We start from the raw sequence: 135,197 nt of genomic DNA on the forward strand, positions 1-135,197 counted from the left end.
GCCCAGGCTGGAGTGCAGTGGCGAGATCTGGGCTCACTGCAAGCTCCGCCTCCCAGGTTCATGCCATTCTCCTGCCTCAGCCTCAGGAGTAGCTGGGACTAAAGGCGCCTGCCACCACGCCCGGCTAATTTTTGTATTTTTAGTAGAGACGGGGTTTCACCACGTTAGCCAGGATGGTCTCCATCTCCTGACTTCGTGATCTGCCCTCCTCAGCCTCCCAAAGTGTTGGGATTACAGGCGTGAGCCACCACGCCCAGGCTTTTTTTTTTTTTTTTTTTTGCGCGACAGAGTTTTTTTCTTGTTGCCCAGGCTGGGGTGCAGTGGCATGATCTTGGCTCACTGCAACCTCTGCCTCCCAGGTTCAAGCGATTCTCCGGCCTCAGCCTCCCAAGTAGCTAGAATTACAGGTGCCTGTTGCCATGCCCAGTTAATTTTTATGTTCTTAGTAGAGATGGGGTTTCACTATGTTGGCCAGGCTGGTCTCAAACTCCTGACCTTGTGATCCACTCGCCTCGGCCTCCCAAAGTGCTGGGATTACAGGCATGTGCCACCGCGCCCAGCCTCAAGACAATATTTTCTATTTAAGCTTCCTTCTAAATGTTTGAGATTTAAAAATTTTTCTTTCTTTTGGAGACAGAGTCTCACTCTGTCACCCAGGCTGGAGTAAAGTGATGCAATTAGGGCTCACTGTAGCCTCAATCTCCTGGACTCAAGTGATCCTGCCACCTCAGCCTCCTGAATAGCTGGGACTCCAAGTTTGTGCTCATTTTTGTAGAGACAAATGGCTGTCTTTAATTTTTTAATTGTTTTTAATTTTTGACCTGTCAGCAGGAAGTAAAGATGGGATCTTCCTGTGTTGTACAGGCTGGTCTTGAACTCCTGGGCTCAAGTAGTCCTCCCATCTCAGCCTCCCAAAGTGCTGGGATTACATGCTTGAGCTATAATGCCCAGGCTTTTTTTTCTTTTTTTTTTTTTTTTTAGCAACAGGGTCTCTCTGTTTTGCCCAGGCTGGAGTGCAGCAGTTATTCACAGGTGTGATCATACTGTAACCTTGAACTCCTTGCCTCAAGTGATCTTCCTGTCTCAGCTTCCCAAATAGCTGGGACTACAGGGGAGCACCACTGCACCTGGCCTGATTGAGTGGGCTTTTTATTTTTTATTTTTTTTGAGACGGAGTATTGCTCTGTCACCGAGGCTGGAGTGCAGTGGCACCATCTCAGCTCACTGCAACCTCCACCTCTCGGGTTCAAGCGATTTTCCTGCCTCAGCCTCCCGAGTAGATTTTCCTGCCTCAGCCTCCTGGGTAGCTGGGATTACAGGAGCACGCCACCACACCTGCCTAATTTTTTTTTTTTTTTTTTTTTTTTTTGAGATCTAGAGTCTCACTCTGTCGCCCCAGGCTGGGAGTGCAGTGGCTGGATCTCAGCTTCACTGCAAGTTCACTCGGGTTTATGCCATTCTCTGCCTCAGCCTCCCAGGTAGCTAGGATCATGAGCCTCGCCCCACTCCCGGCCTGCCAGCTTTTTGTATTTTTTAGAGACGGGGTTTCACCATGTTAGCCAGGATGGTCTCGACTCTGACCTCGCGGATCCAATCTGCCTCGCCTCCCAAAGTGCTGGGATTACAGGCTTGAGCCACCGCGCCAGGCCTAATTTTTGTATTTTTAGTAGAGTCAGGGTTTCGCCATATTGGCCAGGTTGGGCTCGAACTCCTGACCTCAGCTGATCCACCCGCCTCGGCCTCCCAAAGTTCTGGGATTACAGCCATGAGCCACCGCGTCCTGCCCTGATTGGGCTTTTTCTACAAAAAATTCTCATGAAACTTTTCTGCAATATTTTGTAATAAAGTCCTACTGATTTATATTTGATTTTAGAGTCAGGTGAAATGAGTGAATTCTTCCTTGTGCAGGAATGTACTATATGTTGCAGAATTTGTACCTTTCCTGGGCTCCATCCACTAAATTCTCAAATGCCTCCTAATCATTGTCTCTATTAAAGATGCCCCACAAATTTCCAAAATGCCCCTAGGGGGTACCTGAGAGCCACCGCCCTAGGTGCCTCTCCTTAAACACCTAGGCCTCACTGCAGTAGCCACTAGGAGCATACTAGGTGGCCACGATTGCGTTCCTCCGTCCCCTTTGTATAGCACTTGAAGAGTTAGCTAAGGCCTGGTGTGGTGGCTCATGCCTGTAACCCCATCTTTTTTTTTCTTTATTTTTTTTTGGGACAGAGTCTTTCTCTGAAGCCCAGGCTGGAATGCAATGGCACAATCTCAGCTCACTGCAGCCTCCGCCTTCTGGGTTCAAGCGATTCTCCTGCCTCAGCCTTCCAAGGAGCTGGGATTACAGGCCCCCACCAGCATGCCTGGCTAATTTTTGCATTTTTAGTAGAGACGAGGTTTCACTATGTTGGCCAGGCTGGTCTCGAACTCTTGACCTCAGGTGATCCACTTGCCTTGGCCTCCCAAAGTGCTAGGATTACAGACATGAGCCAATGTGCTCGGCCAACCCCATCATTTTAAGAAGCTGAGGCAGCCAGGCACGGTGGCTCAAGCCTGTAATCCCAGCACTTTGGGAGGCTGAGGCGGGTGGATCACCTGAGGTCAGGAGTTCGAGACCAGCCTGGCCAACATGGCGAAACCCTGACTCTACTAACAAATACAAAAAAAAATTAGCCAGGCGTGGTGGCGGGCGCCTGTAGTCCCAGCTACTCGGGAGGCTGAGGCAGGAGAATGGCCTGAACCCGGGAGGTGGATCTTGCAGTGAGCTGGGATCACGCCACTGCACTCCAGTCTGGGCAACAGAGCAAGACTCTATCTCAAAAAAAAAAAAAAAAAAAAAAAAGAAGCTGAGGCAAGAGGATCCCTTAAGGCCTGGAGTTCATGACCAGCCTGACGAAAACAGGGAGACTCTGTCTTTACAAATATATATATTTTTGTAGAAATGGGGTCTCCATATGTTGCCCACCCTGGTCTCAAATTCCTTGACTCAAGCAATCTGCCGGCTTTGGCCTCCTAAAGTGCTAGGATTACAGGCGTGAGCCACAATGCTCGGCCAACCCCATCATTTTAAGAAGCTGAGGCAAGAGGGTCCCTTAAGGCCAGGAGTTCATGACCAGCCTAACCAACACAGAGAGACTCCATCTTTACAAAAGATGGGAGTCTTTTTTTTTTTTTGTAGGAATGGGGTCTCCATATGTTGCCCATGCTGGTCTCAAATTCCCTGACTCAAGCAATCTGCCTGACTTGGCCTCCTAAAGTGCTGGGATTACAGGCATGAGCCACCTCTCCACTGGCCACATGCTTGAATCACCTCCTCCAAGAGGCCACACTCCATCTTGCCACTGCTGCCCTCTCTGCTTTGAACCTTTCTTCTTCCCCATCTTGAAAAAAAATGAGTAACTACTCTTCCTCATCATTAAAGCCTTAGCTTTACTATCACTGTTACCAGAACCATTTTCCTGACACCCCTTACCGGGTTAGGCGCCCCTACTATGCCCTCTCCGATTCACACATTCAACAAATATTAATTGGGTGTCTACCATGTGCCAGTCACTGTTCTCAATTCTGGGATACAGCAGTGAATAAGATGATAAAGTCCCAAGTGGTTATGGAGTTTATGTTGTAGTGGGGGTGGTAGACAAAACAAACAAACAAACAAAAAACCAGATAATTTCAGGTGATAGCTAAGAAGAAAAATAAAGTGGGCCAGACACGGTGGTTCACGCCTGTAATCCCAGCGCTTTGGGAGGCTGAGGTGGGCAGATCACTTGAGGTCAGGAGTTCAAGACCAGCCTGGACAACATGATGAAACCCTGTCTCTACTGAAAGTACAAAAATTAGTTGGGCCCGGTGGCGCCCGCCTGTATTGTTACTCAGGAGGCTGAGGCAGAATTGCTTGAATCCAGAAGGCGGAGGCTGCAGTGAGCCGTGATCACACCACTGCACTCCAGTCTAGGTGACAGAGCAAGACCCCCATCTCAAAAAAAGAAAGAAAGAAAGAAAGAAAACAAAGAAAAATAAAGTGAAAGTGTAGAAAGTCCTGGAGCAATGTGAGTGAGACAGACAGCAGTAAAAAGAGACCTTGGAGAAGGAAGCTGGAGGCTAGATCATGTAGGTCTTGGTGGCCACAGTAATCTGAATTATGTTCTAAGATGGAAATTCACTGTAGAACTTGGTGCAGGAGAAGTGACAAGATCAGATGTGTATTTTTATTATTTTATTTATTTACTTATTTTGAGACAGAGTCTCACTCTGTCACCTAGGCTGGAGTGCAGTGGCACCGTGATCTCGGCTCACTGCAACTTCCACTTTCCGGGTTCAAGTGATTCTCCTGCCTCAGCCTCCCAAGTAGCTGGGATTAAAGGCGCACACCACCATGCCCGGCTAATTTTTGTATTTTTGGTAGAGATGGGGTTTCACCATGATGGCCAGGCTTGTCTCGAACTCCTGACCTCAGGTGATCCACTTGCCTTAGCCTCCCAAAGTGCTGGGATTACAGGAATGTGACACCGCACTTGGCCCAGATGTGTATTTTTAAATGATCACGTTAGCTGCTGCTTAGAAATCAGACCGTAGAAGGCGAGTGTGGAGGGATACCAGCATCCAATTACTCCTGCCATGGATTTGCCAGGGTTTTCATCCCTTCCTTCAGCACACCCCACTCTTCCCCACCACTTAGCCTAGTTAACACTTATTCTTTCAGAATTCAGCCCGGATGTAACTTTCTCTAAGAACCTCGCCCCAGGCGGCCCCAACCCCACACCTCCTTTAACACAAACTCTTGGCCTTCACATCTTTGTCACTACCACCCCTCTCGCCGCGCCTTTTTTGAGACAGTGTCTTGCTCTATCGCTCAGGCTGGTCTCGAAATCTGGGCCTCATGCGGTCCTCCCGACTTGGACTCCCGAGTAGCTCCTTTGTCGCTCTTATCACTGTTGTGATTAATTGTACAAATGGCTTAATGGCAGTTATAGCGCCCAGTTCATCAAAAACAATGGCCTGATGGTCAGCAGGCAGGGTAGCGACCAGTCCATCCTGGCACCCATCTGCAGCTCCAGTGTGCATCCCAACCCCGGCGCTCGTAGCCGCGCTCCGTGAATGTTTGTCACATGTCTGAAGAATGCATGAATTATATAATATTCTTCCCACTCCACCCCTCAAAAAGCAAGTGGATATAAGGACTTGAAGATTTTATAATCTCTTCTTCATTAGTAAAATTTGACCATCCTTACCGTTAAAAATAATAATGATGGTTGGCCGGGCGCGATGGCTCACGTCTATAATCACAGCACTTTGGGAGGCCGAGGCGGGCGGATCACGACGTCAGGAACTGGAGACCAGCCTGACCAACATGGTGAAACCCCGTCTCTACCAAAAGATACAAAAAAGTAGCCGTAGGTGGTGGCGGGTGCCTATAATCCCACGTACTTGGGAGGCTGAGGTAGGAGAATGGCTTGAACCCGGGAGGTGGAGGTTGCAGTGAGCCAAGAAGGCGCCGTTGCACTCCAGCCTGGGCGACACGGCGAGACTCCGTCAAAAAAAAAAAAAAATAATAATAATGGTGAAAAAGGTTAAGTGGGAACGCAGGGAGGGGACAGCTAAGATCCAAAGGTCGAAATATTCATTACGCCTACCGTCGGCGAAGAGAAACAGCAGCCCCAACCGGAGGCAAAAGGAAATCCCACCACAGGCTGCAAAGGCGCGTGGGCGGGACTGGAGACTGGGGCCGCGCGCAGTAAAACGCGGAAGCCAGGATGCAGCCCCACCACCCGCAGCCGCGACAAAAGCACCCCTGGGGAGGCGGGGCGGGGCGTCGCTTGGAAAAGAGACGGTCTCTCGTCCAGAGGCGGGACTCAGAGCCCTTTCACAAGTCTCATTGGTCAAGTTGAAGATGGACAACTCTCGCTGGCCAGCCGTAGCCCAGATGGGGCGCAAGCGTATTTGGAAAGGGAGAGGGCCCAGAACGCGAGAACTACACATGCGTGTCGGCGATTTCTTGCCCCCGTGGTGGATGGGGGCGATTGAATTCCCACAGCGAGTTCAGCCCACCGAAGTTCAGAGGATTCGTAACCTTCCTCTTTAGAGAGCCTCAGGTTAGGGAACGTCCAATGCCCAGAAGCTGCCCCGTGGGAATCCCAGTGTCCGCCGCCTCCTAATATTTCGTCCTGGCTGTGCCCCAGCCCTTCCTGAGGCTGGGTTGTTATGATGGTGAATTATTCAAGAAGTCTTGCAGCCTGACGCCATCTCTGGGCAGTGCTCCTGCATCCTCCTTGTCTTCCTTGTAGGGCACCACGTTGCTCCTAAAGCACAGGGTCCTGAAGCTGTTTACAAGGCCCAACCCTGCCACGTTAGTATCTTAACGAGTGTTTGTTGAGGACATACTGAGTGTTAGAGCCAGTGCAATGAGCAAGACCCTGATCTTGGGACCTTAACATTCTATGGGACGACACAAATATATAAACAAAAAATAATGTTAGATAGTGATACATGCTCAAACCATGACTATGTGGCCAGGCGCGGTGGGTCACACCTGTAATCCCAGCACTTTGGGAGACCGAGGCAGGCGGATTACTTGAGGTCAGGAGTTTGAGACAGCCTGGCCAACATGGTGAAACCTTATCTCTAGTGAAAATACAAAACTTAGCTGGGCGGGCGTGGGGACGGGTGCCTGTAATCCCAGCTACTCGGGAGGCTGAGTCAGGAGAATTGCTTGAACCCAGGAGGTGGAAGATTGCAGTGAACCCAAATCACACCACTGCACTCCAGCCTGGGTAACAGAGCAAGACCGTGTTTCAAAAAAAGACAAAACCGGCCGGGCGCGGTGGCTCAAGCCTGTAATCCCAGCACTTTGGGAGGCCAAGACGGGCGGATCACGAGGTCAGGAGATCAAGACCATCCTGGCTAACATGGTGAAACTCCATCTCTACTAAAAAATACAAAAAATTAGCTGGGCGAGGCGGCGGGCGCCTGTAGTCCCAGCTACTCGGGAGGCTGAGGCAGGAGAATGGCGTGAACCCGGGAGGCGGAGCTTGCAGTGAGCTGAGATCCGGCCACTGCACTCCAGCCTGGGCAACAGAGTGAGACTCCGTCTAAAAAAAAAAAAAAAAAGACAAAACCAAACAAAAAAAACATGGCTATGTGATAGAATGACTGGGATGGGGATTGGGTGCTTACTGAAATGGTAAGAATGGAGCTAAAACCTGACATTAGATGACAGCACCAGATATAGGGGCCGAAGGTTTCATGCTTGGAAAACAGCAGGTGCAAACATCCTTGTGCTGTGAGGAAATTTGGCTGGAATAGAAAGTGGACCAGACTGTAGCTGACCGTAGTCTCTGGGAGTTTGGAGATGATTCTAAATACAATGGGAAGCCATTAAATTGAGGCTGAGCCTTGATATGACATGCTTTATCATTTTGCTGAGTGGAGAATGGATTGCTGGGAAAAGTGAAAGACTGATTCAGAGGTTGTGGAGAGGGGGTGGCTGGAGCTAGGTAGCTGGGGAGGTGGTGGGACATGGATGAATTCAGGATAGGATTGGTTGTGTTGGATATGGGAAAATAAGTCACCATGGTTCCTGAGCTTTTGGAATGTGCAAGTGGGTAATGGAGGTACCATTGAGATGGGAACAGTGGAAAAATAACAGATGCTGGGGTGGAATCAAGAGTTCAGTTGTGGCCATGTTGAATCTGAAATGCCCATTAGACATCCAAGCAGATATGCTGAGTTGGATGGTGCTCATGAGAGGTCAAGGCTGGAGTTATGCATTAACACATAGAAAGATGGTATTTAAAGCCATGGACCTTAATAGTAGGACCACCTACAGAAAGAGTGGAGGTAGGAAAGAGGGCTTAGGTGAGGGCCCTGGGGCCCTCCAATGTTAACCAGCTCAGCAGGAGAAAGTATAAAAGCCAGTATTTCGCTTTTCAAAGGGACAAATCCAAGAAGATGCTGATTATGAGTATTAATTGCTGCCTCGAGGTCAAGTGAGATGCAGGCAGAGAAATGGTCACTGGGTCTGACACCACTTTGGTCACTGGAAAGTTTGGTCAGAGCAGTGGCTGGGGAAAGATAGGGGAAGGAGTCTCATGGGGGTGGGTGAGGAGAGAATGGATGTTTAAGAGTGGAGGGAAGAAAAGGAAAACCTATTGCTGTTAAAAGGAGCAGAGTTACAATTAGTGGTTGGAAAGAGTGTCTTGAAAGTTTCTTTTTTCTTTTTTTTTTGAGACATGGTCTTGCTCTGTTGCCCAGGCTGTAGTGCAGTGGCTCAATCACAGCTTACTGCAGCCTGGACTTCCCAAGTTCAAGTGATCCTCTCACCTCAGCCTCCTGAGTAGTTGGGACTACAGGCATGTCCCACCATGCCTGGCTAATTTTTTCTGTTTTGTGTAGAGACAGAGTCTCACTATGTTGCCCAGGCTGGTCTTGAATTCCTAGGCTCAAGTGATCCTCTTGCCTCGGCCTCCCAAAGTGCTGGGATTATAGGCATGAGCCACCATACCGAGCCCTGAAAGAGTTTTCTTAAATGTGAGAGACACTAGAACAAATTTCACTGGTGATAAAGAATGATCAAGAAAAGAAGGGGAAAACTGAAATTTATTGAAGGCTCACATACTGTTCAGAGCTTTACAAACATTCTACCTTCACAATCTTTAATGGATCAGGAAATTGGGGTTACATAGCTTGCCCAAGGTCATGCAGCTAGAGGTGGCAGAGCTGAGAGGCCACCTAGATTTTTTGGACTCTTTGTGCCTGCCTTACCACCCCATTGCATAGGCACACGTCCCCCTGTACTTAAACACCTGGGCCATGCCTTTGCCCTGACCATAGTGCCCTTGCAAATGAGAAAGAGCCACTCTCATGCTAGGGGAACAAGAATTTGTTTTCCTCCTCCAGTGCTATAAGCAGGGGCATCTCCCCCACAGCCTAAATACCCATGCAGCACAGGACAAAAGCTCTCCCAGTCCAGAGCAGCAGAGGCAAGCAGCAAGAGACCCCAGAGGTAGGAGGGAAAGGGACACTTTGGGAGGTATACAGCAGGTTTCTTTTTGTGCCAGCCAGTGCAAGAGGATGCTGGGGGCTGCTGGTCCCAACCAGCTGGTGCCTGTGGCCCCAGCATTCATCTGGATGTGTTCAGTGTGACAAGAAGCCCAGGTCAGAGCCCAGTCTCCCGGCTGCCCCCGTTGAGGCTGAGGCTGTGGGGGCGGGTACCACGCTCCAGCCTGCGGCCAGACAGGAGACGCCGCAGGGAAGAGCCAGAGCTCAGATCTCCGCAGCTGCGAAGGTGGAGGCTCTCTCGGCCAGGCCGGCCCCACAGGCTCCGGGGCATCTGGACAGGGACACGAGAAAGGGCATCATCAGTAAGGCCCAACCTGAAGCTCCGTGCTTTCCCAAACATCTTTCCTGGCTCCCCGAATTCCCACCTGCTTATGTCCATGAGCTCCAGTCCCACTGGGGTCTGGGGCTTTCCTGGATATCTGGAGGAAACGAGTGACCAGGCCCCGACCTGGCCAGCTGCCCTTTAGGTCCCCCAGGGAGTGGGCAGGTGCAGGGCCTGAGGGCAGGGGAACTTTTTGGAAGGTGGGCACAGGGCGCCGTTTCTCAGCTGACCGGGCACGTAGCAACTTGGGGGAAGGGCAGCGGGCCAGGCGGAAGAGGCAGGCTTCAGAGCAGAGCCCTGCAGAGAAACAGAGATAAGAGAATGGTATTGTGGGGTGGAGAGGGGTCCGGGCAGCCATGCCCAATCCCCCACCCCTGGGGTAAAAACCACATGGCTGACCTGTATCTGCAGAGGAAACAGAAGCAGCTTCTTCCTCAAGCACTTTGGTATAAAGGTCCCTGAAGTCAGCTGAGGAGAAGAAAGGGAGACAGGAAGTGAGTGGGAGTGTTCTGTGGACACACCCACCCTCCTGTGGGAACTCAAACCCAGAGGAGCTTTCACAGCTCCTGTGCTCCATCCTCAATCAAAGGGCCAGCATCTCTGTCCATATTAGCCAGCACCTAGATGGTACGATCCACCACAACAGGGACTGCAGTGGTGGTGTTCAGCACCTGGCGCGCAGTGCTGAGCGTACCCCAGTAGTATCTCCTTTCTTAGTGTTTTTGAGATGGAGTCTCACTGTTGCCCAGGCCAGAGTGCAGTGGCGCAATCTTGGCTCACTGCACCCTCCGCCTCCCAGGTTCAGGCGATTCTCCTGCCTCAGCCTCCCTAGTAGCTGGGATTACAGGCGTCCACCACCAAGCCTGGCTAATTTTTGAATTTTTAGTAGAGATGGGGGTTTCGCCATGTTGGCCAGATTGGTCTCGAACTCCTGACCTCAGGTGATCCACCTGCCTTGGCCTCTCAAAGTGCTGGGATTACAGGTGTGAACAGCCACGCCTGGCCACTATCTCCTTTCTCAGCATCTTTGAGTATGATGCCTATGGCTGAAGTACTACTATTATACATGTTTTTTGTTTGTTTGTTTGAGATGGAGTGTGTCTCTGTCACCCAGGCTGGAGTGCAGTGGCATGATCTTGGCTCATTGCAACCTCTGCCTTCCAGGTTCAAGCGATTCTCCTGCCTTAGCCTCTCTTAGTAGCTGGGATTATAGGTGTGCTCCACCACACCCGGCTAATTTTTGTATTTTTAGTAGAGATAGGGTTTCACCATGTTAGCCAGGCTGGTCTGGAACTCCGGACCTCAGGTGATCCACCCACCTCAGCTTCCCACAGTGCTGGGATTACAGGTGTGAGCCACTGTGCCCAGCCTGAAGTACTATTATTATACATGTTTTACAAGTGGGGGCTGAAGCTTGGGGAGGACAGATAAGTGGACCAAGCTGAGAGCTGTGGAACTGGTTTCAAAAAACAAATCCTTTTGGGAGGCTGAGGTGGGTGGATCACTTGAGGTCAGGAGTTCAAGACCAGCCTGGCCAAAACAGTGAAACCCTGTCTCTACTAAAAAATACAAAAATTAGCCAGTCGTGGTGGCGCACGCCTGTAGTCCCAGCTACTTGAGAGGCTGAGGCAGGAGAGTCACTTGAACCTGGGAAACATGGTTGCAGTGAGCCGAGATCATGCTATGGAAGTTCTGTCCCTAGGAGGTGAGTACCCGAGAAGTGTCTACCAGAGGAGTGAACTCGCCCTTTCTTCCTCCTCAGGGACCTCAACAGTGCCCCAATCCTGGTGGGCATCACTGGCCACCTAACTCCCAGTGCCTACCATCTCCTGAGCCTGGGCAGTGGGGGAGGGGGCTCACCAGTGTCATTGGAGATGGTGATGCCTGGGTCGCTGTGGGACCGAGGCAGCAGCAGCGGTGGTGGGGATGCCGGATGAGGAGGCCGGTGCCCCGGGGGGGTGAGGGAACCTGAGCTATCGCTAAAGCGACGAGTAGGGGCTCGGGTGGGCGGAGCTGCGGCTGGGCGGCCCCCTCCCCGGGGGACCCGCCGCCTCAGCTCGGGGAAGCAGGGTCCCACCCAGGGCGGCCAGCCCTCCAACCGGTGGCAGCTGCGGGCAGCTGTGGGGGCACCCAGTGGGGGTGGAGCTTCAGGGGCAGAGCAGGAATAGGAGCGGGCGGCCCGTGGGGGGCGCCGTGGCAGGGGGCTTTCCTCGAAGGGGCCCCGCAGGCCACAGTCCAGGCTGAGGCAGTAGCCGGCACGGCTGCGCTGGATGGAGCGGAAGAGCACGTAGTCCACGGAGCGCACGGAGCCCTGCAGCTCCAGCAGGCACGAGTCCTCCGACGGGCTAGAGCCCCCAGGGAGGTCACCAATGGCTGACAGCACCAGAGACCCGCTGTCCATGGACACTGTGGGCGGCAGGGGGCGCTGTGTAGCACCAGCCTGGCTGCGCCCTGCCCAGGCAGTTGCTGTTTTCCCAAGCCCAGCCTCTAGGGGCCACTGTGCCTCCAGCTTTATCTCACGGGAGACAAATAAGTCCAGGGTTCCAAGTTGCCACAGCCCTCCTCTGTCCCCAAACCACCAACTCCGCCTTGTTTTCCCCTTCTATTGTCCCTACCCACCCCAGCTATCCCTGGCAGCACTACCCTTGTCCACCCCTCCTTACGCCCTGCTCACCGTCTACAATGGAGGCCACTCGCTCACAGATGCAGGAGCCATCGTGAAGCTGAGGGTCAAAGAGAGTGGCCTGCAGAAGACACAGGATCAAGGGTTCAACCCTACACACTGAACACCCCCACGTGCTAGACAGAGCTCTGGAAACTCAGGTTCCAGACTAGCCTTGTCACTTTGTATAAGTCACTTAATTGTGCAGCCTCAGTTTCCGAGTCTGTATGGCAGAAATGATAGCTTCTAACCCACCCACCTCACCAGGCTCTAGGGAAGATCAAAGGCGACAGCGGGCATGCTGGTGCTGTAAAGACCTTGACCACTGTTACTATATGTATCCAGAGGCTACAGCCTGTTCAGCTTTCCAGGCTAGACCCCAGCTCCCCAGCCCACCCCAAGCCATGCTGTGCTCTCACCTGGCTGTCTCCTCGTAGCCCCATGACTGCCTCATAAGAAGGGGGGCAGTCGGTAGGGTACAAGGGCACTGGGCTGTCCATGGAGCCATTATACGTGATGCTGGCAGATGAGGAAGAGGGTCAATGTAGGAAAATAACTCCCACTCCACAAAGATCCCTCTCTCCAGCAACCCAGGCCCAGCCCCAGTCCCCTTCCTTAGCTCTCCCAGCAAGACCCCACCAGGCCTTACCTCTGTGCATCTGTTTCTGAGCTGCAAGTGTACTCTGGGGGATAGTAGGGTGGTGGAGGCACAGGCGGGACAAATTCCTCCAGGTCCAGCATGGTGTGTAGGAGAGGGGCTGGGGGTGGAGACGTGCAGCCCAGAGGTCCCAGTGGGCCTGAGACTGACCGCTCAGGGGCCAGCTGCTGGGGAAGCAAGCAGGTCAGCAAGTCTGGATGCTAGGAATATAGCTCCTTCTAGGCCCCCAAACTCCTCTCTCATCTACATTATTTTTTCTGGCCCTATCCCCTGAGAGAAGCTCTAGTTCTGGCTCCTCCCTCACCCCAAATCAGCTCTCCTTAACCCCACACTCACCCTGTACCTCTAGCTCTGGCCTTGCCCACCCACAAATTCCTCTTCTTTATGGCCCCACCTCCATCCAGAAGCTTCACCCACTGTGTCTTCACAGGAATGTCCACCCTTTAGCCTCACCTCCATCTAGGACCTTCTTTTTTTTATTTTTGAGACAGAGTCTGACTCTGTTGCTGGAGTGCAGTGGCATGATCTCAGCTCACTGCAACCCCTACCTCCCAGGCTCAAGCGATTCCTGTGCCTCAGCCTCCCGAGTAACTGGAATTATAAGGGTATGCAACCATGCCCAGCTTATTAGTATTATTATTATTTTGAGACGAAGTTTCGCTCTTGTCGTCCAGGCTGGAGTACAATGGCTCGATCTCAGCTCACTGCAACCTCTGCCTCCCAGGTTCAAGCAATTCTCCAGTCTCAGTCTTCCGAATAGCTGGGATTACAGGCGCCAGCCACCACGCCCAGCTCATTTTTGTATTTTTAGTAGAGACAAGGTTTCGCCATGTTGGCCAGGCTGGTGTCGAACTCCTGATATCTGGTGATCCTCCTGCCTCTCAGCTCACTCCAGCCTCTGCCTCCCAGGTTCAAGCAATTTTCCTGCCTCAGTCTCCCAAGTAGCTGGGATTACAGGCACCTGCCACCACACTTGGCTAATTTTTATATTTTGTTTGTTTGTTTTTTGAGACGGAGTCTCGCTCTGTCACCCAGGCTGGAGTGCAGCGGCACTATCTCAGCTCACTGCAAGCTCCGCCTCCTATGTTCATGCCATTCTCCTGCCTCAGCCTCCCGAGTAGCTGGGACTACAGGTGCGTGCCACCATGCCCGGCTAATTTTTTGTGTTTTTAATAGAGACGGGGTGTCACCATGTTAGCCAAGATAGTCTCATTCTCCTGATCTCAGGTGATCCGCCTGCCTCAGCCTCCCAAAGTGCTGGGGTTATAGGCGTGAGCCACCACGCCCGGCCCAATTTTTGTGTTTTTAATAGAGACAGGGTTTCGCCATGTTGCTCAGGCGGGTCTTGAACTCCTGGCCTCAAGTGATCTGCCTGCCTCGGCCTCTCAAAGTGCTGGGATTATAGGAATGAGCCACCGTGCCCAGTCTAGGACTTTCTTGACTCTACCCCACCATCCGGTCCCATTCTCTAAAGCCCCCTCTCCTGGTCCCAGATGGGCATCACATACTTAAGTCACTCCCTGCCATCTCCCCTTCTCATCCTCCCCATTAAACATCCATTCCTCCAATAGATGAGGATAATAGATAACCCATAGCCCCTGGTGCTCAAAAGCCAGATCTGTAGCCATTGTTCCCTCAGGCAAGTCTCAGCACACACACCCCTGCCCCTACCATACCTGCGTGGCCCTGGCCCCCGCTCCCCTCTCACCGTATGCACGAGGTCCAGGGAGAAGATTTGGATGCAGCAGACAATAGCAGAGAGGGTACAGATTATAGCGGCACAAATGGTGAGCCCACAGACGCTGAAGAGCAGATTCTGGGGAAGGGAAAGGAGGAGAGGAATCAGGAGAGGGCTAAGTCCCATACATTATGGGCCTGTGAGTACCCCAGGAAGGGAGGCAAGAGTGAGAACCAGGAGGATGTTTGTGGGGTACAAGCTCACCTTGAGGGCCCCTCGGGCTTCATCACAGGTGGAGTTAGGGGCAACTTTCAGTTCCTGCCCCGACTCTGGACAGGGCCGGAGGAGGGGAACAGAGGGACAGCACACACAGACCTTTCCTTCCTGAGTGGAGCAGGGAGGGTGAGGCAGCCTGAGTCAGGACAAATTCAGGTGTCCTGCACACCTCCCCAGGCCAGTTCTTTCCAGCTCTCCCTCCTCAAATCTCACCAGAGAGCACTGTTGGAAGTCTCGGGCCAGTTGAGCATTCTTACAGGACAGTACAGAGCCAGCCATGCTAAGCATGACACAGAGCACCGAAAGCAAGGAGAAGAAGGAGATCTGGGGAAAACAGGGTGCAGACTCAGGGCTGGGACCCTCATGACTACTACTCTGCCACGGACAGAGTCCCCCTCCTTCACAGACATTTCGTGCCCACCCGGCTGGCACCAACTGGGGAGCCAGTTCCCTTCTTGAGGGCATAAATGGGCTTCCCCTTGGGTGCTGGGCACCTGCCTCCCAGTGGGCACTGGACCCTGGCACCTACCACTAGAGTGAATGGCCGCTTCCAGGACACAATGCCAACCACCCCGGAGAACGCCAGCTGGGGACAGAGTGGGCACAGGCTCAGCCTGGCAGGGGAGGCTCCTGAGTGAGCCCCTCACCACAGGATGCACCCAGCCCTGTAAGGAGGCAGAGGACCAGGAGAGGGAGGAGAGGCGAGGATGTGGACTTGCAGCTGGTGTGGAGGGTGGGGCCCGAGGAGCCTCCCCCACCCAACAACTGTGCACCCAACTCACCGAGAACCCAGCCCAAGACGGGCAGGACCTCTTGATGCTCTCAGTGGTGGTGACGGAAGAGGCTACCATGCTGAAGGTGACCACCAGGATGCCCAGGAGCACCTGGACCAGCCCCAGCGTAAGCAGGGCCTGCAGCCAGGGTCGGTGGAGGCGGAGGTGGGTAAGGCCCCTGGTGCTGGGCCGGCTGGTCAGCGAGCGGCTGGAGTCACTAGGCGAGGGCATCATGCCTGCTGCCCGGTTGCCTGCGCCTTGCTCGGCCCTCCCTGGCACTTGGGAGCATCTCAGAGGTGCCCAAGGCCCCGTCCTTTCTCCTCTCCACCTCCCTCGCTCTACAGCCCACCCCCTGGCTGGGTCCCCTGGGGCATGGCCGAGGGACGCCAGCTGTGGGGGAAGCCAAGGGAGGGGCGTCACGGAGGGACCGCAGAGTGCTCCCTCCCCACCACGGGCACTGGACGGGCACCGTGCCCGGGGCGACGATGAGGACGCGGGGGCACCGGCTCATCGCATCTCCCTAGGAAACAGGGGCACCGAGAAGGGCCAGTCCAGGAGTGAGGAGGGGGCGGCGGCTCAGAGCCCAGGGAGGGATGGGGAGGGTAAAAGTGGGAAGGATGGAAAGAAGTCTAGAGAAGAGGGGAGGGGTCGGTGTGCCCTCAGGGTGTCCAGTGGGATCCGGGGCCGCCTGGTGGGGAGAGGCCGCGGCGCCGCTGTCTCCTGTGTCGCTTGTCCCGCTCGCCTCCCCACCACGCTCCGCTCCCTGAGCTCCGGCTGCCGCAGGTCGGGGACTAGAGGGGGATGGGAATGGGGATGGTGCGGGATGGAGGGGCGTGGCGGCGAGGGCCGGCGCGGTGCACCCCGGGAGTTGTAGTTCGGGACTGAGCCCCTGTCGGGGATCGGGGTTGGGGGGATCCCGCGGCAGGGCTAGGCAGTTGGATCTGCCTCCACCGGTGGCTTCCTCTCTCTGGACCCTGGCTAGGCTGCTAATGATCCTTTGGGCGTCCACTTGAGCCCCACCCAGCTTTTCAGGCTCCAGGCCCGGGTATTCCTTGGCATTCCCGGCAGAGGCGGTGGCTCTTCCCCGTCATTAATGGAGAGGGGTGGGGAGCAGGGCTCCCTGGCGTCTCCCGGTTTCGCGTTTCCGTGGACTTCCCACCTCCTTCCTGCGCTAGCCACCGGGGCTCCACCGACCTGCCCCTCCTATCTCCCAGTTTACACTAAAACCGGGTCCGACCTTCCCACCTCACTCCACACTCTCCTCTTTCATAAGGCCTAATTCCCAATGAAGATTCAGGAAACGGGGATGTCAGTTCCAGTTCCACTTTCTTTTTATTTAAATAACCGAAGCAACAGCTGTGGCACAGCAAAGGGAAGCTGGGTTGGGGCGTGTGAGAGGTGGCAGCAGTGTGGCCTGATGGGGGGACTAGGTCACAGTGGACTCTCCACACGCCTGTCAGGTTCAGCAGTCATGGCCATAGGATTGGGAGCACTACGGAGAAGCCATCAGGTACTGATGTCTCTCCAAGTCCCAGAGACCTCAGGGACGGGAGCTAAGTCAGCTCCCTCAAGTGGCAGGGCGAGGGCATCCCAGTCAGGGGTCACGGGGCCCGGAAGGCATTTTCAGCAGCCCCAGCGGCTGCATTGGCAGCTGCGGTTCGCACCGCAGGGTTGGAGAAGACACCAGCAGCAAATTCTTGCTGGGCCTTCTGAAAGCTGGCACCTGTGCGGCGGTATAAGGAGTGGATCTGCAAGTAGAGGACAAAGACATTGCAGCACATTCCAGCCACTGGTTCCCCACCCCAGCCTAACAGCATCACTACCACTCAGCAGCCTGCTGCCCAGCATACACACTCACACACAGAAACACACACTCCAGAGGTCCATTAGCTGAGAACCACCCAGCAGCCTGACCTGTGCTGGTTGCTCCTGAATGTTCCACCCAGGCCCCTGGGGACCCATGATCTCACCCTCCCAGCCCCACCTTCAACACAGCCCTCACCCGTTTCAGCATGACAATTCCTAGCACAGCAATGCCAGTGAAGAGCAGGGCGACCAGCAGCATGAGCACGGCTACTGCTGTGTTGGCCTTCAGCACCACCAGAGCGGAGATCCAGCCACTGTAAGGAGGGGAAGGAGGTGCCAGTGAAGTGGGGCTCCTCAGCTTCTCCACTGGTTATGCCACCAACATCCCCTGTTCCTACCCTTCCCATCAGTAGTGGCTCCCCTGTCAATCTGGCAGTATTCCAAGCACCACAATCCCAAACTATATCTACTCTCTTCATAGTTTAATTCCAGTTTCTGAACCATTAGCCCTGAGCTCTCCAAGCTCTTCCAGGCACTCGTCTGGGGATTCTTCTTCCTCCTTTCAACTATGGTTCTGTGTCTCCTCCAGGAGGCCACCTCGGATTAGCCAAATGCAGCATTCTTCCCTTCAATCTACATGAGTCAAGAGTGCTGTCTGCGCTCTATCCTGGAAGTATGTCTTATATCCCATTAAACTAGTACCTCCCAAGGATTAAAACCACATTTCCTTTTTCTGAACAACTCCTATCTCAGCACCCAGTGCTGGCTTGGTCTAGAGGGAAAGGTGAGGGTGGATGACAGCCTCACAAACCTGAATCCCCAACCTGGGATACCAATGGCCTGGAGGACAAAGAGCACATCCTGGACGAAGAAAATGAAGAAGAAAACGAAGAAATTGAATGAACTGTCACTCCTACAAAGAGGAAAAAAATGGGGAGAGTGGGAGAAGAATTAGAACTGAAAGATGGGCAGATGTGGGGCCCATCCCAGGTCTCCATCATTCTCCCACCACTAACACACTTACCGGAAAGCCTTATACATGGGGCGGTACCAGCAGACAAAGGAGCAGGGCGTGAAAAGGAGGACCCAGAGGATAGAAAGCCCAAAGCCTGCGCCATTGTTGGTTTCCACACAGAAGCTGGCCAGGCAGGCGAGGAAGTTCAGGAGAAGAGCCAGCGTGCTGCCTAAGGGGCAGAGGGACAGGATGAGGAGTCCTTCTGGACTGCAATGAAGACTCCTTCTCATCTATGCTCACCCTGTAACTAATTCACCAAACATGGCAGAGCAAAGAAAGGAAGGCAACTGCGCCTTCATGGAATCCTTAACAGGGGAGATGGAGAAAGCAAATCTCAATAATGTGTGATCCCCTTGCAAAGACTTTTTTTTTTTTTTTTTGAGACGGAGTCTCGCTCTGTTGCCCAGGCTGGAGTGCAGTGGCGCAATCTCAGCTTACTGCAAGCTCTGCCTCCCAGGTTCACGCCATTCTCCTGCCTCAGCCTCCCGAGTAGCTGGGATTATTAAACCCATCTCTATTAAAAATACAAAAAATTAGCTGGGCGCCCGCCACCACACCCAGCTAATTTTTTGTATTTTTAATAGAGATGGGGTTTCACCGTGTTAACCAGGATGGTCTCAATCTCCTGATCTTGTGATCAGCCCACCTTGGCATCCCAAAGTGCTGGGATTACAGGTGTGAGCCACCGCGCCCGGCCTTTTTTTTTTTTTTGAGACGGAGTTTTGCTCTTGTTGCCCAGGCTGGAATGCAACGGCATGACCTCGGCTCACTGCAACATCCACTTCCCCGGTTCAAGTGATTCTCCTGCCTCAGCCTCCCAAGTAGCTAGGATTACAGGCATGCGCCACCACGCAAGGGTAATTTTGTATTTTTAGTAGACAGGGTTTCTCCATGTTGGTCAGGCTGGTCTCAAACTTCTGACCTCAGGTGATCCACCCACCTTGGCTTCCCAAAGTGCTGGGATTACAGGCGTGAACCACCATGCCCAGCCCAAAGACATCTAAAGAATTCAAAATATATTCATGCATAGGGACAATAAAAAGTGGGGAGAGGGCAGGAACATTTGCTAGCAGGCTGGTGAGTTCCAAATAGAGGTGAAGTGTTTAGTTCTTGGTGAGCGGACCCCAGAGCAGTTAAGAGATCTACCTGAGGCCGGGCGCGGTGGCTCAAGCCTGTAATCCCAGCACTTTGGGAGGCCGAGGCGGGTGGATCACGAGGTCAGGAGATCGAGACCATCCTGGCTAACATGGTGAAACCCCGTCTCTACTAAAAATACAAAAAACTAGCCGGGCGTGGTGGCGGGCGCCTGTAGTCCCAGCTACTCGGAGGCTGAGGCAGGAGAATGGCGTGAACCTGGGAGGCGGAGCTTGCAGTGAGCCAAGATCGCGCCACTGCACTCCAGCCTGGGTGACACAGCACGAGACTCCGTCTCAAAAAAAAAAAAAAAAAAAAAAAAAAAAAGAGATCTACCTGTAACTTCCTCCAAAAGGCTTCTCACTACTCACACATCCAGAGGTAGTACATGGTAGATACAGTCTTCTGAAATTCTTGGGGGATCTCCATGGAGATGTCCTGGAAAAAGCAGGGCTGAACTGGACAAAAAGAAGGTAGAGGGGGCCAATTGTTCTGTCGAGCTGTAAGGCACAAGAAAAACAGAGGGACCCCAGAAGTAAGGCAGAGACCAACAAAGGAATCACTGGCCCTTCTCTCCATCCCTGGATCCTCTTTCTTTCTTTTTTTTTTTTTTTTTGAGACAAGGTCTCACTGTGTTGTTCAGGCTGGAAGGTAGTGGTATGATCACGGTTCACTGTAGCCTCAACCTCCTGGGCTCAAACAACCCTCCCACCTCAGTTTCTTTTCTTTTTTTTTTTTTTTCCTGAGATGGAGTTTCGCTCTTGTTGCCCAGGCTGGAGTGCAGTGGCGTGATCTTGGCTCACTGCAACCTCTGCCTCCCGAGTTCAAGCGATTCTCCTGCCTCAGCCTCCCGAGTAGCTGGGATTATAGGCACGTGCCACCACGCCCAGCTAATTTTTGTATTTTTAGTAGAGACAGGGTTTCATCACATTGGCCAGGCTGGTCCTGAACTCCTGACCTCAGGTGATTCACCCGCCTCAGCCTCCCAAAGTCCTGGGATTACAGGCATGAGCCCCGGCACCTGGCCATCCACCTCAGCTTCTTGAAGAGCTAGGACTACAGACAGATACTATCACGCCCTGCTAATTTTTTTCTTTAATGTTTCGGAGACAGGATCTCACTATGTTGTCCAGGCTGGTCTCTAACTCCTGAGCTGAAGCAACCTGCCTGCCTCAGCCTCCCAAAGTGTTGGAATTACAGGCGTGAGGCACCACATCCAGCCCTGGATCCTCTCTTTTATCTCCAATTTGGGGTCCAAGGAGACAAGGGAGAGTGGAAAAACTAATACTGTTTATTATTATTTAAAACATCCAACCACTGTGCCAAGCACTTCACATATATCTTGTTTAACTTTCACAACAACCCTGTCAAACAGATGCAAACATGGTTTTCATTTTATAAATAGGGAAACTGAGGCACTCAAGATTAAGTAACTTCCCTAAAAGCTCATGGTTAGTAAGCAGTATCTCCAAAATTCAAACTCAGCAGTCTGACTCCAGAGTCTAGTTTTTTTGTTTTGTTTTGTTTTTGAGATGGAGTCTCACTCTGTCAGCAGGCTGGAGTGCAGTGGTGCTATCTTGGCTCACTGCAACCTCCGCCTCCCGGGTTCAAGCGATTCTCCTGCCTCAGCCTCCCAAGTAGCTGGGACTACAGGTGTGCACCACCATGCCCAGCTATTTTTTTTTTTTTTTTGTATTTTTAGTAGATATAGGGTTTCACCATGATGGCCAGGATGATCTTGATCTCTTGACCTCGTGATCCACCCACCTCAGCCTCCCAAAGTGCTGGGATTATAGGTGTGAGCCACTGTGCCCGGCCGAGCCCAGGCTCTTAAGACCTGTTTTTGCTCCTCCCAAACTCTTAGATGCTCTTCCCCACTCTACTACTTACTAGCTGTGCCTCCCAGGGCAGCATGCTGCAGCTCTCGCTCCCTTCGGTCCAACTCCTCTGCCTTCCGGTTGAGCTCCTCCTGTTTCTTTAGCAGCTCAGCTGTAGCTGCTGCAGCTGAGGCCTGCCCAGTGTGAGCAGACAGAGATGTGAGCCCTGGGCCCGAGGACTGGCCCTTCTCCCCAGCCCTCACCTGCACACCTCCGGTACCTGAGTGCTGTAGGAGCCATAGTTCTTAGGTTCTGTGGGGCTGAGCTTTCTCGAGGGCTGCAAGGAGGGAGCTGAGGGTGGAGGCAATGGGGCAGGGGCTGGAGCCTCATAGGCTGGTGGTGGCTGTTGAGGAAAAGACCTTAGTGATCATCTAGTCCCTCGTAACACAGGAATCTAGAGTCTGCTTGAATACCTTTAGACCCAGAACTCATGATGTAAGGAAGCAGCCTTTCCCCCATTTGTTAGGAAACTAGTTCTTCTGTTAAATTTCTTTTTTTTTTTTTTTTTTTTTTTTTTTTTGCCGGGTTGCCCCGCTCTGTCCCCCCCGCTGGGGGGGCCGCGGCCCGCCCCCCCCTCCCCCCCAAACTCAGCCCCCCCGGCGCTCCCTCCACTCTCCTGCCTCAGCCTCCCGAGTAGCTGGGACTACAGGCGCTGCCACCTCGCCCGGCTAATTTTTTGTGTTTTTAGTAGAGACGGGGTTTCGCCGTGTTAGCCAGGATGGTCTCGATCTCCTGATCTTGTGATCCGCCCGTCTCGGCCTCCCAAAGTGCTGGGATTACAGGCTTGAGCCACCGCGCCCGGCCTAAATTTCTGTCAGAGAACCCTATGATGACCTGTAGCAGCCTTATCATCCCTCATATCCACTTCCTTAGCAAGGACTCAAATCACTCGTCTACCACATCTCCCCATTTAACTGTTTTTTTTTTTTCCTTTTCTTCTGGGGATGGGGTGTGGGGGTCTCTCTCTGCCACCCATGCTGGAGTGCAGTGGTGCAATTATCACTCATCGAAGCCTCAAACTCCTGGGCTCAAGCAGTCCTTCCATCCCAGCCTCCCAAGTAGCAAGGACTACAGGCATGTGCCACTACACCTAGTCAATTTTTTTTTTTTTTTTTTTGAGACGGAGTCTCGGTCTGTTGCCCAGGCTGGAGTGCAGTGGCGCGATCTCCGCTCACTGCAAGCTCCGCCGCCTCCCAGGTTCACGCCATTCTCCTGCCTGAGCCTCCCGAGAACCTAGGACTACAGGCGCCCGCCACCACACCCAGCTAATTTTTTTTTTGTATTTTTAGTAGAGACAGGGTTTCACCGTGTTTGCCAGGATGGTCTCGATATCCTGACCTTGTGATCTGCCTGCCTCGGCCTCCCAAAGTGCTGGGATTACAGGCGTGAGCCACCGCGCCCGGCCACCTAGCCAATTTTTAAAACAGTTCAAGAGATGGGGGTCTCGCCGTTGCCCAGGATGGTCTCCATCGAATTCCTGGGCTCAAGCAATCCTCCCACCTCAGCCTCCCAAGTGGGATTATAAGCTTGCACACCATGCTTGGCTCCCCCGCCCCCCCCCTTTTTTTTTTAAGTTTTAAGTACCATGAAAACCCCTTAAATTCTTACAACTCACCATTTTCTAATCCAGTGGGACAAACAGGTGTAGTCCTCCTCATTCCTTGCTTTCAAACTGCACACCTGACCTAAACTCCAACCAGCCCCAACCTTTTTCTTCAAGAAAGCCTTCCCATACAGAACATTGGTTAAAGCCTTGCCAGCCTCCAGATGTTCCCAAGACTGACTTTTAGAGCTCAAACCATTTGGGTTGGTGGCCCTGGTGGCCCTAGAAGGATGAGACATCCCATGGCTGACTAGCCTCTCTCAGGGAACTAAGATCACAGTGCCTCTTCCTTCCTGTGCATGCAGAAAAGTCCCCTGTACCCAGGCTGACTTGTCTCACTGGCAAACCCTCCCCTTCCTTGAATTCCTGTGCTCTCCAGTAGCTCACCTCCCGGGTCTCAAAAGGGTTGTAGACGTCAAGAGTGGCATACTGCCGGCTGGGTCGGTGCTGGATCACAGCTGGGTCCTGAGGGCAGAGACCTGGGGCTCAGATGGCGCCCGGTGCCACTTAGGGGAATTCCCGGGGAGCATTCCCAAACTGCCTGTGGCTCCAAGTACTGCACCTTCGGGGTCACGCCGTTGTCCCAGGACTGGGACAACATTTACCTCGAATCCATCATCCAACACTGCCAGCACCAGCCCATTAAGGGGCAGGGCCCGCCCCCCCCGAGTGCTGACTGGTCTAGAGTCGCTGTCACCCCACGTGGCGGCTCTTCCCAGGATCAAATGTCACTAATGGGGATACAAGGTAGCCCGACCCTACCGAACCGGGAAGAATCAACCTGACTGCCCGAAAGAGGCCGACCGGCGCAAGTCACCTGAAAGGGGTTGTCAAGCTCGCTGGGCTCGGCGAACGGGTTTCCGCCGTCTCTGCTCTGAGCCATGTTTGCAACTGCGACCTCCGCGGCCCTCTTCCCTCCACGCCCCTGCCGCAGCAGTGGCGGTAGTGGTAGACCTCAGAGTCCACTTCAGTCGCCTCAGTTCGCCTCGCTTCTCTGTGCACGGATTGGTTCCACCGACCGGAAAGGCCACAAGGATCCCCGCAGCAGCCGTGGGTTGCGCGTGCGTCTTGGCCAAAAACTAAGACGGAAGTGCCCCCACGTGATCTCTCTAACCCACTGCCCACAACCAAGTACCGCCCCTCTTCCATGTGACTTCCTTCCACTAAAGAACTACACTTCCCAGCAGGCCTCGTGTAGGAATCCGGCCTTCCTAGTCTCTCGAAATGGACGACGGGAGCCTTCTGACCGGCCCTGCCAAACCCCTAGGAGTCAGGTTAAGAACGTTTTCATCCTGGGTTTCTGGCTCTACACTGGGGCGCGGCCCAAAGACTCTAGGAGTCAGATCTTTCCCAACTCTCATGATTCCACATCCGAGAAGTGCCACCATATAACACTTCTCTAATCTGAAAGAAATGCCCCACCCATCGCTATCCTCCCCTATAAGGTGGACAGGGGAAATAAACTTGTAGCCTGGCTCTGCTTAATTTTGGAGGGTAAGAAGGACTCCCTTCGTACCCAAAACTCAAGAAAGTTTGCCAATCGTTTCATCCCTCCACCCCAGCATTCCCAAACCTCCAACTCCAGGGATGGGGGTCAAATGAAGCACGTTATTTTATTTCACAAAGACTGTACAAAATTCCTTATAAAACATTGGGTAGATGCCACCTGGTTACCTCACTCGGTCCCCATCCAACTCCATATGAGGGGGCAGGTGAGGGTGGAAACTGTGTGGATGGAAGAGCATTATGTACAAGGCAGGGGTTGAAGTGATAGGTACAAGTTCTTTCATATTTACACTATTTCACATATTCACAGGTATACAGCCAGCCAGGAGGAAGGAGTGAACTCTGGCTCGTTCTCTTGTATAAAAAAGCACCAGTGTCCTGGACTGGACACCCACTGCTATAAAAGATGCAGGGGGGCCCAGGGCCTGATCGTCACCGACTGATATCCCGACTGGAGTCCCACAACTTGTTGGGTGGCTCAGCCCGAAGGCGGGTGAAGAAAGGATGCTGAAGGGCTTCACCCAAGGTCAGCCGCTTAGCTGGTTCATACTCTAGCATGCTTTCAATCAGATCGAAGAGCTGGTGGTGTTCCTCTGCCTCTGAGGTCAGATACCGCTGGTGGAGGAGGGCAGGAAAAGGTGAGGCAGGATGCCTTATAAACCCTGCCTTCTTCAAGACCCTACCTTTCATTCTTGGAGAACCAAGGCTCTGCTTGCAACCAATTTGAAGGCTACCTAACCACGACCACACCAGGACCAACGTTTCTGATATTATAGCTCAACCTACCTTCCCACTAGCACAATTACTCCATAATCTTTGAAAGTTCTTTCTACTTGTATATCCTTGTCAACTTCATGAATCTTCTTTAGTTCCTCATTAAAATGTAAGCTCTTCAAAGGTAGTTTATTCTTTTCTGTCTGACCTAAAGAATCCAGGACATTGCTTTGATCTCTGGTAGTCTCAAGGTTAGGCTGTCTAACCTCCTTCCCTCCACAAAACCACTCCCTCTTATGTTTCCTCTGTTGACCAAAGATGTCTTCTTTCAGCTTTCCTCCCCTCCTTTCCTAACCCTCTGCTTGTGAAGAGCATTCCAGGGGCAAACCACCCTAAGAAGTGACTTCTGGATGGTGGGCACTATTTATCCCGAGCCTGGCTCACCCGCAGCGGTTTGCAGTTCTCACGAACATAGCGCCCAGCTGATGTGTTCTCATCCCAATCCAGGCGACCCCGGTAAAAATATTTCTGCTTTCTAGAGGGGAAGGGGAGGTTGAGGAATCAGAAGGTCACCCTTGTTACAATTCCCTTATTTCCCCATCTGAAAGTAACTGGGGGGACAGGAGGCATCAAAGAAAAAAGAAACGGATGTGAAATAGACCAATTCTGTGGAGAGAAAAGGAAAAGGGTTAACTAGTGCCCACTCAAGGTTCACCTTGTCTTTCGGATCATCCGGGAAGGGATAGGACCCAATATCCTTTCCATCATGGCTAGATGCTCTCTGTTGTCATGGGTCTGGGAAACAAAAACAGAACTGAGCATGGGACTGAAAAGGGCATGCTGAGGACCAGCTGCCAGGAAGATGGGCAATGTGGAGAACTGAGTAGGCAGGTCCTCAGCAGACAACAAAGCAACCAGGTAGAAGAATGCCAGGTGGTCAAGTAAGATATCCCATCACTTACCTGGAAGAGGGTGAATCCCACATAGTACTCAAAGATGATGCAGCCTATACTCCATACATCACAAGGCTGTGACCAGCCCAACTCTGGGTGAGAATGGGAGGGAAAAGGTGTTATGAGGCTTAGGTGGCCCCACCCTCACCACATCATCTCACACACTTGGACAGCCTTGCCCTCCCTTACCAAGGATGACCTCTGGTGCTCGGTAATGGCGAGTGGAGACAATGGTGCTATGGTGCTCATGGTCAAAGGTGGCACTGCCAAAGTCTACCACCCGCACAGCTGTGCTCTTCACACTGCGCTCATCTCGCTTCTAGGAGCAGAGGAGGAAGAGGATGAACCTCTGCACCCAGACTGAGATTCCACCAGTATTCTCTACTGTGCTTCTGAGCCTTAAAAAAGCTACTGTGATCTCCTGCCTGGCCCCACAAGCCCTGGGAAATTTCCTGTTTTACAGCTTCCACCACATCCAGCATAATACTTTTAGAAGTAGGGGAGCAAAAGGATTAAGAAATGATTATAGAACAGCGTGCACATCTGTAAACATCTGAAGACTACACCCAAGTGCCGGATATACAGTTATTCTGAAAACATGTAACATGTAGCAAATGGGTTTTCCTGAAAAAAATGTAACATGTAGCAAAGGGGTTTCTCTGAAAATATATAACATGCAGGAAAGGGGTCAAGGGAGGGAGAGCTTCTTTAGGTCTGAGATCTCCATCATCTCTAGTCAAGGGAGCCAAGCTTTCCTACCTCACAGAAATATACATCTCAAAAAAGAAGTCCAGGCCAGGCGCTGTGGCTCACACCTGTAATCCCAGCATTCTGGGAGCCCGAGATAGGTGGATCCTCTGAGGTTAGGGGTTCGAGACCAGCCTGGCCAACATGGCAAAACCCCATCTCTACCAAAAACACAAAAACTAGCCAGGCATGGTGGCGGGTGCCTGTAATCCCAGCTACTCCAGAGGCTGAGGCAGGAGAATCACTTAAACCTGGGAGGTAGAAGTTGCAGTGAGCCAAGATTATGCCAGTGCACATCAGCCTGGGCAACAGAGCGAGACTCCAATCTCAAATAAATAAATAAATCAGTCAGTCAGTCCAAACAGAACCTTAAAATTTTTCACTCTACTGGAAAGTTATCTGAAGTCCCCTGTACAAGTTATCTCCCAATTTAAGTCTTAAGAGATGTCTCCCTTTCAACCTATCTAGTTTTACCCACTTGGAACCAGACAGGGAGAAAATGTGGCAGGACAAAATAAAAAGGGAGAAAAGAAAGGGCTCGGCAGAAGGCAAAGTGGCCCAGCTGCCTACCCCCAGTAACCAAGGGCAGACCCTATCCATCTTACCTTCTCTAGGTTGTAGGTGAGCTCATAGTCTGAATTCACAAACAGAATATTTTCAGGCTTGAGGTCTGTATGTGTCAGCTTGTTATCATGGAGGACTGTAGGGGAGAAGGCCAGGTCAGGCTTGGTGCAGGTGGCCAGAGCTAACTGGTATCAGCTGACCCCAGGCCTGGTTACCTAGGGCAAAGCCAGTGAGGAGACAGGTCCAGAATCACAAGAGGGCTGCTTTCTGCTCTACGTCTAAATGGAATGCCTGGTCTAAGAAGCTCTGCTCTATCTACAATAAGATACATATGTACCTCAACTGATGTAAAAAAAAAAAAAAAAAAAAAAAGAGTTTGCTTTGAGTTATAGTGTGTATACACTTTGACATGTGTCTAGCTGGCATTATGTGAACTCAGTTCTGTGAAACTGTATTGTTTTGATGACTCCAGAGGAATAATGTATTTCTTTGAATTCCCCACCTTGCCCCTTAACTGAACTACATACTCTGTGTTCACATCTGCTTTGCTTTGCATGAACATCTCATCCCAGACACATGTAAGCCTTTAGCCTAAGGAGTGTATTTTTGTTTCTTTATATTTGCTGTCTGACTGATGCTTTCCCAAGAAGGGGAGGAAAGGAAAAGGGGAGGGTAATTAAGTGCTTTGATTCCAAAGGCTTTCTCTTCTAGCTGCTGCTAGGTTAGGTGTAGAGTAAGAGCAGTCAGTGACAATAAAGACATTAGTCAAGGAGCTAAGTCAGAAGACATTTCAAGATGACAGTAAAACAACTGCAGATAACAGACAGCTGACTGTTTAGGGGCTTCACCAGTGCACAACCGACAGAGAGATCCAATGAAGGGAGGGGATGCCCAAGAGTCCATTTCAGCCCACCCCACTCACACTTGACAGCCTGGCACAGCTGGAAGGCCATGTGGCGCACTTGGTGGATGGGGTAGGGCAGGTAGTTGTTGTCTTTGAGGAAATCGAAGGTGCTAAGGCCCAGAAGCTCAAAGGAGATACACATGTGGCCATGGTAGTCAAACCAGTCAAACATCTGGACACAGAGGCTGAGAAGAGAGATGGGGGAAGGGGGGCTGTCTGATGAGCTCCCATCTGCCCATCAGCCCTCCAACAAGGAGGTACTTCATAGCTGTTGATTCCACAAACTTGTGTAAAACCATGCCAGTTAATACTAACACCAAAATTCAGTTCAGCTAGGGAATACCCTCTGCAAGATCCAAGAAGAATGGTACTACTTGCCAAGTTTCAAAATATCTTCCTGCATCATTTTAAATAGTTCAAAAAACTATTTACTGAAGAGCTGTTGAGTGCTAAGTTCCAAACAGTACAGATCCTGGATCATCAAACTGTCCATCCTAAACCCCAACCCCAGCCCAACTCCTGATATTCATTCACCACCAGCTACCACTGGGCTCCTGTTTATACCTACTGGCCTCCTGTTTATACCTACTGGCCTCATATCTTGGCTTAATGTCCTTATTCTATTTTTGGACTGTGAATATATGTGAACAAGATATTACTGCATAAATGTCTGTGGCCTTATCAGCATAGTTCTACTTATAAAAGCTTAATTCGTTGTTCGATGAGGTTGATGCTCAGTCCTAGGGCTATGTCCAGTGTATATCTCTACAGAACCCATTCTAGGCTGGGGTCAAACTACAGAGCAATCTAACTTCCCTGAAAACAAGGGGAGTGGATTAAGGCATGTCATAGGCCCCCACATTCCTACTCTGATGTTCTACTACTCTAAGATGATGTTCTACTACTTTAAGATGATGAACAGAAGATGAATGAATGAGAAGGTCTAGGATTCCTGTCTGCCTAAACCACATCTAGAAGTCTCTCCTGTGTAGGGGTTGGGCCTCTCAGCCTCCCTACATACTTTCTTGCTTGCTTACTTCTTGTTGTCAGGGTCCTTCTCGTTTATTTTCTCCAGCACATTGATCTCAAGTCGAGCTGCTTCCTTGTACTTCTCCACATTCTTAATGATCTTCAGGGCAACTCGAGCCCCACCCCTGTAAGTTGGCAGGAGAGGCTTTTGCTGGGTTCTCAAGAATGTCTCAAAATGAACAGGGCTGTAGGGGGACTAAGAAATCCTACCTTAGGTTAATTAGCAAAATAGCCCCATATAGCCCCCACCATCTCTTTATCCCCACATAGTAGGGAGAGACTGACAGTTACCTGCGATGGTCAACACATTGTACAACTCGGCCGAAGGTCCCCTCTCCTAAGGTGCTAACGATTTCATCTGAAATGAAAGAGAGCAGGGTCGGGGAGAGGGAGGGAGAGAAGGTGGGGAATGAGCTGAGTTGGAAGAAAAATGGGGACAGCAACCTGGGGTGGAGATGAAGGAAGGGGAACAGATACAGATGGTCACAGGGGAAGAAAACCCCTGCGTGATTCCCACCACCTTTAACCCAGGGGCCGTGAGAGCTGGGAGTGGACAACAGAGGTCAATTCTCAACAGCAACTCAAACCACCCAGATAAACAACACCACTGAGAAAAGGCAAGAGGCTGTGACTCAGGTTGGCTTGGGACGTTAGGATGGCTATGGGACCATTACAGGCTATAGGATTGTTACGATTTGGCTTGTACATCGCTCTTGTAGCCAGTCCCCGACGTGGTAGATGAGGTGGCCCTCAGCGTCGTCCTCTACACTCTTGGCTCTCCGGCTGCTGTGCTGCTGTCGGGGGGCAGGGGGGGTCGGAGCAAGCCAGGTGTCGGAGCGGGGGCCGGAGGGAGGCGGGGTGGGTGGTAGAGGGGTCACCGGTCACAGGCGCCCAGCCAGGGGGGACAGACGATGATGGGGGACAGTGGAAGGGAACACGTCAGATGCAGTAAGGTGGATCGGTGTGAGAAGAGAGAGCGGCGCATAATCCCAAGTCCCCAAACCCAAAACAGGAACAGGGAGAGGCATGGGCAGAGCAGGGAAGTGGTGTTGTTGCCAATGTCACCCACAACCCCATGCTCTACACAATGCCCTTCCGGGCAGACGCAGATCTCCCCTTGCCCCCACCCAAGCCCGCCTGCCAAGGGGGCTACAGAGCCCAGGGCTTGGGGGAAAAAGGCAGTTCACAAGCAAGGTCCCCATTAAAGAGTGGAGGCCGCTGGGGCGGAGAAGCTGCTCCCAACACAATAAGCCCAACATGCCAGGGAGAGCACTGGGGGTCACAAATGCTCCGTGCCCATCCATCTCCAAAGCAGATTCCAGGGCCCTTCAAGAGTCGGAGAGCTCCTAAGAGGGTAGGCAAACTCAGTGCCCACCTCAGTGTTCATGCCCCAATGTTCAGCTGAGAACAAGGATACTTCTCACTTACCAGAGTCCTAGAGGGCCTGCAGAAGAGTGGGGAGAGGAAGGGCCTGGGCTGGCACTCACCGAAGATGAGCGGCTAAATGTCCGGCTGCGTCTCCTCCGCCGTCTGTGCTTCCTCCGGCTGCTGCGCTGGCTGCGGTAACTGCTGTTCTCCCGCTGATATTCATAGGAATGCCGATAGTCTGTGTCATAGTAGGCATCTCCCCGATCCCGGCTATAATCGTTGCGTCTGTAGCTGCCACAGTATCGCCGGTCATACACCCTCCGGTCAGATGAACGATCATCATAACTGCTGTTGGATAACAAAAACCAATTAGGCGTATCTGTTCAGACCACATTCCCTACCATACCCTGTGACAAAGTCTTGCCTTAGTGAGGACAAAGAGTAATGCTAGAAAACTGTTCTCGACCGGGCACGGTGGCTCAAGCCTGTAATCCCAGCACTTTGGGAGGCCCAGACGGGCGGATCACAAGGTTAGGAGATCGAGACCATCCTGGCTAACACAGTGAAACCCCATCTCTACTAAAAAATACAAAAAACTAGCCAGGTGAGGTGGCGGGCGCCTGTAGTCCCAGCCACTCAGGAGGCTGAGGCAGGAGAATGGCGTAAACCTGGGAGGCGGAGCTTGCAGTGAGCTGAGATCGCGCCACTGCACTCCAGCCTGGGCGACAGAGCGAGACTCTGTCTCAAAAAAAAAAAAAAAAAAAAGAAAGAAAACTGTTCTCAGACACTTTGTTGAGTCACTGAGAGGACCAAGGGACCAGAGAAGTGAGGTAACAAGCGCATCTGCCATGTCACCAAAACCTCTAAAAAGGCATCTGCAGAACCACTCCCTACTGGGGCCTTTTTCCCACTGCAGTGATACAAAGAAACAAAGAGCCATTTTTTTTTTTTTTTTGAGAAGGAGTCTCGCTCTGTCACCCAGGCTGGAGTGCAGTGGCGGGATCTCAGCTCACTGCAAGCTTCGCCTCCTGGGTTCACACCATTCTCCTGCCTCAGCCTCCCGAGTAGCTGGGACTACAGGCGCCCGCCACCTCGCCCGGCTAGTTTTTTGTATTTTTTAGTAGAGACGGGGTTTCACTGTGTTAGCTAGGATGGTCTCGATCTCCTGACCTCGTGATCCGCCCGTCTCGGCTTCCCAAAGTGCTGGGATTACAGGCTTGAGCCACCACGCCCGGCCAAGAGCCATTTTTTTTTTCTCAAGCTTTCCTGACTGAAATCTACCCTTGCTCTAAACCATCCGTAACCCATTCTTTCCACTGAACATGCCACTAAAATATTAAAACTGGGCCAGGCGCGGTGGCTTACGCCTGTAATCCTAGCACTTTGGGAGGCCAAGGCAGGTGGAGCACTTGAGGTCAGGAGCTCGAGGCCAACATGGTGAACTCCTGTCTCTACTAAAAATACAAAAAAAAAAAAAAAAATTAGCCAGGAATGATGGCGCATGCCTGTAGTCCCAGCTATTTGGGAGGCTGAGGCACAAGAATCGCTTGAACCCGGGGCCGCAGAGGTAGAAGTGAGCTGAGATCTTGCCACTGCACTCCAGACTGGGCAACAGAGTGAAACTGTCTCAAAAATAAATAATATTTTAAAATTTAAAAAATAAAATAAAATATTAAAAACACAAAGATCTAACTTTGTATTATCTGTCAGCTTATTAGTTACCCGTAGCTCCCAGTCCTTTGCACATGCTTTCCCTCTGCCCAAAGACACTTCCCCCACCTGACTCTTATTTGTCCTCCAGACATATACAGATGTCGCTTTCTCTGCAATGTATTCTCTGAATTACACATCCTGCCCCACTCCAACCAAACGCACTGGGTACATCCTCAGTTCCTCATTATGTATTCTAATACTTAACACTGCAGCCCAAATGGCTTCTTTGGTTATCTATCCCGACACTACCTTCAGCCAACTATTTAATGGAACAGTTTTAGCATATAACTAGTATTTGTTGAACAAATAATGAGTGAGTGACCCTGTATTTGAGTATCTCTTCCTGAGGCCTCACCTTCGAGAACGGACATGGTAGCTGTCCTCTCGCCGGCGCCGTCGAGTCCGGTCACTACTACTTGACCAGGAGCGACTTCTTCGTCGCTTATGCTTTCGGCTCCGATAGTGTTCACGGTAACTCCCCCGGCTGCCTCGCTCTGAGGAATGGTACCTTCGAGGATGAGGCATCTGGAAGGGAAAGGAAAGCGGAAATAGGAAAGTTCCAAGTTTTCAGAAGTCTCCTCCAAGGACTGGCTGCTCCAAAGATGCTAAGCTGCTTTCCCCTCTTTTATTTCTGCCTCTTTTTACCACGAACAACTTCCTCAGTCTTCCTCTGTACTTACAATTCCTCCTTATTGGAGTATAGCCACCTACTAACTCTGGCTGAAACTCTAGAAAGCCCCCAAACCCATCCCTCATTACCCTCCACTCAGTTCAAGTGTTATTTTTTTCTTGAGACGGAGTCTTCCTGTGTGGCCAGGCTAGCTCACTGCAACCTCCACCTCCCGGGTTCAAGCAATTCTCCTGCCTCAGCTTCCTGTGTAGCTGGGATTACAGGCACACCACTCCTGGCTAATTTTTAAATTTTCAGTAGAGACGGGGTTTCACCATGTTGGCCAGGATGGTCTCAAACTCCCGACCTCAGCCTCCCAAAGTGCTGGATTACAGGCGTGAGCCACCGCACCCAGCCAGTTCAAGTGTTCTATCCTTATTTTCTTCACACACAGCTCCATGAAGACTTTCAGGTCTAGGACACAGTTAATTACAACGGGAAGTGTATGACGAAGATAGAGACTGCCACAGTGTATCCCCGGTCAGGATCTAAGATATAGATCTGTGCGATGCTGAGTTCCTCACAAGTCAATAAAGCTTTGGTTTACAGTTATGATAAATGTCGTACACTCACTAAGAGTACGTCTAATCTCCCCAAGTAGACTATCAGTGTCCTGAGGGTAGGAATCCAGTCTCCCAGGTTTCTATATATACCAGGTAAACGACAAATACTATCAGTTCCAAGGATCTGGGTCGGGCCCTTTGAATTAATTTAATCATCTCTCACATCTTTGGCCAACTCTACCTTGAGAGGTTTTAATGTAGTAGGCCACAAAATACAGTCAGCATCCCATCTGGCCCCTCCACTCTTGTGCTTGAGATGTAGAGAATAACTGTTTTGTGTGTGTGTGTGTGTGTTTTTGAAACGGAGTTTTGCTCTTGTTGCTCAGGCTGGAGTGCAATGGCGCAATCTCGGCTCACCGCAACCTCCGCCTGCCGGGTTCAAGCGATTCTCCTGCCTCAGCCTTCCGAGTAGCTGGGATTACAGGCATACGCCACCATGCCCGGCTAATTTTGTATTTTTTAGTAGAGACAGGGTTTCTCCATGTTGATCAGGCTGGTCTCGAACTCCCAACCTCAGGTGATCCGCCCGCCTTGGCCTCCCAGTGTGCTGGGATTACAGATGTGAGCCACCGCGCCTGGCCAGTAAGTGGTTTTTTATTAATATCAGCCCTACTTAGCTGACAGCTGGCCACCTTCCAGTTAATGGAATTGGAATGGGATGGTTCACAAATCCTTTTTTTCCTTTAAGGAAAAAAGAAAAAAATCACTGTCACAATCCAGGAAGATGAGAATAAGAAGGCAGAATAAAATGAAACAGGCCCAGGGACAGAAGTCTTGGTGGTGGTGCATGAGAATCGGGTATGCAAAAGGTTTAACGATTCCAATGTCTGACCACCATTCTGTATCACTTCTTTCCAACCTCCCCAAATTGAGGAGGGTGGTATTTGATGCATTCTTGGTGTAACTGGGGCCGGGAGCATACCAAGATGCAAGCACAAGATTTTCCCAGCACAGCCATCCTAATCAGCATAGCCACATAAATGCCATCTCACCACCTACTACCATCAAACGGCCTCACAGCACTTTCCCCTCAAAGCATCACTAGCCTACCTTTCTAAAGTTCGAAATCTTTTGCTTTTTCCTTACTCAGAAAATCCAGAACTCCTACAGGCAAATTCTTCCTGCATGCTCCAAGTGACACAGTGATGTATTCCTCCCCTCCAGCTTTGATTGGACCCCTGAGTCCAACTTTGATATTCTACTCCTTCACATGTCTGGAACCACTCCCATCCTTACTCTATCACCCCTTCTAGTCTGGCTCCGCCCAAGTTTCCTACAGGTCTTCTCAGTACATCTAATGCAGGCCGACCTCCTTTCCCCTCATCTCCCTACTTCGCCGCTTCGTAGGTCTCAACTCTCCTCCTCTCCAAATCTCGCCCCCGTCCCTTGCCCCCAATCCAAGCCTAACCCCGCCCGCCCCGCGGTCGCCATCTTTTCGCGCGGCCCCGCGGTCAGCCAACCCGCGCGCTCACCGTTCTGGCGGCGAGGCCCGTGCGCTTGTCCCACAGGAAGTCCGTGATGGCGGCGGCACTGCGGCCGGAGTCCCGGCACCCCCGCGGCGACGAAGTGCTGCTCCACACCCCCAACCCGGGACCCTGGGACCTCCCGCCCCGTTCCCGGGCTCCGCTTCAGTCCCGCCCGCCCCGGCTCCGTCCCCGCCCCTAAGATCTGCTTGGCGCCGCTCGCACCGCCCCCGCCCGGGGCCCGATCCCAGCTCGGTCTCCGGCTCTGGCCTCTCCGCTCCGCCGCCGCCGCCGTGAGCGAGCACGCACGCACGGACTCACGTCTTGCGTCGCTTCCCAGCTACCCCCTGGGCACCGCCCCCAGGACCGCGCGCGCCACCACGTGCTCACGTAGCTGGCAGGCGTCAGCCTGTCAGAGCCTCGGAGGTACTGGGGGCGGAAGTTCATAGGGGCGAGGAGGGTCCACAGGGACAAGCTGGAAGCCTTCCAGGCCCGCTATGCCCCGCCTCCTGTCCTTTCCCACTCCCTCTTCAATCTTTTACCCTTTGCATGGAGACGTGTGGCTTAGTTAGGTTTGGAGTTTAAAAGAAAGGATTGTCATTGTCAATACAGTGTCGCTGCTCTGCAAGCCCGACTCTAGTGAGGCTTGATGGTGAAGTCTCATTCTTCTGCATAGCCTGAAAATAACCATTTCTTAAAACACTTCACCTACCTATCCCCAGAACAAAAGTCTGCCACCTTTTGTCATCAGCAAAAGTTATGCACGACTCGGGGTGGGGTCACAGCCATGGGGGAAAGGTTTGAGCAATGGAGGGTTAGAGAATCGGGTGCCGAAAAAGGGGACTCACTTGAGAACTGTATCCTAAAGTGGCTTACATAATGTGTGAGAAATATAAGTTTACTAGGGCTGGGCGCGGGGGCTCAAGTCTGTAATTCCAACACTTTGGGAAGCCGAGGCCGGCGGATCACGAGGTCAGAAGTTCGAGATTAGCCTGATCAACATGGTGAAACCCCGTCTCTACTAAAAATACAAAAATCAGCCGGGCGTGGTGGCATGCGCTTGTAATCCCAGCTACTCAGGAGGCTGAGGCAGGAGAATCGCTTGAACCCGGGAGGCGGAGGTTGCAGTGAGCCAAGATTATGCCATTGCACTCCATCCTGGGTGACAGAGCGAGACTCTGTCTCAAACAAAACAAAACAAAACATATATATGTACACACACATATGTTTACTACAGGCGCGCATCACCACGCCCAGCTTTTTTTTTTTTTCTTGTAGAGATAGTGCCTCACTTTGTTACCCAGGCTGGTCTTGAACCCTTGAGCTCAAGCAATCCTCCCCCGTCGGCCTCCCAAAGTGCTGGGATTACAAGCATCAGGCACCGTGCCTGGCCAGTTTACTAAATCTTAAAAAAGAACAGGAAGGCTGGGTGAGGTGGCTCACGCCTGTAATACTAATACCAACACTTTGGGAGGCCAAGGTGGGTGGATCAATTGAGCACAGGAGTTCGAGACCAGCCTGGACAACAGGGCGAAACCCAGACTCTACAAAAAATACAAAAATTAGGCCAAGTGTGGTGGCTCATGCTTGTAATCCCAACACTTTTGGAGGCCCAGGCAGGTGAATCACTTGAGCACAGGAGTTCAAGACCAGCCTGGCCAACATGGTGAAACCCCGTCTCTACTAAAAATACAAAAATTAGCCAGGTGCTATTTTTTTTTTTTTTTTTTTTTTTTTGAGACGGAGTCTCGCTCTGTCGCCCAGGCTGGAGTGCAGTGGCCGGATCTCAGCTCGCTGCAAGCTCCGCCTCCCGGGTTCACGCCATTCTCCTGCCTCAGCCTCCAGAGTAGCTGGGACTACAGGCGCCCGCCACCTCGCCCGGCTAGTTTTTTGTATTTTTTAGTAGAGACGGGGTTTCACCGGGTTAGCCAGGATGGTCTTGATCTCCTGACCTTGTGATCCGCCCGTCTCGGCCTCCCAAAGTGCTGGGATTACAGGCTTGAGCCACCGCGCCCGGCAGCCAGGTGCTATTTTTTAGCCAGAATAATACCAGCTATTCTGGAGGCTGAGGCACGAGAATCGCTTGAATCCGGGAGGCGGAGGTTGCAGTGAGCCGAGATGGTGCCACTGCACTCCAGCCTGGGCAACAGAGTGAGACTGTGTCTAAAAAATAAATAAATAAATAAATAAATAAATAAATAAATAAATATAAAAATTAGCCAGTCATGGTGTCTCCCGCCTCTAGTCCCAGCTACTTGGGAGGCTGAGGCGGGAGGATCACCTGAGCCTGGGGAGGTTGAGGCTGTAGCGACCCGTGATCGTGCCACTGCACTCCGGCTTGGGTGACAGAGTGAGACTCTTTCTCAAAAAAAAAATAAATAAATAAATAAAAGAAAAGAAAAAAAGAAAATGAGAAGGAGAAGTAGTTACTCTACAGAAGGAATTGAGAAGTGGTCAGAAAGGTAAATTGGAAGAGAAATAATATAATCTGAGAATAACTATATTAAAGTCAGGAAGCTGAGCAAAGTGGTTCACACCTGTAGTCCCAGTTACTCAGGAAACTGAGGTGGGAAGATTGCTTTGAGGCTGCAGTGGGTCATGATCGCACCACTGCACTCCAGCTTGAGCAACAGAGCTGACCTTGACTCTAGAATGAGTAAATAAATAAAGTCAGGAAATATTAGAGAGGAGCTGGATGAAGGATAGTCAGATGGAGGTTACATCAGATAACCAGACATAGTTTAGAGAAGTTCTCTGGAATAGAAGATGAAGGGCAATCAATGAAGAGTCGGGGAGAGAGAAGTAAAGATTTCACTTCCTCCTCCTGGAACATTTTCTTAGATTATTAATTCATTCAACAAGCATTTACTGAATGTCCACTATGTGTCCAGCATTGTGCCAGGTGCAAGGTTCCTGTTTCTCAGAGTTTCACAATCTAACAGGAGAGACAAACCTGTAAATAAATAATGAGACCACGCTCACGCCTGTGATCCTAGCACTTTGGGAAGCCAAGGCAGGAAGATCACTTGAGCTCAGGAGTTCAAAACCAGCTCGGGCAACATAGTGTGACCTCATCTCTTAAAATAATAATAATAATGGTATCCCTGTGACATGAGCTGCTCAAAACAGTGGTGCCCTGGCTGCTGTAAAAAAGCTCTAGAATAGGCCGGGCACAGTGGCTCAAGCTTGTAATCCCAGCACTTTGGGAGGCCAAGACGGGCGGATCACAAGGTCAGGAGATTGAGACCATCCTGGCTAACACGGTGAAAACCCGTCTCTGCTAAAAAATACAAAACACTAGCCGGGCGATGTGGCCGGCACCTGTAGTCCCAGCTACTTGGGAGGCTGAGGCAGGAGAATGGCGTAAACCTGGAAGGCGGAGTTTGCAGTGAGCTGAGATCCAGCCACTGCACTCCAACCTGGGCGACAGAGGGAGGCTCCATCTCAAAAAAAAAAAAAAAAAAAAAAAAAAGGCTCTAGAATAGACCCTACCTGGGGAAAGGAGAGCTGGAAATGTGTTTCTAGGTTTCCTAGAGAAGGTGAGATCTGAACCAAGTGTTTGAAAGTGAATTAGAGGAGAATACCAGGCAGAGAAAATATTTGCAAAAGCATAGAGACAAGGCACAAAGTCTTTCAGCATGATTGGGGCTCTGGCTTGCACGAGGGGGACGGTTAGAAGACAGACTGTTGAAACTAGGTCCAAATTTTTGGGGCCTGGTACACCATGCTAAGGAGCTTAAATGTACCCCGGTAGAAGATGGGAAAGCCTGATGGACTTCAAGCAAGTGACATAGCCATAGTTGGATTTTAGGAAAGTAACTGGCAGGGAATGGAAGAAGAATTAGCCTGGAAGAAGTCGAAGACTCTTTTAGAGGTTTCTGAAGTAATTTACGTGAAAAAATCCTTAGGGCTTGACATGAGGCAGTGGCAATAAGAATTGGAGATGAAGGGAAGAATTGGAGATGAAGGGAAGAATCTGAGATATTTAGGAGTTTATAGCACTTCGCATAGCGCTGCAATTTACCTGTCTGTCCTTGGGCACAGATGAGCAGTGGCTTTATGGCTAGGCCTTTGTTTTTGTTTTGTTTTGTGTTGTTTTCCATTACTTCATGGAGATGCTAAGAGTAGGACTTTTATATCCACTCAATGACAGAGTTGCACTTGGTGAAGGCTGACAGAACGAATTAGGGAATTAAATACTTGGGGAAGCAGTTCGGAGACCAAAAAGACAAGAATATGCCTAGGACAGTGTTGAGAGAAGACGGAAGCAGGACAGAAGTCCCTGGGCGAGAGTGGGGAAGAATCACAAAAGCCATTTCCACTTCTTCCATTGGTCCCAAATCCCTCAAGCTACACATCCGCGTCCGATTTTCCCGCCACTGCAGGAGGCTCCTCCTCCCTGGCTCTCAGTGGATGAAAGGCTAACACTAGGCCACGCCTCTCCCTGGCTCAGGCTGCGCGCCCCGCCTTCCTTGCTAAGCCACGCCCGTCTCGGAGTTCCTCCAGGATCCCGGCTTCCCAGCCCCGCCCGGTCTTCGCGCTGCCCTCGCCAGGGGGCGCCGCGCAGCCAGCCCGCCGCCCGCCAGTCTAGCGCACACCCCCTCCGCCCCGCGCGCCGGCGGTTCCGAGCCTACGACGCCTCCGCTGGAACCCGCGGGGCTGCGCCGACTCCCACTCTGGAGGGGTTGGGGGTACCTGATGGCCACATAGGGCTCTAGGAGGCCGAGCGTGTAAGCGGGGTGGGCGCCATGGAGGCGGAGCAGGGGCCGGCTGCGGGGGCCAGCGAAGGGGCGACCCCTGGGCTGGAGGCCCCCAAGGTGCCTCCCGTTGCTCCCGGGCCTGCGACCGCGGCCTCAGGTCCGATCCCCGGATCTGAGTCTGAGCCTAAGAGAAGGCACCTTGGGACGCTGCTCCAACCTACGGTCAACAAGTTCTCCCTTCGGGTGTTCGGCAGCCACAAAGCAGTGGAAATCGAGCAGGAGAGAGTGAAGTCAGCGGGGGCCTGGATCATCCACCCTTACAGCGACTTCCGGTATTGGGGGCTCGGCCGGGAGGGCAGGGTACATCAATCCCACCCTCGCGGGCAGCGACACCGGGACCCGGCCCGCACCACCCTCCACGGTCACTTCATTTCCAGCCCAGGGATCCCTTGGTGGGGCGGGAGAGTCACTTCCTCCAATCTAGCCTGGGAATTCCTGGGCGGGTATCCCCTGCCGGAGGTCCTCCGTGCCTTGGCAAGCTGGGGGCACCAGAAGGGGCAAGCAGATATCAGGGGATCTCCAGAGACCTGGATTTCCTCTTTCAGGAACCCGGGACCCCAACCGGACCACAGGAAGTACCGGAGTTTGGGACCCCTGCCTCCTCCAGTCCTGCTTGCTGGAGATCTGGGAAATTATATTCTAAGTATCGGGGCCAGTCTGAGGGAGAAGCCGAGCTCTGCTATCTGCCATCCCCACACCTCCTCCTTAGCACCTGCCTAGTTCAGCATGACTATCAGGAAAAAATAGGGACGCTGAAGGGGGCGAGGGTCCAGACCTCAGCTCTGGTCGCTGTCCCTAGTGCTGAAGGCGGGGGCGGCGGGGCGGGGCCAAGACTCAGAGTGACTGAGGCGGCAAAGCAGGGACAGGATCACCACCCAGGTGACTCCCACAGAAGGGACAGAGGGTGGGGGTGGGGCCATTTCACAGTCTCCGTCAGGCTGTACCTCTACATCAAGGTCGCTAGGGGAGGACAGCAGCCCTGTCCTTGGGGGGAAATGAAGGACAGCTCTTGGATGAGGCAGGGATGTGTGCAAAGCACCTAACCTGGGGAACGAAAGAAGCAGAGAGGAAGAGGTGTGAATCTGGAGCCTGGAAATACAGCTGTAGACCCAGACATTATCTTGAATCCACATATATACACACTCCCTCTATGTCCCTCTTCCTCCCATTGTTCCTTTCACTCCTGTCTTTGCTGCCTCGTTCCCACCCAGCCAGCGTGCCTTTTCTAGCCTCCTGTGGATCTCGCTCCCTTCCCTCAGTTCACTCGCAGACGGATCCCCAGAAGCCTGGTATCCCTCTGATTGTGCTTCTCCATTCTCTCTACTACATCACCTGCCAGGCTTGTGACCAACCTGTGAGTCAGGCTGTGAAGATGCTTTCATGGCTAGGCGAACCCTCTTTCCCTCCCCCTCTTAGTGTCTCACAATACAGGATTTCTCCTCAGCAGCCCAGGAGAGAAAAGAAGAGTGGTCGAGGGTTTTTGTTTATTGAAAACATACAGTCTAAGGGGCTTCCCAGAGACCAGGACTTGAGGAAGCTTCTTTCAGGGCTGAAAATTGATTTTGCAGTCCGAGTTAGAAGGGGCTAGCTAGCTCCTGAGTTGACACTGGGATTAGGTGTGTCCTAGAATTAAAATCACCATAAGTAACTGAGTCCCTGAGATTATCCTGTGACATTCTCTGAATGAGGGCTTCACACAGATCCCTCTTGACCTCTTCTTTCCACAGTGTCTGTCACAGCAGTGTCACTCACCCCTGCCCATGCCTCTGCCTGTGCTCAGAGTCCCAGTAGACACAGGGAGGCCAGAGGAGGAAAGACATGCAGAACTCAAGCTTTGCTGCTTCATGATCTCCTGTGGAGCTTCTCTGTGTGTGCAGCCCTGTCTAAGGTTCTGTGGAGGGGAAAGGGCATCCCTGGAAAGCTCAATTCAGAGGAAGGCAGGATAGACCACCCCACCCTGGGACATGGATGAGCAAACCCCAGCAGAGGAACAGGATCTGTGGGTCCAACTGTGTTGGAGAAGAGGAATGGGGTGGAGAAGGCTGGGGAGGGCATGAGGTCCTAGACTAGAATGGGCAGATAGCCAGAGATGGGAGAAGCAGCAGCCTTTTCAGAAATCTGGGGATAAAGAGTGAGTGAGTTATAACACCAACTAGTGCCTATACCACACTGTCACATCTATTGTCTCCACGTAAATGTTTTCAACAATACTGTGAGATTAGCACGGGGTACTTTAGCTTTTTGTTTTTAACCTTAAAAATATTTAGCAATGGGCCAGGCGCGGTGGCTCAAGCCTGTAATCCCAGCACTTTGGGAGGCCAAGACAGGCGGATCACGAGGTCAGGAGATCGAGACCGTCCTGGCTAACAAGGTGAAACCCCGTCTCTACTAAAAAATACAAAAAACTAGCCGGGCGAGGTGGCGGGCGCCTGTAGTCCCAGCTACTCAGGAGGCTGAGGCAGGAGAATGGCGTAAACGCGGGAGGCGGAACTTGCAGTGAGCTGAGATCCCGCCACTGCACTCCAGCCCGGGCGACAGAGCGAGACTCCGTCTCAAAAAAAAAAAAATTTAGCAATGGTGAGGTAAACGATATATAATAGGGATATATATGTATATGATGTATATGGAAGAGTAATTTTATTTATTTATTTTTATATTTATTTATTTTGAGAAGGAGTGTCGCTGTGTCACCCAGGCTGGAGTGCAATGGCACAAATTTGGCTCACTGCAACCTCTGCCTCCCAGGTTCAAGCGATTCTCCTGCATCAGCCTCCTGAGTAGCTGGGATTACAGGCTCATGCCACCACGCTTAGCTAATTTTTGTATTTTTAGTAGAGGTGGGGTTTCACCATTTTGTCCATGCTGGTCTCGAACTCTTGACCTCGTGATCCACCCACCTCAGCCTCCCAAAGTGCTGGGATTACAGGCGTGAGCCACAACACTGGCCAATTTTTATTTGTTTAAGACAGAGGCCGGGCGCGGTGGCTCAAGCCTGTAATCCCAGCACTTTGGGAGGCCGAGACGGGCGGATCACGAGGTCAGGAGATCGAGACCATCCTGGTTAATACGGTGAAACCCCGTCTCTACTAAAAAAAGTACAAAAAACTAGCCGGGCGAGGTGGCGGGCGCCTGTAGTCCCAGCTACTTGGGAGGCTGAGGCAGGAGAATGGCGTGAACCCGGGAGGCGGAGCTTGCAGTGAGCTGAGATCTGGCCACTGCACTCCAGCCTGGGCGACAGAGCGAGACTCCATCTCAAAAAAAAAAAAAAAGACAGAGTCTCACTCTTGCCCAGGCTAGAGGGCAGTGGAGTGGTTTCGGCTCACTGCAACCTCCACTCACAGGTTCAGGCAATTCTCCTGCCTTGACCTCCTGAGTATCTGGGATTGGGATTACAGGTGTGTGCCACCACACCCGGCTAATTTTTTTTTTTTTTTTTTTTTTTTGAGACAGAGTTTCACTCTTGTTGCCCAGGCTGGAGTATAATGGTGTAATCTCAGCTCTTGGCAACCTCGACCTCCCAGGTTCAAGTGATTCTCCTGCCTGTCTCCCCAGTAGCTGGGATCACAGGCATGCACCACCACGCCCGGCTAATTTTGTATTTTTAGTAGAGATGGGGTTTCTCCATGTTGGTCAGGCTGGTCTCGAACTCCCAACATAATCAGGTGATCCTCCCGCCTTTGCCTCCCAAAGTGCTGGGATTACAGATGTAAGCCACCGCCCCCAGGGCCTGGCTAATTTTTAATTTTTTTTTTTTTTTTTTTTAGATGAAGTCTCTCTCTGTCACCCAGCCTGGAGTGCAGTGGTGTAATCTCTGCTCACTGCAACCTCCACCTCCCGGGTTCCAGTGATTCTCCTGCCTCAGCCTCCCGAGTAGCTGGGACTACAGGTGTGTGCCACCACGCCCAGCTAATTTTTATATTTTTCATAGAGACGGGGTTTCACCATGTTGGCCAGGATGGTCTTGATCTCTTGACCTCATGATCCACTCATCTTGGCCTCCCAAAGTGCTGGGATTTTTTTTTTTTTTTGAGACAGAGTCTCGTTCTTGTCACCCAGGTTGGAGTGCAGTGGTGTGATCTTGGCTCACTGCAACCTCTGCCTCCCTGGTTTATGCCATTCTCCTGCCTCAGCCTCCCTAGTAGCTGGGATTACAGGCTCCCGCCACCATGCCCAGCTAATTTTTGTACTTTTAGTAGAGATGGGATTTTGCCATGTTGGCCAGATTGGTCTCAAACTCCTGACCTCAGGTGATCCGCCAGCCTCGGCCTCCCAAAGTGCTGGGATTACAGGCATGAGCCACCGGGCCCGGCCTAATTTTTAATTGTTTGTAGAGACAGGATCTCACTATGTTGCCCAGGCTGGTCTTGAACTCCTGGACTCAGGTGATCCCACTTTGGCCTCCCAAAGTGCTGAGGTTACAGGCATGAGCCATAGCTTTCCTTTTGAGACAGGGCCTCGCTCTGTCAGTCAGACTAGAGTACACCTCAGCCTCCTGAGTAGCCGGGACTATAGGTGCACACCACCATGCATGGCTAATTTTTTTATTTGTTGTTGAGATGAGGTCTCACTATGTTGTCCAGGGTGTTTCTTGCTTCTTTTGCTCAACATTGCATTTTTGAAATTCATCCATAGAACTGAATGTAGCTGTAGTTGGGTAATTTCACAGCTGTATGGTATGCCAGCCCATAAATAGTGTATTTATCTACATATTTATCTACATTTTTCCACACAAGGATATGTGCGTTGTTCTCAAATTTAATGCTGCTGTAAACTTTCCTATGTGTATCTCCTGGAGCGCATGTTTCCCTTGGAGGTGTCTATACCTAGGAATGGAATTGCTGAGTTGCAGGGAATGCAAATGTTTAACTTCAATAGATAAATATTTTCCCAAATGGTGGTCCCAACTTATACTCCCAGCGGCTGTGAACAGTCATTCTGTTACTGTGTATCTTTCACTATTCTTGGCCATGGCAGCCTATCTTCTGTCAGTCTAGTAGCTGGTGAAATATCCTCACCGTCTTACCCCTCATCTCACTCCCACCTTAGGTTTTACTGGGACCTGATCATGCTGCTGCTGATGGTGGGGAACCTCATCGTCCTGCCTGTGGGTATCACCTTCTTCAAGGAGGAGAACTCCCCGCCTTGGATCGTCTTCAACGTATTGTCTGATACTTTCTTCCTACTGGATCTGGTGCTCAACTTCCGAACGGGCATCGTGGTGGAGGAGGGTGCTGAGATCCTGCTAGCACCGCGGGCCATCCGCACGCGCTACCTGCGCACCTGGTTCCTGGTTGACCTCATCTCTTCTATCCCCGTGGATTACATCTTCCTGGTGGTGGAGCTGGAGCCACAGTTGGACGCTGAGGTCTACAAAACGGCACGGGCCCTACGCATCGTTCGCTTCACCAAGATCCTAAGCCTGCTGCGGCTGCTCCGCCTCTCCCGCCTCATCCGCTATATACACCAGTGGGAGGAGGTGGGGCGTGGAGGTGGCGGGGGCGGCGGGGGCGGCGGGGGGTGGGGTAGTGCTGGCAGACTTCTCTAGGAAGATGCTATGGGTGGGGCTCCTGGTGACCTTATAGGGTGGGGAAGATGGGTGGGGCTTCCGTGGGTGAGCTCTCTCCAAAATTGGTGGGGGAGAAGCAGGAACAGAATGAGGATTCAGGGGATGGGACCTGGGGTGAAGATGGTGGCACAGGAGGGTGGAGCACAGCTGCCAGACACACTTTAGAGTTAGCTGGATGCTGGGTGGAGGAGGAGGTGTGGAAGAAGCTGGAGCTTCAGCTTCAGAGCAGCAGAATTTAGTGGTTCAGACTGTGGGCTCTGCAGTCTCATTGTCTTTGGTCAGATCCCAGTTTTATAGTTTACTATAGGAGACTTGATTTTCTGTTCTATAAAATGAGAGTGTTAAATACACTTGCCTGTGATAAGGCTGTTAGAATTAAAGGAGTTAATACATGCAAATCACTTAGAAAGGTGTCTAGCACATACTAAGTTCTCAGTGAAGCCACTATTATGTATTATTACGACTGGAAAGGAGAGGGCTGCTGGCATTAATTCTTACACATATGCTCTGGAGACATTACACTGTGAAATGCCCTCTCTCTTTTCTAGGCTACACCTGGGCAGCTTGTGCAATAGATTTGTTTGATTCTCTGCTGTGACACTTACTATGTGGTTCTGGGCACATGACTGACCTCAGCTTTCCTATCCATAAGATGAGAGAAATAAGAAACTGCTTTGCATTAGCTATACATGTCTGCCACAAAACTCCATACAAATGAATAATAGTTTCATTTTTTAATTCATGGGGGCTGGGGCTGGGGAGTAGTTCAGAGAGAGAATTTGCCAGGCTGGGAATGGAGGAGGACAAGCAGGGAGGGGTTCCTGTCCACAGCAGCTCCTCCTTGGACTCCTCAGATCTTTCACATGACCTATGACCTGGCCAGTGCTGTGGTTCGCATCTTCAACCTCATTGGGATGATGCTGCTGCTATGTCACTGGGATGGCTGTCTGCAGTTCCTGGTGCCCATGCTGCAGGACTTCCCTCCCGACTGCTGGGTCTCCATCAACCACATGGTGGTGAGAAGTCCCCACAGCTCTGCCTTTCCTGGGCCTTCTTAGGGCTCTTCTGCCCGAGTAGCAGGGATGGCACAGGGAGCAGGAGGTGGGAGATGATCACGACAGAAAATAGGAGTGAGGAGGTGGGGAGGAGGGAGGAAAGGGGAAGGAGACCCAGAAGAAGTGCTCGTGTGTTGGAGGGAGCAGGCAACTAAGGGTACCTAGCCAGAATCTGAGGTCCCCAAGTTGCAATAGAGGACCCTTTTGCCTCAGGGCCCCCAGAACCAAACTTAAGTGCCTGCCAGGAGGAAGGCCTGCAGTAGAAGGGGGCAGAGAGAAAGACCAAAAGAGGAAGAGGGGCAGGTGGAGAATGAGGCTCCAAGGGGCCCATGCCCAGCTCTGCAATACACTCTGCCCCTCAGAACCACTCGTGGGGCCGCCAATATTCCCATGCCCTGTTCAAGGCCATGAGCCACATGCTGTGCATTGGCTATGGGCAGCAGGCACCTGTAGGCATGCCCGACGTCTGGCTCACCATGCTCAGCATGATCGTGGGTGCCACATGCTACGCCATGTTCATCGGCCACGCCACGGCACTCATCCAGTCCCTGGACTCTTCCCGGCGTCAGTACCAGGAGAAGGTCAGCAGGGACAGGAGAGGGAGGTGTGGCATGGAGGGGTGTTGAAGACTGGGTAACCTGACTTGAGGCCCATTCTGATGTGTGCCCCTGTTGCATCTCTGTTTCCTTTCCTGCCCTGTGTCCATTTGTTCCCTGCCCCTGCGTGTACCTTTTCCTTGTTTGAACCTATGCCTGTGCTTGGCCCCTCCGCTCTCCACACCTGGGTTTTCCTATGACTGTGCTCTGTGTCTTCCTGGTACCCACCATTATCCATATTGCTCTGTGGCCCTGTGTATCCATGTCTGGTTCCATGTTTCACCCCTTTGAGTTTGACCTGTGTCTCTGACCTCCCCCCCACACACCCCACTGTTCCGGCCCCAAATCTCTCCCTGTGTCCTCTTGCCCCTGGCAATGGGCTGGCCCTCCAGTATAAGCAGGTGGAGCAGTACATGTCCTTCCACAAGCTGCCAGCAGACACGCGGCAGCGCATCCACGAGTACTATGAGCACCGCTACCAGGGCAAGATGTTCGACGAGGAAAGCATCCTGGGCGAGCTGAGCGAGCCGCTTCGGGAGGTGGGGCTGGGTTGGGCCTGGAAGGGGGACCTTCAGGGACCTGGAGTGCTGTCTGGTGGTAGGGGCTATTGGTCAGCAGGTGCTCCTATAGGGAATGAGGCCTGCAGAGGGCCCTGTGGGAGGCCGGGTATTTGGGGGGCTTTCAGGGGCTAGGGTCTTTCTTGAAGGTCCTTTGCAGGTGAAGTATACATGAGGAGGGACTATAGGGATCTCTGTTTTCGGGGGATGGTCCCACAAGGGCTCATGGGAAAGAGCCGAAGGCAGGAGCTTAGAGATGGTCCCAGGTCCACTGACGCATCCCCATCCTTTGGCAGAACATGACCCCAGGGGTGGGGTTTCTGGAAGCAGATGAGCTTGGGGGATCATCTCAGGTCACCGGGCACAGCCTGCCTGACAGGCCCCTCCCCTGTCCAGGAGATCATTAACTTCACCTGTCGGGGCCTGGTGGCCCACATGCCGCTGTTTGCCCACGCCGACCCCAGCTTCGTCACTGCAGTCCTCACCAAGCTGCGCTTTGAGGTCTTCCAGCCGGGGGACCTCGTGGTGCGTGAGGGCTCCATGGGGAGGAAGATGTACTTCATCCAGCATGGGTTGCTCAGTGTGCTGGCCCGCGGCGCCCGGGACACACGCCTCACCGATGGATCCTACTTTGGGGGTCAGCAGGCCTCAGGGAGGGTGGCAGGGTCACGAGCAGACAGTGGAGAGGGCAACTGCTCCTGGGCTCAGGATCCCTACCTGGGTACGCTGCAGAATCACAGAGCTCCAGCCCCTCCCCAGGCCTACTCATGGAGAATCTCTGGGCTGGGATCTGGAGCTCTGCAGTTTTTTTGTTTGTTTGTTTGTTGTTTGTTTGTTTGTTTGTTTGAGGCGGAGTCTCACACTGTTGCCCAGGCTGGAGTGCAGTGGTGCAATCTTGGCTCACTGCAAGCTCCGCCTCCCAGGTTGATTCTCCTGCCTCAGGCTCCTGAGTAGCTGGGACTACAGGCGCCCACCACCATGCCTGGCTAATTTTTTGTATTTTTACTAGAGACAGGGTTTCACCATATTAGCCAGGATGGTCTCAATCTCCTGACCTCATGATCTGCCCGCCTCGGCCTCCCAAAGTGCTGGGATTACAGGCGTGAGCCACCGCGCCTGGCCTGAGCTCTGTAGTTTTTAAAAGCTTCCCAGGAGATTCTAATGCACAGCCAGGTTGCAAACTACTGGGCCAGAGGGCCTTTTAGAACCCTTAGGCAGTGAAATCCAAGGAGCCTATGAGATGAGGGAAAGGCAGGAGTGAAGCACGACTGTCCTGGAGCATGAGCTTTATGGAGCTGCCTGGCGGTGTGATTCAGGGACCCAGCCTGTGGCAGTAGGGGCAGTTCAGCCAGCCACTGCCCAAAGTGACTGGAGGCTCATATAATCTCTCAGCCCCCATACCACCCACTATCCCCATCACATTGCACTTTGCTCTTTGACACTGCTTTTCTCCTTCAGGGCTGCCCTCAGTGTTTATTCAAGGGGGTAGGAGGGGTAGGTACACTGAGTTGCCCAGGTCTACCTCTTGGGATAGAGTAGTCGGGGAGGGGTGGGAGTTAAAGTGAAGTGGAATCACTGGGAATCTAGGGCCAGCAAGACCTGTCTGGTCGTCAGCCTTCATTTGGAGAGAGTGGGAAGGACAGGGAGCAGTAATCCAGTAATTGTGGGAGTCTGGAGAAAGACAATGCTTGGGGTGTTTAGGGACCCTGGGGCAGGGAGGTAATAGATAATCAATGGTTTCTCCCACATCTAGGGAGGAGCCTTAGAAAGTGGGGTCCACTGCTACAGGCTCAGTGAGAGGAGTTCCAGGGACAAGGACAGGGGTTCTGAAGCTTCCTCCCAATTTCTGCAGAGATCTGCCTGCTAACTAGGGGCCGGCGCACAGCCAGTGTTCGGGCTGACACCTACTGCCGCCTCTACTCACTCAGTGTGGACCATTTCAACGCTGTGCTCGAGGAGTTCCCCATGATGCGCCGGGCCTTTGAGACCGTGGCCATGGATCGGCTGCGCCGCATCGGTGAGACCTGTCCACCTATCTGCTCTGGGTCCAGGCTGTGCCCTCACCCCACCTCCAAAGCAAGGAGCCCAGGCTTTAGGGCTCCAGGATCATATCCCAATCAATTCAGCCCCAACAAATGCCCCCTAACAGGCCTTTCGACACTGTGGCCCACTGTCCCTATCCCTCAGCATGTCCTACCCAGGAGAGATAGCATCCCAAGTCTCCATGTCCTGAGTCCTCCTTCCCCTGAGTACCAGTCCTCTGACCCTCGCTGTCTCTGATACATACCCTCTTCCTCCAACCCCCATCTCCACCCGCATAGCCCCATTGCCATACTACTGACTCCCATCCCCTACCCTCAACCCCACCCCATCCTGATACCCTCATACTCTTTGATATCCAACCTCCATCTTGGATTCCTTCCCTATCCTTAACTTCTCCCTCCCGGGACAACTTTTAGGCAAGAAGAATTCCATACTGCAGCGGAAGCGCTCTGAGCCAAGTCCAGGCAGCAGTGGTGGTGGCATCATGGAGCAGCACTTGGTGCAACATGACAGAGACATGGCTCGTGGTGTTCGGGGTCTGGCCCCGAGCACAGGAGCTCGGCTCAGTGGAAAGCCAGTACTGTGGGAGCCACTGGTACATGCGCCCCTTCAGGCAGCTGCTGTTACCTCCAATGTGGCCATTGCCCTGACTCACCAGCGGGGCCCTCTGCCCCTCTCCCCTGACTCTCCAGCCACCCTCCTTGCTCGCTCTGCTCGGCGCTCAGCAGGGTCTCCAGCTTCCCCGCTGGTGCCCGTCCGAGCTGGCCCGTGGGCATCCACCTCCCGCCTGCCCGCCCCACCTGCCCGAACCCTGCATGCCAGCCTATCCCGGGCAGGGTGCTCCCAGGTCTCCCTGCTGGGTCCCCCGCCAGGAGGAGGTGGACGGCGGCTAGGACCTCGAGGCCGCCCACTGTCAGCCTCCCAACCCTCTCTGCCTCAGCCGGCAACAGGCGATGGCTCTCCTGGGCGTAAGGGATCAGGAAATGAGCGGCTGCCTCCCTCAGGGCTCCTGGCCAAGCCTCCAAGGACAGCCCAGCCCCCCAGGCCACCAGTGCCTGAGCCAGCCACCCCCCGGGGTCTCCAGCTTTCTGCCAACATGTAAAACCCTTGAGTACATCCAGCCTTAGTTCTTGGGGTGCAGTAGTATGTACCCTAGGGCAGATGCCTCTTAGGGAAGGCCGTGGGGACCTGAAACATTGCCCCATGGAAATGTCGACCCTGTGCGGACATTCCCCATACTGCCATGAAGACGGTCTCAGCTCAAGAATCCTGTAGCTTGTCCCATCATAATCCATTCACCCATTCATCATGTGTACTGAGCAGCTACCATGTTCCAGGTAATATGCCAGGCGCTGTATGTCTCCACTGCCAAGTAGAAGTGACTCAAAACCCTCTGACAAGAATATTCCCCTGGCTATGGTCCTGCCAGGTGCAGGCCCAGGCCCATGACCCCACCTTTACTAAGCACAAGTACTTGCCACCGCCATCACTGCCAAGTAGCTAGATGTCTCTTGTTTCCCTGCTGATGATCCTGCAGGTTCTGCCTGGCCTGGTTATCTTCCTGTTCCTGTAGCATAGCCAGGCACTGCCAATCACCTGCGCCCCCATTACTGCCAGCAGATGTCTTGAGTCCTGAGTGTGGGTATCCACCTTTACCCACTCACTGCCACCTGTGGACACTCCGTGTCTACCCCCTGAGTGGGAACACACTTCTAAGTTCCCTGCAGTCTCTGTCCTGTGGTAGACCGTCTTTTTGTAAACTGGGAGGTGCCTCTCCCCTGTACCCTCTGCCCCAGTCATGCCCCCCTAAAAGTTAAGGAGTAGTTGGCACCTCCTTATTAATATGCCAGCCTAGATCCCCGCTGGTGGAGGGGCAAATGGCTGAATCCTTGTGAGATATTTTTTTCTTTGCTTGTTTATTTATTTATTCATTTATTTAATTGTATTTATTCATTTACTGATTTTATGTGTTACCAATTCATTTTGTTTACCCATTCCTTTATCCATCCCTCCCCTCCTTTTCAGATAAGGAGACAGGAGGAGTAGGAGGAGGCAGGGCCTCTCCATGCCAGCCTCTGTGGTCCTTTCCCAAACCCATCAGCACAATACTTGAACCTTCTCCCAGGTAGGGGCAGGGGGAGCCACATGAGAGAGGGAGAAGGACTGTGTTTACCTTTAGAGTTTTGTTTTGTTTTTTTCCTTCTGAGTTTGCTGTTGGTGCAGGAGTAAGGGAAAGGCCCAAGGTATCCAAGCCTGGGGAAGGGCAGGCCAGCCAGCACCTCTGCCTTCTCAGGGACAAGAGTAGTCCTTTACCACACTCACTCACTCTGTCTGTCCCCTCTGCTACTCTACAGCATTAGAGACTGTGGGGCCAGGACCCCAAGTCTCCTTTCCTTCTGGGTGGGGAGTTCTGGGGTTGTTGGTGTGTGGGAGAAGTTTTATAATTGCTTCCAAACAGCTGGGTTTAAATATAAAATAGACACACTCATTTTTGGCTCTTGGTTTGTGTGTGGGAACAAAGTGAGTGGGAAGGAATTTCTGGGTGCAGAAGGAAGCAGCCGGGGATTTGACCAAGCAAGGTATCAGGCGGGCATGAGAGCAGCCAGGACAGTGGTCTACAAGCCCAGCACAGAGGTTGTGAAGACAGTGACAAAATCAGCTGCCCAGCCCTCCCTTCTCCCCAGCATCCATCCCACCCAGTTTTCCCCAAAGCGTGGACTATCATGTCACTGTTAGTCACCATGAAAGGGTAGCCTGCCCTGGCACGAGATGCCCAGATTATCATGAGGGCCACATATGAGAATGGGAGACTGTGGACAAGATTGCCCTGTCTCCCTTCTCCCCGACCCCAAGGGATGAGATGTCTGGGGTTATGGAATTAACCAGCCAAACTGGGATTAAAGGCTCAAGGCATCTTAGGGCCTGCTGAGTGGATTGGATGCAGGGAATGTACAGTTGGTGCTGTCGGGTGGCCAGTGCATAACTGCCACCCAGACTTTCAGGACCTGTGTGAAATGGAGACGGGGAAGGGGCAACCTCGAATGGGGCTAGATGGCAGATATAGTTTCAGATAGGCCTCAGGTAGGGAGGTTCAGGAATAGAGAAGAGAGGACTTAAAGGTGGGGCTTTGGAGGGGTGTGGGCTGGAGGACGTAGACTTGGGAGGAAGGGATGGGATACAGGGGTAGGCTGGGCCAGAGGAGGGAGGGGCGTCTCAGGATATGCTCAGCACCCGCATGATGTTGGTGTAGCCGGAGCCAGGTCGCCAGCCTGTCACCACAATCACCAGGTCTCCAACACGGAGGAAGCCACGGAGCTTTCCTTGGGGAGGGAAAGAAAACAAGACATCGGACAGGCGTGGTGGCTCACACCTGTAATCCTGCACTTTGGGAAGCCAAGGTGGGCAGATCACCTGAGGTCAGAAGTTCGAGACCAGCTTGGCCAACATGGTGAAACCTTGTCTCTACTAAAAATATAAAAATTAGCTGGGTGTGGTGGCGTGTGCCTGTAATCCCAGTTACCCAGGAGGCTGAGGCAGGAGAATCACTTGAACCCAGCACCCAGGAGGTAGAGGTTGCAGTGAGCCGAGCCGAGATCGCACCACTGCACTCCAGCCTGGGCGACAGAGCAAGACTCCATCTCAAAAAAAAAAAAAAAAAAAAAAAAGAAGAAGAAGAAGAAGAAGAAGAAAAGAAAGAAAGAAAATCAGTCATTGAAAATTAGTCATTGAGGGACCAGGCCAGCCCTGTAACGAGAACCAGCCACCACCCTCCACCATGTCAAGGCCACCCTGTAGGGAATGAGGCAGTGAAGTATGTCCCATAGGTGGCACGCAGGGAATATCACCACTGCAGTATATTAAAGGCACAAGATAGGCCGGAACAGTGGCTGACGCCTGTGATCCCAGCACTTTGGGAGGCCGAGGCAGGCAGATCATGAGGTCAGGAGATCGAGACCATCCTGGCCAACGTGGTGAAACCCCGTCTCTACTAAAAATACAAAAATTAGCCGGACGTGGTGGCACGTGCCTGTAGTGCCAGCTACTCAGGAGGCTGAGGCAGGAGAATCACTTGAACCTGGGAGGCGGAGGTTGCAGTGAGCCGAGATCGTGCCACTGTACTCCAGCCTGGCGACAGAGCGAGTCTCCATCTCAAAAAAACAAAGAACAAACAAAACTCCTAGCAGGAGTATCCGTGCTAGGACACAGTGTGTTGCTAAGTAGCACAGCTGTCTGCCTGTGTGGCTATGCTGATAGAAGAGGTGTTTGTGATATGCCAGACTGATATCTCAGTCTTAGTGACTCTCACAGGGAAAACCTGGAACCACAGGAGAGAGGCAAGGCCCTTTGAGTGGGTATGGGAAGCTGGGTTGGAGGACTCCTGATATGAATGGTAGGAGTGGGCGGGGAAGGTCTAGGTAGCTCACCACTTTCAATGCCAAATTGCACCCGGCGATCTACGTCATCTGCCCAGATGGCTTCTGGAGGTTCACGGTAAAGCAAGGGGAAGACTCCTCGGCATAAGTGGACCTGGCGGGCAGCTTGGGCAGAGCGGGTGACAGCAATGACTGCTGCCCGAGGTCGGTACTGAGACAGAAGCTGGGCTGAGCTGGAGAAGGCAGAGAAGGTCAGCCCAGAACAGCGAGGGAGTGGTGAACCAGGAAAGGAGAGTCTGGGTTCTGGTTCCAGGTGTCACTAACAAGCTGTGTGACCCTGAGTAAGTCATCATACTTCTCTGGGCCTTGGTGTTCTCACCTGTAAAATGAGTGTAAGAATGCCTGCCTCCCAGGCTGGGCACAGTGGCTCATGCCTGTAATCCCAGCACTTTGGGAGGCCAAGGTGGGAGAATTGTTTGAGCCCAGGAGTTGAAGACCAGCCTAGGCAACATAGTGAGACCCTATCTCTGTTTAAAAAAAAAAAAAAAAAAAAAAAAGAATGCCCGCCCTCCCTACCACACAAGAAAGATATGAGATAATATGGATGTATCGAATGAGATAATAAGGAGAAATCTCTTCAAAAAATATAAAAACTGGCCAGTCACGGTGGCTCATGCCTAGGATCCCGGCAGTTTGGGAGGCCAAGGAGGGTGGATCACCTGAGGTCAAGAGTTTGAGACCAGCCTGGCCAATATGGCAAAACCCTGTCTCTACTAAAAATACAAAAAATTAGCCGGGCGTGGTGGCAGGCGCCTGTAATTCCAGCTACTTGGGAGGCTGAGGCAGGAGAGTCACTTGAACCTGGGAGGTGGAGGTTGTGGTGAGCCAAGATTGCACCATTGTATTCCAGCCTGAGCAACAGAGTGAGACGCCGTTCTCAAAAGAAACAACAACAACAACAACAAAGTATAAAACCCTTTTGAGAATGTGCATTATGTGCTTAATTTACTGTATAGATATTAGGTACTATGTAGTACTTAATATCTCCTGTTAATCCTCGCAACCCCATGAAGAACAAATCATTACCTTGTCCTGTTCATGAGGAAAGACAGCAGGCTAACAGAGCTACATTTCAGAGTAAAGACTTAAACTCAGACCTACTGGGCCCTTCTGCAATACCTCAGCATTTGTAGGCTCTGTGGGCCGAATGGACTTGCCTCTGAGCCCCAGGAGCCCAAATGGCCTTGAAGCCAATGTGCCCAGTGATGCTGCTATCCCCTTCCAGCCCTAGAAGCTCACTGGCATTCTGTGTCTCCTGGCCTCCAGCTGTCATTGCTGCCTCTCCTCTTGTCTCAGGTGGACACGCTTCACTCCTGGTGACCAGACTAAACCCAGGCCTGGGGCCCATCCCAGCCTACCCTTGACCCAAATCTCCATCTGGGCATCCCCCTCACCGGCCAGTTGTGGTCAGTACGATGATGGCAGCAGCACAGCACTTGAAGGCAGCCTCCACGGCGCCAATGGCGATGACCTCAGTGGGATCACGGCTCAGTGGCGCTGCCCGACGTAGCTCCTCAAACAGCTGCCGGTGGTACACTGCAGCCTCTGCCTCCCGGGCAATCTGCAGGTGCCAGAATGTCAGGCTGGGAAGGGGCACTGGGGTATGGAAGGGATTTGGTTCCCTGGCCCATTTGCTTTTCATTCTGAGCTCTTACCGCATGCTGCATCTTCACGGCTTCCACAGGGAAGTTGCCTTTGGCAGTCTCCCCTGACAGCATGATGCAGTCGGCCCCATCTAGCACAGCATTGGCCACATCGCTTGTCTCTGCCCTCGTTGGCCGGGGCTTGGTAATCATGCTCTCCAGCATCTGAGGGACAGCATGGACATCAAAGATGTAGGAGTCACACCGTGACTTGAGACCCTGCCCAAGCTACTCTCTGACACCCACATTCTCAGAGGGTCCCGAAATCCAGGGTCACAGTCACAACCCCTGAAAATAGGGGTCAAAGTATATCTAACTTTATCATTTGAGGATCAAACACTTGTCAGCAAAATGTGCTATAAACCTACAGTGTGGGCCGGGCACGGTGGCTCACGCCTGTAATCCCAGCACTTTGGGAGGCCGAGGTGGGTAGATCACCTGAGGTGAGGAGTTCGAGACTAGTCTGGACAACATGGTGAAACCCTGCCTCTACTAAAAATACAAAAAGTAGCCTGGTATGGTGGTGGTAACTGTAATCCCAGCTACTTGGGAGGCTGAGGCAGGAGAATTGCTTGAACCCAGGAGGCGGAGGTTGCAGTGAGGGAAGATTGTGCCACTGCACTCCAGCCTGGATGACAGAGACAAAACAAAACAAAACAAAACAAAACAAACCCTTACAGTATGGGTATTCATCCACAGTTGTCCCTAAAACCCACAAAGTGCCGAACCTCAAGGGCTCACTCCAGACCTGTGTGGCACAGACAACAGGCTTGCCCGCCAAGTTGCAGCGCCCAATCATCATCTTCTGAGCCAGGAAAACCTTCTCTGCTGGAATCTCGATGCCTAGGTCCCCCCGTGCCACCATGATGCCGTCGCTCACCTCCAGGATTTCATCAAACCTGAGAAGTTGGGAGAATCAGGGCCGAGGCAGAAAGCCAGGAGATGCCAGGCAGAGGCAGGCGGGAGAAGAAAGGTGATGGGGAATAGCGACAGGGCCGAAGGGGAACAGAGCCCGAGCCTCACCTCTTCACGCCTTCGTGGTTCTCAATTTTGCTGATGATCTTGATGCCCTGTCCTTCCGGCCCCAGAGCAGCCCTGACAGCAGCCACATCGCTGGCTTTCCGCACAAAGGAGGCAAACACGATGTCCACTCCATGCTCCACCCCGAAGCGCAGGTCCCGGACGTCCTGCTCGGACAGCCCGGGCAAGTCCACCTGGGCCCCCGGCAAGTTCACGCCCTTACGGCTGCCCAGGACGCCACCGTTCTCCACTTGGGTCACCAGTCCCTCTGGGCCTGAGGGCATGGAGAGAGGCAGCTGCGGTCAGGGGTGAGGACCGGGCACAGTTACAGCAGAGAGGACACTGGGCTTGGAACCCCAAGAGGTCAGGAACCACGCCCTCCTCGTCTCTCCGCCCTTGTTCTGGGCTCTGCCCAGAAGAGGCACAGATGGACATCCGTGGAAGAAACGACCCACCCGTAGTCCAGCCCAAACCCAGGGTGAGCGCGGAGTCTGCATGCTGGGGACTCCTGGGACAGGCTGGCAAAGACGCGTGGCCAGGGGAAGGTGTGGTCGGTCTGAGGGCTGATGGGGGAGCCAAGGAGAAGGGAATGTGCCCAGCGCACGGATGTGGTCAGGGCGGGAGGCGCGTCCGCACCGATTTTCTGGACCACTAGGGAGATGAGCCCGTCGTCAATGTAGATGCGGCCCCCCACCGGCACGACCCCGACAATATTGGGGTAGTCCACCCACACGGTGTTCGCGTTCCCCCGCGTCCGAAACGCGGGGTCCACAGTCACCAGCACCTGGGAGCCCTTCACCAGCTCCACTTCCGACTCCGGACCCTAGGGGCGGAGCCAGAGGAGACGTGAGTTCTGCGCCCCGGAGTCCGGGACCCGCCCCTGCCCACGCCTGGACCCAGTCCAACTGGCACCGCCTTTCCCGCCCCGGCCCGGCGAGTCCCAGCCCCACTGCTCACCCCCTGCAGGATCCCAGTGCGGATCTCCGGTCCCTTGGTGTCCAGGGCGATGGCCACGGGCCGGTAGCTGAGCGGGGAAGCTGCAAAGCTCTCCACCGCCTCCCGGACGTTGGCGATGGACTCAGCGTGGTACTGGGGGAGGGAGCGGAGCGAGGGTTTCAGGGGAAGGTGGCCAGGACCTCGAGGCATCCTCCTGCCCCACCCACCGCCCGGCGGCCCGTCCTGCACCTCGTGGGAGCCGTGGGAGAAATTGAGTCGCGCAATGTTCATCCCGGCCTTGATCATCTCCCTGAGGCGTTCCACGGAGCGAGATGCCGGCCCTAGAACCAGAAATTCACGTTCAGACAACATTCCCCCAGAACATGAGAGGCAACCAAACCCAACCCATTACCACTCTCAGAAGGCCCCGCGCCACAAGAGTCCTGTTACCTGACCTTTATTCCCTGATGCAACCCCTGCTCACAGATCACAGACTCCGCTTCCCTCTCCAGCAAACATCTGTCCCCTTGGGGAGACGGCACTGTGGAAGTAGGAGGGGAGTGCCCTCCGCCAGGCCTGAGGTCACTGTGTGGGCATGTGATGTATGTAAGTGCTGCTTGCCCGGCTACCCCAGGGTATGGGGTGTAGGGCAGGGGCTGGGAGCCAGGTGAGGGCGTTTGGGTGCGGGGTTTTAGAGCTAGGAGGCCTCATGGACTGAGGAGAGCTGAGTTCTATCCCACGCCAGCGCTGCTATGGGGCAGCTGCTAGCTGAGAGCAGATTGGCTCATTCTTCGGTCCCTATCTGTCTTCCCACTTGTGCACTAGATCTCCTCCTTCTCACCTGCTCAAGGACATAGATTCAGCCATTCTGCGGTCCTCTGTGACACCCATGTTTTCCTTTCTTTTTCTTTTCTTTTCTTTTTTTCTTTTTTCTTTCTTTCTTTCTTTCTTTTTTTTTTTTTTGAGACAGAGGGAGTTTTACTCTTGTCACCCAGGCTGGAGTGCAGTGGCAGCATCTCTGCTCAATGCAACTTCTGCCTGCCCGGTTCAAGCAATTATCCTGCCTCAGCCTCCTGAGTAGCTGGGATTACAGGTGTGCACCACCACACCTGGCTAATTTTTTTGTATTTTCAGTAGAGAAGGGGTTTCACCATGTTGGCCAGGCTGGTCTTGAACTCCTGACCTCAGGTGATCCACCCACCTTGGCCTCCCAAAGTGCTGGGGTTACAGGTGTGAGCCACCTCGCCCAGCCATGTTTTCCTTTTTTACTGGATCATCCCCATCAGCATGTAAACCTACTGTTATTTCTTTCATCATTTAAAAAAAAATTCTAGGCCGGGCACAGTGGCTCAAGCCTGTAATCCCAGCACTTTGGGAGGCCGAGACGGGCGGATCAGGAGGTCAGGAGATCGAGACCATCCTGGCTAACACTGTGAAACCCCATCTCTACTAAAAAATACACACACACACAAAAACTAGCTGGGCGAGGTGGCAGGCGCCTGTAGTCCCAGCTACTCGGGAGGCTGAGGCAGGAGAATGGCGTGAACCCGGGAAACGGAGCTTGCAGTGAGCTGAGATCCAGCCACTGCACTCCAGGCTGGGCACATAGCGAGACTCTGTGTCAAAAAAAAAAAAGAAAAAAATTATCTTAATCCCCTGGTTTCCCCTCAGTCCCAGTTTTTGCTCTCTCTTGCAGCAAAACTCATTGCAAGAGTTATCTGTACTTGCTGCCTCCAGTTCCCCTCCTCCATTCTCCCTTGAATCCATCCCACTCAGGCGCTGGCCTCCATCTCTCCACTGCATCTGTTCTTGTCAAGGTCACCAAGAACCTCTGTGTTGTTGCTCAGTGTAATGCTCAATGCTCAGTCCTCCTCAATTGGCCCATCAGCAGCCTGGACACACATCCCTCTTTGACACACTGTCTTCACCTGACCTCCAGGATCACACCCTCTCTTGGTTGACTCCTACCTCACTAGCTGCTCCTTCCCAGTCTCCTTTCCTTGTTCCTCCCCTTAACGTTAGATACCCTGTTCTCTTCTCTGTTGTTTCACCTACACTCCTTTGGTGATCTCAACTAGTCTCATGGCTTGAGATACCATGTATATGTAGTCAACTCCCAAGTGTCTCTTCAATCCAGACCTTTCTCCCAAACCCAGAGTTGTGTACCTGACTGCCCCCTCTCTATCACACTTGGATGGCTAATATACATCTCAGACTCAACATGTCCCAAGTGAACGTCTGCTCTCTCCCGAACTCCTTCCACCACAGTCTTTCCTGCTCAGTGGATAATGCATTGTTGCAGTTCCTCATGGCAAAAACCTCAGAGTCACCTGTCACCTTTGACTCCTTTCTTTCTCGCCCTCACTCCCTACCCTATATCCAATCAATCAGCAAATCCTGTCAGCTCTACCTGCAAAATACATTCAGAATCTGACCACTTCTCACCACCTCACTGCCGCCAACTGGTCTGAGACAGAAATACTGCAGGGCACCCTTCCCCCCACCCTCCATCTATTTTCAGTATAGTAGCAGGGGAGGGGAGGTTCTATTAAAACATAAATAAGAGCTTGTCATTCCCCTGCTCAAAACCCTGCAGCAGTTTCTCATTTCACTCGGAGGAAAACGCAACTCAAATTCTAAAAATGGCCTACAAAGCCCCACCTGATCTTCCTCTCCCCGCAGTCTCTTCATATCTGCAGCTCTTCCCCCTTGATGGTTTTTAGCTCTTCTTTTTATTTTATTTTATTTTATTTATTTTTGTTTTTGAGACGGAGTCTCGCTCTGCTGTCCAGGCTGGAGTGCAGTGGCCGGATCTCAGCTCACTGCAAGCTCCTCCTCCCGGGTTCACGCCATTCTCCTACCTCAGCCTCCTGAGTAGCTGGGACTACAGGCCCCCGCCACCTTGCCCGGCTAGTTTTTTGTATTTTTTAGTAGAGACAGGGTTTCACCGTGTTAGCCAGGATGGTCTCGATCTCCTGACCTCGTGATCCGCCCGTCTCGGCCTCCCAAAGTGCTGGGATTACAGGCGTGAGCCACCGCGCCTGGCCGGTTTTTAGCTCTTCTAACCTCCTTGACTTAGGCCTTGGCACTGACTGGTCCTTCTTCCTGGAATTCTCCTCCCGGATCTTTGCATGGCTAATTCTCTCATCTCCTTCAAGTCTTCCCTTAGGTCTCATTTTCTCAATAATGGGTACCTGACCTCCCTATTTAGGGCTGCAACTTGCCTTCACCCTTGTACCCCTGATGCCCTTACCATACTTGATTTCTTTCCCCATAGCATTTATAACTTTCACTTTTTCTTTCTTTTCTTTTCTTTCTTTCTTTTTTTTTTTTAAGACGGAATTTCGCTCTGTCACTAGGCTGGAGGACAGTGGCACGATCTCTGCTCACTGCAATCTCCGCCTTCCGGTTCAAGCAATTCTCCTGCCTCAGCTTTCTGAGTAGCTGGGACTACAGGCATGCACCACCACGCACAGCTAATTTTTGTATTTTTAGTAGAGATGGGGTTTCACCATGTTGGACAGGATGGTCTCAATCTCTTAGCCTCGTGATCCGTCTGCCTCCGCCTCCCAAAGTGCTGGGATTACAGGCGCTGAACCGGCGTCTGGCCATTTTTTCTTGCACTTTTTTTTTTTTGAGGCCGGAGTCTGCCGGCTCTGTCGCCAGGCTGGAGTGGTGGTAGCGATCTCGGCTCCTGCAAGCTCCGCCTCCCGGGTTCCTTCATTCTCCGCCTCAGCCTCCGGTAGCTGGGACTACGAGGCGCGCCCTGCGCCCGGCTAGTTTTTGTATTTACTCCCCAGTAGAAGCGGGGTTTCACCATGTTAGCCAGGATGGTCTCGATCTCCTGACCTCTCGTGATCCACCGCCTCGGCCTCCCAAAGTCACTGGGATTACAGGCTTGAGCCACCGCGCTGACCTTTTTCTTTTTTTTTAAGACAGAATTTTGTTCTTGTTGCCCAAACTGGGAGTTCAATGGCATGATCGGCTCCTGCAGCCTCGCCTCCCCAGGTTCAAGCGATTCCCCTGCCTCAGCCTCTCGGTAGCTAGGATTGCAGACACATGCCACCATCCCTGGCTAATTTTTGTATTTTAGTAGAAACAGGGTTTCACCATGTTAGCCAGGCTGGTCTCCCGGGCCTCCTGACCTCAGGTAATCCCACCTGCCTCAGCCTCCCAAAGTGCTGGGATTATAGGCACATGAGCCACTGCGTGACCAACTTTCTTTCTTTCTTTCTTTTCTTTCTTTCTTTCTTCTTTCTTTCTTCTTTCTTTTCTTTTCTTTTCTTTTCTTTTTTCTTTCTTTCTTTCTTTCTTTCTTTCTTTTCTTTCTTTCTTTCTTTCTTTTCTTTCTTTTCTTTTTTTTTTTTTTTTTTTGGGACGGAGTCCATCTGTCCACCAGACTGGAGTGCAGTGGCGGGATCTCCCGGCTCACTGCAAGCTCAGCCTCGGGTTCACGCCATTCTCCTGCCTCCAGCCTTCCGAGTGGCTGGGACTACAGGCGCCCGCTTGCATGCAGCCCGGCTAAGTTTTGTGTTTTTACCCAGTAGAGGCGGGGGTTTCACCCGTGTTAGCCAGGATGGTCGATCTCCTGACCTCGTGATCCACCCGTCTGCGGCCTCCCAAAGTGCTGGGATTACAGGCTTGAGCCGGCGCCACGACCTTCTTTTCTTTCTTTCTTTTCTTTCTTTCTTTCTTTCTTTCTTTCTTTCTTTCTTTCTTTCTTTCTTTCTTTCTTTCTTTCTTTCTTTCTTTCTTTCTTTTCCTTCCTTCCTTCCTTCCTTCCTTCCTTCTTTCTTTCTTTTCTTTCTGTTTTTTGATAGGGTCTCGTCTGTCACCTAGGCTGGAGTACAGTGGCTTGATCATGACTTACTGCAGTCTTGACCTCCTGGGCTTAAGTGATCCTCCCACCTCAGCCTCCTGAGTAGCTGTAACTACAGGCGTGCACCACCACACCCAACTAATTTTTGTATTTTTTGTAGAGATGGGTTTTGCCATGTTGCCCAGACTGGTCTCAAACTCCTGGGCTCAAGCGATCTGCCAACGTTGGCCTCCTAAAGTGCTGGGATTACAGGCATGAGCCACTGAGCCCAGCCCACTTTTATTTATTTATTTATTTATTTATTTATTTATTTATTTATTTTTGAGATGGAGTTTTTCTCTTGTTGCCCAGGCTGGAGTGCAATGGTGCGATCTCGGCTCACCACAACCTCTCCCTCCTGGGTTCAAGCGATTCTCCTGCCTTAGCCTCCTGAGTAGCTGGGATTGCAGGCATGCGCCGCCATGCCTGGCTACTTTGTATTTTTAGTAGAGACAGGGTTTCTCCATATTGGTCAGGCTGGTCTCAAACTCCTGACCTCAGGTGATCTGCCCGCCTTGGCCTCCCAAAGTGCTGGGATTACAGGCATGAGCCACTGCGCTCGGCCTCACTTTCTAACGGAATAAATAATTTACTTATTTTAAATAATTTATTGTGCTTACTGTTTATTGTCACACCAGCTAGACTGTCAGCTCCCCCAGGGTAGGGATTTTTGTCTGTTTTTTTCGCTGATCTACTCCCAGGGCCCAAAATCTTGTCTACTATATGCTCAACAAATTTTCATTGAATGAATGACTGTGTCAAACATGGAGAAGTCTCAAAGGAGACAAGAGATGAAGAAGCACCTCAAGAAACACCAGTAGGCTCTGTGAGGCTGCAGGGGATGGGAGTGTTTACCGATGGTGGCAATGATGCTGGTACTGCGAGCAGCCACGGGCTCGGAGTCAATGTCCAGTAGGCAGAGGTGCTCCAGGAAGGTGTCTGCCATAGCAGCTGGCAGCTGCTGCTGCTGGAAGAAGGCAGTGCCTAGCTCCTGGGTCAGTTGGGCCACACTAGCCCGCCGAAGATACCCCGCTGGCCCTGTGGTAGAAGGGGACACAGGGACTGCATGTCACCTGCCCTTCCTCCCCATGCCGTCATCTCTCAGCATACCCTCTATTCCTTCCCTTCTTATGAGCTGGGCATCATGCATATATTATCTTATTACGTCACAAGGATCCTATAAAGCAGGTACTGTTAAATGTTCTATAGTTATCCAATTTTATGGATAAAGAAACAGAGACTGAGAATAAATGGTCCAAGATCATACAGCTTTTAAGTATGGATCAGCTAGGATTCAAATCTAGGTCTGACTAACTCTAGCCCAAGTTCTTGACCACTCAGTTATACTGACCCCGCACAACCCAGGACCCCCCAACCTGCAACTACTGATGCCCCTCAACCCCACCACCCCTTGATGTCTAGTCCCCAGCAGCCTGTCCCTATTCAGGCCCAGAATCACCCAGTTCCTGCTCCGAAGGTCTCTGTTTTCTCCCTTCTAACCCCTGGCTACTGGCTGGCTTCCCCACCCCATCCTCTGAGTCTCCCAGACCTCTCAAAGCTGCTACAGACCCAGAGGTCCCTGTAGCTTGACCCAGCCCAGTTCAGAGGAGCCCCCCCATTCCAGCCGCACCTTCCATGCCACTGCACACCTCTCTGGGTCTCCCTCTTTGTGGGTCTGCTCCACACTGTTGGGTTGTCAGAGGCATGAGACCCAGCTGGGCTGGGGATCAGTTCTGTAGACTGGTTAAAGTGTCACCAGTGTCTCCTATTCCACTGGAAGCCCTGTATGCCAGGGGCCAGAGTCCAGGAACCACGGGAGTGCCCCGTGGCTTACATGTTGCGGCTCTGGCCTGCCTATAGGGCCTGGAAAAGGCCCATGCCAGGGTCCATAATTTAACACAAGGGAGGTTCTGAAGAACGTATGTGTCTCTCCAAAACCCACCTAGCCAGTGGCTGATATGGATCATTTATACCCTCCACCCTGGCTCCTAGTTTCCACCCTCATTTTCCTCCTATGTTCCATGGCTTCTGCTTCCCCTTCTTACCTCCTGGAGCCCCAATCAGGATGGACTTCGCTAAGTCTCTTTGGGACTTAGAGACCCATGACCAGCGCCGCAGGGATGGTATGTTCTCCTGGATCGACATACTTTCAGTGTGGGCCTGGGGCTGCGGGGCCGTGGAATGAGAGGGGGAGGATGACAAAACTGCCGGTCTTATCTAAGGGAGCCAGAGAAGAGAAAAGGGGCACACCCAGTAGGCCACCCTGTCCCTACAGAGTCCCTGCCCCAGAACTGCCTGCTGTCTGCCCTCATCTCCTGGCATTTCCTTTCATCCATTTTTCCTGATAAATTTTCAATCCATTCATACTATCTGGTCATCCATGTGAATAGATATACATATATATTTTTTGGTCATTCGTATGGCCCCCTTTTCTTTGTACTTTATTGAAGTTAGCCCTAGTGAATCCAGGGAGCAGGGGCTATAGGGTGGGGCTGGAGCCTGAAGAAAGGCAAAAGGGATCACTGTGATAGTATGATGGGGGGAGGGACACCCAGTTCTGCCCACATTTTTTCTCTGTCTCAACCAAGAAATGCAGAGTGCCTTCACCACTCTGTAACCTGGCCAGCTGTATGTTTTTGCCTACAGGTTTGAACCCAAGATGGTACGTTGAACATTCCCAGACACTGATAAACTTGATTAGGTTGTTGCTGGAAACACTGAAAGATCGACTATTTTACTAAACTTATAGACGCCTACCCCCAGGGAAATTTTCTTTCCTCCCTTCCTTCCTTCCTTCTTTCTTTTTTTTTTTTGACAGAGTCTCACTCTGTCCCCCAGGCTGGAGTGCAGTGGCGTAATCTCAGCTCACTGCAACCTCTGCCTCCTGGGTTCAAGGGATTCTCCTGTCTCAGTCTCCTGAGTAGCTGGGATTACAGGCATGTGCCACCACACCCGGCTAATTTTTGTATTTTTAGTAGAGACGGGATTTCACCATGTTGGTCAGGCTGGTCTCGAACTCTTGACCTTGAGATCCACCCGCCTCGGCCTCCCAAAGTGCTGGGATTACCGGTGTGAGAAACTGCACCTGACCTAATTTTTGTATTTTTTTTGTAAAGACGGAGTTTCACCATGTTGGCCAGGCTGGTCTCCAACTCCTGGCCTCAAGTATCCACCAGCCTCAGCCTCTCAAACTGCTGGGATTACAGGTGTGAGCCACCATGCCCAGCCTATCTTTCTTCTTCTTCTTTTTTTTTTTTAAAGGGTCTTACTCTGTCACCCTGGCTGGAGTGCACTGGTGTGATCATGGCTCACTGTAGCCTTGATCTCCTGGGCTCAAACGATCCTCCTGCCTCAGCCTCCCAAGTAGCCGGTACTACAGGTATGCACCACCATGCCTGGCAACTTTTAAAATTTGTATTTATTACAAATATTTTTTTTCCTTTCTTTCCACAGGTGTTGACTTTTTATTTTTGTAGAGACTGGTGTCACTCAGTTGCCCAGGTTGGTCTTGAACACCTATGCTCAAGTGGTCCTCCTGCCTTGGTCTCCCAAAGTGCCAGGATTACAAGTGTGAGCCATAGTACTGGCCTCAAATTTCTTAAACACTCCTATAAACACCATATCCTGAACCCCTCCTTGAGAACATACCTGAGTAGAACACCCATTGTCCACAGCAAGGATGTGCAGCAGCTGTTCTGTAGGTAAGTTCCCTTAATGTCTGCTTTGGCCTGATTGCCCTGGCATTTAGCACTTCACTCACTGGAATCCCAACCAGCCTTATCTTGGGATGGTTTGGGGCATCCTTTGCGAGAGCTGCCCTGATGCCAGCTGTGGGTTCAGCTGATACTAACTGGTGGGATTCTCTGGAAGGGCTTTGATGGCATCATCATCATCGTAGCATTCATTAGTTACCATTTGCCCATTCTCCACTGTCCAATCTTTATCGAGCACGTACTCTATATCAGGCCCTAGGGACACACTGGTGAGCAAAACAGACAGGGCCTTTGCCCTCTGTGAGATTTACAGTATAGCGGGGAGACAGACTATGAACAAGTATCAGAGAAATAAATATGGAACTACAAACCTTGCAAGTGCTACTAAGTAATCGATCAGGGTGCTGGAACACAGAAGGCAGTGGGAGAAGAGAGAGGGTGTATTTTATTTTATTTATTTATTTTGGAAGCAGAGTTTTGCTCTTGTCACCTAGGCTGGAGTGCAGTGGCACGATCTCAGCTCACTGCAACCTCTGCCTCCGGGGTTCAAGCGATTCTTATGCCTCAGCTTCCCGAGTAGCTGGGATTACAGGTGCGCATCACCACGCTCGGCCTCGAGGATGTATTTTAGACAAGATGAGATGGTTGAGGAAGTCTTCTTTGAAGTGATTATTTTGCAGCTGAAATTTGAAGGATGAGGAGGAACCAGTGGGAACAAATGGAGGAAGGGGTTTTCCACGGCGGGGGCGGGGGGGCAGAAATGATATATGCCAAGGCTCTGAGGAAGAAAAAGCTTGGCGCCAAGGAGGCAAAGAGCTGCAATGAGGTTGCGTGCCTGGAGTGCAGGGTCATGGCCCATGGTGAAGGTAGGGGACCTGAGCAGGATCTTGTGATGTGGTGGGTTTACCCAGGGGATGGACATGATCCAACTGATGGTTTAGGTCCCTTCTGTTGCTGGGTAAAGAATAGATGGTAGCCAGGTGTGGTGGCTCATGCCTGTAATCCCAGCACTTTGGGAGGCCAAGGCAGGTGGATCATCTGAGATCAGGAGTTTGAGACCAGCCTGGCTAACATGGTGAAACCCTGTCTCTACTAAAAATACAAAAAATTAGCCGGGTGTGGTGGTGCGCACCTGTAATCCCAGCTACTCAGGAGGCTGAGGCAGGAGAATCACTTGAATCCGGGAGGCGGAGGTTTCAGTGAGCCAAGATCACGCCATTGCACTCCAGCCTGCGCAACAAGAGCGAAACTCCATCTCAAAAAAAAAAAAAAAAAAAAAAAAAGAATAAATGGTAGGTACAGGTAGACCTACTATGGGCTTAGAAAGAATCTTGGTGGTAGGTGATCTAGCATGTTGGCAGTGAAGATGAAGAGAGGGGGATGGCTTGGAGATGCATTTTGGAGAAGAGCCAGCAAAGTGGAACAGTAAAACAGCCATGGAGAGGGTGGCTTCTAGCATCAAGGAGTCTGGCTTGAGCAGTTGGGTAGATGGTAGTGCCACTAACTGAGACTACAGAAGAAATAGGTTTGAAGTAGGGGGAAATTCAAGCTTTCTGTTTTGACAGGCTAAATTTGAGAAGCCAATTAATCACCAAAATCCATAGACAGTTGGAGCTGTTCATCGAGCACACTTCCTGTGTACTGGAACAGCGTCCGTGCCTCATGGACACTGTCCCCTTTTATCATTGTGACAACCTAGAAAGAAGGTAGGATCAGGCCGGGCGCAGTGGCTCAAGCCTGTAATCCCAGCACTTTGGGAGGCCGAGACGGGCGGATCACGAGGTCAGGAGATCGAGACCATCCTGGCGAATATGGTGAAACCCCGTCTCTACTAAAAAATACAAAAAACTAGCCGGGCGAGGTGGCGGGCGCCTGTGGTCCCAGCTACTCGGGAGGCTGAGGCAGGAGAATGGCGTAAGCCCGGGAGGCGGAGCTTGCAGTGAGCCGAGATCGCGCCACTGCACTCCAGCCTGGGCGACAGAGCGAGACTCCGTCTCAAAAAAAAAAAAAAAAAAAAAAAGAAGGTAGGATCAACAGGCTGTTTTACAGATGAGGGAATTGGGCCATAGCAAGGTTCCTTCTCCACTCTGCTGTGGGGCCAGGGGGCTGAAGGCTTTGCAGAGTGGCATCTGTAGGGTTTGGAGAGTGGCATCCATAGGAGATGAGACGGAGAGGGTGAGGTTGAGCATTTACCTCCGCAGCTGCCCCCTGTGAGGATTCTAGGGACCATTCTCTCCCTATGCCTTGGACCCTTACAGGAGTAACGAAGCCCACTGTTATTAGATCTGGGGTAATGCACTATCCCTTGTGGTTTACCAACACCCTGCCCATTCCTTTGTATAACCCTGTTATGAAACACCTTCAAATTATTCAATTTGACAGAATTCTTTATTTCCTGAAGAAATCCTACCCGATACACTTGTCTGATACTAAAAGTCTTGTCAGGAGTGTAGCTGGGATTCAGGCCCAGAGAGTAGAGCTCCAGAGCCCGAGTTGTAACCACTAAGCTCCATGCCTGCCCCTTGGGACTGTTTCAGTGGATGGGAAGGGGAGAAGTCTGTGACTCTGGAGTTGGAAAAGAGACAGATAGTAGGGAGGACTTCCTAGGGGAAATGAGCATGGCGTCTCATCTCTCTGTATATAGAAGACAGAACAAATAAAGAGGGACAAAATCTGAAGCCAGAGAGAATGTGGTAGACTTCAGGGACTGGGGATTCAGGCCTTGTGCTTGTGGTGTTGGGAGAGACATGGGACTTTGGGCCTTTAAGGATGGTCTGGCATTATTTTGTTTTTGATACAGGGCCTTCCTCTGTAGCCCAGGCTGGAATGCAGTATCATGATCTCTGCTCACCGCAGCCTCGATCTCCTGGACTCAGGTGATCCTCCTATCTCAACGTCCCAAGTAGTTGGGACTACAGGCGTGCACCACAATGCCTACTATTTTTTTTTTTTTTTGTATTTTCTGTAGAGATGGAGTTTCACCATGTTGCCTAGGCTGGTGCAGAACTCCTGGGCTCAAGTGGTCTGCCCACCTTTGCCTCCCAAAATACTGGGATTACAGGCATGAGCCACCACGCCCAGCTGTGGTCTGGCAATATTGAACTGACATCAGAACCGGCTGGGAGGATAGGAATCCCAGAGATCCCAGTCCCAAGGGATTAGCAGGAGGTGGGGGGCAGTTCTCCAAAGGAGCCTGTGTCCTGTCCAGCTAAGGGACAGACACTTTGACCTAAAATCAGGCCAGAGTTTCCTCAGCAATATAAAATCTCGCCCATTTTTATGCAAATGATAGCAATGGTACCATACATAACACTCTGTACTGTTTTTCTTTACCATTTAGTAATAGATCTTAGACTCCTTGCATATTGAAGCCATAAAAGGGAGGCCTCAATTTTGCTCACAATTTTATTTATTTATTTACTTATTTATTATTTTGAGGCAGAGTCTCACTCTTTCACCAAGGCTAGAGTGCAGTGGTGCCATCTCAGCTCACTGTAGCCTCCATCTCCTGGGTTCAAGTGATTCTCCTGCCTCAGCCTCTTGAGTAGCTGGGATTACAGACATGTGCCACCACACCTGGCTAATTTTTGTATTTTTGGTAGAAATGGGGTTTTGCCATGTTGGCCAGGCTGGTCTCGAACTCCTGACCTCAGGTGATATGCCCACCTCGGCCTCCCGAAGTGCTGGGATTACAGGCATGAGCCACCATGTCCAGCCCTGCTCACAATACATAATGGACTCCCTGAAATCTATTTGTTGTTCCCTTCCTCTGCTTATAGAGGGTTCTCCCACAGATGAACGTACGTACGCCTTGCTCATTGCTTCCTTCTGATCCATTTTCAGATATCACCCTGCCAGTGAGGCCTTCTCTGCTCACTCTAGTTAATACTGCAATCTTCCCTATGCTTTGCCCTTCATCCCTGCTCTGCTTTGATAGATTTTACAATCATTAAATGTGTTCCCACCCCCAAGCTGGAGTGTCAGTTCTGTGAGGGCTGAGATTTTTTGTTTTGTTTTTTTGTTTTTGAGACGGAGTCTCGCTCTGTCGCCCAGGCTGGAGTGCAGTGGCCAGATCTCCGCTCACTGCAAGCTCCGCCTCCCGGGTTCGCGCAATTCTCCTGCCTCAGCCTCCCGAGCAGCTGGGACTACAGGCGCCCGCCACCTCGCCCGGCTTATTTTTTTGTATTTTTTAGTAGAGACGGGGTTTCACCGTGTTAGCCAGGATGGTCTCGATCTCCTGACCTCGTGATCCACCCGTCTCGGCCTCCCAAAGTGCTGGGATTACAGGCTTGAGCCACCGCGCCCGGCCGGGCTGAGATTTTTGTCTTTGTTCTCTGCTATATTCCTAGAGCCTAGTAGGTGTTCGATAAATTTTTGTTTTATATATATATATATGTTGTTTTTGAGACAGAGTCTGGAGGTGTCGCCCAGGCTTGAGTGCAATGGCGCGATCTTGGCTCACTGTAACCTCCGCCTCCCGGGTTCAAGCGATTCTCCTGCCTCAGCCTCCTGAGTAGCTGGCACTACAGGTGTCCACCACCATGACCAGCTAATTTTTTGTATTTTTAGTAGAGACCGGGTTTTACTGTGCTAGCCAGGATGGTCTCGATCTCCTGACCTTGTGATCTGTCTGGCTTCAGCCTCCCAAAGTGTTAGGATTACAGGCGTGAGCCATCGCGCCCAGCCTATTTTTTTTATTTTTATTTTTTGAGATGGAGTCTCAATCTGTCACCCAGGCTGAAGTGCAATGGCCTGATCTTGGCTCACTGCAACCTCTCCCTCCCAGGTTCAAGGGATTCTCCTGTCTCAGCCTCCTGAGTAGCTGGGATTATAGGCACCCGCCACCACCCCCGGCTAATTTTTGTATTTTTAGTATAGACAGGGTTTCACCATGTTGGCCAGGTTGGTCTCGAACTCATGACCTCAGGTGATCTGCCCACTTCGGCCTCCCAAAGTGCTGGGATTACAGGTGCGAGCCACCACACCCAGCCTAACTTTTCTTACTATTATTACTTTTTGAGACAGAGTCTCACTCCTGCTGTCCAGGCTGGAGTGCAGTGGCATGATCACAGCTCACTGTAGCCTCAACCTCCTGGGCTTAAGCAATCCTCCCACCTCAGCCTCCTGGGTAGCTGGGATTACAGGCATGCACCACCATACCTGGCTAATTTTTTGTATTTTTAGTACAGATGGGGTTTTGCCATATTCCTCAGGCTGGTCTTGAACTGGGCTCAAGTGATCCTTCTGCCTCAGCTTCCCAAAGGGCTAGGATTATAGGTGTGAGCCACTGTACCTGGCCAAATACATAATTTTTGAAGGATGAATGAATGATAATGGGGGCCAGCCCTTGGCTTGAATCAACAAGGTCCAGTTCCAGCTTCTCTCCTGGGCTACAGACCCTCATATTCAATTACCCACCTCTAATCACCACTCTGTGACTGAGGCCACACTCAGTTCAGCGTTCCTCCCCGTTCCTCCCTCTATCATAGCTAAGTAAACGTTGTTTCACTTCCTTGCTCCCACCCCATCCTGCTCTACCTCCTTGACTCTCTGCACCCTAAAGAAAGTGGGAGCACAGTGGCTCATACCTATAATCCTAGTGACTCCAGAGGCTGAGGCAAGAGGATCACTTGAGGCCAGGAGTTCCAGACCAACCTGGGCAATGTAGCAAGACCCCATCTCTAAATTGGCTAGGTGTGGTAGTGCACACCTGTAGTCCCAGTTATCTAGGAGGCTGGGGTGGGATGATAGCTTAAGCCCAGAAGTTTGAAGCTGCAGTGTGCTATGATGGCACCACTGCACTCCAGCCTGGGTGATGGAACAAAACTCTCTGGAAAAAAAAAAAAAAAAAAAAAAAAGAAAGAAAAAAAGAAACTGGGAGCTCCTCACTCCCTACATCTAACATAAATCAAAACAACAACAACAACAAAAAGTGTCCAGGCACAGTGGCTCATGACTGTAATCCCAGCACTTTTGGAGGCTGAGGTGGGAGGATCACTTGAGTTCAGGAGTTCAAGACCAGACTGGGCAGCATAGTGAGACACCATCTCTACAAAAAATAAAAAGTTGGCTGGGTGCGGTGGCTTATGCCTGTAATTGCAGCACTTTGGGAGGCCGAGGCGGGCGGATCACGAGGTCAGGAGATCAAGACCATCCTTGCTAGCACAGTGAAACCCCGTCTCTACTAAAAAATACAAAAAATTAGCTGGGCATGGTGGCAGGCGCCTGTAGTCCCAGCTACTCAGGAGGTTGAGGCAGGAGAATAGTGTGAACCCGGGAGGCAAAGCTTGCAGTGAGCTGAGATTGCGCCACTGCACTCCAGCCTGGGCAACAGAGCGAGACTCCGTCTCAAAAATAATAACAATAAAATAAAAAATAAAATAAAATAAAAAGTTAGCCAGGTGTGGTGGCACATGCCTGTAGTCCCAGCTACTCAAGAGGCTGAGGTGTGAGGATTGCTTGAGCCCGGGAGGTCAAGGCTACAGTGAGCTATAATCATGCCATTGCACTCCATACTGGGTGAGAGAATGAGACCCTGTCTCAAAGGGGAAGAAAAGAAAGAAAGAAAAAGAAAAAAATTGAACCAGAAGAGGAGGTCATGAGAATCTCTGATTTATAGACAGTCAGTTAGATGCACAGATGACTATCGGGACTTGCGATTTTTTTTTTGTTTTTGAGATGGAGTCTCGCTCTGTTGTCCAGGCTGGAGTGCGGTGGTGTGATCTCAGCTCACTGCAACTTCCACCTGCTGGGTTCAAGCGATTCTCCTGCCTCAGTGTCCTGAGTAGCTGGGATTACAGATGCCCGCCATCAGGCCTGGCTAATTTTTGTATTTTCAATGAAGACGGCGCTTCACTATGTTAACCAGGCTGGTCTCGAACTCCTGACCTTGTGATCCACCGGCCTTGGATTCCCACAGTGCTGGTCAGGTGTGAGCCACCACACCCGGCTAAAGGACTTGCAATTTATCTGAAGTGGGTAGGGGAAGTTCTCTCAGGACTGAGACCTTAACCTATGTGGTCTGTGATAGCTCCAAGTAAATAGTGTCAAAATTGAATTAAGGCTGGGCATGGTGGCTAAGCTGACTTAAAAATTAGCTAGGTGTAGTAGTGCACATCTGTAGTCTCAGCACCCTAGGAGGCCGAGGTGGGCGGATCATTTAAGGTCAGGAATTTGAGACCAGCCTTAATCCCAGCACTTTGGGAAGCTGAGAGGGGTGGATCAGCTGAGGTCAGGAGTTCAAGACCAGCCTGGCCAACATGGCGAAACCCCCCCTCTACTAAAAATACAAAAATTAGCCGGGCGAGGTGGCAGGCAGCTGTAATCCCGGCTACTCAGGAGGCTGAGGCAGGGAGAACTGCTTGAACCTGGGAGGCAGAAGTTGCAGTGAGCCGAGATTGCACCACTACACTCCAGCCTGGGCAATGGCAACAGAGAGAGATTCTGTTTCAAAAAAAAAAAAAAAAAGTCCAGGCACGGTGGCTTACACCTGTAATCCCAGCACTTTGGGAGGCCGAGGCGGGCAGATCACCTGAGGTCGGGAGTTTAAGGCCAGCCTGACCAACATGGGGAAAACCCATCTCTACTAAAAAAAAAAAAAAAAATTACAAAATTACCTGGGTGTGGTGGTGCAAGCCTGTAATCCCAGCTACTTGGGAGGCTGAGGCAGGAGAATCTCTTGACCGGGAGGCAGAGAGAGAGGCTGCAGTAAACACCTGGGGTTACAGGTGTTAGCCATCATGACCTGCTATAATTTTTCATGTAATGACACTTTGCTGGACCTCCCTCTAATTCCTTTCTGGGTATGCACAATGATTTTTAATTTTTAAAATTATGGTAAAATTTACATAATTAAAAAAATATGGTATGGTAAAATATACATAAGTAAATTTTTTTTTTTTTTTTTGAGACAGAGTCTTGCTCTGTCGCCCAGACTGGAGTGCAATGGTGCGATCTTGGCTCATTGCAACCTCTGCCTCCCGGGTTCAAGTGATTCTCCTGCCTCAGACTCCTGAGTAGTTGGGATTACAGGCACCCATCACCATGCCCGGCCTTTTTTGTAGTTTTAGTAGAGACGGGGTTTTGCCATGTTGGTCATGCTGGACTCGAACTCCTGACCTCAGGTGATCTGCCCACCTCGGCCTCCCAAAGTGCTGGAATTACAGGTGTGAGCCACTGCGCCCAGCAAAAGACAAATTTTTTTGAGAAAGGTCACTCTCTGTTGCCCAGGTTGGAGTGCGGTGGCACAATCATAGCTTCTGGGCACAACCCCAAATTTCTGGGCTCAGGTGATCCTCTCCCCTCAGCCTCCCAAAATGCTAAGCTTACAGGCGTGAGCCACTGTGCCTGTCCTGTAAGTGAAATTGACCACTTTAACCATTTACTGTACAGCTAAGTGGCGTTAAGTACATTCACATTGTTGTGCAGCCATTATCACCACCCATCTACAGAATTTTTTTCCACTTCTCAGATGAAACTCTGTACTCATGAAACAATAACTCCTCATTCCCTCTCCCGTTAGCCCCAGGAAACCACCATTCTACTTTCTGTTACTATGAATTTGATTATTCTAGGTACCTTATAAGGTACTGAGGCAGGAAAACAGCGTCTGGAGGCAGGGAACATAAGGCCGATTCACACTTCAGCTATGACAGGAAATATCCTCTCCATAGGGCCTAGGCCAAGTAAACGACTTTGTAACTTTACTTCATCCTCTCCATTTACATAGGGCATACTCTAAGTAGAGGGTATTTAAACTCCCTAAAATTCTGCAATGGGGCCTTTGAGCACCTATGCTCGGGCCTGCTCCCACACTGTGAAGTGTTCTTTCATTTTCAATAAATTCCTTCATTCCTTCTTTCCTTTATTCGTGTGTTTTGTCCAGTTTTTTCTTTCTTTTTTTTTTTTTTGAGACGGAGTCTCACTTTGTTGTCCAGGTTGGAGTGCAGCAGAGTGATCTCAGTTCACCACAACCTCCACCTCCCGAGTTCAAGTGATTCTCCTGCCTCAGCTTCCCGAGTAGCTGGGACTACCGGTGTGCGCCACCATGCTGGGCTAATTTTGGATTTTTTTTTTTTTTTTTTTTTGAGACAGAGTCTCGCTTAGTCGCCCAGGCTGGAGTGCAGTGGCGCGATCTCGGCTCACTGCAAGCTCCGCCTCCCGGGTTCACGCCATTCTCCTGCCTCAGCCTCCCGAGTAGCTGGGACTACAGGCGCCCGCCGCCTCGCCCGGCTAATTTTTTGCATTTTTAGTGGAGACGGGGTTTCACCGTGTTAGCCAGGATGGTCTCGATCTCCTGACCTCGTGATCCGCCCGCCTCGGCCTCCCAAAGTGCTGGGATTACAGGCGTGAGCCACCGCGCCCGGCCGGATTTTTTAGTAGAGACGGGGTTTCACTATGTTGGCCAGGCTGGTCTTGAACTCCTGACCTTGTGATCTGCCCGCCTTGGCCTCCCAAAGCGCTGGGATTACAGGCGTGAGCCATTGTGCCCCAATTCTTTGTTGAAGATGCCAAGAACCTGGACACCCTCCACTGGTGACAGTACCTCATATACACGGAATCATACAGTATCTGTCCTTTTGAGTCTGGCTTATTTCACTTAGCATAATTGTCGAGGCGTGTGAACGAGAGCAACTCCATCTTGAATAGGGACCGGGTAAAATAATGCTGAGACCTAATGGGCTGCATTTCCAGTTGGTTTAGGCATTCTAAGTCACGGGATGAGATAGGAAATTGGCTCAAGATACAAGTCATAAAGACCTTGCTGTTAAAACAGATTGCAGTAAAGAAACTGGCCAAAACCCACCAAAACCAAGTGGTAACTAGAGAGACCTCTGGTCGTCTTCAAGGCTACACTCCTACCACATGCTGTGTCGAGATCAGGGTTCTATATGGTCTACAAAGCGGAAGCATGAATAATCCACCCCTTGTTTAGCTTATAATCAATAATCAATACATTTATTTTATAAGAAGCACAATCATATTTATAATTATTATAAATTAGTATAAATATACATTTAACAATATACAATTATTAATATACATTTATAATTATTATAAATCAATAATCAATAAATAACTGGCCAGGCCCGGTGGCTCACTCTTGTAATCCCAGCGCTTTCAGAGGTCGAGGTGGCTGGATCACCTGAGGTCAGGAGTTCAAGACCAGCCTGGCCAACCTGGAGAAACTCCCTCTCTACTAAAAACACAAAAATTAGCTGGGCATAGTGGCAGGCACCTGTAATCCAGGAGAATCTCTTGAACCCAGGAAGCGGAGGTTGCCTAGCTGGAATTACAGGCGCGCACCAGCACACCTGGGTAATTTTTGTATTTTTAGTAGAGAAGGGGTTTTGCCATGTTGACCAGGCTGGTCTCAGATTCCTGACCTCAGGTGATCCGCCCGGCTCGGTCTCCCAAAGTGCTGGGATTACAGGTGTGAGCCCATGAGCCACTGTGCCAGGCCAAGACTCATCTTTTCTTTTTTTTTTTTGATACGGAGTCTTGCTCTGTGCCCCCAGCTAGAGTGTAGCCAGCTAGAGTGCAGTGGTGCGCTCGATCTCCGCTCACTGCAACCTCCGCCTCCCTCACTGCAACAATCGTTGAAGCGATTCTCCTGCCTCAGCCCTCTTGAGTAGCTGGGATCACAGGCGCGCGCCACCTGACTAAATTTTTTTTTTTTTTTTGTATTTTTAGGAGAGACGCGGTTTCACCACATTGGTCAGGCTGGTTTCGAACTCCTGACCTCATGATCTACCCTCCTTGGCCTCCCAAAGTGCTGGGATTACAGGCGTGAGCCACCGTGCCCGGCCCAAGACTCATTTTTCTTAAGCCCTTAAAGCACTTTACACACATTACCTCGTGGTATTACTACCCTCATTCAACAAATGAGGTAAGCTAGTCTCAAGGAAGTTCACTGAGGATCAGAGATGTTAAATGATTTGCCTAAAGTTAGAGAACTAATAAGTGAGAAAGCTAGTTGTGTTGCGTTTTACTAACGTGCCAATCAGCTGCCCAGGATGACAACGAAAACTAAAGTTGAGTAAGAGGCAGCCAGAGCCACAGCGGGGGCGTTCCCAGCCTGGCTCGCTTCCAGCACTGATGCCTCCAGCCTAGACCTCTAGGCTTCAGCCCTTCCATTGGTCGTTCGTCACCGTGCGCCATGCTCACACGAGGGCCAGCAGCCAATCAGCGCGGCTCGTCTCCGCCCAGCCAGGCCACGCAGGATCGCGTTATCGGTCCCTCCCGCGGGCACTCTGGGAGTTGTAGTCTAATTATACGTTTCCGCCCATAGCCTGGGGAGAGCGGGAACTACTCGACCCAGAGAGCCGAGCACTGAGCAGATTCTGCTTTCAGGAGTACCCGCCAACGAGCGGAACGGAATAGGAATCCGCATCTGGGAACAGGTGAGAGAGTATGTGTGCTAGGCCTTGGAGGAAGGGGGCCGATACCGGGCCTTACTTCTGTAACGATACTGTGAGGCATCAGAAGGCCAGCCTGTTGCGTCCGTTTTGAAGGTCGGTGGGCTAGACTGGCTGGTCTTCTGGGGGTGCGGAGACTTCCAAACTCTGCCCTTGTGTTTTTCTGGAACCGCCAATATGCCCGGACCCCGGTTAACTCCTTTGCTGCGAGCCCTTCTGTCCCGTCCAGAGTTGCTGCGAGCCTGTCTGCTCAGTCCTAGCAATTCCCGTGAGGCTTGGGACGCGCGGTTCCAGCACCCCGGACAATATGGACGCAGCACCCATGGGTTCTCGCCCCAGTGCTTCTCCCCTCCTTGGGGCGTAACTCAGACCCTGGGCACCCCTCTCCATTGCCCAGGGGAGACCTGGGTTCTAGATTTGGCTCTGCCTCTACTATCTTCCTACCTCCTAGAGCCTCAGTTTGGCTTGTGTAAAATAGGATGACTTAAGGGTCCTTTCAGCCCCTAATCCTGTACTCTGTACCACCTCCTTACCCAGCCTTGTGCACGCCGTCTTGAAGGCACTGAGTTCTAGCCTGTTTATTATAAGTGGCGATTTGTTGGGTCTCCGTCACCCAGCCATACTTTTTGTTTCCTGCATATCCTTCTTGTTATTGTCCCCAAGCACATTCCACAAGAGGGAGGGGCACTCTGGGCTAAGGCTGGGATGGGAGTTATCTGGGTAGCTGCCACCATGCCTCTGCCTTTGGTGCTTGCTCCTGCAGGGAGTGCTTGGTGCCCCCTCCCTATGCCACTCCCAGGATGCCCCTGTCCCGCTGGTTGAGATCTGTGGGGGTCTTCCTGCTGCCAGCCCCCTACTGGGCACCCCGGGAGAGGTGGCTGGGTTCCCTACGGCGGCCCTCCCTGGTGCACGGGTACCCAGTCCTGGCCTGGCACAGTGCCCGCTGCTGGTGCCAAGCGTGGACAGAGGAACCTCGGTGAGTGTGGTTGGGGTGAGGGGCCTTGGGGAGGGGAGCAGCTGATCAGGTTTCTGACTTGTTTTTCCTTCTACTCAGAGCCCTTTGCTCCTCCCTCAGAATGAACGGAGACCAGAAATCAGATGTTTATGCCCAAGAAAAGCAAGATTTTGTTCAGCACTTCTCCCAGATCGTTAGGGTGCTGACTGAGGATGAGATGGGGCACCCAGAGACAGGAGATGCTATTGCCCGGCTCAAGGAGGTGAGGGATTCATGACTTGGGGGAGTGAGCCTTTGGTTCGGTTGCTCTGTATATGTGGGATTCACCTGTGGCTTATGAGGGACTTTTGACAGATGTGAGAGAAAGCTTTTTTTTTTTTTTCTGTCACCCAGGCTGGAGTGCAGTGGTGCGATCTCGGCTTACTGCAACCTCCACCTCCCAGGTTCAAGCGATTCTCCTGCCTCAGCCTTCTGACTGGCTGGGATTATAGGCATACGCCACCATGCCCAGCAAATTTTTGTATTTTTAGTACAGATGGGGTTTCACCGTGTTGGTCAGGCTGGTCTTGAACTCCTGACCTCAGGCGATCCACCCACCTCCTCCTTTGATCCCAAAGTGCTAGGATTACAGGCGTAAGCCACCGCGCCTGGCCGAGAAAGCATTTACCTGAGGGACTCGAGTCTGCTCTGGAGGGGTTGGGGCCTGGGCAAGTATACTTACTCAGTCCGTAAACCTGACTTTTGGCTCTGATGGAAGGTGGGTCATCCAAACTGCTTTGCATGGGGGTGGAGGCCTTGAACCTGGCAAGTCTTAGATTTTGTGTCCTGAAATCAGAAGCTGATACCTTGGCAGAGACCTGGGAGGAAGACAGTCTGATATTGTCCTATCTCCCTGGGGCCTGAGAAAGTTGTATCATTAGAAACCCTTATTCTAGGACATGAACTATTGCTGTGATACTTGCCAATTTTTTTCCTGTTGATTCTGGAGTATCTATTAAAATTCTTCTTATAAATGCTGTCTATCTCATATATCTGAGGGGAATCAAGGGAAAGGGGGGCTTTGCCTATACTGGGATGGGGATTAAAAGAGAGTCTTGGCCCAGCATGGTGGCTTATGCCTGTAATCCCAGGACTTTGGGAGGCTGAGGCCGGGGGGGATCATGAGGTCAGGAGTTCGAGACCAGCCTGGTCAACATGGTGAAACCCCGTCTCTACTAAAAACACAAAAATTAGCCAGGCGTACTGGCGCGCACATGTAGTCCCAGCTACTCGGGAGGGTGAGACAGGAGAATCGCTTGAACCTGGGAGGCAGAGGATGCAGTGAGCCGCGATTGCGCCACTACACTCCAGCCTGAGTGACATAGTGAGGTGAAGTCTTCCCTGTTAGTTAGGTCTGATTGAAAGCAGGGCAGCAGAAGGTAAAGTGAGACGCAAGAGGGGACACCACTGGAGGAGTGGGAGATGGATCCCACAGCTTGGGTCCCCTGTAAGCTGTCTTTTGGCCGACTTTGGAGAGGCTTTGTCTTTTTTTTTTTTTTTTTTTGAGACGGAGTCTTGCTCTGTCTTCCAGGCTGGAGTGCAGTGGCCGGATCTCAGCTCACTGCAAGCTCCGCCTCCCGGGCTTACGCCATTCTCCTGCCTCAGCCTCCGGAGTAGCTGGGACTACAGGCGCCCGCCACCTCGCCCAGCTAGTTTTTTGTATTTTTTAGTAGAGACGGGGTTTCACCGTGTTAGCCAGGATGGTCTCGATTACAGGCTTGAGCCATCGTGCCCAGCGAGGCTTTGTCTTAATATAGTGAAGGAGGCTTTTCATTTGCAGGAGGGTTGAACTCTGGGTAGGCAGAGGTGGTTGGAAAAATAGGGATGGGTTGGGAAGGGGAAGTCTAGGAGAGGTGGGGATGGGGAAGGAACCTGGGGAGGGAACTGAACAAGCCAGTCATCCCTATAGCGTGTACTGAATTTTCCATGGGTTCAAGCCCTGTTTGGGCTTGGGAGCAGCATTTAATCTGCACTATGGAGGTTTTAAATTTATTGGGAGGCCGAGGCGGGTAGATGACTTGAGGTCAGTAGTTCGAAACAAGCCTGGCCAACATGGTGAAACCCTGTCTCTACTAAAAATACAAAAACTAGATGGGCATGGTGGTGGGCACCTGTAGTCCCAGCTACTCGAGAGGCTGAGGCAGGAGAATTGCATGAACCCGGGAGACGGAGGTTGCAGTGAGCCAAGATCGTGCCACTGCACTCCAGCCTAGGCAACAGAGTGAGACTTCATCTCAAAAAAAAATAAAAATAAAAAAAAATAAATAAATACATTTACTAGGATAGACCATGCAGAAAGAACGTACCTGGGCACTGGGACCTCTTCTAGCTTTGCTCCAGAAATTTGGAAAAGGAGTAAAGACAGTAGCAATTCCAGAGGCTCCTTGAAGAGGAGTTGGGGAGGAAAAAGTTAGGGGGTGGTTGGAAATGGGAGAGAGCAAGGAGAAAACTCACAGTAGCTTCTGTATGTACCCTGATACCCTGTCCCTCTTCCCTTGCCCTCCAGGTCCTGGAGTACAATGCCATTGGAGGCAAGTATCACCGGGGTTTGACAGTGGTAGTAGCGTTCCGGGAGCTGGTGGAGCCAAGGAAACAGGATGCTGATAGTCTCCAGCGGGCCTGGACTGTGGGCTGGTGTGTGGAACTGGTGAGAGGGGTAGGGGAAGGGAGTGGAAGTTTCCTGCAGTGGTGGTGACTTGGGTGGGAAAGGGAGGGATGAGCCTGAAACTTATTTCTGGGTTGTGTTTGTGTTTCTTTGTCTCTAGTGTTCTACGGCCAAATTTAGAGTGAATCACTCCAAGGGTTAACTAATGTGGGGAGCCTCTTTTGGCATTAGGTATGAAGATGGCTGTAGATAGTTGTAGACAGTGTGGACTGGGGCCTTGAGACTGGGCAGGGAGGTGTCAGCTCTTTCCTTTGAGCAGAGGATGGCCATAAAAGTGACAGAGGAGGCTGGGCATGGTGGCTCACGCCTGCAATCCCAGCACTTTGGAAGGCCGAGACGGGTGGATCACGAGGTCAGGAGATCGAGACCATCCTGGCTAACACGGTGAAACCCCGTCTCTACTAAAAAAATACAAAAAACTAGCCGGGCGAGGTGGCAGGCGCCTGTAGTCCCAGCTACTTGGGAGGCTGAGGCAGGAGAATGGTGTGAACCCGGGAGGCGGAGCTTGCAGTGAGCTGAGATCTGGCCACTGCACTCCAGCCTGGGCGACAGAGCGAGACTCTGTCTCAAAAAAAAAAAAAAAAAAAAAAAAAAAAAATGTGACAGAGGAGGCTGGGCATGGTGGCTCACGCCTGCAATCCCAGCACTTTGGAAGGCCCAGTGGGGCGGATCACCTGAGTTCCGGAAATCCCAGCACTTTGGGAGGCCGAGGGGGGCGGATCACCTGAGTTCCGGAGTTTGAGACCAGCCTGACCAACATGGAGAAACCCCATCTCTACTAAAAATACAAAGTTAGCCGGATATGGTGGCGCATGCCTGTAATCCTAGCTATTTGGGAGACTGAGGCAGGAGAATCGCTTGAACCTGGGAGGCGGAGGTTGCGGTGAGCTGAGATTGCACCATTGCACTCCAACCTGGGCAACAACAGCGAAACTCCGTCTCAAAAAAAAAAGAAAAAGTGACAGACGTCTTCCAACGGCTATTCAGAAGCAGAGATTGAAAACTGGCAGCTCACTGATAGTTTTTTGAAAATGTTTTACAATTAAGTCTCCTAAATTTAACAAAGAGATTTCATACTAAAACCTAGATTTCTAGCATGGCTTGGGAAATTGTAAGATTTAGGTCCATGTTTCCGCATAGCAACAATTGGCTGAAGCTGAGTGGATGTAACTTCCCCAAGACGGCATGTGTTCTCCTGTGTGCTTTCTCTGGTTTGCTCCAATCTCCACATCCCCTTGTCTTCTATACCAGTTCATCTTGGTCTTGAAGGTGTCTATTTGCTGGCATGGCCTAAAGCTTTCATTAGTGGTGGGGGACTGGGTTCTGGGAGGGGTGCCATGCCCGAGGAGGGTGGCAGTGAGCCCAAAAGGGAAGAGCATACAGAACTTGGTGAGTGATGATGATGCTGAGTTCCTGGCCTGAGAGGAGCAGCTGGGTCAAGGGAAGACGTGCTGAGCACAGTCAGCGCGGGTATGTTCTTGGTATGGGTGGAGCAGGTGGATCTGCCTGTCCTGTCGGTGGTGGAAATTCCAGTCTGGAACTTATCAGGGAGATAGATGGGTCTGGGGAATCGAGATTTGCTTCTAAGGAGGTAATAGGCCCATGGCATCCAGGGAGAGGCCCCAAGATGACAGGGATGCTGAGGGGCTGAAGGATTCAAAATATGGAGATGACAGGCAAGGGCGGAAGGGAAGGAGGATGAGGGCAGAGCAGAGGAGCCAAGCTATGGGGGCCAAGGGAAGCAAGACCTCGAGGGGCCAGTGGTTGACTGGTAGAATCAGTTCGTTATTTTTTTGAGACAGAATCTCGCTCTGTTGCCTAGGCTGGAGTGCAGTGGCACCATCTCGGCTCACTGCAACCTCCGCCTCCCAGGTTCAAGCAATTCTCCTGCCTCAGTCTCCTAAGTAGCTGGGATTACAGATGCCTGCCACCACGCCTGGCTAATTTTTGTATTTGTAGTAGAGACGGGGTTTCACTATATTGGTCAGGCTGGTCTGGAACTCCTGACCATCTGCCTTGCCCTCCTGAAGTGCTGGGATTACAGGTGTTACAGGTGTGAGCCACTGTGCCTGGCCTAGAATCAGTTCTTAACCCTGGCAGCACCCTAGGTTCACCTGTAAGTTTAAAAAAAATTTTTTTTTCTAAGACGGAGTGTCGCTCTGTTTCCCGGGCTGGAGTGCAGTGGCGCAAACTCAGCTCACTGCAGGCTCTGCCTCCCGGGTTCCCGCCATTCTCCTGCCTCAGCCTCCCGAGTAGCTGGGACTACATGTGCCCGCCACCGTGCCTGGCTAATTTTGTTGTATTTTTTTAGTAGAGATGGGGTTTCACCGTGTTACCCAGGATGGTCTCGATCTCCTGACTTCGTGATCCACCTGCCTCGGCCTCCCAAAGTGCTGGGATTACAAGTGCGAGCCACCGCACCCGGCGTTTTAAAAAATTTTTAATTATTTTTTTTTTATTCAGAGTCTCACTTTGTTACCCAGGCTGGAGTGCAGTGGCATGATCTTGGCTCACTGGAATCTCTGCCTCCGGAGCAAAAGCCACCCTCCCACCACCTCAACCTCCCAAGTAGCTGAGACTACAGGAGCGAGCCTCTACCTGGCTAATTTTTTTTTTTTTTTTTTTTTTAATAGAGACTAGGTTTCGCCATGTTGCTGAGGCTGGTCTTGAACTTGTGGCATCAAGTGATCTGCCCATCTCGGCCTCCTAAAGTGTTGGGATTACAGGTGTGAGCCACCGCGCCTGGTCTAATTTTTTTTTTTTTTTTTTGAGACGGAGTCTCGCTCTGTTGCCCAGGCTGGAGTGCAGTGGCCGGATCTCAGCTCACTGCAAGCTCTGCCTCCTGGGTTTACGCCATTCTGCTGCCTCAGCCTCCCGAGTAGCTGGGACCACAGACGCCCGCCACCTCGCCCGGCTAGTTTTTTGTATTTTTTTTTAGTAGAGACAGGGTTTCACTATGTTAGCCAGGATGGTCTTGATCTCCTGACCTCGTGATCCGCCCGTCTCGGCCTCCCAAAGTGCTGGGATTACAGGCTTGAGCCACCGCGCCCGGCCCTAAATTTTTTTTTTTTAGAGACAGAGTCTCACTCTGTTGCCCAGGTTGGAGTGCAGTGCTACAGTCATGGCGTACTGTAGCCTTGACCTCCTGGGCTGAAGCCATCCTTCCACCTCAGCCTCTCAAGTAGCTGAGACTGCAGGCGCCCGCCACCATGCCCGGCTTTTTTAATAGTTTTTTTTGTAGAGATGGAGTCTCACTATGTTGGCCAGGGTAGTCTTGAACTCCTGGGCTCAAGTGATCTGCCTGCCTCGGCCTCCCAAAGTACTGGGATAACGGGTGTGAGCCACTGTGCCTGGCCTGGGTTTTTTTTTTTTTAATTTTCCCTAATAAATAGAAAGTGCTGGTGGGGTTAAGAATCAGTGCTAGGAGGCAGAGGAAATGTGGGGAGGCCATGGAATTAATTCTCTTGGAGACCATCATGGTTGAGTGGTGGTGGCCAAAATGAGATTGTCCTTGCAGTCACCCTTGGGAGAGGCCGTGAATGGGTGGCTTCAGGGAAACCATGCTACTCCAAATAAACACAGAGTCAATGAAACATGTGCCTTTGATGTGGAAAGCTCAGGACCTCCACACTACTCTTCTGGGGTTAGGTCAGAGGTAAAGGTGCAGACGGATACCTCCTTCCCTGAGGACTCTGCCTGTGACAGTAGCAGTGGTTGTTGCAACGGTCCTTTTCCCACGGCCCATGCTGGGTTCTGGCAGGCGGTGTTGCATGCTTCCTTTGCAATGTGGATCGACTACAGCACACAGGATTAGGATGGGATGAAGTCTTAAAAACCATGTCTTCTAGGCCAAGTGTAGTGGCTCATGCCTGTGATCTCAGCACTTTGGGAGGCTGAGGCAGGTGGATCACCTGAGGTCAGGAGTTTGAGACCAGCCTGACCAACATAGAGGAACCCCATCTCTACTAAAAATACAAAATTAGGCCAGGCACGGTGGCTCATGCCTGTAATCCCAGCACTTTGGGAGGCAGATCACTTGAGGTCAGGAGTTCAAGACCAACCTGGCCAACGTGGCAAAACCCCATCTCTACTGAATGAAAATACAAAAATTAGCCAGGCTAGCAGTTGGTGGTGGCGGGCGCCTGTAGTCCCAGTACTTGGGAGGCTGAGGCAGGAAAATCACTTGAATCTGGGAGGAGGAGCTTGCAGTGAGCCCACATGGCGCCACTGCACTCCAGCCTGGGCGACAGAGTGAGACTCTATCTCAAAAAAAAAAAAAAGAAAAGAAAAGCTATTTAAGGAACCAAAACATATAGTATGACTGACTGCAGGAAGTATCACAGGGAATGTTAGAGTGTTTTATTCTTTAATTTCTTTGTCAGACAAGTGTTTAGGAGACTCTCACTCCAGGCCTAGTGCTGTGCTAGGCTCTGCAAATGCTAGGAGGGAGAAGTTACTGTCCCTGCTTCCAAGGAGTTCATGGTCTAGTGGGAAACCCGACACGTTCAGGTACCTTCAGATGGGCACTCAGAAGAGTAAGCCGTTAGTTAAAATTAATGTTTAAAAATGTTTAAAGATGTCTGAGACTCATAGGTCAAAGTCAGATTTCAGTTCCACCTGATTAACCTGTACTGCTAAGGAGCTCCTTTAGGTAAGGCTGTGTTCCTAGTCACCGGGGTGTTCAAACATAGTGCTGGGGGCAATGTGGGAATAGCCTTCTTTTATTTAGGAAGTAATGTAAAGTCAATTGCACGAATAAATCTTACTTTAAGCATTCATTGAGGTGTTTGGCAAGAATAGAGTACGGTATATGAAGGTGTTTCCTAATCTCCCTGATACCAGGCCTAATCTAGGGCTCATTAGAGATGTCAAAGATCTGTTCTAGTTTCTTACCTAAAACAAGAGTGTTTTAGTTCCATTTTATAGGCGAGGAGTCTGAGCCAAACAGGTTCTATCACTTTCCAAGTCTCCATAGCACAGAAGTCTTCTGCCTCCCCACCCTGACTTTCGCAGCTCACAGGGACTATCAAAAGCAGCAGCTGTGGCCGGGTGTGGTGCCTCATGCCTGTAATCCCAGTACTTTGGGAGGCTGAGGCAGGAGGATCATTTGAACCCAGGAGTTCAAAACCAGCCTGAGCAACATAGTAGGACCCTGTCTCTACAAAAAATAAATTGAAAAAAAAAAAAAAAAAATCAGGCATGTGGTGTGTGCCTGTGGTCTCAGGTACTCAGGAAGCTGAAGTGGGAGGATCACTTGAGCCTGGGAGGTGGAGGCTACAGTGAGCCGTGATTGCACCACTGCACTGGATAATGGTGATACTCTGTCCCCCACCAAAAAAAAAAGCAAAACTATATACAGATATAGATATAAAGTAGCAGCTCTGTTGCTGATAGAAGGAACAGTAATGAGCCCTGCAGGTCTTATTCCACTCTTCCTAGCTGCAAGCTTTCTTCCTGGTGACAGATGACATCATGGATTCATCCCTCACCCGCCGTGGACAGATCTGCTGGTATCAGAAGGTAATGGTGGGCAGGAAAGTAGCAGTGGGTATGGGGACAGGCCACAGGGAGGTGGTATGTGCGGCCTGGGTGAGGTGTTGGGATGATGGCTCTTAGTATGAACCGAGACTAGAGATTGATTGCTTGTTTTTCTCTGTCATGATAGCCGGGTGTGGGTTTGGATGCCATCAATGATGCTATCCTCCTGGAAGCATGTATCTACCGCCTGCTGAAGCTCTATTGCCGGGAGCAGCCCTATTACCTGAACCTGATCGAGCTCTTCCTGCAGGTATGCTGCAGACAAGGCCCGATGCCCAGAGGGTGCCCATGGTAGCCTTGGCCTTTATAGGACATGCTCATCTGGCTGGTTTCAGGGTACAGGATTGCAGGGTACCTGGAAGGGAAAGAAAGCGAGGAAGGGAGTTGGGAAGCGGGGTGGTGGTAGTGGCAAGAAGGGGCTTCTCTGTCCCTGTGTAATTGGAAGAAAGGGTGATAAAGGACTGTGTATATGAATATAGGCCTTGAGTTTCGGGGCTTTCTCCCCTTCTGTTGCCTTTCTGATTCTGCCCAGTTGTCAGCTGGTATGGGATGTTGGGCTCAGGATACCAGGGTTTCGTATATCTTGAGAAAGCCTGGCTCATGGGCCGTCTTTGTCTTCCTTAGAGTTCCTATCAGACTGAGATTGGGCAGACCCTGGACCTCATCACAGCCCCCCAGGGCAATGTGGATCTTGGCAGATTCACTGAAAAGAGGTGAGTGACAGTGCGAACCATGTCTGGACAGCGAGGTAGGGCTCAGGATGTGCGTTGCCCTCCTGAGGAGTTTCTCTTCTCCCCCTACTCAGGTATAAATCTATTGTCAAGTACAAGACAGCTTTCTACTCCTTCTACCTTCCTATAGCTGCAGCCATGTACATGGTGAGTGAGCCTCCTCACCCCTCTCCTCTGCTAATGGGGGCTTTTGGACAGGAGGGCATAGAGCAGAAAACGTGAACACTGCTACCCCTGGTGAAAGGCTGTGTGACCTTGAGCAAGTCAGTCTCGCTGAGTCTCTTCCTCAACTGAGGATAAAATTCCTACTTCACAGGACTGTAAAGATTAAGCAAAGCAAGGGATATGAAAGTGCTTAGCACTTAATAGGGGAACAGTATATCCTGCATCTGAGTATGGATAGGAGTGTGGAGGAGATCAACCAGGTTGAGAGGGAAAAGAATGGATTAAGGGCAGTCAGTGGGATTAACTGTCTACCCTGACCTTGCTTCTCTACATTTCCTTTTCATCTTGAAAGAAGTTGGAGGTGGCAAAAATATTAGGAAGATGGATCAGAATGACTCGGGGACTGACATTTGTGAGGGAAGACAGGCTGTGCACCTGTAGAATGGATTCATCTCTTTTATGACTCCCTGAAAGTCCTAGCCAAAAATAAGTGGGATTGAGGTTGAACCATCAATCAGGACTGTCTAGGTCAGGGAAGCCAAGATATCTGAAGAGAGAGGAGAGATTTGGGGCTGCAGTAGGGCAAGACCCCATGGGAGGAAGCAGCCAGGAAGATGCAGGCACCTCTGGGGTTTGGCTTATTAACCCACCTTTCCCTGTAGGCAGGAATTGATGGTGAGAAGGAGCATGCCAATGCCAAGAAGATCCTGCTGGAGATGGGAGAGTTCTTTCAGATTCAGGTAGGAAGGCAGGAGGCAGTAGCAGAGAACAGGCACCAGCTTCACTCCTCCTCTGCCTAGGAACCTCATCCTTCCTCCTTTGCTGCCCTCCCCCTTCCCGCCCAGGATGACTATCTTGACCTCTTTGGGGACCCCAGTGTGACCGGCAAAGTTGGCACTGACATCCAGGACAACAAATGCAGCTGGCTGGTGGTTCAGTGTCTGCAACGGGCCACTCCGGAACAGTACCAGATCCTGAAGGTGCCTGAGAGAGGGTGGTGGGTCCCTGAGCTGGTGGAAAGGGATAGAGTAGTGGTTCTCAATTGGAGGCAGTTTTTCTCCCGAGGGGACATTTGGCAATGTCAGCAGACATTTTTTGTCGTCGTCATCACAACTCTGTGTGTGTGCATGTGGTACAGACATCTAGTTGGCAGGAGCCAAAGATGTTGCCAAACATGTAGCACACAGAACAGCTCCCCCAGACAGGATTATCTGGTCCCAAATTTCAATAGTGCCAAGGGTGAGAAACCCTGGAGTAGAGGACACCTGGTCTGAGGCAATATGTAGGGAATATTTGGGATAGGGAAGGGAAGCTTGGGATCCTAGCTACCTAGAAACACTTGAAAATTGGAGGGAGGAAAGGAGTGGGTGGCTTTGGAGATGTTCTGAAATATGAGAATGAGGGGAGTGGAGGGGTCCTGGAGGCTCTGGGGAAGGCCAAGCCCGTTTTCCTGTCTTCCAACCCCTTTTAGGAAAATTACGGGCAGAAGGAGGCTGAGAAAGTGGCCCGGGTGAAGGCACTATATGAGGAGCTGGATCTGCAGGCTGTGTTCTTGCAATATGAGGAGGACAGTTACAGCCACATTATGGCTCTCATTGAACAGTACGCAGCGCCCCTGCCCCCAGCCATCTTTCTGGGGCTTGCGCGCAAAATCTACAAGCGGAAAAAGTGACCTAGAGATTGCAAGGGCGGGGAGAGGAGGCTCTCAATAAATCATTGTGTAACCTTTTTGTGGTTCTGTTCTTGCTCGGCGCAGCCAGAGTCTGGCTCTTTCCAGAATGTGCGGGGTGGGGTGCTGGGAGGACTGGCTGCACAGAAGCAGGACCCAGGGGCCTTGGCATCAGGGCCAAAAGCTTGGGATACATCAAACCCGCTAGGTGGGTGACACAAGACGCTAAGCGCTGGGGGCGGGTCTGAGCTACGCCACGCCCATGCGCGAAGGGGTGCAGATGCGCTGCGCAGAGTGGGTTGTGCTAGTGCCCCTCCCCTCCCGCTCTGTGCCCCGCCGGGCGGGGACCGTGGGAGCCGAGGACAAGCCCAAGGCCGGAGCGGTTCCAGGAGGACCCTGGTGAGGAGGGCTCGGCCCATGGGTGTAGACCGATGGACCAGGGCACGAGGGGCGGGGCAGGACAAGGGAGCAGGAGAAATGAATAGAGAAGGGGTGCGGTGGTGACTGAACGATGGAGACGAATGCGGAGAGAATGGACATACCGCTGTTCCGAGGGGCGAGGGCGCAGGCTGGAGCCCGGCGGAGGCAGCCAGCAGATGCGGAGTTGACAAGCTGACGGCTGCTCCATCCTTTTCCTCTCCAGCTCCCACCCCTTTCCTGCATTCACCAGGCAAACTCTGCATATCGCCCCACCCCCATCCCCCGCCTCCTTTCAGGGCATCTGGGTGGGTCTCCCTGGGTCCCTTCCTGTGGGAGTAAGGGGTAGGCAGGAGGGCAGGGCCAGATTGCGGCAGCAGGGACCCGGAGGTCCATTCTGGGCCCGGACCTCTTCCGGGCCCCCGCCCCCCTTCGGAAATCCAGAGCGCAGCCGCGTTCTCTGACCCTCCCGGCTCCATTCCCGGAGGGTTACATTCGACTCCACCTGCAAACACTGCAGTGGAAACTAATGGCCAGTCGATTGCGATTTGCATCTCATTGAAATATCTTCCAAAGCAGCCAGAGCCTTCAGGCCTGCTGCTGCCGTCAGTCACCTCAGTGTCCTTCCCGCAGCTCCTGTCCTCACTGGCTGGGCTTCGCCACCCCTGTCTTCTAGGTCTGCACCTGTGGTTGCCAGGTAGGTGGATGTGAGAGACCCTACCCTCCTGGTTCTCTAGAAGCCATCCCATCGCCGCTGGCACCATGCTGTCTCCTCAGAGAGCTTTACTCTGCAACCTCAATCACATCCATCTCCAGCACGTCTCCCTGGGCCTGCACTTGTCCCGCCGTCCTGAGCTACGGGAAGGGCCCTTGAGCACATCCCCTCCCCCAGGAGACACTGGGGGCAAGGAGAGCAGGGGCCCCTGCAGTGGCACCCTGGTGGACGCCAATTCCAACAGCCCAGCTGTGCCCTGCCGGTGCTGCCAGGAGCACGGTCCGGGCCTAGAAAACCGGCAGGACCCATCACAGGAGGAAGAGGGGGCTGCCTCTCCCTCAGACCCAGGCTGCTCTTCCTCGCTCAGCTCCTGCTCAGATCTTAGCCCCGATGAGTCCCCCGTCTCAGTCTACTTGCGGGACCTCCCTGGTGATGAGGATGCCCACCCTCAGCCCAGTATCATCCCCCTGGAGCAGGGTTCCCCACTGGCTTCAGCAGGTCCTGGCACCTGCTCACCGGACAGCTTCTGCTGCTCTCCTGATTCCTGCTCTGGAGCTTCTTCTTCACCCGATCCTGGCCTGGACTCGAACTGCAACGCCCTGACCACCTGCCAGGACCTCCCTTCCCCGGGCTTGGAGGAAGAGGATGAGAGCGCGGAGCAGGATCTCCCTACCTCTGAGCTCTTAGAGGCGGATGATGGGAAAATCGACGCTGGGAAAACGGAGCCCAGTTGGAAGATTAACCCAATTTGGAAAATTGACACAGAGAAAACTAAAGCTGAATGGAAAACCACGGAAAACAATAACACTGGTTGGAAAAACAACGGGAATGTTAACTCTAGCTGGAAAAATGAACCTGAAAAATTCGACTCTGGTTGGAAAACCAACACAAGAATAACTGATTCTGGCTCGAAAACAGATGCAGGGAAAATTGATGGAGGATGGAGAAGTGACGTCAGCGAGGAGCCGGTGCCCCACCGGACAATCACGTCCTTCCACGAGCTGGCCCAGAAGCGCAAGCGGGGCCCAGGGCTGCCCCTCGTCCCGCAGGCCAAGAAAGATCGCAGTGACTGGCTCATAGTCTTCTCGCCCGACACCGAGCTGCCCCCCTCGGGGTCGCTGGGCGGCTCCTCGGCACCTCCTCGGGAAGTCACCACCTTCAAGGAACTCCGGTCCCGAAGCCGGGCCCCACCCCCGCCAGTCCCGCCTCGAGACCCCCCAGCTGGCTGGGCTTTGGTCCCGCCCCGGCCCCCACCCCCGCCTGTCCCTCCCCGAAGGAAGAAGAACCGACCTGGACTGCAGCCCATAGCGGAGGGGCAGTCCGAGGAGGGCCGGGCTGTCAGCCCAGCGGCTGGCGAGGAGGCCCCAGCCGCGAAGGAGCCGGGAGAGCCGGGCGCGCAGGCCGGCCTGGAGGGTAAGAGGTCGCAAGAAGCGGGAGGAGGGCTGGGCTTCGGCCGCTCACGCCTCCTAGGCTTCCAACCCGGCCCCCTGTCTTCCCTCCATTCTGTGTCACCCATCCTCCCCGCCCCTTCTACCAGGGAGCGCTCCGGGAAAGGGAAACTGGGTGGGTCATTGGGTTACGGGACTAACTCTTTGCTCCCTCTTCTTCCCGCCCCTCCTTGCCTGGCTGCCCATCCCGCTGCCCTCCTTCCCTCTGCGCCTGGCCCCGCCAATCCCGCCTGCAGCCGGTCCCCTCCTGCTCCCTCGGCCCCTGGTTTTCCGGTTCTCGGCCGACGGGCGCCCCCTGTTGGAGGGTGGGGGCGCAGGCGCAGCTGGGTCTCTGCTCCTGGCTCCTCTGGCCGGGTGGCCTGGCGCCGGGCTGCGGCTGCTGGGGGCGCCGAGTCCCTCAGAGGAGCAGCTGCTGCCCGTCCGCCTGTCCCCAGTGGGAGCCTATTCGCCTCCGACTCGGGGAGCCTTGCCCTGCCTGGCCAGCCCCGAGCTGGCATTGCTGCTGTCCCCGCTCTTTCCCAGAAGTAGCACCTTCCCCGCCGCGGCTCCCCCACCCCGCCAGGTACCCGCCCCCCCGCTGCCACCGCAACCTCGTCCGCCGAAGGCCCCTCGCTGGACCAGGAGCCCATCGCCTCCGCCCAGGCTACGTAAGACGGACCCGGGCAAGCCCCGCGGGCCACGCCTCAGGCGGGCCGCCCCGCCCGCTCCAAGGCCCCTCCCACTATCGCCCGGCCCCATTTTCGCTTTTTTTCTGGGGTTGCCCAGCTTGGTCCCGCCCTTCAGTTTCGGCCGACTCCAAGCAAGTTCGTCGGTTTTGGGGAATCTGGCCCCGTTCCTAGTGCTGGAGAGGGGAAGTTGTTGCCTTTCCTGCTCCGTGGCCCGGTCCCCTCTCCCTCCAGACCCGCCTGGGCATAATGGACACGGGTTTACCCAGCCTCCATGCCAAGCCTAGGGGGTCCCAGCGAGTCTGTTGTTAGGGACTTTGGGTCACACCCTCCGTGGAATTCCTTGGCCTGTGCATCTCGGGCCTGTCCCCCCACCTTGCTCGGGAGGGGTGGAGGGTGAAGCTCCCGGGAGCTCATTGGCACTAGAAGTTCTGGCCACGCCCTCTCCGCGAGTCCAGTCCCATGCGGGATGAAGAGGGCACCTTCCACCTAGAGACTGCTGCGCGACCCGGGTTTCCCCTTTCCGGCGCCTTCCAGCCTCCCAATCCTCGGGTCTCGCCTCCCTCCGTCTCCTCCCTGTCCCCTCTGTCTGTCTTTCCATTGGTCCACGCCGCCCACGTGCTCCCCGGGGCTCCGCAGGCTGGACTGGGCCCCGGGGCGGTGCGCAGGGCTGCACCTCCCTCCCGGCGCCCTGTCCTCTCCCGCCCTACAGGCCCTAGCGGGGCAGGCGGGAGGTGAGCGCTGCCGTCTCGCTCCCGGATTTCCGGGATCCTGGAGGTGGGGGCTGTGCCCTGAGGGAGGGCACCGGGAACCGGGATGGGGCTGGGGGACAGCGAGTGCCGGGAAGTGTGCGGGATTTCACTCCGGGGCTCGGGTCGAGCTACCCCGTGCTCCAGGCGGCCCTGCGCCTCTTCTCCCCAAGACCCTTCGGGGAGACCCGCCGGAGACAACTTGTGTGGAAGCCCGGAGTCCTCGGAATAACCCTTGGTAAGTGTCACCGCGCCCTTCTTCCCTTACGCCAGTCCGTAGTTCGTGGTCCTTCGCCGGTGTCTCCGGAGCCCAGCGGCTGTGGATGGCAGAAGCCCAGAGTGGGACTGGTCAGCTGCAGGAGCAGAAGAAAGGTAGGGCACCCTGACTCCCGACCCCGCGCTTCCGAATGAACTGCCCCTCGCCCCCGGCCCTGCTCTCTCAGGCTGTCCGAAGGCAGTCTCTCCGCGCCCCTCGGGCAAGCCTGGGTAGGGGCGCGGCCTCCTAGCGTCTTCCCTTTCCCTCCCCTCCCAGGTCTCCTGATAGCCGTCAGCGCCTCCGTGGATAAAATCATCTCGCATTTTGGGGCCGCCCGGAACTTGGTGCAGAAGGTGAAGGTGGCTGGAGGGAGGGTGTTGGGATGAGGAGAGTAATGGAGCTCCGCGGTGGGTGCGGGAACGGTTGGCGGGTGGTGGCTGGAGGGATCTCTGGACCCATCCGCATCGCGCCGCCTCCAGGCCCAGTTGGGTGATAGCCGGCTGAGCCCGGATGTGGGGCACCTGGTGCTGACCACCCTCTGCCCGGCCCTCCACGCCCTGGTGGCGGATGGGCTGAAGCCTTTCCGGAAGGACCTCATCACCGGGCAGCGCAGGAGCAGCCCCTGGAGCGTGGTGGAGGCGTCGGTGAAGCCAGGTGAGCCAGGAGGGCGTGGGACCCGGCAGTGCGCAGGGCTGGGCCGGGCTTGGCTGACTGCACCCCACGTTCTCAGGCTCCAGCACCCGCTCCCTTGGAACCCTGTATAGCCAGGTCAGCCGTCTAGCCCCGCTGAGCAGCAGCCGTAGCCGCTTCCATGCCTTTATCCTGGGCCTTCTCAAGTGAGTTGCCTTCTTCCCAGTGCCCTTCCCACGACCTGGGACTGCAAGAGCATCATGGGTGGGACACAGTAGTAGTACCTCATGTCCCCAGAGAAGGCCCCCCCTCCTTCCAATCTCATCTCCCATCCTCCACCCAGAAAGGACTGGAGTCCTCTACCTCCCTGAACTTCCATTCCCTCTTTTCTCCCCCAGCACCAAGCAGTTGGAGCTGTGGTTTTCCAGTCTCCAGGAAGATGCAGGTCAGAGGTTCAGATGGGAGAGGATGGGGCTGATGGGCTGGGAGGATGGGAAGGAAAGGGTTCTCTCCTGCTGGTTCCCACTGGTGCCAGAATGCCATTAATCCAGATCTCCGATCTTATTACTCTTCTAATTAAAACTTTCTAAGGAGGCCCATCGCCCATAGGATGAAAGACCCAAAGCCTTGGCTGTCTGGCCTCTGCCTTCTTCCCCTGCCTTGGAGGCCAGGGCTTTCCCTGGTCTTGCCAACAGTCTTCCCGCCTGGCCCTTCCTGCTCCAAGGCCCTGCTTATGTTGTTCCTCTATCTCCTGCCCCTCCTGCTTCCTCATGAACTGTCATTCATCCTTTGAGTCCTTCCCCAGTGAGGCCTTACCTCTACCCTCAGACTAGGCCAACCCCCACACCATTTTGTATGTGCTTCTATGGCTGTCCTGTCCTCCTCCTCTGTAGCCTTTGCACTGTCACTCAGTTACTTGTCACCACTTGCTGTGTGTGTCTTCCTATTTGGGCTAGGTTCCACACAGGCAGGGATGTCAGACCTATAGCTCACCACACCCTTCCTCCTCTCTGCCTCAGTGCCCAGCAGAGTGAGGCCTGGGAGGATGTGTGCTGACTGGTGGGCTGCTCTGGGGGGTCCTCTGGCACTAGGTCCAGGGCAGAAGCTGATGTTGGCCTGCTCTTTTCCAGGCCTGCTCTCCCTCCTGTACCTGCCAACAGGATTCTTCTCCCTGGCCCATGGTGGCTGTCCCTCCCTGTCCACAGAGCTGCTGCTCCTGCTGCAGCCTTTGTCGGTGCTCACCTTCCACCTGGACCTGCTCTTTGAGCACCACCACCACCTGCCCCTGGGCCCGCCTCAGGCACCTGCCCCTCCAGGCCCGCCTCCGGCTCTGCAGCAGACTATGCAAGCCATGCTGCACCTGGGGGGCCGGCTGGCCCAGAGCCTTCGGGGGACTTCCAAGGAAGCTGCTCCAGACCCCTCAGACTCTCCAAACCTTCCCACACCAGGGAGCTGGTGGGAGCAGCTGACCCAGGCCTCCCGGGTCTATGCCTCTGGGGGTACTGAGGGCTTTCCTCTTTCCCGATGGGCACCGGGGCATCATGGGACTGCAGCTGAAGAAGGTGCACAGGAGAGACCCCTGCCCACAGATGAAATGGCACCAGGCAGGGGCCTCTGGTTGGGAAGACTATTTGGAGTGCCTGGGGGCCCCACAGAAAATGAGAGTGGAGCCCTAAAGTCCAGGTAATGGGGTACCTTGTCCTTTCTATGACCTTCTGACTCTCAGATCTCCCAGTGGCCTCATTTGAAACTCTATAGTGATGATCCTTTAGGGCAGAGGTTGGCAGTCTGTTTTTCTACAGCCATGAGCTAAAAATGGTTACATTAAGTGCCTATATAATGATCTCAATTTTCCCTCTTGGTCCTAGGTCCGAAAATATAGTTATCCCCACGTACATGTGGGGAATTGGTTCTAGGACCCTCACATACACTAAAATATGACATACTCAAGTCCTATGTTGATGTATAGGAAAAGACAGCCCTCAGTATATGTGGGTATTATATCCTGAGAATACAGTATTTTCTGTTCAGTTGGAAAAAACCTGCATATAGGTGAGCTTGCGCATTTCAAACCTGCTTTGTTCAAGGGTCAACTGTATTTACTATCTGGTCCTTTAGAAAAATGAAAAACAGCCTGGGCAACATGGTGAAACCCTGTCCCTATAGAAAAATACAAAAATTAGCTGGGCATGGTGGCACACACCTGGTGGTAGTCCCAGCTGCTCTAGGAGGCTGAGGTGAGAGGACAGCTTGAGCCTAGGAGGTCGAGGCTGCAGTGAGCTGTAATCACACTGCTGCATTCCAGCCTGGGTGACAAAGCGAGACCCTGTCTCCTCTCCAAACAAACAAACAAACAAAATTGCGAATCCCTGCTCCAGGCCTCAATAACTGGTGGGTCTTTAATGGCTTGAGATGTTCTCTAGTGGCCCTTTCGTTCTGAGCCTCTCTAGACCCTGCTGGGTCCATAGGTTCCTTGTGATTTGTGGTGTTGTGGACTTTTGTTGTCATCTCCCTCATCAGCCTGAAAATGCCTGTATCTAATAATTAACACTCTGCCCTCAGCAGTGACTAACCCCTGACCTCTTTTGAACCACAGTGAGGCCCCTTAGCCTCTCCCTCCCTCCAAACCCCAGGGTTCTTTGGGTTTTCTGGAGGTGGGTTGAGCTGTGACCCTATGTCCCTTCTTTTAGGAGACCATCTAGCTGGCTGCCCCCGACAGTGAGTGTGTTGGCTCTTGTGAAGCGGGGGGCACCTCCTGAGACACCTTCTCCTCAGGAGCTTGAGGCCTCAGCACCCAGCATGGTGCAAACCCATAGGTAAGGAGGACTGGGGAGGATGCACTAGTGTGTAACCATGTATGCTATCACAGCATGGATGGGAGGTAGTGTAAAAAAACCTGGGCTTTAAAATAAGACCATGCTTAGTGTGCATTGCAGCTTTTCTATTTATTATCGATGTGTCACTCATTTGTCTGAGCCTTGGATTTTTTTTTTTTTTTTTTGGAGACAGAGTCTTGCTGTGTCGCTCAGGCTGGAGTGCAGGGGCATGATCTCGGCTCACTGCAAGCTCCCCATCCTGGGTTCGCCTATCTCAGCCTACCGAGTAGCTGGGACTACAGGTGCCCGCCACCACACCCAGCTTTGTGTTTTTTGTTTTTGAGACGGAGTCTAGCTCTGTTGCCAAGCTGGAGTACAGTGGGGCGATCTGGGCTCACTGCAATCTCTGCCTCTTGGGTTCAAGCGATTCTTCTGCTAAGCCTCCTGAGTAGCTGGGATTACAGGCCCATGCCGCCATGCCCAGCTAATTTTTGTATTTTTAGTAGAGAAGGGGGTTTCACCATGTTGGCCAGAATGGTCTCAATCTCCTGACCTTGTGATCCACCTGCCTTGGCCTCCCAAAGTGCTGGGATTACAGGCATGAGCCACTGTGCCTGGCCAATTTTTGCATTTTTAGTAGAGACAGGGTTTCACCGTGTTGCCCAGGCTGGTCTAGAACTCCTGACCTCAGGAGATCCGCCCGCCTCAGCCTCCCAAAGTACTGGGATTAGAGGCGTGAGCCACTGTGCCCGGCCAGGATTCTTTCTATAAAAAGAGGATACGATGCAATACCTTTTTTATAGTTATAGAGACTAAACATAATTTTTTTTTTTTGAGACAAGAGTCTCACTCTCGCCCAGGCTGGAGTGTAGTGACACGATTTTGGCTCACTGCAACCTCGCCTCCTGGGCTCAAGGGATTCTCCTGCCTCAGCCTCCAGAGTAGCGCCCGCCACCATGCCTGGCTAATTTTTGTAACTTTAGTAGAGACAGGGTTTCGCCGTGTTGTGCAGGCTGGTCTTAAACTCCTGGCCTCAAGTGATCTGCCCACCTCGGCCTCCCAAAGTGCTGGGATTACAGGTGGGAGCCACCACACCTGGTCACTAAACATTTTATAAAAGCATTTGGCAGCTGGGCGCGGTGGATCACCTGAAGTCAGGAATTCAAGACCAGCCTGGACAACACGGCGAAACCCTGTCTTTACTAAAAATACAAAAATTAGCCAGGCGTGGTGGTGGTGGGCACCTGTAGTCCCAGCTACTCTGGAGGCTGAGGCAGGAGAATTGCTTGAACCCAGGAGGTGGAGGCTGCCGAGATCACAGCACTGCACTCCAGCCTGGGGAACAGAGAGAGACTCTGTCTCAAAAAATAAATAAATAAATAAAAAGAGTAGATGGAGTAGCAGGAGATCCAAACACCAAACAGGTTTTGGTGATGGATTGGATGTATGGAGTGAGATGCCCAGGTTTTTACCAGGAGCAAGTGTGGGTAGAAAGTGGTGCTGTTTACCACTGTAGGCGACATAAGGAGGGACTGGTTTTGAGGGTGAGTCATTTTGTTTGCCTATGTTGAATTTGAAGCATCAGAGAGAAGTGCAAATAGTGTCAAATAAGCAGCTAGAGTGGGTTTGGCACTCAGAAGGCTGGGGCCCCAGATAGAACCACCATGTTGATGATTGGTTCTCAAGTCCCTTCCAGAGCCCAGTCAATGTTCACTGAGCCAAACCAACAAGGGCACTCTGGAGGTGACACCTGGGGACAGCTGGGCACCCCTACCTCACTTCATCCCAGTATCTTCCTCTGGCTCCCCTCAGGGCAGTTCGGGCTCTCTGTGATCATACCGCTGCAAGACCTGACCAGTTGAGCTTCCGGCGTGGGGAAGTGCTGCGTGTCATTACCACAGTGGATGAGGACTGGCTCCGCTGTGGGCGGGATGGCGTGGAGGGTCTGGTGCCTGTGGGGTATACCTCCCTTGTTCTGTAGCCCTGGGACCCTTTCCTGTGTATGTGTCTCCTTCCTGTCACCTGGGAATGGAATGGCCAGTGAACACCATCCCAGAAGCATTTTCCCTGTCTGCAAAATGACATTTCTTCCCACATTTCTGCTAATGTTTAAAATAAACTTTCCTTCTTCCCTCCTATACCCACCTGTAAGGTGAAATCTGCTCTTCTTCCAAATATATAAAAAGGGAATTGCCCTCCAGGAAATCTTCCTTTCCTTTTTCCCATCTGTATAAGGGAATGTCTTCCTTCCTATCTATCTGCAAAATGGAAATCTAGACCTCCTTCTTCATCCATAAGTGGACTGTGCCAGTACAATACATGCCTCAGCCCCCAAGCCTAGAAGGACCTCTAGTCTCCTTCCTGTGTATGGAATCTTCCTCACTCCACCCCTCCCACGTTGTCTGTATTGATAATGTACTCATGCTGTACTAGGTGCTGAAGCCTGGACACCCCTGGTGGGTGGGCCTGTGGTGATGATTTGCATCCTTCCTCCTTTGTCCCAATAAAGTATGGGAGTTGAATGTGTGTCTTTCACTGTGGGTTTCAGGACATAGGCTATGGGGGAGGAGAAAAAGGACCTCCTATGGGAGGCATAAGGCAGATGTTTCTTTTCGTTCTTAATGCTCCCTGAAGAATAGAGAAGTAGTCCCTCACTGGTTCCTGAATCTCACAAGTGCTTCTCTACTGTATGACTTTCTCTGTTTAGCTAGACTAACAGGATAGGAGCCTGCATAAATATGGGGGAGGAGAGGACTTAGCCCTTGAAATTGTACTTCATATCTGAGGTGAAGGGAAGGATTAAAGATTTGCACCGGGCACAGTGGCTCACACCTGTAATCCCAGCACTTTGGGAGGCTGAGGCAAACAGATCACTTGAGCTCAGGAGTTCTAAACCAGCCTTGGCAACGTGGCAAAACCCCGTCTCTACAAAAAATTAGCCAGGTGTGGTGACACATGCCTGTGGTCCCAGCTAGTTGGAGGGCTGAAGCAGGAGGATCCTTTGAGCTGTGGAGGTCGAAGCTGCAGTGAGCCGAGATTGTGCCACTGCATTCCAGCCTGGGTGACAAAGTGAGAACCTGTTTCAAAACAACAACGAAGAGTTGTAAGAAATGTCACCATTTGTTCTACTAGCCGGGTGCGGTGCTCACACCTATAATCCCAGCACTTTGGGAAGCCAAGGTGGGCAGATGACGAGGTCAGGAGATAACGACCATCCTGGCTAACACAGTGAAACCCCATCTCTACTAAAAATACAAAAAAATTAGCAGGGCATGGTGGCAGGCGCCTGTAGTTCCAGCTACATGGGAGGCTGAGGCAGGAGAATGGTGTGAACCCAGGAGGCGGAGCTTGCAGTAAGCTGAGATCGCGCCACTGCACTCTATCTCAAAAAAAAAAAAAAAAAAAAAAAAAGAAATGTCACCATTTTTTCTACTTAGTATCTATCACTCTGATGATATAATTCCAAGTAACCCAGGCACCTGACAACAACAACAAAAAGTTCCAAGTAAAAAGAGAGGCCAGGTGTGGTGGCTCATGTCTGTAATCCCAGCACTTTGGGAGGCTGATGTGGGAGGATTGCTTGCGGTCAGGCAGTATATAGCAAGACAGTCTATTAAAAAAAACCTGGGAGTGGTGGCATGCACCTGTAGTCCCAGCTACTTTGGGAAGCTGAGGTGGGAGGATCACTTGAGCCTAGGAGTTCAAGGCTGCAGTGAGTTTTGATTTCACCGTAGCACTCCACTACACTCCAGCCTGTAAGACAGAGAAAGGGCATCCCTCTCAAAATGAGGCAGGAGAATTGATATATATATATATATATATATATATGATCTAGAATAGAACAATTGCAATAGATCCAAAGGTCAAAAACTAAAGAAAAGCGTCTGGGCGCGGTGCCTCATGCCTGTAATCGCAGCATTTTGGGAGGCTGAGGTGGATGGATCACCTGAGGTCAGGAGTTTGAGACCAGCCTGACCGACATGGAGAAACCCCATCTCTACGAAAAATACAAAATTAGCCAGGCACGGTGGCACATGCCTGTAATCCCAGCTATCTGGGGGGCTGAGGCAGGAGAATTGCTTGAACCTGGGAGGCAGAGGTGGTGGTGAGCCGAGATCGCGCCATTGCACTCCAGCCTGGGCAATAAGGGCAAAACTCTGTCTCAAAAAAAAAAAAAAAAAAGAAAGAAAAAATTAAAGATAATCTTAAAAAAATGTAACAGTAACACATTGTTTTTGCAGTCATGAAGAAACCATTATGTAACAGTAGGGCCCTCTGATCTAGTCTTGAACCTCAAGTCCTTGTAGGAGTAGAGATTGAACTGTTGGAGTAAGCTGTCTTGCTACTTCTGAGCAACTGTATTCTAGCTGAACTCCCAGCCTAAATGTTTAACTTATGTCTGGGACAAAGTTTTGGTAGGCTTTTCAGTTATCTGCAGGAATGAGTTTATCTTCCTTAATGAGTAGGGTCACTTTGTCTACTTACGACACTTTTCTATTTGTGGAGGAGTACACAGATTTTGGAGTTCTGGCTCCAACCCTAGTTACTGGGTGACCTTTGGCAAGTTACTTAACCTTCCTGAGCTTCAGTTTTCACTCTTAGAAAATGGGAATAACTTCAGAGAGTTATTATGAAGATTAACTATGTGATCTTGGGCAAGTTACCTAAATTGTCTTTTGCTTCAATTTCCTCATAAAATTGGGATTTGGTACCCACCACAAAGTGCTTTTGTGAGGATTAATAAATATATGAAAACTGCTTATGATAAAATGGTCTAACACACAGTGGCCTAAAAACGAGCCCAAAGCTATATAATGCCTATCCCAGTGCACTGGTAACGAAAGATGATGATGGCTGCGTACAGCTGATGGAGATGTAGAATAGGCATGCTGGCGGCTGGTTTTGTTTTGCTTTTGAGACCTTAGGTGATCTGCCTGCATGGCATGGTTAAGAAATAGCTGGGCTTAGGCCGGGCACGCGGCCTGCTTTCCCAATCCCAGCACTGAGGCCGATCACGGATCATATGGTCAGAGATCAAGACTATCCTGGCTAACACGGGTAAAACTCGGCCTCTACTAAAATACAAAAATCAGCAGTGGCGAAGCGTAGTCCTGAAAGGCCACTTCCGGAGGCTGATGGTGAGATCTGGAACCCGAGGCGCGCTGAGCCTGGTATATGAGCCGAGATCCCACGGCACCCGTTCCCGCAGATTTAGACCCCGCCCCAAAAAAAAAAAAAAAAAAAAGAAAATAGCTGGGGCCGCCGGGCTGTGGCCTGCTTCCGTAATCCTGAGGCACTTTGGGGAGGCCGCATGACCACGACAGAGATCGAGACCATCATCCTGGTGAATTTACAAGTGTTCCCTGGCCTCCTCTACTTGGAGAAATAACATGTAAAAAATAGCCGGCTATGATGGCGGGCCACTGTAGTCCTAGCCACTGGGAGGCTGAGGCCCGGAGAACGGATATGAACCTGGGAGGTTTGAGCTTGCAGGAGCTTGATCCATGCACTCCCACCCAGCCTGGCTACAGAGCCATCTCACCCCAAAAAAAAAGCAAACAATGGGGCCAGGTATGGTGGCTCAGGGCCTGTAATCCCAGCAGATTCTGGAGGCGGAGGCGTGGGCTTTGATCACGCATGGGTCAGGAGTTCGAGACCAGCCTGGCCAATATGCTGAAACTCCTGTCTCTACTAAAATACAAAAAAAATTAGCTGGGCATGGTGGTTGGTGCCTACAATCCCAGCTACTTGGGAGGCTGAGGCAGGAGAATCCCTTGAACCCAGGAGGCAGAGGTTGCAGTGAGCCAAGGCTGTACCACTGGACTCCTGCCTGGGTGAGAGTGAGACTCCATCTCAAAAAAAAAAAAAGAAAAGAAAAGAAACAGCTGGGCAGCCGTGGTGGCTCATGCCTGTAGTCCCAGAACTTTGGGAGGCTGAGGTGACTGGATCACTTGAGCCCAAGAATTTGAGACTAGCCTGGGCAACACAGGGAGACCCCCGTCTCTACAAAAAATAAAAACATTAGCCAGGTGTGGTGGTGTGCTCCTGTAGTCCTAGCAACTCAGGAGGCTGAGTTGGGAGGATTGCTTCAGCCCAGGAGGTTGAGGTTGCAGTGAGCTGTAATGCATCACTGCACTCTGGACAGGGCAACACAGTGAGACTTTGTCTCAAAAACAAAACAAAACAAAACCCAAAAAACCCAACAAAACAGCTGGACTAGCTTGGCCAATATGGTGAAACCCTGTCTGCACAAAAAGTACAAGAATTAGCCAGGCATGGTGGTGCATGCCTGTAGTTCCAGCTACTTGGGAGGCTGAGACAGAAGGCTCATTTGAATCCGGGATGTGGAGGTTGCAGTGAGCTGAGACTGTGCCACTGCATTCCAGCTTGGGTAACAGGGAGACTCTGTCTCAAAAACAAAAAACAAAAAAGCAACTGGACATTTGGTGTGTATTGTTATTGTGCTGATTGATTAGGCTGGGTCCAGACTAGAAAGATCCTAGTACTGACTTTATCCAGTAGTCAACAGCAGTGAGTGTGCTCATGTGCAGCCTAGTATGTTTATGATGTTGTTCCAGAAAGATCCCCTTGGAAACAGGATGAAGTTGTTCTTGGAAGATAAATGGGGGATAAGAAGGAGGAAAAAAATAACAAGCTCATCAGCCCACAGTTAGGAAAAGTTTTTTCCATTTAATACTAGACTTTCAAGGATTGAGATGCAAGCTTTGTATGCAATTACATCCAATGTTAAAATTGGTAATACATAATTTACAAAGATTAACATCAAAACAATCATCTATTTAGATATGCTTTTGTAAAAAGGAAATATATTAGCAGCATTTATATTTTCCGCAATCACACAGCCTACAGACATGCAGACTAACTCTGTATCTATTTGCAGTGATGTAGTGCTTTGCCCCGCATTTCAAACACCAAAACCCTCCTGGCAGCTGGGGGGTTCTTTTTATTTCGTTATTATAAAATAACTGAAAAATAAAAAAAGGCATTAATTTCTACACCAGTAAGAAAAAACAAGTTTTTGCACTTACCTAACATTTGATTGTCTAAAAAACATTTCAGTTTTTTTTTAGTCTTTCAACAAAAGAAAGATAAAATGACAGAGCGTAGTGTCTTTTGCTTCTGTTCTCGCATTTTACAAAGTTTTTTTTCTTTTTCATCTTTTTTAAAATTTTAGTGTTTAACACTATAAAGGAAACATTGAATTTTAATCTCTTTCTTGTCATTTTCTCGCTTTTGACTAAAAGGAGACCCCCAAAGTGCCCCTAGTCCCACCTCCCTCCCACCCACTCCCTGCAATGAAAAACAAAAGAAACCACTCAAACGGGCTTGGACATGCGATTTTTCCAGCTCCACATGTGAGTATCTTATACCCAGGTCTCTTAGTAATGTACAGTGCTTCTCTACAGTAAGAAAATACTCCAAACTATTTTCTTAATTCTCTTTTTTCTTTAATAAAATATTTATTTTCCTTTTTTTCTCTGCTCAAGGGGATCATTGGCATCCCCTATCTCTTTTGTTTTTTCCTCAAGAATGACACAGAAAGGGGAAAAAGAAAAAAATATTCAATGGAATGGAAGGTGGTCAATGTGTCTACCTAAACGAGTCAGAGCATCGTCACCATAAGGGGAAATGTACAATTAGGACAGCATTGGTCCAATATTAGAAAAAAGTAATAGGGACATGTTTACTATTGTATTGCTTACCAATCACGCAGCAGGTGTGTGTGTGTGTGTGTGTGTATATATATACACACACATATACACACACACATACACACACATATATACACACACACACACAACTTGGCACATTTAAAAACCATCTTTTCTCTTATAAGAACATCTAAAACATATATGCATATGTATGTCTGAAAAGACAACAAAGCTTTTTAAATTTTATTTTTAAAGAGACAGTATAGTCTGGTAACTTCTGGTCAAGAGAGTAGGAAGGAAGAAGACACCCTGGATATACCTCCTGATGTCATTCAGGAGGGTGAGGGAAGATGGGACTAGGGGTGAAGAGAAATACACTGTCTCTTTAAGAAAGGGACATTGAAAACTGTACAATTAAGAAAACAAGAGTAGTGTTTTCAATTGATAATCTATACTCACAACAAATACTCTGATAGGTGAATACTGCTGAACAGTTTATGTAGTGACTTTTGTTGCCGGGGTGGGTTTAGAGTTCTTTTTATGTAGGTTTTTAAATGATTTTATTTTGAACTGAATCTCCATTTGCACAGCACAGCAGACACACAAGAACTACAGCGCATTAAAAACAGCATGTGTGCTGGCGGGGGCCTGGCTTTCTCATTAGAAAAAAATATGTCCGACAGGTTATGAAGGGTAAAACAAAAATAATTGCAAGAACTACCATGCCCTTCTGACCCCATGGGGGCCTTCCCTATCCCATGATTCCATTTTGGGGAGTAGAGGTAGGGAGGGGGCAGCAGTTACAAGTGCTTTGAGCTGTCAACTCACATTTTACTTTGACCTGGTTGGGCAAGAAAGGAGAGAGAAACTTCCCTAGTCAGGTATCTGGGAAGAAGCCCCAGCTACTGTTTCTGTTTAAGGTCTCTGGGGTAGCTCTTGGAGCCAATAGAGAATAGACGGGGTAGGAATAGGGATCCTGGCCCTATCCCTTTGGATTTTGAGTTATACCTGGGTATAGGAAGTAGCTTCTTAGCAATGTCTGTGGGATCTGAGGATGACAGAAAAACCTAAGCTGTGGGGAGGGGCAAATGCTATAAAGTACCAGTAGGTTCTGGTCATCAGTGTGGTTCTCCCTCCTCTCTACATTATTAACCCTTAAGGTGAAGCAATGGAGAGGAAAATTAATTAACCTGAACTGTCTTGGACAGAACCCCTTCCTCTCCCTCTCCACTAGCTCCAAGGCTTATTAAGTACCTAATGTCAACAACATGGCCCCATTCCCCTTGCCTGGACAGACCCTTTCCACCCCGGTCTATACCCAGAGAGCAGGAGGCAGGACTGATTAGCTAATCAGTCCACTGGATCCCAGATGCTTGAGGTTCTCATTCTTTGAGGGTCACTTTCGAAAGCTGTTTTCTGGGATAAACAAAGTACGCCTTCGCAGTTTCCTGCCTGATCCTTCCTCCAGCAAGTAGGTCACATCAATGGCTGAAAACAGAACCAAGAAGGCTCATCAAAATACCACTCTCCTACTCCTTATTCCACATTTGAGCTCTAAGGAGAGCACAGGAACTCAATGATTCCTTTTCTGACCTATAAGCAATTTAGACCATCCTCCAGCCCTACATGAAAAACGTGGTTCTTTAGAGGAGATCATCTCACCTTCCAGTTTCACTCCCAAGATATAACTAAAAGCAAGCCTATGAAAGAACTATACCATTTTCTTAGAATATTTTGGATGCTGAACCAGTAATTACAATTTTTTTTCCATTCCCTCTCATTTCACATTTATCTTAAACCCTAGATATGAACCTGATTATTCTTACCATTTTTTCCAGGGATTTTTTCAAGGAGATTGAGCAAGATCTGGTTGAGTCGTTCCCGCTGGTTATGCCGTCGTTCCTCAGGGGTACAGGTTGACTGGGGTTCTTGACTACTTTCCTCTGTTTTTTTTTCACCCTCACTGACGTTAGCGGTGGCCCCCTCCCGTTCTGGCTCCTCCAGGCTGGGTATCTCACTGGCTGTTTGCTCTTGACGGGCTAGAACCTCTTCAATCAAGGGTAGAGCATCATCCTCCTGGCCCAAGTCTTTTAGGGGTGGCTTTGAGCGCTCAGACTTCCAGGATGATCTGCCAGAAGGATATTTGAATTTAGTGCAAGACACTTGAGGAGGAAAAGGGGATGAAGGGAAGGAGATCTCAGGATGGCTTGAGATCCTGGAGTCCAGCACTTAGAGCTTGAGGTAAGAAACTTGACTTTCATTTTTGCTTTATTATTATTTGAACAAATCACTACCTTTACTTGAAATTTTTTTTCTTTTTTTTTTTTTGAGACGGAATCTCGCTCTGGCCGGATCTCAGCTCACTGCAAGCTCTGCCTCCCAGGTTTACGCCATTCTCCTGCCTCAGCCTCCCGAGTAGCTGGAACTACAGGCGCCCGTCACCTCGCCCGGCTAGTTTTTTGTATATTTTAGTAGAGACGGGGTTTCACCATGTTAGCCAGGATGGTCTCGATCTCCTGACCTCATGATCTGCCCATCTTGGCCTCCCAAAGTGCTGGGATTACAGGCTTGAGCCACCGCGCCCGGCCACCTTTACCTGAAATTTAATTTTATTTGTAAAATTCAACTTTTATTATTTCTCTTAGGAATATGCACAAATGATATAGGAATCCATAAAATATACAAGGGCTAATAAAATTGCTTAGCTGGTTCTAAATGACTGCTTCATAACTAGAAAAGTATGGCACAACCTTGTGATGCCAATAATCCAACTACAATAATAAATATTTAAATGGAGTTTTAAATTTTCCTGCTTCCCCTTTTTTTTTTTTTTTTTTTTTTTTTTTTTTTTAGAGATGGGGTTTCACCGTGTTAGCCAGGATGGTCTCGATCTCCTGACCTCGTGATCCGCCCGTCTCGGCCTCCCAAAGTGCTGGGATTACAGGCTTGAGCCACCGCGCCCGGCCCCTGCTTCCCTTTTTTACCTCAATAGTCTAATATTTTCTCCCTTATGGTAAGCTATTGGTGTAGGTAAAGCAGTTGTTATGCCCCCATTGAACAGATGAGGAGACTGAAGAAAAAGCCTTCTGTCATCTTTCGTTAGGAATAATCCTCATGTACAAAATAAGCAAAAATGAACACTATGAACCCATAGTTCATACCTCAGTGAAAACTGTACTCGCTACATCTGTTCCTTGATAGAGGCACCAAGAGCTGATATACCTTGAGGTAATGGGGAAAGCTTACAGACATCTAAAAGAAACTTTTCTGAGTCTGGAGTTCTGTTTCAAATCTCTGCACATCTCTCTGTTGCTCCAACTAAGGCTCCATAATGGGATCACATCTACTGAAGTTTAGTTCTTCCATAGTGCTGGCGCTACCCTGGGCTATTCTGCAGAGAATACCCAGTCCTAGAAGTGGAGCTGAGTGGGTAGTTGTTTGTTTTCTTGCTCCATTCAAGCTCTTGGTCAATCCCTTAGGATCCTCATATCCCCCCATAGGACTTACCGTCCTCCATTCCTCTTGTAGTTGTCTGGGACGTAATGAGGCTGCAGATAAGAAAAGGAAGAGGTAAGCATGTTGTAGAAGCTGGGAAAGCTAGCTGTCCTCTGGGGCCACTCAGGATAAGGAACATAGTAGGGCAGTAGACAACTTGGGTGACTTTGTTTTAAGATGAGAAATCTAGTACTTCTATTAATATGCAGGCCACAATGATTATCAGCATTTTGTGCTCCCAGGATGTCAATGAGAGGGATAAGTGCACGATTTTCTCTACTCCATTTCACCTTTTAAATACAGTCATGTTACTTAATAATGGGGATATGTTCTGAGAAGTATGTCGTCAGGTGATTTGATTGTTATGTAAACATCATAAAGTGTCCTTACACAAACCTAGATAGTATAGCCCACTATACACCTAAGCTATTTAGTATAGCCTATTGCTCCTAGGCTACGAGCCTATATATACAGCACAGTACTATACTGAATACTATAGGTAGTTGTAATACAATGTTAAGTATTGTGTACCTAAACACAGAAAAGGTAATACATTGCAGTATGTTACGACAGCTATGACATCACTAGATGACAGGACAGAATTCTTCAGCTCCATTATAATCTTATGGGATCACTGTTGCATACGCAGTCCAATGTTGACTGAAACATGTTACACATGACTGTAGTTAAGGTTGGGGTTTCAAAGCTAATCAGTAAGCTATTGATTGAGCAAGCAAGACCAAATAAGTCTTGATGTGAGGAAAGACCTGGTAGTGGGCAGAGAATGCAAAAGACGGTTTGGAAAATTAAAAAAAAAAAAAAATAGGGAAAACAGGAATGTATTGCTTTGTTTTCTGGTTATTTCTTTTTCTTTCCTTTTTTCTTTTTTTTTTTTTTTGAGATGGAGTCTTGCCCTGTCGCCAGGCTGGAGTGCAGTGGCGTAATCTTGGCTCACTGCAATCTCTGCCTCTGGGTTCAAGCAACTCTTCTGCCTCAGTCTCCCGAGTAATTGGGATTACAGGCGTGCACCACCATGCCTGGCTAATTTTTGTATTTTTAGTAGAGATGAGGTTTCACCATGTCAGCCAGGCCAGTCTCAATCTCCTGACTTTGTGATCCACCTGCCTTGGCCTCCCAAAGTTCTGGGATTACAGGCGTGAGCCACTGTGCCCGGCTCTGGTTAGATTATTTCTAGGGATTCCAGGGTGACAGCTATGAATTTTGACAGGCCCACTAAAAGAAGACTCAAAATGAGGAGCTCAGCCAGGGTTTTATTAAAGCAAACAGATGAATGGATGATCAAAATCTTTATGGAATGATGAATGACAAAACATATAACTGGCACACGGTTCTCAACAATTTGAAAGAAAAAATATACAGGAAAAAGTCTGAAAATGAAAATGTTAAAAATGGTTATTTTCTGGATAGTGGAGTATATACATAACTTTTTTCCTCTTAATGCTTCTATACTTAATTTTTTTTTTTTTTTTTTTTGAGACAGGGTCTCTGTCACTCAGACTGGAGTGCAGTGGCACAATCGGCTTACTGTAACCTCAAACTCCTGGGCTCAAGTGATCCTCCTGCCTTGGCCTCCCAAAGTGCTGAGATTACACACGAGTCACCATGATGTTTACACAATAAACATCACTACCACAAATTTTATTCGTTTTGTTATTGTTTTGAGATGGAGTCTCGCTCTGTCACCCAAGTTGGAGTGCAATGGCGTGATCTCTGCTCACTGCAACCTCCGCCTTCCAGGTTCAAGAGATTCTCCTGCCTCAGACTCCTGAATAGCTGGGATTACAGGCGCACGCCACCACACCTGGCTAATTTTTGTATTTTTAGTAGAGACAGGGTTTCACCATGTTCACAAATTTTACATAATGATCATGTCTTCCATTTTTAATGCGGGCATAAAAAGAAAAAGCCCTGAATTATTTTCTGTGAAGGTTCTTCTTTTATAGGTGTGTTCTCAATGAGAGGAAAAAAAGGCGTTTTTCAGGGTTCTTGTTTCTTAAAATTATGGGTGTGAAAGACAAAACAAAACAAAAACCTACAGATGTGGGACTCGACAGCAAAGATTAAACAGACGAAAGAGAAAAGAGGAAAGGTATAACACTGTAATCAACAATTTTCTGAGATACAGTCTATGTGAGGAAATGTACTTATGCTGTTCAAATGTCCCAAATAGAGACAGAGATTTTCAGAGCTTGGGATGGAATTTGGATGAAGAAGCAGAGAGCTACATGAAGATTTTCGCTTAGTGAATTTCATGCATGAACCAGATTGTCCTAACATGTAGTGTTAAGAAAGGAAGGAGACTCACCGAGAAATCTTTTTTGGGAGTGAGCTTCTTGGGGAAGTGATCAAAAGCATAGGGTTTGGTGCAGACAGGATAGCGGTTCCGGTGGATCTTGTAAAACAGGTGTGCTGACTTGTCAAGCCGATAATCACAGATGTACACATCTTGCTCCTTCACTCCTTTGGGTCTCCCTATGGGTCCAACCAGTGTTAAGAAATCCTATTTCCCCATTTCTCCCCCTGAGCTGCCCAAAGACCCCATACACACCAATGGGAGAGCAGCTAGATCCTTAAAACCCTACATGGTAGCTAAAGAGGTAGGACAACTAAGCATTTGGTAGTTGTTGGAAAAAGAGTTCTCAGACACTAGTGTCAACAAAAGATAAAGTAAATATACAGCAGAATGGATGGAAATAAACCAAAAATGTAAACTGAGTACTGCAGGGATGTGTGAGGGAGTATTTTGAGGGAAAAACAGAGCAGGTTATGGGGGAGTTACAAGAAAAGAATAGAAGTATAAATTTGAGGGAAGCACATTTGTAAATGAACGCTTTTTAACTGAGACAAGGAGGACTCATCAGCATCACAGAACTGCAAGCAGTCTGTCAATTTTGGAATGGAATACATATTCTTTTAGACTATTTTGCTATGATTCTGAGAGAACAGTCTAGGCAACTGAACTCTGCTAATAATGACAAATAACATATATTGAGCTTTTACTCTAAACCATAAACTAGGCTGAGTGCTTTTGTAGATTATTTTATATAATCTTTTAAGAACTCTTTAAAATAGATAATAATCCTTATTTTCAATGGGAAACTGATACTTAGATTAAGTAAATTCCCCAAGGGAACATAGATAAAATGTGGTGGAGCTGGAATTTGAAATTAGAACACAGTATTAAGAAAATTAACTAAATTTAATAAAAAAGAATAAACGTTTATTGAGTACAAAGCACCAGGTAAAAGAAAGGAAAAATATAGTATAGCTCTCTGAAGTTTCATAGCTAACCTTGGAGAATCTTTCATCATATACAGACAACAAGAATGGGGTGGGCAATGAACAGGAGACATGAGGTCATTGAGGTCATTTTTTTTTTTTTTTTTTTTTTTTAAAGGCAGGGTCTCATTCTGTTGTACAGGTTGGAGTGCAGTGGTGCAATCCTGGCTCACTGCAACCCCTGCCTCCCAGGCTTAGCAATTCTCGCAGAAGCTGAGACTACAGGCCCACAGTGCCATGCCTGGCTATAGAGGCAGAGTTTTGCCATGTTGGCCAGGCTGGTCTCAAACTCCTGGGTTTAAGCAATCTGACTGCCTCAGCCTCCCACACTGCTAGGATTACTGGCATGAGCCACTGTACTTGGCCGAGGTCATTTTTTTTTTTTTTTTTTTTGAGACGGAGTCTCGCTGTCGCCCAGGCTGGAGTGCAGTGGCCAGATCTCAGCTCACTGCAAGCTCCACCTCCCAGGTTCACGCCATTCTCCTGCCTCAGCCTCCCAAGTAGCTGGGACTACAGGCGCCCGCCACCTTGCCCGGCTAGTTTTTTGTACTTTTTAGTAGAGACGGGGTTTCACCGTATTAACCAGGATGGTCTGGATCTCCTGACCTCGTGATCCGCCCGTCTCGGCCTCCCAAAGTGCTGGGATTACAGGCTTGAGCCACCGCGCCCGGCTTTTTTTTTTTTTTTTTAAAGATTTTTTTTTTTTAAATTTCTACTGGGGAGGGAGGAGGATAAATAGAACTGTTTTCCAATTTGCTCTCCACTGTATACACACATACCCACACACATACATAAACATACATACACCAAAAATACCCCAAACAAAAAACAAAAAAACCAGGAATCAAAAAAACAAAACACCCTCAAACTGCACCAATACTTCATATTTTGACCAAAAAAATATCCTGGGAGGAAGTGCAAAATGCAAAATCAAATGACCGAAAAATGCTGAACAAACAGCATTATTAATATACAAAATATTTATATTACTGAACTAGTAACAGGTGATGTTCTCTGTGTCTGTAAAACTTTGGAACCACATAGCTGATTTGTTAAATCTAGTCCATGCCAGCTTCCAAAAACCAAACTTTTAGTTAGCTTCATTCTTTGATGCCTCATCAAAATTTTCTACAAGATCTGGAACATCATCATCCTCCTCATCAATGTCTTCTGGTTTTGGTGCTTTACTGTCCAAGACTTGCCATGGGAACTGTTCAGCTAACTTCCTAAGGCTTGTTAAACTGTCAGCACCAAGCTGACTTAATATTCCAGGAAGCATTTCTGTGATTGGTTTGGCTTCTGCATGACCAGTAATTGCAAAGGTGTTAGCAGAAAGGGAAGCTTGGACTTTGGGATTGTTGAAATGAATAACTGTCCCATCATCTTTAATCATGTTCACCTCTTCAATACCAGCTATATTATTCACAGCCAGTTTTTTTAGAGAACTCTGAAGCTTTTTGTCATCAGCTGTAGCTGTTCTGTGTACCACCTTCTTCTTTCTGCGAGCTGCACCCTTGCCCCCTATCCGGACCTGAGCCTGAAGTTTGGCTAACTTTTCTTGATTCATGCTGTTGGTAAATCTGAAGCAGGGAGGGTCCTCCAACACCAGCACGCAGCAACAGCAAGATGGCTGCCTCCCCGAGGTCATTTTTTAACTAGCCCAGATCACTTACCTTTACAATACGTATAAAGGTCCAACACACAGCAGGTCCCCACTACAGCCTCCAAAGGAATGATCTCATATAGTGGCACCCGAAATAGTTCATTATGATAGAACCGACGGGATGGAGAGTGGTGTGTTTCGTGGGGACGGAAATAATGATGACCAAAGGCAAACCGTTCCTCTCTAAAAAAGGAAAAGTGAGAAGGGAGAGGTTTAACTGATTAGCAAGATCCTAGTGAACATTCAGCTCCGCTGGTACAGCATGGCTGGAAGAAAAGGACAGGACCTCAGCACATACTTTTCATTCTTCCAAAGTTTCTCAATGCGAAAGATGTCAAGTTTATCTCGGTTAATGTGAGATAACAGTCGATAGGACTGACGGACCGGGTGGCCATCAGGGGTGCGCCGACTATCCCTCATCAGATACACACAGTCACCTAGGAAGACCCAGAACACAGAAGAAACATAAAATGATTCTTGTATGAATTCTGTTAGGCATCTGTTTATTTGACTCAGGATCTACATAGAACTCATAATCGGAAACAGTATAAATACAGAGAGCTAAAAGCAGCAGTGTTAAGTGATGATAATCAATTCTAGACTACGACAATAATATAAGGTAGGCATTCTATTTCTTGAGCTTCCTATGTGTTTTTCGAGTCTTAAAATTAGCTTTATAACATGTCTATCATTTCAAATTAGTATTATTTGATGGAGAGGTGATGCATGTAAGCACAAGGACTGCAGATATAAAAACTTACATTTTATTGCTATTCAAGGCTGTATGGAGACAATGACTATGAAGGAGACAGCAGAGACTTCCTACTATACAGAAAGGTCACCTCTGACAAGTAGGGTTAGCTCCTGTAATACATACCCTGACGAAGCAGCAAGTCATCTCGGAGCAAACAGATGAAGTAGACACAGCCAGGTTGGGCATAGTGGGGCCGAGGGATCATGGGAACCTCCTGATAGGAGCAGAAAGCCAATGTATAAGGGCTGGAATTACTACATTCAGCCTACTTATTTCTCTTCAGGAGAGAAAAAGAACTAAAACCTAGAATTCTCAATCAATCAAAACTTACTGTTTAGTCATTTCAATATATCACAGATATACAAAAAAGATGAAAGCAACTACAGTTGTTAAACCTGGAAAAGCGAAGGTAGAGGACAAAAGTGATAGGCTAAGTATCTCAATCTATGTTTTATGAAGCACTAATTGTGTAGTTGCTCTATGTAATCTAGGGGCCATATGAAAATGTGTTAAGGGAGACTAATTATTACAATGATTGGGTAATACTACTGGTATTTAATGCCCAGGGTCCAAGGAAGCCAAACATTCTGAAATGCATCCATCACAATAAGAACTATGCACCTAAACATGACAACAGCAACACTGTTAAGAAATACTGCCTAAATCTCTTCTTTTTAAAAATTGACTTGCCCAAAATCACACATATAAAGATAGCAGAGCCAAGCCAAGAACCCACTTAATGACTTAGGCAAGCCACCCACCCTCTCTCCTATGAAGTGAGCCTAACACTAACGTTTGCTGATTCTGAGTCCAGTGCTCTTCTCACTTAAACCACTGTCTAACATAAATGACGTTAAGAATACCAAGTTCTGGATTCTATAAGCTATTCCTTTCATGGACATCTGATAGTGTTTATAAAAACCTCAGTTTTGTTTCTGTGTTTTTTTTTGAAACAGAGTCTTGCCCTGTCGCCAGGTTGGGGTACAGTGGTGCAATCTTGGCTCACTGCAACTTCTGCCTCCAGATTCAAGTGAATCTCCTGCTTCAGCCCCCCAAGTAGCTGGGACTACAGGCACGCAACACCACGCCCAGCTAATTTTTGTATTTTTAGTAGAGATGGGGTTTCACCATGTTGGCCAGGATGGTCTTTTTTTTTTTTGAGACTGAGTCTCACTCTGTCACCCAGGCTAGAGCGCAGTGGCATGATCTTGGCTCACTGCAACCTCTGCCGCCCAGGTTCAAGTGATTCTCCTGCCTCAGACTCCCAAATAGCTGGGATTACAGGCACCTGCCACTGCACCCGGCTAATTTTTTTTGTAGTTTTAGTAGAGACAGGGTTTCAAGACAGGGTCTTGAACTCCTGACCTCATGATCCACTGGCGTCGGCCTCTCAAAGTGCTGGGATTGCAGCCATGAGCCACTGCGCCCGGCCGAGGATGGTCTTGATCTCTTGACCTTGTGATCTGCCCGCCTCGGCCTCCCAAAATGCTGGGATTATAGGCCTGAGCCATCACGCCCAGCCTTTTTCTTTTTTTTTTGAGACAGAGTCTTGCTCTGTTGCCTAGGCTAGAGCGCAGTGGTGTGATCTCAGCTCACTGTAACCTCCACCTCCCAGGTTCAAGTGATTCTTCTGCCTCAGACTCCTGAGTAGCTGGGATTACAGGCACACACTGCCACCATGCCCAGCTAAGTTTTGAATTTTTAGTAGAGATGGGGTTTCACCATCTTGGCCAGGCTGGTCTCGAACTCCTGACCTCATGATCCACCCCGCCCAGCCGGTTTTTTTTTTTTTTTTTTTTTTTTTAAGAGATGGAGTCTTGCTCTGTCGCCCAGGCTGGAGTGCACTGGCGTGATCTCGACTCACTGCAACACCTGCCTCCAGGTTTCTAGCAATTCTTTTGCCTCAGTCGCCCAAGTACCTGAGACTACAGGCGCATGCCACCACGCCTGGCTAATTTTTTTTTTGTATTTTAGTAGAGACGGGGTTTCACCGTGTTGCCCAGGCTGGTCTCGAACTCCTGAGCTCAGGCAATCCATCCACCTTAGCCTCCCAATGTGCTAGGATTACAGGCATGAGTGACCGTGCCCGGCCAAAAACCTTAGTTTTATCTAGTGCCATTCCTTCCACAGATTTCTAAGTATTTTATTTTCCCTTTGATCATACTCCTGAAATAGGGAAGAACAGAATTATGACCCTTATTGTAAAGTTTAAGAAGCCAAGGCCCAGAGAGGTTGAATAACTTATTAAAGGAAATTCTGCAAAGCAGGAGCAGGACAGGTAAGATACCATGTGCTACCTCTCCTACTTATAGATCAGAGTTTTATGAGGGGCAGCTTACCCTGTCCACAGGCCTTGGGTCACACTGCTCACAAAGGTAGTGCTCCACATCTGAGTTCACTCCCATACAATCACAGTGCTGCCACACCTGCAGAAAAACATACAGTTTGGGGGAACATGGAGGCTATGACTTACTGAGAGTGTCCTGGGAGCCCAGAATAAAAAATTAGCAATAGGTCAGGGTAAAGTAAAAGAGGAACTAAGTGATAACTGGGTGAATGAGATATTGGAGATAAATGATAAAATAGGAGGAAAACAGAATAATGACTTTTTTGAGCAAAAGTATACAGATTGACTCATAATCTGTAGATCCGGGCAAATAAAATGGGGAGATGGAGAGAGAATAGGAAAACAAATGAATAGACTACTAAACTATTACTAAGTAATTTAAGTAAATGCTATGGCTATTCTGAAAGGCTTTACAGCTACAAAATGTTTTTATTTACCCCTGTCTAACTTTATCCTCCCAACAATCCTATGTGTTACTTACAGCCACTTTACACATAAAGTTATGTGTTCACATATATTAGTGGGGACACTAGGGCTCAAATTCAGGCTTTGACTCCTTCATCAGGAGCCCTACCTGTATTAACATATTTCACTCTCTCAGAGGATTCATACTAATAGAGTATACTATCACTAATGATTCAAAAGGCAAAGCGCTATATAAAATACTGTCATTCTCCTTGATCCAGATTATGTGAGAAGTGTACAGTGAAAAGTGGGCAGAAAAAAGGAAAGAGCCAGGTGTGGTGGCTCACGCCTATAATCCCAACACTTTGGGAGGCTGAGGTGGGCAGATCACTTGAGCTCAGCAGTTCGAGACCAGCCTGGGCAACATGGTGAAACCCCATTTCTACAAAAAAAAATTAGCTGGGCATGGTGGCGCATGCCTGTAATCCCAGCTACTCGAGAGGCTGAGGTGGGAGGACTGCTTGAGCCTGGGAGGCAGAGGTGCAGTGAGCTGAGATCGTGCCACTGCACTCCAGTGTGGGCGACACAGCAAGATCCTATCTTATAAACAAAACAAAAAAACAAGAAGAGAGGAGAGAAGGAAAGAAAAAGAAGGGATAAAGTGAAAGAAAGAGAGGTAAGAGGAGAAAGGCAATATGGTAAACATAGAAACCTAACAGAAACCAAGGCTAAGTTACAGTTCATAAAAAGCCTTTCAAGCCAATCCAAAAGAAGCATGGGCTTCTTCTTTGAATATGGTCACCATGCTCATCAGGACCAAGCTTCTGCTTCATTTCCTGACCCTCACCATGCACTTGTCACACTGGATCATGAGACCTTCATCCTTGTAGAGGCCACAGATACAGCGAATAACATCGTCGTCCTTCTCATGCCCATTCTCCTTTTCAGAGACTGAGGTCTCACTGCTGTCTGCCTCACTTGCTGTCTCTCCCACAATCTCATCGATTTGGGCTGATGCCTCATGCCGGGCATTGTAATAAGCCTTTCGCAGACGGCAAACATCTCTCCCAATTGGGGATTTACGCCCATAGTACTTCTGAAGAAAGCAAATAAAGAAATCATGTTTGGTCCTCTCAATTTGGCTTAACGATTTACCTGAAGAGGTAGCATGACTTTCTTTACCCTCCCATTTTGGTTAACAGATTTTCAAAAGTATCAAATATACTGCCAGACAGTTGGTAACAACTTAAACTAAACTAAAATAAATTCAAGTTAGAATCTGCAAGTTATTTTTTCATTTGCTCAATTGACCTGTCATTCAATTCTGTCACGGGCCTCCTTGTCCACAAGATCAAATACACAGAGATCATGAAATATGAATTAATGTCACAAGCATAATGTAGTGTAGAAGTTCAACATACACCTTTGTCTTGTGGATATCTGTGACAGATCTACAGGTGTTGAATCTATGTGGAAGGTGGGTTTCAGTAGGAAGAATGTTACAATTTGAGATTGCTCTAATTCTTCTCTCACTTGTCTATTTTTCTTTCTCATTTCGTCTTTCAACTTCAATTATTCCTTTATCTTTTTTTTGTTTTTTTTTTTTTTTTTTTTTTTTGAGACGGAGTCTTGCTCTGTCGCCCAAGCTGGAGTGCAGTGGCGCGATCCTGGCTCACTGCAAGCTCCGCCTCCTGGGTTCACGCCATTCTCCTGCCCCAGCCTCCCGAGTAGCTGGGACTACAGGCGCCCGCCACCTCGCCCGGCTCATTTTTTGTATTTTTAGTAGAGACAGAGTTTCACCGTGGTCTCGATCTCCTGACCTTGTGATTCGCCTGCCTCGGCCTCCCAAAGTGCTGGGATTACAGGCGTGAGCCACCGCACCCGGCCAATTATTCCTTTATTAGTAGGCGCTTTTGTCTTCCAAACACCTCTCCAAGGTATGTCAAAATTACTGAATAATCTCCTCTCTTCTATGCACCATACAATAGTCCATCCTGTCCTTTAAATCAGTTCAAGGCCACTTTCTCTCCAATGAGCTTCAGCTATTCCATAATCTATCACTGTGATACTCCTCAATTCCATCCTCAAGATATATTACTGGCCAGGCGCCGTGGCTCACGCCTGTAATCCCAGCACTCTGGGAGGCCAAGGTGGGCAGATCACCTGAGGTCAGGAGTTCAAGACCAGCCTGGCCAACATGCTGAAACCCTGTCTCTACTGAAAATACAAAATTAGCCAGGCGTGGTGGCAGGCGCCTGTAATCCCAGCTACTCAGGAGGCTGAAGCAGGAGAATTGCTTGAACCCGGGAGGCAGGCGGAGGTTGCAGTGAGCCGAGATCATGCCATTGCACTCCAGCCTGGGTGACAGAGCAAGACTCTGTCTCATTAAAAAAAAAAAATATATATATATATATATATATACACACACACACACACCCACACATACATACACATATATATATAAAACATTTACCTACACATATTTCTGAATATTTCACATGTACTTATTTTGAGGAAAGAAACTACAGATATTAGTTAAATGTATTAAAATATCTATATAATGCAGTCATAAAGGTTTAATACTAAATCAGTTTTTTACAAAAATTATTTTTTTGAGGGGGAATGATTTAACCTTCCATTCTAGTCATATCAATGTCTTCATACATAGCCTTCTATAATATTTAGTATACTGTAACACATACCCCAAGGGTACTCAATAAAAATGACTGGCTTTTCCAACCAGAAATATGGCTGATAGAGGAGGATAAAAATCTTAAACTTCTATACAAATTCTCTTCAGAACAAACTTGTGAAATCTGTTTGAAGTCAGTGAAAAATACCTCAGCATTCCGAAAGACTTTGAGCATGTCAGCATCAAAAGCTTCCACTGTCTTATAGTAACCAATGAGGATCTGCTTCTCTATGGTGATAAGATCTAGGGGATCAGAGATCTTCTCATAATAATCAGCATTCCTGGAACACAAAGCCAGGGTGTCAATCTGGCACACTTAGCACTTTTTAAAAACTCAGATGATTCCCACAAATGTGAACCTACTTTTTCTTTGGGGGAAGGTTCAAAAGTGGAGCTGCCAGTGCTTGCCGGGAAGAATCTGCAAAAGAATGTGAGGTTTAGTAGAAAGACTCTACCATACAAGGGAGGCAAGCATCTCCTAACTGGAAGAGGAGAATCCCTCAAACTAAAAGTGAGAGAAAAATCCAAGTCTTTTTTTTTTTTTTTTTTTTTTTTTTGAGACAGAGTCTCACCCTTGTCACCCAGGCTGGAGTGCAGTGGCGTGATCTTGGCTCACTGCAACCTCTACCTCCTGGGTTTAAGTGATTCTTCTGTCTCAGCCTCCCGAGTAGCTAGGAGTACAGGTGTGTACCCCCACGCCTGGCTAATTTTTTTTTTTTTTTTTTTTGAGACAGAGTCTTGCTCTGTCGCCCAGGCTGGAGTCCAGTGGCACGATCTGGGCTCACTGAAAGCGCCACCTCCTGGGTTCACACCATTCTCCTGCCTCAGCCTCCCGAGTAGCTGGGACTACAGGCGCCCGCTACCGCACCTGGCTAATTTTTTGTATTTGTAGTAGAGATGGGGTTTCACCGTGTTAGCCAGGATGGTCTTGATCTCCTGACCTCATGATCTGCCCACCTTGGCCTCCCAAAGTGCAGGGATTACAGGTGTGAGCCACCACGACCGGCCAATTTTTGTATTTTTAAAAGAGACAGGGTTTCACCATGTTGGCCAGGCTAGTCTTGAACTCCTGACCCTCAGGTGATCCACTTGCCTCGGCCTCCCAAAGTGCTGGGATTATAGGCGTGAGCCAATGCACCTGACCAAAAATCCAAGTCTTTTTAAGGCCTGTGAAAAATCCACTTTTTCAGATATGTAGGTAAAGGCAGGGAGCAAATGATAGTTCTAAGATTGCCTAGGATATGAAAGATATAGTTGTACCTGCTTGAAAGGTAGCACGATGTTAGTTGGGTAATGAGAAGAACTTCCTATGAAAAATGAGAGATGGGAACTTATTGAGAGTAATCTGCTTAGGGCAAATTACTACTCAATAAATCTTACAATAGCAAAAAGAACATCTTATCTGAAAAGTGTTTTCTAGTTCTCATTAACTGTCCTTAATTAATAGTAATTTGTTTGGCTGGGGATGGGCGCGGTGGCTCATATCTGTAATCCCAGCACTTTGAGAGGTCAAGGTGGGCGGATCATGAGGTCAGGAGATCAAGACCATCCTGGCTAACATGGGGAAACTCCATCTCTACTAAAAATAAAAAAATTAGCCAGGCGTGGTGGCAGGCACCTGTAGTCCCAGCTACTCAGGAGGCTGAGGCAGGAGAGTCACTTGAACCCGGGAGGTGGAGGTTGCAGTGAACAGAGATCACGCCACTGCACTCCAGCCTGGGCAACACAGCGGGACTCTGTTTTAAAAAAAAAAAAAAAAAAAAGAAAAAGAAAAAGGAAAAAAAAAACGCTGGGCGCACTGGTACACGCCTATAATCCCAGCACTTTGGGAGGTCGAGGTGGGCAGATCATGAGGTCAAGAGATTGAGACCATCCTGGCCAACATGGTGAAACCCTGTCTCTACTAAAAATATTAAAAAAAAAAAAAAAAAAAAAGAAAAATTAGCTGGTCGTGGTGGCACACGCCTGCAATCCCAGCTACTTGGGAGGCTGAGGCAGGAGAACTGCTTGAACCCAGGAGGCAGAAGTTGCAGTGAGCCAAGATTGCGCCACTGCACTCCAGCCTGGGTGACAGAATGAGACTCTGTCTCAAAAAAAAAAAAAATTTGGTGGGGTGCAGTGGCTCACGCCTGTAATCCCAGCACTTTTGGCAGCTGAGGTGGGCAGATAACTTAAGGTCAGGAGGTCGAAAACGGCTTGGCTAACATGTTGAAACCCCATCTCACTACCAAAAATACAAAAATTAGCCAGGCATGGTGGCACACACCTGAAGTCCCAGCTACTCAGGAGGCTGAGGTGGGAAAATCATCTGAACCCATGAGGTGGAGGATGCGGTCAGCCAAGATTGCACCACTGAACTCCAACCTGGGTGACAGACTGAGACCCTGTCTAACACAATAAAAATAAAGGCCGGGCATGGTGGCTCACATCTGTAATCCCAGCATTTTGGGAGGCTGAGATGGGTGGATCACGAGGTCAAGAGTTCAAGACCAGCCTGGTCAACATGGTGAAACCCTGTCTCCACTGAAAAATACAAAACTTCGCCGGGTGTGGTGGTGTGCACCTGTAGTCCCAGCTGCTCAGAAGGCTGAGGCAGGAGAATTGCTGCAACCCGGGAAGCGGAGGTTGCAGTGAGCCGAGATCATGCCACTGCACTCCAGCCTGGGCCACAGAGCGAGACTTCGTCTCAAAAAAAAAACAATAAAATAAAATAATAATAAATACAAAAAGTACCGGCCGGGCACGGTGGCTCACGCCTGTAATCCCAGCACTTTGGGAGGCCGAGGTGGGCGGATCATGAGATCGAGACCATCCTGGCCAACACAGTGAAACCCCGTCTCTACTAAAAATACAAAAAAATTAGCCGGGTGTGGTGGCAGGTGCCTGTAGTCCCAGCTACTCAGGAGGCTAAGGCAGGAGAATGGCGTGAACCCGGGAGGCGGAGCTTGCAGTGAGCCCAGATCGCGCCACTGCACTTCAGCCTGAGCAACAGAGTGAGACTCGGTCTTAAAAAAAAAAAAAAAAAAAAAAAAAAAAATTACTATTACTCTGTTGGGTATGGATCCAATTAAATTCCAGATACTGAATAATTTAGTACTGTACTGTGAATATTTTCTGTAATTGATTTTTCCTGTAACAGTTACTCTGTATTATGAAAATAGAATTTATGGTGAGGGGCCACTTCTCATTTGCTACCATACTCCATACTTAATTTCTGGCAATTTCACTAGAGAGTAAAAAAGGCTGTGTTTCATGATCATAATGCAGTGACATGGTAGATATACTTACTGCAGTTTCATGTTTGGTCAGATGAGCCTACTTAAGAATGCAGGACAGACATGGTGGCTCATTCCTATAATCCCAGAACTTTGGTAGGTCGAGGTAGAAGGAGCGCTTGAGGCCAGGAGTTCAAGACCAGCCTGGGCAACACAGCGAGACCTCCATCTCAAAAAAAAAAAAAAAAAAAAGAGAACGCAGAGAGTGTGATTTAATTTGGGAATGTAAATGGAATACGTGCCTCAAAATTCAAAACTTTACATCTTACATCTTAGGGCAGTTTGGTCCCCATTTTCCTCTTTACATCCTTAGGTTAACAAAACTGCAAAAAGCCACTATAAAATCAAAGAGAATCAGGGGACAGAAAAAGAAATTAAAAAGAAAAGAAATGCCCACGAGCTGTGGCTTACACCTGTAATCCCAACACTTTGGGAGGCCTAGACAGAAGGATCACTTGAGCCCAGGAGTCTGAGACTAGCCTGGGCAATACAGCAAGACCCTATCTCTATTTATTAAAAAATAAAAAGAAAAAAGAAAAAAGAACAAATTTGAAGGTGGTTATAGTCACCTTTATAAGAGATGATACCATCACAAATTTCTTTGAAGATCTGGGCTAGGCGGGCTGCCCGAGCCACTTCAATATTTTCCTCTGCAGCTGCCAACCGTCTTGTTCGAACAGATCGAGCTGTCTGCAGGGCAGAGAACTGGGTCATGAAGACATCTGGAAGAATAAAGTGAAAATTAAGTTTCAGGAAACAAGGAGCTCTACATGGCTTTCTCTTTCCCAATGGATTCCCGCCATTTGCTCTACTTTCCCCTGAAGTGATTAAGTAGATTAGTGGGCACAGAGTTCTTTCTATCTTCTGTAATGAGAAATCAGGAAACACTGGAATTTACTGGAGACAAAATGCTGCAAGAGGGACCTTAACTTAGTGCTCAAATGCAATACAGTATAGTAGTTGTAAGTCTGGGCTTCAAAATCAATCTATCAGCATCTGAATTCTGGCATCACTGCTTATCAGCTGTGTGATCTTGGGCAAGTTATGTAACCCATGTGTCAGCTTCTCAAACATAAAATGGGAATAATGGTAGTACTTCCCTCATGAGGAAATAATGCAGGTTAAATGACATAATGCCTTTAATGTGTTTAGCTCAGTACCTGACATGTAAGTATTCTGTAAATGATATCTGTTATTATCAGAAGAAGCAAACTCATTAGGATATAAGTTCAAAGAATTTATGCCAATCAAATCATCGACAGGATGTAAGATTCTGGACAAATTTTTATATCTAGTTAGCATTCAGCATATCCCTCACACATCACACAGAATTCCTTCTATCTTTTCAGGGGAAGAAGGAAAGGATTAAAAAAAAGAGCATGATCTTTTGAACACTGTTTTCAGTTAGAAAGGATGCTTGGACATGCTAGTTCCTCTGCTTTCAGTCTCTTCTGGATAATATCTGAACTCAGGAGTGCTGTTATATTATTCATGCATGAAGGTTAGAAAAAGGAAACCTGGTGGTTTGTGAGTACAGTGCTAATCTGAATGTGAGAAAAAAAGGTCTTCAAACTGATAATGACCTGTCCCCCACTGAATCTGAATGTGAGAAATGACCCGTCCCCAGCTGAATCTGAATGTGAGATAAAAAGGTCTTCAAACTGATAATGACCTGTCCACCCACTGATAATTACCCATCCCCCACCCCAATTTCCCCAGTGGATTTGGTATCACTATTTTTTTTTTTTTGAGACGGAGTCTTGCTCTGTCACCCAGGCTGGAGTGCAATGGCCAGATCTCGGCTCACTGCAAGCTCTGCCTCCCGGGTTCACGCCATTCTCCTGCCTCAGCCTCCCAAGTAGCTGGGACTACAGGCACCCGCCACCTCGCCCGGCTAGTTTTTTTTTTTGTATTTTTTAGTAGAGACGGGGTTTCACCGTGTTAGCCAGGATGGTCTCGATCTCCTGACCTCGTGATCTGCCCGTCTCGGTCTCCCAAAGTGCTGGGATTACAGGCTTGAGCCACCGCGCCCGGCCTTGGTATCACTATTTACTCTGTCTGCAAGTTATTTTCAAGGTAGGAAGTAACAAAGAGGGCCCACTATCTATCTGATACCTAATGACTATTTCAGACTATAGGTCACGTTTGAAAGGCTGTAGGAGGAAGTTTCTTTCTATTCCCTGAAGAGAGGATAGTTGAAGAACTGGGGTGGATAGATTACTACTGACTGATGAGTATATATTTGGATCATAACCTTTTTGTTCAATACTAAAAGGAGTTGTTAAATAGATTATCTGCTGGAAAGCAACTAAAATAAATTAACAGAAATGTTTCAGCGGGGTGTGGTGGCTTACGTCTGTAATCCCAGCACTTTGGGAGGCTGAGGCAGGTGAATCACCTGAGGTCAGGAGTTTGGAGACCAGCCTGGCCAACATGGTGAAACCCCCTCTCTACTAAAAATACAAAAATTAGCCGAGCACCTGTAATCCCAGCTACTCGGGAGGCTGAGGCAGCATAATTGCTTGAATCCAGGAGGAAGAGGTTGCAGTGAGCTGAGATCGTGCCATTGCACTCCAGTCTGGGCAACAAGAGTGAAACTCTGTCTCAAAAAATAAAGAAAGAAAAATGTTTCAAATGCCTTACCAGACTTGATATTCCCATCATCTCGGCAGATCCCATTCCAACGGGTATATAATGATGCTGAGTGAATATTATCACTGGTGTGCTTTACTTCCTCCTGTTTTTGACGAATCTTCTCCCAGTTTCGGACCAAGAATACATGATGCTTTAATACAAAGTTCCTGCAAGGAAGGAAAAAAATCTTCCTTTATTCATTAATTAAATAAGCATTTATTACATGTCTACTCTGTGGAAGTCATTGTTAGATGATATACGTGAACTGAACTGTTGTAAAGATAATTATATGGGCAAAGCATTATTCAATTTTGTATCTTGACTTTTTTTACATTACGTAAAACATGTAATATTTACATACATCTGGCAAGCAACAATTAAAGGCTGCAAAAATGCTGGCAAGTGAAACAGCCTGACCAGAAGGCAGAGATTTATTTGTACAAATTCTAAATATAGTTGTCAAGATGAAGCAGGGTCTTAGGATCAGCTATAACAAGGAGAACTGGACTGGCAAATAAAGGCAAAGATATGTAACATGGATAGGCACTGGGCAAACCATGTTAGGTGCAGTGCTGCCATATGGTTCCCTAAACTTACTATTTTTTTTTTTGAGTTGAAGTCTCCCTCTGTCACACAGGTTGGAGTGCAGTGGCGTGATTTCGGCTCACTGCAACCTCCGCTTCCTGGGTTCAAGCGATTCTCTTGTCTCAGTCTCCTGAGTAGCTGGGGTTATAGGCGCCTGCCACCACGCCCAGCTAATTTTTGTATTTTTAGTAGAGACAGGGTTTCCCCATGTTGGCCAGGCTGGTCTTGAACTCCTGACATCAGGTGATCCACCCACCTTGGCCTCCCAAAGTGCTGGGATTACAGTGGTGGCGTGAGCCACCGTGCCTGGCCCTGGTTTCCTAAACTTAAATGAGTTATGTGTATCTTGACTGATCCTATACAATTCTGATGATTCCATTATTCAATTTCCACAATAGGACATATGTAAATAGATGTGATCTTGGATAAATCTCAAAGTATGTGTCTCACTTCTCACTTAAATGGAGATCAGACTAATTTTCTAGTTCCTGCACATTGGAATCCCCTGGGAGACTTTATAAAGTCTGATAAACTACTGATATAAACTACTGATACCTGGGTTCCACCTCTGCAAATTTGGATTTAAGTGGTCTAGGGTGTGGCCTGGGCCGTGGGAGTTTTTCAAAGCTGCCTATGTTAATAGGCAGCCAAAGTAGAGAACCACTGGACTGGTTTTTCCGAAATTTAAAATTTCTATGACTCAAAGGGAAATAGAATGAAAGGGGCTAAAATTACACAATGGTTATAAATAAGGATAAACTTTCAACAAATAGGACATACTCACTTGTTTGCTTCCAAAAGGGACAATTCTTATCTGAATACAGGGAACAGCAGATATTACCACCAAAGATCCTTTCTATTGCTCTGTTAACATGTCAACAAAGCAGGTATTCTGTTTTATTTTTTATTTTTTATTTTTTTGAGACGGAGTTTCGCTCATGTTGCCCAGGCTAGAGCGTAATGGTGCGATCTCGGTTCACCGCAACCTCCGCCTCCCGGGTTCGAGCAATTCTCCTGACTTAGCCTCCTGAGTAGCTGAGATTACAGGCATGCACCACCATGCCTGGCTAATTTTTAGTAGAGACAGGGTTTCTCCATGTTGGTCAGGCTGGTCTCAAACTCCCAAACTCAGGTGATCCGCCTGCCTTGGCCTCCCAAAGTGGTGGGATTACAGGCATGAGCCACTGCGCCCAGCCAAAGCAGGTATTCTTAATTTTTTCTCTACCACGAATTCCTTTGACAGTCTGATGAAGCCTATGGAACGATTCTTTGAACAATTATTTTTAAATTACTTCAAAAAATTTAAATTATTTAAAAATTTTGGGCCAGGCATGGTGGCTCATGCCTGTAATCCTAGGACTTTGGGAGGCTGAGGTAGGTGGATCAACTGTAGTCAGGAGTTCGAGGCCAGCCTGGCCAATATGGTGAAACCCCATTTCTATTAAAAGTACAAAAACTAGCTGGGTGTGGTGGAGTGCACCTGTAATCCCAGCTACTCAGGAGGCTAAGGTAGGAGAATCGCTTGAACCCGGGAGTTGGAGGGTGCAGTGAGCCGAGATCATGCCATTGCACTGCAAAGGCACATTGCAGAGCAAGACTCTGTCTAAAAAGAAAAAAAAAAAAAAAGCAAGGCCTTTCCATGTTGCCCAAGATGGTCTTGAATTCCTGGGCTCAAGTAATTTTCCTGCCTCAGCCTCCTGAGTAGAGGGGTCTACAGGGATATGTGGAAATCTTATTTCATTTAGAAATTAGGGAACATAAGATAGTCTGGTGTGTTGGCTCATATCTGTAATCCCGGTGCCTTGGGAGGTCAGTGCGGGAGGATAGCTTGAGCCCAGGAGTTTAGGACCAACCTGGGCAACACAGTGAGACGTTGTCTCTACAAAAAATTAAAAATAAAAAAAAAATTAGCCAGGTGTGGTGGCAGGTGCCTGCAGCCCCAGCTACTTGGAAGGATGAGGCAGGTGGATCACCTAAGCCCAGGAATTGGAGGCTGCAGTAAACCATGACTGCAGTGAGCCAGGCCTCTGCATTCCAGCCTGGGCGACAGTGTGAGAACCCCGCACTACAAAAAAAAAAAAGGAAATTAGGTGAGATAAGAATGTATTTCCTCGGTCAGGCACGGTGGCTCATGCCTGAAATCGCAGCACTTTGGGAGGCCAAGGCAGGTGGATCACAAGGTCAGATCGAGACCATCCTGGCTAACACAGTGAAACCCCATCTCTACTAAAAAATTACAAAAAAAAAAAAAAAAAAAATTAGCCAGGCGTGATGGCAGGTGCCTGTAGTCCCAGCTACTCAGGAGCCTGAGGTAGGAGAATGGCATGAACCCGGGAGGTGGAGCCTGCAGTGAGCCAAGATTGCACCACTGCACTCCAGCCTGGGCAACACAGCGAGACTCCATCTCAAAAAAAAGAATGTATTTCCTCCATCCAAGTTCACAGATCCCCTGAACCCTTTGGCTTAAGATAAAAGAAAGTGGATCAACAATATAGAAGTTTCATAATTTTTTACACAGATAAGCAATCAATCATATAACTTAAAGGGAACATGGATAAGAGTATTTCCTTTTTACCTTTCACGATTGGACATGGGCTTCATCTGTAATTGGGGGGTCAATCTAGTTGGGGTATTGATATTTTCATTGGGTTCCTCAGAGAGATGGCCTCTCTGAAAAAGAGATGGATCAGATTAGAGATTTAAAAAAATATCAGTCAGAAATAATCTCCAAGAATATTAAAACCACTCTTAAGATGCCACCCTCTGGTAATTCCCTTATTCCAGCAATTGCCTCTAAGCATCTCATAAATAGCTTTTGGGGAAAGTCATTAGATAATTATTCACCCGTTTCTTCAGCTTGTGCTTAGACTTTCTCTTCTCTTTTGACCGTCCAGATTTTTTGTGTGTGGCCATGGGCTGGCTGTTTTTGCTGCTGCTGAGTCCATTCACACGCTGACTCTTGCCTCCGATGATTCCTCGACATTTCTCAAATCCACACTTACAAAGTTGCTTTGAAGAGAGAGAATAATTTTTTTATTTTTATTTTTTTGAGACACGGTCTTTCCTGTCATTCAGGCTGAAGTAAGTAGTACGATCATGGCTCACTGCAGTCTCAACCTCCTGGGCTCAACTGATCCTCCTATCTCAGCCTCTCCAGTAGCTGACATTACAGGTGCATGCCACTATGCCAGGCTAATTTTTGTATTTTGTGTAGAGACAGGGTTTCGCCATGTTGAGCAGGTTGGTCTCGAACTCCAGGGCTCAAGCAACTCTCCCACCTTGGCCTCCCAAAGTGCTGGGATTACAGGTGTGAGCCACTGTGACCAACTGAGAATAATTTTTTTTTTTAGCTTGCAGTTTCATTTACTAGCTTAAAAAGGATGTCTGAGCATTTGGACACACATTAAGTATAAATCAAGAAATCTGCATATATGGGAAAACAACTGATTGAGAGTATAAATAGAAATGGGTTTCCACTGGAATAGAAAGGATGGATTAAATTTTAGGAAAACTTCTTCCCCAGAAAAGTTAACAACTGAGTGGAGACCAAAAACAACAGGGCAATCTCTTTCTTCAAAGTAATTGGGCACTATGTATCCGAGACAGGTGGTGTACAGAGTGAAAAACTGTCCTCTCCTATATACTTCTTTAAAACAAATTTTTAAAACGGCCGGGTGTCGTGGCTCACGCCTGTAATCCCAGCACTTTGGGAGGCCAAGGTGGGCGGATCACGAGGTCAGGAGATGGAGACTATTCTGGCTAACACAGTGAAATCCCACCTCTACTAAAAAAATACAAAAAATTAGCCGGGCATGGTGGCAGGTGCCTATAGTCTCAGCTACTTTTGGGAGGCTGAGGCAGGAGAATGGAGTGAACCTGGGAGGCAGAGCTTGCAGCAAGCCGAGATCACACCACTGCACTCCAGCCTGGGCGACAGAGCGAGACTGTCTCAAAAAAAAATTAATTAAAAAAAACCAAACATGAAATGCTTCAGTAATCTGTTTGTCATCCTTGCATAGGGGCCATGCTAATCTTCTTCGTATCTTTCCAATTTTAGTATATATGCTGTCAAAGCAAGCACTTAATTAAAAAATTTGGCTGGGCATGGTGGCTCAGGTCTGTAATCCCAGCACTGTGGGAGGCTGAGGTGGGAGAATCGCTTGAGTCCAGGAGTTTGTGACCAGCCTGGACAAAAGAAGGAGACACCATCTCTACAAAAAATTAAAAAAAAAAAATTAGCAAGGCACAGTGGTGCACGCCTGTGGTCCCAGGTACTCAGAAGGGTATGGTGGGAAGACTGCTTAAGCCCAGGAGATAAAGGCTGTGGTGAGCCATGATCACATCACTGCATTCTAGTGTGGGCCACAGAACAAGATCCTGTCTTAATAACAAAAAATTTTAACCGTTTTAGAGAAGGGGGTCTCGTTCTGTGGTCCAGGTTGGCCTTGAACTCCTGGGCTCAAGTGATCCTCCTGCCTCAGCCTCTTGAGTATCTGGGACTACAGGTAAGTATGCACTACTGTGCCCAGGCTCCCATGTAATTCTTCTCTTCCTTTATTCTTTTCTTTTTTTTTTTGAGCTAGAATCTCACTCTGTTGCCCAGGCTGGAGTGCATTGGTGCGATCTCTGCAACCTCAGCCTCCTGAGTTCAAGCGATTCTTCTGCCTCAGCCTCATGAGTAGCTGGGACTGTAAGTGTGCACCACCATGCCCAGCTGATTTTTGTATTTTTAGTAGAGATGGGGTTTCACCATATTGGTCAGGCTGATCTCAAACTCCCGACCTCGTGATTTGCCTGCCTTGGCCACCCAAAGTGCCGGGATTACAGGTGTGAGCCACCACATCCAACCTCTTTTTCTTTTTTAGTGTTTGAGACAGGGTCTTGCTCTGTTTGACAGGCTGCAGTGCATTGGTGTGGTCCTGGCTCACTGCAACCTCCACCTTCTGGGCTCAAGCAATCTTCCCACCTCAGCCTCCCAAGTAGCTGGGACCACAGGCACGTGCGACCACACTTGGCTAGTTTTTGTATTTTTTTGGTAGGGACAGGGTTTCACCATGTTACCCATGCTGGTCTTGAACTCCTAGACTACAAGCAATCCGCTTGCCTCAGCCTTGCAAAGTGCTGGGATTACAGGAGTGAGTCATTGCGCCTGACCTCCCATATACTTTTTTTTTTTTTGAGACACAGTTAGTCTGGCTTTGTCACCCAGGCCGGAGTGCAGTGGTGCAATCTCGGCTCAATGTAATGCAACCTCCGCCTCCAGGGTTGAAGCAATTCTCCTGCCTTAGCCTCCAAGAAACTGGGATTACAGGTGCATGTCACCATGTCCAGCTAATCTTTGTATTTTTGATAGATGGGGTTTTGTCATGTTGGCCAGGCTGGTCTTGAAATTCTGAGCTCAAGTGATCTGCCCACATCAGCCTCACAAAGTGCTGGGATTAAAGGTATGAACCAGTGTCCAGCCTCTCACATACTTCTTAATGGCTCCAAGTCAATCATGTTTACTAAAAGCTCATGTTATTACAGCATTGTAAGGGATAAAGTCCAATCTCCCTCTAGGATTTATTATTCTTACCTGTTTTTCCACATTGAAGGAATGAAAGTTATAATCATAAGTGAGTTCAGTCCCAGCTGGCATATCTTTAAGAGCATAGAGTCCAATCCGGTATACTCCATTAACAGACCTGTAAAGAGAGAAAACAGTTATAAAGGCTGGATTTTTTTTTTTTCTTTTTTTTGAGACAGAGCGTCCTCTGTTGCCCAGGCTGGAGTGCAGTGGTGTGATCTCAGTTCACTGCAAGCTCTGCTTCACCAGTTCAAGTGATTTTCCTGCCTCAGCCTCCTGAGTAGCTGGGATTACAGGCGTAAGCCACCACACCTGGCTAATTTTCGTATTTTTAGTAGAGACGGGGTTTCACCATGTTGGCCAGGCTGGTCTTGAACTCCTGACATCAGGTGATCTGCCCGCCTCGGCCTCCCAAAGTGCTAGGATTACAGGCATGAGCCACCACGCCTGGCCTCCACTTTCAATCTCTTTTCTATCCTTGGCAGCCTGTATAATACTGCCAGAGTAAGAATCCTAAATAATTTTTCTTGAAGACATGGTCTGTGTTGTCAACTAGGCTTTAAGTTTTCCTGCTTGGTATTCAGAGTCCTTCTAAATTATGGCTCACCTGTAATCCCAGCACTTTGGGAGGTTGAGGTGGGAGGATCACCTGAGGCCAAGAGTTCGAGACCAGACCAGGCGCGGTAGCTCACGCCTGTAATCCTAGCACTTTGGGAGGCCTAGGCAGGTGGGTCACCTGAGGTCAGGAGTTTGAGACCAGTGCGGCCGACATGGCAAAACTGTCTCTACTAAAAATATAAAAATTAGCCAGGCAAGGCCACATGCGGTGGCTCACACCTGTAATCCCAGCATTTTGGGAGGCTGAGGGCAGATCACAAGGTCAGGAGTTCAAGACCAGCCTGGCCAACACAGTGAAACCCCGTCTCTACTAAAAATACAAAAATTGGCCGGGCACAGTGGCTCAAGCCTGTAATCCCAGCACTTGGGAGGAGGCCGAGGCAAGAGGCGGTTACAAAGGTCAGGAGTTTGAGAGACCATCCTGGCTAACATGGGTGAAACCCCATCTCTACTAAAAGTACAAAAAATTAGCCAGGCATGGTGGTGAGCCTGGTCCCAGCTACTGGAGGCGGCTGAGGCAGAATGGTGTGAGCAGAGTGAGCTTACAATGAGCGAGATGGTGACACTTTCCCTAGCCTGGGCGACAGAGCAGACTCATCTCAAAAAAAAAAAAAAACAACAAAAATACAAAAATTAAGGCCAGGTGGGGTGGCTCACATCTATAATCCCAGCACTTTGGGAGGCCGAGGCAGGCAGATCATGAGGTCAGGAGTTTGAGACCAGTTTGACCAATATGGTGAAACCCCATCTCTACTAAAAACACGAAAATTAGCTGGGCATGGTGGCGTGCACCCATAATCCCAGCTACTCAGGAGGCTGAGGCAGGAGAATCGTTTGAACCCGGGAGGCAGAGGTTGCAGTGAGTCAAGATTGCACCACTGCACTCCAGCCTGGGCGACAGAGTGAGACTCCATCACACACACACACACACACACACCCACACACACACACACACACTAGCCAGGCATGGTGGCACGTGCCTGTACTCCCAGCTACTCAGGAGGCTGAGGCAGGAGAATCACTTGAACCCAGGAGGCGGAGGTTGCGGTGAGCCGAGATCCCGCCACTGCACTCTAGCCTGGGCAACAGGGCGAGACTCCGTCTCAAGAAAACAAAGAAAGAAACAAAGAAACAAACAAAAACTAGCTGGGCATGGTGGCACATGCCTGTAATCCCAGCTACTTGGGAGGCTGAGGCAGGAGAATGACTTGAATCCCTGAGGTAGAGGTTGCAGTGAGCTGAGATCATGCCACTGCATTCCAGCCTGGGCAACAGAGCGAGACTCAGTCTCAAAAATAAAATTAAAAAAAAAAGGCTTTAGTTCACTTATTAAATGAATTAAAATTACTTTTTATGGCTTACCTATACAAATCTTCCAGTTTTACCAATATCTATCACGTGAGTGCCTCTCTTGTTCTATCATACGTAAGGTAATGATCATTTAGTATTTTATGTGTTTTTTTGATTTTTGTGTTTTTGTTTTTTCGCTCTGTCTCCAGGCTGGAGTGCAGTGGCACAATCTCGGCTCACTGCAACCTCCAACTCCCGGGTTCAAGCGATTCTCCTACCTCAGCTTCCTGAGTAGCTGGTGGGACTACGGGCATGTGCCACCACGCCCAGCTAATTTTTCATATTTTTAGTAGAGACAGGGTTTCACCATATTGGCCAGTATGGTCTCAATCTCCTGAGCTCATGATCCACCCACCTTGGCCTCCCAAAGTGCTGGGATTACAGGCATGAGCCACCGCGCTCGGCTGTGTTTTAGGTGTTCAGGAGTTTGTGACTCACCTGGGCAACATAGTGAGACCTTATCTCAATATATTAAAAAAAAAAGAATATAGTCATCATCATTATGGCTAACATTTACTGAGTGTTTTTTATAATATTTTATATTAACTGATTTCATCCTCCTAACAATTATATAAAAATATGTACTATTATTAGTTATTATAGCCCTCATACTACAAATAAGAAAACTGAGTCACATAGAGTTTGAAACTTGCCCAAAGTTACACAGTTAATAACTTGAGGAATCAAGTTTCAAATTAAGACATTCTGGCTTCAAAATCTTAACTACCATGCCATACTCATAACAAGTTATATCATTAATTCTCAAAGCAATCCTATAGAAAAAAAACCAATCTTACCAGATAGGCATTATGATATCTATTTTATATATGAAGTATATATGCCTCAGGGTTTGTTTATGGTTATATAGCAATTAAGTGGCATTCAAACCCAGGGGATTAAAACCCAGGCTGTTTGACTCCTTAGTTCTTGTCTCCTTACCAGTGTGGAATACATTAAGGGTTAGATCCTGCCCTATTATATGTAACCTTGTCTAAAATTTTTAGTTTTTAGTATTTTTCTTTCCTGAATTCAGAAAGCATTTTTTAAAAAAATTTAATTTAATTTTTTTTTTTTGAGATGGAGTTTTGCTCTTGTTGCCCAGGCTGGAGTGCAATGGCACGAACTCGGCTCACTGCAACCTCTGCCTCCTGGGTTCAAGCCATTCTCCTGCCTCAGCCTCCCAAGTAGCTGGGATTACAGGCACATGCCACTATGCCTGGCTAATTTTGTATTTTTAGTAGAGACAGGGTTTCTCCATGTTGGTCAGGCTGGTCTCAAACTCCTGACCTCTGGTGATCCGCCTGCCTTAGCTTCCCAAAATGCTGGGATTATAGGCGTGAGCCACTGCACCTGGCTAATTTTTATTTTTAAACAGGATCTCACTCTCATACAGGCTGGAGTACAGTGGTGCAATCTCAGCTTACTGCAACGTCTGCCTCCCTGGCTCAAGCGATCCTCCCACCTCAGCTTCCTGAGTAGCTGGTGGGACTACAGGCATGTGCCACCATGTCCAGCTAATTTTTGTAATTTTAGTAAAGACAGGGTTTCGCCATGTTGCCCGGGCTGGTCTCAAACTCCTGAGCTCAGGTGATCTGCCTGCCTTGGCCTCCCACAGTGCTGCGATTACAGGCATGACCCACTGAGTCCAGCTGCAGAAAGCATTTGAAATGTATACCAGGAGTTGGCAAACTCTGGTCCACAGGCCACTGCTCCCATCTTTGTAAATAAAG

At 50.0% G+C, this 135,197-nt stretch overlaps 10 protein-coding genes and 1 non-coding gene across 51 annotated transcripts in view; 3 read left to right on the plus strand and 8 right to left on the minus strand.

The window, feature by feature from the left end:
- Positions 1-8,568: 8,568 nt before the first annotated feature.
- Positions 8,569-16,621, minus strand: FAM189B (family with sequence similarity 189 member B). 3 transcript variants are annotated; one of them, XM_009182756.4, is made up of 12 exons: positions 15,436-16,621; positions 15,183-15,239; positions 14,867-14,977; positions 14,642-14,761; positions 14,408-14,515; positions 12,691-12,866; positions 12,461-12,560; positions 12,054-12,123; positions 11,240-11,785; positions 9,779-9,847; positions 9,423-9,676; positions 8,569-9,328 (listed from the first exon to the last, which is right to left on the minus strand). In XM_009182756.4, the coding sequence occupies exons 1-12, from the start codon at positions 15,658-15,660 to the stop codon at positions 9,155-9,157; spliced, it is 2,010 nt and encodes a 669-aa protein (XP_009181020.2). In that variant the 5' UTR covers positions 15,661-16,621; the 3' UTR covers positions 8,569-9,154. The 3 variants fall into 3 exon arrangements, with proteins under 3 accessions (XP_009181020.2, XP_003892823.2, XP_003892822.2); XM_003892773.5 differs by having other exon boundaries at positions 8,579-9,328; positions 12,691-12,863; XM_003892774.5 differs by lacking the exons at positions 14,642-14,761; positions 14,867-14,977; positions 15,183-15,239 and having other exon boundaries at positions 12,691-12,863.
- Positions 16,622-16,733: 112 nt separating this feature from the next.
- SCAMP3 (secretory carrier membrane protein 3) lies at positions 16,734-24,330 on the minus strand. 3 transcript variants are annotated; one of them, XM_009182727.4, is made up of 9 exons: positions 23,679-24,330; positions 23,249-23,326; positions 21,479-21,601; positions 21,272-21,392; positions 19,753-19,881; positions 18,257-18,416; positions 18,044-18,145; positions 17,429-17,546; positions 16,734-17,174 (listed from the first exon to the last, which is right to left on the minus strand). In XM_009182727.4, exons 1-9 carry the CDS (start codon positions 23,742-23,744, stop codon positions 17,028-17,030), a joined length of 1,044 nt encoding a protein of 347 aa, XP_009180991.1. In that variant the 5' UTR covers positions 23,745-24,330; the 3' UTR covers positions 16,734-17,027. The 3 variants fall into 3 exon arrangements, with proteins under 3 accessions (XP_009180991.1, XP_009180999.1, XP_021780372.1); XM_009182735.4 differs by lacking the exon at positions 23,249-23,326; XM_021924680.1 differs by lacking the exons at positions 23,249-23,326; positions 23,679-24,330 and adding an exon at positions 22,874-23,235.
- A 119-nt stretch (positions 24,331-24,449) lies between these two features.
- Positions 24,450-35,388, minus strand: CLK2 (CDC like kinase 2). Of its 7 annotated transcripts, XR_004177563.1 has the most exons (14): positions 35,065-35,388; positions 32,715-32,884; positions 30,766-30,994; positions 29,985-30,072; positions 29,570-29,636; positions 29,287-29,403; positions 28,268-28,434; positions 27,387-27,481; positions 26,224-26,353; positions 26,044-26,126; positions 25,797-25,876; positions 25,526-25,616; positions 25,154-25,289; positions 24,456-24,982 (listed from the first exon to the last, which is right to left on the minus strand). XR_004177563.1 is itself a non-coding variant. In XM_031653603.1 (13 exons), exons 2-13 carry the CDS (start codon positions 32,882-32,884, stop codon positions 24,800-24,802), a joined length of 1,494 nt encoding a protein of 497 aa, XP_031509463.1. In that variant the 5' UTR covers positions 35,065-35,388; the 3' UTR covers positions 24,450-24,799. The 7 variants fall into 7 exon arrangements, 6 of the variants coding, with proteins under 6 accessions (XP_031509463.1, XP_031509459.1, XP_031509455.1 ...); XM_031653603.1 differs by lacking the exon at positions 25,154-25,289 and having other exon boundaries at positions 24,450-24,982; positions 29,985-30,069; positions 30,766-30,991; XM_031653599.1 differs by lacking the exon at positions 25,154-25,289 and having other exon boundaries at positions 24,450-24,982; positions 30,766-30,991.
- A 3,160-nt stretch (positions 35,389-38,548) lies between these two features.
- Positions 38,549-52,120, plus strand: HCN3 (hyperpolarization activated cyclic nucleotide gated potassium channel 3). 3 transcript variants are annotated; one of them, XR_635704.4, is made up of 9 exons: positions 38,549-40,087; positions 44,862-45,291; positions 46,236-46,397; positions 46,799-47,017; positions 47,425-47,571; positions 47,986-48,226; positions 49,442-49,606; positions 50,049-50,969; positions 51,658-52,120. XR_635704.4 is itself a non-coding variant. In XM_021924688.2 (9 exons), the coding sequence occupies exons 3-9, from the start codon at positions 44,881-44,883 to the stop codon at positions 50,732-50,734; spliced, it is 2,031 nt and encodes a 676-aa protein (XP_021780380.2). In that variant the 5' UTR covers positions 38,551-39,785; positions 40,010-40,087; positions 44,862-44,880; the 3' UTR covers positions 50,735-52,120. The 3 variants fall into 3 exon arrangements, 2 of the variants coding, with proteins under 2 accessions (XP_003892826.2, XP_021780380.2); XM_021924688.2 differs by having other exon boundaries at positions 38,551-39,785; positions 40,010-40,087; positions 50,049-52,120; XM_003892777.5 differs by having other exon boundaries at positions 50,049-52,120.
- On the minus strand, positions 51,591-65,343 carry PKLR (pyruvate kinase L/R). 6 transcript variants are annotated; one of them, XM_003892776.5, is made up of 12 exons: positions 64,568-65,342; positions 64,153-64,242; positions 63,378-63,560; positions 57,914-58,005; positions 57,686-57,817; positions 57,365-57,551; positions 56,732-57,002; positions 56,457-56,607; positions 55,721-55,873; positions 55,460-55,626; positions 54,057-54,238; positions 51,591-52,952 (listed from the first exon to the last, which is right to left on the minus strand). In XM_003892776.5, the coding sequence occupies exons 1-12, from the start codon at positions 64,665-64,667 to the stop codon at positions 52,846-52,848; spliced, it is 1,815 nt and encodes a 604-aa protein (XP_003892825.2). In that variant the 5' UTR covers positions 64,668-65,342; the 3' UTR covers positions 51,591-52,845. The 6 variants fall into 6 exon arrangements, with proteins under 6 accessions (XP_003892825.2, XP_003892824.1, XP_009181053.1 ...); XM_003892775.5 differs by lacking the exon at positions 64,153-64,242 and having other exon boundaries at positions 64,568-64,704; XM_009182789.3 differs by lacking the exon at positions 64,568-65,342 and having other exon boundaries at positions 64,153-64,273.
- A 12,081-nt stretch (positions 65,344-77,424) lies between these two features.
- FDPS (farnesyl diphosphate synthase) lies at positions 77,425-89,473 on the plus strand. 6 transcript variants are annotated; one of them, XM_021929980.2, is made up of 11 exons: positions 77,490-77,637; positions 78,416-78,628; positions 78,707-78,869; positions 81,153-81,293; positions 86,751-86,831; positions 86,977-87,099; positions 87,474-87,562; positions 87,655-87,727; positions 88,408-88,485; positions 88,591-88,725; positions 89,217-89,473. In XM_021929980.2, the coding sequence occupies exons 2-11, from the start codon at positions 78,453-78,455 to the stop codon at positions 89,415-89,417; spliced, it is 1,260 nt and encodes a 419-aa protein (XP_021785672.1). In that variant the 5' UTR covers positions 77,490-77,637; positions 78,416-78,452; the 3' UTR covers positions 89,418-89,473. The 6 variants fall into 6 exon arrangements, with proteins under 6 accessions (XP_003892829.1, XP_003892830.1, XP_021785672.1 ...); XM_009182876.2 differs by having other exon boundaries at positions 77,631-77,748; XM_003892780.2 differs by lacking the exon at positions 78,416-78,628 and having other exon boundaries at positions 77,425-77,637.
- On the minus strand, positions 85,647-90,585 carry LOC101018742 (putative uncharacterized protein RUSC1-AS1). The gene is made up of 2 exons (XM_009182857.4): positions 89,957-90,585; positions 85,647-87,204 (listed from the first exon to the last, which is right to left on the minus strand). The coding sequence occupies exons 1-2, from the start codon at positions 90,578-90,580 to the stop codon at positions 87,181-87,183; spliced, it is 648 nt and encodes a 215-aa protein (XP_009181121.3). The 5' UTR covers positions 90,581-90,585; the 3' UTR covers positions 85,647-87,180.
- Positions 89,716-99,632, plus strand: RUSC1 (RUN and SH3 domain containing 1). 5 transcript variants are annotated; one of them, XM_009182844.4, is made up of 12 exons: positions 89,747-89,813; positions 90,508-90,528; positions 91,023-91,959; positions 92,231-92,641; positions 93,682-93,780; positions 93,941-94,017; positions 94,144-94,318; positions 94,395-94,500; positions 94,693-94,739; positions 95,425-95,977; positions 96,985-97,110; positions 98,923-99,632. In XM_009182844.4, exons 5-12 carry the CDS (start codon positions 93,732-93,734, stop codon positions 99,089-99,091), a joined length of 1,302 nt encoding a protein of 433 aa, XP_009181108.1. In that variant the 5' UTR covers positions 89,747-89,813; positions 90,508-90,528; positions 91,023-91,959; positions 92,231-92,641; positions 93,682-93,731; the 3' UTR covers positions 99,092-99,632. The 5 variants fall into 5 exon arrangements, with proteins under 5 accessions (XP_003892827.1, XP_009181087.1, XP_009181108.1 ...); XM_009182823.4 differs by having other exon boundaries at positions 89,717-89,813; positions 90,508-91,959; XM_003892778.3 differs by lacking the exon at positions 92,231-92,641 and having other exon boundaries at positions 89,716-89,813; positions 90,508-91,959.
- Positions 99,633-103,780: 4,148 nt separating this feature from the next.
- The window catches only part of ASH1L (ASH1 like histone lysine methyltransferase), a 231,662-nt gene continuing 200,245 nt past the window's right edge, over positions 103,781-135,197 (minus strand). For 13 of the 14 annotated variants that reach the window (XM_017947692.2, XM_031658272.1, XM_031658333.1 and 10 more), the window contains 16 exons: positions 131,509-131,617; positions 128,778-128,942; positions 128,509-128,603; positions 125,358-125,515; positions 123,284-123,436; positions 119,803-119,857; positions 119,588-119,720; positions 117,595-117,843; positions 116,335-116,421; positions 114,119-114,209; positions 113,540-113,678; positions 113,252-113,424; positions 110,605-110,771; positions 108,291-108,331; positions 106,610-106,911; positions 103,781-106,271 (listed from right to left, as the gene is read on the minus strand). In XM_017947692.2, coding sequence (XP_017803181.1) covers positions 106,180-106,271; positions 106,610-106,911; positions 108,291-108,331; positions 110,605-110,771; positions 113,252-113,424; positions 113,540-113,678; positions 114,119-114,209; positions 116,335-116,421; positions 117,595-117,843; positions 119,588-119,720; positions 119,803-119,857; positions 123,284-123,436; positions 125,358-125,515; positions 128,509-128,603; positions 128,778-128,942; positions 131,509-131,617 — 2,209 coding nt within the window. In that variant the 3' untranslated portion in view covers positions 103,781-106,179. The remainder of the gene's footprint in view (positions 106,272-106,609; positions 106,912-108,290; positions 108,332-110,604; positions 110,772-113,251; positions 113,425-113,539; positions 113,679-114,118; positions 114,210-116,334; positions 116,422-117,594; positions 117,844-119,587; positions 119,721-119,802; positions 119,858-123,283; positions 123,437-125,357; positions 125,516-128,508; positions 128,604-128,777; positions 128,943-131,508; positions 131,618-135,197) is intronic. The other variant, XM_031658304.1, reaches the window with a different exon arrangement.
- On the minus strand, positions 112,287-113,245 carry LOC101019099 (transcription factor BTF3 homolog 4-like). Of its 2 annotated transcripts, XM_003892785.3 has the most exons (2): positions 112,978-113,245; positions 112,288-112,775 (listed from the first exon to the last, which is right to left on the minus strand). In XM_003892785.3, the coding sequence occupies exons 1-2, from the start codon at positions 113,224-113,226 to the stop codon at positions 112,707-112,709; spliced, it is 318 nt and encodes a 105-aa protein (XP_003892834.2). In that variant the 5' UTR covers positions 113,227-113,245; the 3' UTR covers positions 112,288-112,706. The 2 variants fall into 2 exon arrangements, with proteins under 2 accessions (XP_009181164.1, XP_003892834.2); XM_009182900.3 differs by having other exon boundaries at positions 112,287-113,245.
- Positions 129,908-130,014, minus strand: LOC116272005. The gene has a single exon (XR_004180735.1). It is a non-coding gene; the product is annotated as a U6 spliceosomal RNA (small nuclear RNA).

This window comes from Papio anubis, chromosome 1 (assembly GCF_008728515.1).
Source record: "Papio anubis isolate 15944 chromosome 1, Panubis1.0, whole genome shotgun sequence".
NCBI lineage: Eukaryota > Metazoa > Chordata > Mammalia > Primates > Cercopithecidae > Papio > Papio anubis.

Bases quoted from the DNA above. Each gene is read 5' to 3' on its own strand.
- FAM189B (XM_009182756.4), bottom strand. From the start codon at position 15,660: ATGATGCCCTCGCCTAGTGACTCCAGCCGCTCGCTGACCAGCCGGCCC. The intron at 14,978-15,182 runs GTAGGTGCCAGG...TGTTTTCCCCAG, and splicing joins AGCGGCCATTCACTCTAGTG to ATCTCCTTCTTCTCCTTGCT. The intron at 11,786-12,053 runs GTGAGCAGGGCG...TGCCGCCCACAG, and splicing joins AGTGGCCTCCATTGTAGACG to TGTCCATGGACAGCGGGTCT.
- SCAMP3 (XM_009182727.4), bottom strand. From the start codon at position 23,744: ATGGCTCAGAGCAGAGACGGCGGAAACCCGTTCGCCGAGCCCAGCGAG. The intron at 23,327-23,678 runs GTGACTTGCGCC...CTCTGCCCTCAG, and splicing joins AGCTTGACAACCCCTTTCAG to GACCCAGCTGTGATCCAGCA. The intron at 21,393-21,478 runs GTACCGGAGGTG...CACACTGGGCAG, and splicing joins ATGGCTCCTACAGCACTCAG to GCCTCAGCTGCAGCAGCTAC.
- CLK2 (XM_031653594.1), bottom strand. From the start codon at position 32,884: ATGCCTCATCCTCGAAGGTACCATTCCTCAGAGCGAGGCAGCCGGGGG. The intron at 29,404-29,569 runs GTAACTGTCAGT...GCCAACTTACAG, and splicing joins CAATGTGTTGACCATCGCAG to GGGTGGGGCTCGAGTTGCCC. The intron at 25,617-25,796 runs GTGAACCTTGAG...CTTCCCCTCTAG, and splicing joins CGGATGATCCGAAAGACAAG to AAAGCAGAAATATTTTTACC.
- HCN3 (XM_003892777.5), top strand. From the start codon at position 39,804: ATGGAGGCGGAGCAGGGGCCGGCTGCGGGGGCCAGCGAAGGGGCGACC. The intron at 40,088-44,861 runs GTATTGGGGGCT...CTCCCACCTTAG, and splicing joins CACCCTTACAGCGACTTCCG to GTTTTACTGGGACCTGATCA. The intron at 47,572-47,985 runs GTGGGGCTGGGT...TCCCCTGTCCAG, and splicing joins TGAGCGAGCCGCTTCGGGAG to GAGATCATTAACTTCACCTG.
- PKLR (XM_003892776.5), bottom strand. From the start codon at position 64,667: ATGTCGATCCAGGAGAACATACCATCCCTGCGGCGCTGGTCATGGGTC. The intron at 56,608-56,731 runs GTGAGGCTCGGG...CCAACTTCTCAG, and splicing joins AACCACGAAGGCGTGAAGAG to GTTTGATGAAATCCTGGAGG. The intron at 54,239-55,459 runs GTGAGGGGGATG...TGCCTTCTCCAG, and splicing joins GTACTGACCACAACTGGCCG to CTCAGCCCAGCTTCTGTCTC.
- FDPS (XM_021929980.2), top strand. From the start codon at position 78,453: ATGCCCCTGTCCCGCTGGTTGAGATCTGTGGGGGTCTTCCTGCTGCCA. The intron at 78,629-78,706 runs GTGAGTGTGGTT...CCTTCTACTCAG, and splicing joins GCGTGGACAGAGGAACCTCG to AGCCCTTTGCTCCTCCCTCA. The intron at 87,563-87,654 runs GTGAGTGACAGT...CCCCCTACTCAG, and splicing joins GGCAGATTCACTGAAAAGAG to GTATAAATCTATTGTCAAGT.
- LOC101018742 (XM_009182857.4), bottom strand. From the start codon at position 90,580: ATGGGATGGCTTCTAGAGAACCAGGAGGGTAGGGTCTCTCACATCCAC. The intron at 87,205-89,956 runs GTATGTCCATTC...TTTCCCTTCCAG, and splicing joins CCTCGCCCCTCGGAACAGCG to GTACCCTGCAATCCTGTACC.
- RUSC1 (XM_009182823.4), top strand. From the start codon at position 90,594: ATGCTGTCTCCTCAGAGAGCTTTACTCTGCAACCTCAATCACATCCAT. The intron at 91,960-92,230 runs GTAAGAGGTCGC...TCCCGCCTGCAG, and splicing joins CGCGCAGGCCGGCCTGGAGG to CCGGTCCCCTCCTGCTCCCT. The intron at 94,018-94,143 runs GTGAAGGTGGCT...CGCCGCCTCCAG, and splicing joins CCCGGAACTTGGTGCAGAAG to GCCCAGTTGGGTGATAGCCG.
- LOC101019099 (XM_009182900.3), bottom strand. From the start codon at position 113,226: ATGACCTCGGGGAGGCAGCCATCTTGCTGTTGCTGCGTGCTGGTGTTG.